We start from the raw sequence: 144179 nt of genomic DNA on the forward strand, positions 1-144179 counted from the left end.
GGCATCAAGTCTCCGGGTTTGTAGATGGAGCCTTGCTCACTATTGCTTTATATATATTAATAATACCTCAGAAAAATATTCAGTGATGTAATCTATTTTGTTTTGAATTGTTAGATTATGCTATAAAATCCTAGATGACTCACTAGTTTTTAGCATGTTCAGGGGCAGAAAGGAGTGTGGAAAATCACTATTTCAGCCTCTATAGCCTAATCCAGTGGTTCTCAACCTGTGGGTCCCAGGCCTGTAGCCAGAGGGGTTTTTTTTAGGGGTTCAACCCCCCCCCCCAATTTTTCAGGTTAAAAAAAAACCTGGTTTACTCATGAATTTTAACTGGTTAACCAAATCCCCATGCTAAGTCTATGATACGCAAAAAATTAAGAGTCCCTCCAGAACTGCAAGCACTATCTCAAGCAAATATTGATAGGCCTGTAGTCGGGCGGCGGGAGGGGGGGGGTGTTAGGAATTCAAATCCCTAAAAAAAATTCAACCCCCCACCCCCCGAATTTTTTTCTGGATAGGGCTCTGGTGTGTCCCCAGGTGTTTTGGCCTACAACTCCCAGAAATCCCAGCAAGTTTACCAGCTGTTAGGATTTCTGGGTGTTGAAAGCCAAAACATCTGCGGACCCATGAGTTGAGAACCACTGGCCTAATCTCTTAAATTCTTCACTGGGAACACCAATCTGAACAGTGGGAACTAGTATGGTTTAGGGATTTTACTTTTGTAAATGTGTGTGGTAAAAGAGAACTCTGAATTAGAACATGGAGTTTCAGCACTAGTGCATTAGTTTGCTTCCAGCAAATTTATTTCCAATGAAGCACAAAGCAACATGGAGTATAAATGATCTGCAACAGATGTGGGGAAACATGGTTTGTAGAAAACATACCCCCTCCAATTTTGGAGATACCTGTTTGTCTTTCCTCATTGATCCGACTGAATTTACCATCATGGTGATATGCATGTGAGAGAGAAACACAAGTTCTCTTTAAAACAAGGCAATTCAGATTAAAAACCAGCTGCATGCTCACCACGTGGATTAGTTTTCAAGGGGGAAAGAGGGTTTTTTTGTGGGTGTCTCTGCCATAGCATATGCAGCAGCACGGAAACTACTGATGGCTTTAGTGTAAGGCTGTGTAAAATTACTAAACTATGGAATTTCTTCAGCCTGATTTGAAATTTAATACAGAACAGTAACATCAGACAATGATAACAAACAACAGCAAATGAAGATGATGTCTGTTGTCGAAAAGCCCTTAAAAACCTAGAACTATTTTTAAGTCACCCCAGGGTTTATCCATCCTCATCTTCAGGGTCAGGCCAAGGAGAACTCCTGTTTTATTGAGATTTACCAACTGCACCCAACCTCTCCAATTATGATTTTCTTTTCAAAAAGTGTTGCGCTGGTTCCCAGGGGCATGAAAACTGGAAACTCTGCCCGATGAGCAGAAACAATACCTAGTTATGGCACTGGCCTGATGTCCTTTAAACTACCCTCCCAGGGATGTTCTCCTGGGAAAGCCTCTCCACCTCATAATGAAGACAGTATGTCTCGAAACAAATTGGTATCTTGGCTTGTTTGTGCAAGTGAAGCTGGCATGCTACCTTGTAAACTGGCATTGCGCCATCCCACCAGATGGGCAGCAGTGTAGGCAGCCAAGAGACCATGTCTAAGCATCAAACGTGTGTGTCGAGGGCAGGATCCCTAGCTAGGAGAGTGTTGAAATGACTCTCTGTCCTGAGCTGGGGTCCTTTGCAATAAAAGAGACATGCCATTGTTGCTCTAGTTCTGCAAATGAGCAGAGGAGGTATGAGCACAGCCTTGTTCACCCACTGCAAGGTGAGTTTTTTCTACTGTATGAAAGCATGATTAATATTCCAAGGAGGTGGGGAGGGCATAGGGGCATCCCAAGGTGTACTTAGACATCTGTTACCTCTTTATGTGCATTTAATGAGTGGCTTTAAATATCTTAAGCAGAAATCGTGGGCAATATGGACAGTAGGAAAGTCTTTTGACCTCTTTATTACAAGATGATGTATATACTGAGGAAATTTCAACCTTTCGATGCACCATCCTGTAACTATTATAATCTAAGTTGTTGAAAAATGTAGCAAGAAGGAATGGAATATGGATTATGCCATTGCTTGCTCATTATCACTGAAGAAACCCCTAAGACATTGGGGATAAAGGAACCTTCATCCCTAAATACTTGGGGTAGAGATTAGGCAAATCATCACTCAGATTAACATGATGTTCACAGAATCCACTGAACTTCTGTAGCTTCACTCTGTGTGATCCCAAATTGTTTTAAAACTGCAGAGAAACTTTGGCACAGTAGCACATATGCAACTGCTACATTCTGAGTCCATCTGTCCTATTTCTGTTGGACTTCTTAGCCCAAAACTTGTTGTGTGCCTTCAAGTTCTTCATGACTTACGGCAAACCTAACGCAAACCTGACATGGAGTTTTCTTTAGAAAGATCTGTTAAGAGGAGCTTTGCTTTTGCCTTGAGAGAGTGTGACTTGCTCAGTGCATTTATTTATTTTATTTTATTTATTCATTTATTTATTTTATATACTGCCCTTCTCCCCCAGGGGGACCCAGAGCGGTCTTACACAATGAATCCTGGTCTCTAGAATTGTTGTCCAGAGCTCACATCATTACACTACATTGACTTTCGAAAGTGTGTATTACTTCATATTTCAGCTCATGTTTTCCATGCCTTCCTTGGAGGTTAATGATGTTTCTGTGAGCCCATATGTACCAAATAGAGTGTAGCATCCAGAAGGCTTTGGGCTCAATGGCCACAAATCATACAACACTTATTCATTGTTATTTACATCAGCTGTTTAGTCATTTCTGGTCCCAATCCAAGGTGCTGACTTTGGCCTTTGAAACTGCAAATATTTGAGAGCTCCATTCACTGAAGGGCCCCCTAGGCTTGTATTAGCCCACCCAAGCATTAAGATCAGCATCAGAGGTCTCACCAGTAGCAGCTGTCTCACTCCTGGATGGGTATTTTTTTCTGGTGACTCCTTACTGATGACCAGAGATTGGAACATTACTCCTTGAAAATAACTCATTGCTTCATCCATTTTCCATTCAGAAGGATGGTTGTTGTCATCCTGTAGTGTTTCTTAATCAGAATTTTTAAACAACACAATTTAAATCATGAGGTAGATGCAGAGCATCTCTGAAATACAATACAACCCCTGTATCTGTGGAATTGGTAGCTATTATTTCATTTACCCATGCCTGACAAAATATGTCATCAGTTATTTTTGGGTCCTATGGTGTGCTTCTGCCATAAATGGACTAAAATGTCACATGGGATGACTTAGTGATTTCCTAAATCCTTCAGTGTAACTCTAACCAACTCCCTTTCCTCTCAGAAGGGAAGAGGATAGACACATCCCCTCGATGGATTGTCACCTTGTCGTGGTGAGGGGGCTTGCATGTCCCAATAGATGTAGGTACATTGTACCTACATCTGGCAAAATATGTCCTCTTTAGGAATTTTCTAGGTTCTCCAGGAGATGTCTTCAAAGGGAATTTATCCTCACCATACTTACTTAGGTGATCCCTCATAGTTCGAGGATGATGGTCCTCCCCCCCTCGATGGATTGTCACCTTGACGTGGTGAGGGGGCTTGTGTGTTCCAATGAACCTGCGGGCACAACCACAGGAGTCACACACTCCTAGGAGTGGCCACAGGGGAGGATCCAGACCAAGAATAATCTGAAGACCCAAAGACCTCAACGGCGGAGCAGGTGGAGGATAACATGGCACATGTTACAATGGCTGTAAAGGCGGAAGAAGGCTGCAACAGACTGAGAAGCCACTCTCGTTGTGTTAATCACACCACTGCTGGGACCTCACTCTGTGAAGACTGTGTGTTGACCAGCCATGCACCGACCTCCACACATTAAAAAAAAAAATCACGCACATCTTCCGAAGTGGAAAACCATCGTCTTCGAACTATGAGGGATCGCCGAAGAGACACATATTGTCCCTGATCAATGTTGCTTCCACTCCAACGCTCTTTGTACGTACTGTATATCTAATACATAATTACGGTATGCTGTACAGTACGGCCCCATATCTTTGGGAGATACATTCCTGAACTTACCATAGAAGCAGAAATCTGTGGATAATAGTGAACCTTATTGAAATGAATGACTTCTGTCAGAAGTTACCATAGAGTTGTGTTGATAACTTGCTAGATCCTCCAGGGTCATCATAGGTCAGCAATAATCTAAAGACAGACAACAACAACAAAACAGAACATCTAACAATTGTGTGTAAGAGTTTGATCTAGTAACCCATATGGCCCCTCGGTCTGTTGACTGGATGCAGCCCTAGTCTGGAATTCAAGGGCCTCTTCCCCCTTTACATAGTTCTTCATCCTTTAGTTAAACTGGACAGTCATTTAAACAGGGGAAAATACCATGTGTCCCTCTAGGTATTATTAGACTATAGCTCCCATCAGTCCCGGCCACCATACTAATGGGATATGGACTCTAAATGATATGTTTTGCCCACCCTGGAAGAGGACACTTTTAGATAGAGGACTCTTCCATAGCCAATGCAACGTGGAACTCAAGAACATGATTGGAACCCAACTATATCTGGAGATAAGTTTTGCCCATCTCTTAAGAAAAGGCTTTATGTATTTCTGCATGAAATGGGTTTGGGTGGGGTCGTCCTTGTGATCTCTTCCAACTCCATGAGTCTGAGCACAGAACATGTGGCCATTGTAAATCAAGATCAAGGAAAGAAGAGGAAAAGAAATGCAGGCCACATAAGAAGAAACCACCAGTCATTTTTAGAAGCCCATAAACCGGTCACCCAGACCAGACTTCTGAAGATCCATTGACTCCTGGATACTGGAATTTTACATATTTGTATTTGGGGTACAATTGGTCCAATGAACAAGAAAAATCCATTGAAGGTACAGTAGTTGTTGTTTTTTTTCATGTCAGGGGTGACTTGGGAAACTGCAAGTCGTTTCTAGTGTGAGAGAATTGGCTGTCTGCAAGGACGTTTACCATCCTATGGGAAGCTTCTCTCATGTCTCCGCATGAGAAGCTGTAACTGACAAACAGGAGCTCACCCCACTCCCGGATTTGAACCGTCGACTTTTCAGTCAGCAGTCCTGCCGGCACAAGGGTTTAACCCACTGCGCCAGATTAAGGAAAGCTCCACATGAAATATATTAAAAGTAAAAGATTCCATCAAGAGAGTGATCAGTAATGCAAAAATATTCCTTCCCTTCTCTCTTTACAGAAAAAGATGAATGGTAATGAAAAATCAACAACATAACATTTTAAAACTGCTGATGCTTTAATACATTCAAAATCATGAGCCTCCTGGACTCTTTCCTAGATAAATTGTGTTTGGTTTCTATCATAGTTAGGATTATTTATTTTAGTTGTAATTATTTTTGTAAAGTTTGATGTTTTTTAAGGGACTGAACATAAAAATGTAGCAAATAATTAGGTGAGCACAGAGTTTTATAGCTTAAGAATATAAAGTCTAATGTATTGCAGCAGCAAGAATAGAAGGGGAAAATTAAAGAGCACAAAACTATAACAACTAGTTTTGAAGGGCCTCAATGTGAAACAGACCAGAAAATGATTATTCTACAGCAATAAATACACAGTACTAAAACAAAGTATCTAGCATCGTTGGGGGGAAACCCTATAAATAAAAGAGACACCCCCAAAACCATTCTGGGGAAAGTATTTAGTGTGGCTATAAAACAGCAAATTTGTTTTCTTTATATTAAGTGTAACTTTGATTGAATCTGTAGAATTAAACTCTAATGTTATTATAAGTTAGAAGCAGAATTTCTGTCTGGCACTGAATCAAGAAAGAAATAAGTGTGAGTCACCAAGTCTGAATATGTGATTTGCCTTTATATGGCTTAGTTAGGGTTACTTGGGATGCACTGGAAAATAAAAGTATTCCTTGACGTAAAGAAACAAAAATGCTCCCTCTTCAAAATACACCCAAAAAATGAGGTCCATGCGCCAGCGCCGCCTTTGTATATATACACATCTCTTTACAAGAAGCACAAACAGATAATCATCTCTAGCATAATTTTAGATGAGATTCAACTGTCAGATCAGAAGATCCGACCTTGATTGTGAGCCTATGTAGCACTTCTTTGATCACCTGTACTATTTAGTTACTGTATTTGGTTACTCAATGGAAGAAGATGGCTCTCTCTTTCCTATTCTGTACAGCCAGTACACCATAGGAAGCCAGATCCTATGGGTGTTGAATCAGAAACAAAAGTGAAAGCAGGTATCTATACACATCTATCTCTACACATAATAAAAGTGAAAAATGTGTATGTGTGTATGTGGAGGTGTCCACTTACACAGACAGCCTCCCGCCTCCACAAACAACTATAGTTCCCACTGAGCAGGAGACACCAATGGCCCTCCCTCCACTGACATGCAGGTTATAGTGAGTGCCATGAACATGTAGCCCAAACCGTACCCTTGTCCTCCACAAACACCATTCTGCCCCCCACCCAAGTGAAGGCTTTCACAAGGGGACAATTTCATCCTAGATGTTCTGTTTTTCCTCCAGAATGGACATCCCAAGGTTCCTTAATTTGCATGACCCACACACTGCCTCTCCCTTAACTCTTTTCTACCTTTTCCTATGTCACACAGTTAACAGAGGAATTAATCAGCAACTGAACAAGCAGTTTGGGGAGAATTCACCATGATTTACAGGAGTTGTTCTTGACCTACATCCAGAGAGCACAACCCAACAACAATTGATCTGGACCACACTTGCCATGGATAATGGGACTTGCAGTATCTTCACTGATGCTGTGATTCCCACCGACAATGGACTAGGACCAAACTTGGTACAGAGAACCTCATGACCAACTGAAAATACTGCAGGGATTAGTGGGAATGGACTTTGATTTTGGGAGTTGTAGTTCACCTGTATCCAGAGAAACAGTGGTCCCCAGCAACAATGGATTGAGACCATACTTGGCACAGAGAAGCCCCATGACTAACTGAACATAATGAAGGGGTTTAGGTGAATAGACCTTGATTTTGGGAGTTGTAGTTCACCTGCATCCAGAAAGTACTGAACCCAGCTTATGTCAGATCTGGAGCACAATTGGTGCACAGACCCAACATGGCCAACTACGCATACAGGCCTGGTTTGGGGGAGATTGACCTCGGATTTGGAAGTTATCATTCACCCATATTCAGAGAACACTGAACCCAGCAAGTGACGGTTCTGGACCAAACTTGGCACACAGACCCAACAAGGCCAACTGCGAATACTGGCAGGGTTTGCAGGTGATTGCCCTCGAAATCTGGGAATTGCAGTTCACCCTTATCTGGATAGCACTGAACCCAGCCAACAACGGATCTGGACCAAACTTCAGTGATATTACCTCACATCCCAAAACAAACAATGCCTTTTTCTAATAACCCAGGCACCGCCGGGTCCGCAAGCTAGTATTGTAAATATAGTACAATCGTTGTACCATGGTTTTATTTACCCACATCTGGCAAAATATGTCTTCTTTAGGAATTTTCTAGGTTCTCCAGGAGATGTCTTCAAAGGGAATTTGTCCTTACCTTACTTACTTAGGCGATCCCTTGTAGTTTGAGGATGATGGTCCTCCCCTCCTCGATGGATTGTCACCTTGATGTGGTGAGGGGGCTTGCGTTTTCCAATGAACCTGCGGGCACAACCACGGGAGTCACACACTCGCAGGAGTGGCCACAGGGGAGGATCCAGACCAAGAACAATCAGAAGACCCAAGGACTTCAACAGCGGAGCAGGCGGGGGATAACCTGGCACATGTTACAAGGCTGTAAAGGCGGAAGAAGGCTGCAACAGACTGAGAAGCCACTCTCGTTGTGTTAATCACACCACTGCTGGGACCTCAATCTGTGAAGACTGTGTGTTGACCGGCCGTGCACCGACCTCCACACATTAAAAAAAAATCATGCACAGGCATCTTCCAAGAAATGTCCTCACCATCTTTTGGGGGATGAAAGGAACATGGTCAAGCGGGCATTGGAAACCTAACCTCTTCCAGGGTTGTAGTCCAACACCCAAACCACTAGACCACACTAGCTCTTAGATTTTCTGTTTAAATTTCACTAAATATACATCTAAATTTACATCTATTCCTACAAATCAACATGTAGCGATTTTATGCAAATCTGTATCCTCTTCTGTTCTCTTTTTGAATGATGCTGTTCTGTTTAGTTACTACCTTTCTTTTCTTACCCAGTGAACTATCTTTGCCCTACAGCTCTTTTAGCACAGCTTTGGTTACTAAGTGGAGGCGAATTAATCACAAAAAAGGGAACCTTCAACTGTAACTTTCTTATTCTGTCAGTTTTCCAAATCCCATCATGGTACATCTGGGAGAACGCCCACAGCTAGTGATTTCTATCTTGATATGTCTCAGACTGTCTGGAAACCGGGGACAGTTTTTCCCCAGACAGAAGAAAATGGGTAAATTGCCATTATTATAACTGGGGTTTTTCTCATTTTCTTTAGATTCAAGAGTCTTTCTTTTGTTTTTCTTCCTATAACACAGTGGTTCTCAACTTGTGGGTCCCTAGGTGTTTTGGCCTACAACTTCCAGAAATCCCCTCCAGTTTACCAGCTTTTAGGATTTCTGGGAGTTGAAGGACAAAACATCTGGGGACTCTCAGGTTGAGAACCACTGTATATAACAGCAATATTTTTAATACACTTGCTCCTCCAGCACCAAAGTTCAAAAGCATCTATCTTCCTTCGCTTAGCCTTCCTTATGGTCCAGCGCTTGCATCCATAGGTTACTACGGGGAATACCATTACTTTAACTATGCGGACCTTTGTTGCCAGTGTGATGTCTCTGCTCTTCACTATTTTATCTAGGTTGGCCATTGCTCTCCTCCCAAGAAGTAAACATCTTCTGATTTCCTAGCTGCAGTCTGCATCTGCATCTGACTACATTTTACCATACATTCCAGTGATATGTTTGCCTTAGGGTCACCATGAACTGAAAAGAACTTTAACGCACACAACAAGTTAACAACCCCAATCTGGATTTAAATCTGGTATGGGTTCAGCATTTGCCCCTTTGGTTTTTCATTCAGAAATCTTTCCCACTTATCAGGAATTATGAATAAAAACTATTATTTTTGTATGATAGTAATTTTTACAGATACAAACCAGATCGGGGAAGCTTAGATCTCTCCACTCACAATACAGATTGTATCTGGATATGTGACATGCCCGGCATTATAATTTGTACTGCAGCATGTGGGTTGACTCTCAGTTCCTTCTTTTCAACCTCACTACCCATTTCCAACAGAATTCTCCTTCTTTGTTATCCTCTAATGCTCCAATTCTCTCTTCATTATTTTCTAAATAATATTTTTTCATGCATCTTTCTTAGATCCAAATCCTTTTTTTCCTCTTTACTTTTATGATTCAGTTTCTAGCTTTCTTTCTGCCCCACATTTGTAGCTCAAATGAGTTTGATTTTCTCTGTCTGCTGTCTTTTTTCCCTTTATGTAATGGAATTAACCTGAAAACAGCTAAATTTGGGTCAGGGCTTCCCAAGGCACATTTGCAGAACCTCTTCAGATGCTGGGACTGAAAGACATTTAACAATAGCATGTCACCTTGAAGCATCCAGCAGCTTACTGGGACTATGTTGCTACAGAGCCCATTCAGCAATGCCCTATATCTCAATTCTGCAGCTCCCACATTAAGAGATGTTTGCAAACCAATGTTCCTCAACTTTCCTGATATGAAAGGGATAGTGGTGGTTACTCTTCTGTCATCCAGTTGCTTAAAATGTCCTGGCTTCTCTCCACCTTTTGTCCTCATTTTACTTCAGTTGCTGCAAACCAAGTTGAGAGTACAAAAGCAGTTGACATTCACTTAACAGAGCAGGAGGAGAGGAAATGCAAGCAATCATATCCACAAAAAGGCAAACCTGCAAAGATGGATGGCTAAACAGCTGGAGTGTGGATGAAAAGAGGCACCACTTTTCAAACCTGGAAACCCCAAGGAGCAGCATATATGCTATAGAACAAGCATGGACAAACTTCGGCCCTCCAGGTGTTTTGAACTTCAACTTCTACAATTCCTAACACTGTTAGGCTGTTAGGAATGGTGGGAATTGTAGTCCAAAACACATGGAGGGCTGATGTTTGCCCATGCCTGCTATAGAAAGTAGTGTAAGATTCTCAAGCTTCAAAATGGAATTCTGGAAGCTTTTCTCACCACCTTGAGTCCCCCTGGGGAGAGAGGGTGGGTTACAAATAAATTATTATCATCACCATCACCATCACCATCATCATCATCATCAGGCTTGGTGGAACATGCAGTGGATCATTGAGGGCAAAGATTAGCCTCCAGACCATTCTAAGTTCCCTAAACCAGTGGTTTCCAACCTTTGGTCCTCCAGTTGTTTTGGACTTAAACTCCCAGAAATCCCAGCCAGCTTGTCAGCTGTTAAGAATTGTGGGAGCTGAAGTCCAAAACAGCTGGAGGACCAAAGTTTGGAACCACTGCCCTTAACTAATACAGTAGACTTAAGAGTGTCCTAGCTTAAGAGCATTTTGAGTTAAGATCCATCACTGGGCCCCGGTTTCACTTTGACATATAAGCAGCATTTTGCGTGAAGAGCTAGCACCAGAGTACCACTAGAGTACAGGGCTTTAGAGCTTCAATGGAGCAGCCTCCCTGCTTCATACACTTGTCCGCTTTGGGAAATTGCTATCCGCTTTGCTCTTGTCAGCTTTGAGGAACTTTGACTTAGTTGATTTTGTGTGGTTTTTATTCCTGGTATGTTTGGCTTCATGAAGCGAGCAAGGGAGAGAGAGCAAGAGAGGGAGGGAGGCTGGAATGAGTCCAGTTTGAAGAAAATGATGCTTCTGCCTCTTCACTTTGTGCTTCCTTGCCACAACTTTGTGTTTTGACCCCTTTAAAGTTGATTTTTTTTTATTGTTCCATGCGAATGTATAGGTTTTGCCTTGCTGTTACACTGGCCAACACACATGTTGTTACCTCAAATGAGTTTCCTTGCCACAACTTTGTGCATCTACCATTTTAAAGTTCATCTTTCTTTTTTATTGTTGTATGTGAATGTGCATTTATACATTATTTGACAATTATATAATACATTTTCTTATTGAAAAACATAACAAAAAATGGGGGGACGGGTTAACAGAATTTCAATACATTTCAATGGGAAATTCGCTTTGAGAGAAGAATGTTTAGAGTTAAGAGCTTTGTTATAGAACTAATTAAACTCTTAAGTCAAGGTATCACTGTACACAAGTGAGTACTCTCCCCTCTTTGTAAACCATCACAGTTATCGCTTACTCACTGAAGAATTGGTACTAAAATGGACTTCTAAATGACTTGACTACTGTCACTTCTGAATATATGCCCTTTATATGTGTGTGTGTGTGTGTGTGTGTGTGTGTGTGTGTGTGTGTGTATGTATGTATGTATGTATGTATGTAGTAGGATGGGAAATGACAGACAAAAAAAACCTGAGTCTTCCTTTCTGTAATGTGTAGTCACCATCCTTCCTCCTTTCTCTGGTTTCTTACTTTTGCAAAATAAGAATAAAATTTCACCCTTGTGTAAAGAAAACAAAATTGAATAGTCAAGCCAGAATACAGCTGCGCTTAAAAATGTGCTCACGAGTTTGTTTACAAGAAGATAGTGACTTCTATAACCCTGACTCTGGAAAGAAATGGCTTTTAAACCAGTCATATCATGCACTATTGTGCTAATCTCAGATCTTGAAAAGGGGTAAAAGACAATCTTGTTGCTTTTGTGTGAGCTTTCCTACTGTCTGGCTGCAATCACTACCCTTGCTCTTTCCCAGCCACCAGGAGACTGCTACATTTTTTTCCAAGAGGCTATCTGATAACATTTGTACAGAAAAGATGAGTATAAAGCTAGGTCAAAGGAGAACACTCCATATATTGTTTTCTTGACAAGCCCTACAGGATGAATATCTTCTGTACCACACAATGAATCCTCTGTGCTGAATATTTAACTTTGTTTGTTGTAAAATACTGGAATCTTTTCTGTCTCAAGATTCACAGAGTTTTAGGTTCAAAGTTGATTATGGGTACATCTATACCAGTGCAGGTTAGGCATCCCTTACCTGGAATTCCAATATCCAAAATACTCCAATAAGGTCCATATGGGTGACTGTATCTTAGCTTTCTGATGGTTCTGTATACAAACTTTGTTTCAGGCACAAAATAATTAAAATATTGTATAAAATTATCTTCAGGTGATATTAATACTGTATATATTTTTGTGAATTTTGTGTTAAGACTTGGATCACATGTCGAAGATTAAGTGCAAATCTAGGTATTGCAAAATCCAGAAAAATCCAAAATACTTCTGGTCCTAAGCATTTTGAAAAAGAGCTACTTAATCTTTATTATTCTGGAGGCTATGCTCTTATCACTGTTTGGCTTACACTTGAACAAAAGTCATCTGATGCTGAAGTAATATGTAGATTTTGTATAAATTTTTTCATATATGGCAATTTCAAAACCTACAGATTAGTTCCTTTTCATAAATGACAGCAGCATGAGATGGGATCCTCCATATGTTGTTGGATTATAACCCATATCACATTTCACCAGGTATCGTTCACACTATGCAATTATAGTGTTATGATTCTACTTTAACTGTCATGGCTTCATTTTATGAAATTCTAGGATTTGTAGTTTGGTGAAATTCTAGAGCTCTCCGGCAGAATATTCCAAATACTTCTCAAGATTACTAATCCCAGAATCCAAAGGATGGGGCCATAGCAATTGAAGTGGTATAAATGTGTAATCATTGTGTAGTCTGAAAGAGACTTCATAGAATTCAGATATCTGGAAGGCCACAATTTCCTTTGTGCCCAGTCCATCTACTGTTGCCCACTCTTGGTATATTTATTTGTTTACATTATTTATATTCCGCCCTTCCCACGTGGAAGGGGACTCAGGGTGGATCACAGAACACATACACAGAAAACATTCAATGTCATTATACACAGACAGGACAGACAACAGATAGAGGTATACAGACATTTTCCATCTTCGGCGTCCTGGAAGTTGTACTCAATTCTGGCCACGTGGGGTAGGGGGTGTGCTGTTGCTCCATCCTCGATGTCGAAGAACCCTGTTCACAGACTTCTTTCTTTATTTAATCACCGGCATTTTTCTGGTATTTCCTTTATGGTGCCATTAAAATACCTCCCCATTTAAGCAGTACCTATTTATCTACTCACAACTGCTTTCAATCCAGTAGGTGGGCAGTGAGCTCGGCTGAAGGTTAGACGCTCACCCGAGTTCAAACTGCCAACCTTTTGATTGGTAAGATTTATTGCAGCTGGTGGTTAACCTGCTGTACTAAAGCCCGACCCTATATAAAAATGCTGCTGCTCAGTCGTTTAGTCATCTCCGACTATTCGTGACCTCATGGACCAGTCCACGCCAGAGCTCCCTGTCAGCCATCACCGCCCCCAGTCCCTTCAAGGTCAAGCCAGTCACTTCAAGGATACCGTCCATCCATCTTGCCCTTGGTCGGCCTCTCTTCCTTTTTCCTTCCATTTTCCCCAGCATCATGATTCCCAAGCTTTCCTATCTCCTCATGATGTGGCCAAAATACTTCAGCTTTGCCCCTAATATTCTTCCCTCCAGTGAGGAGCCGGGCATTATTTCCTGGAGGATGGACTGGTTAGATCTTCTTGCGGTCCAAGGCACTCTCAGGATTTTCCTCCAGCACCAGAGTTCAAAAGCGTCTATCTTCCTTCGCTCAGCCTTCCTTATGGTCCAGCTCTTGCATCCATAGGTTACTATGGGGAATACCATTGCTTGGACTATGCGGACCTTCGTTGCCAGTGTGATGTCTCTGCTCTTCACTATTTTGTCAAGGTTGGCCATTGCTCTCCTCCCAAGAAGTAAACGTCATAAAAATAGTCACCATTGCATAATAGTTGCACCTCCATTTTTATATAGCAATTGTAAGTAGCAATTGACAAAATTGGAAGGGTCACAAATATCTTGATGCTAGTCAAAAGATAAAATACTTCTCACAAACATTGTGTTAATTTACCTTCACTAGTGCTAATATGGGAAGTGGCACGGAAATTAGTGGTGCTGGTGATGACAGTGACAGCCTCAATAATATACTACCGTGCAAGAGTTTCTGCACAAATGACCAAACACATGATATTTCCATTCATATTTTTATTTTCATGCCTCATTTTTGGAAGAAGATAAATTATGCAAACAAGGCTTCCATATACCAGGTGTTCACCCAGAAAGGATATCTAAATTTACCTTCAGTGAATGCCAGAATCAGGGCATATCTTGTCTTTATCTCTGTGTGTCGTAATCTTTTTTTAAAAAAAAAATCCATCATGGTGATTGTCAGATAATTTTAGAATAAAGGTGTGACTGCACTACAAAATTCAGTATCATTTAAATGATCATGTACCATTGTAAGGAATTTGGTGATTTGTACTTTAGTGAAGTATTTAGATTTTCTGCTGGGGAGCTTTAGTACACTCCTGAACTAGAGTTATTACGACCTCATCACATTGACCAAAATCAGTGGCATATGCCAGTTTCTTTCCATTTGCCCCACAGAGCCCAGCAGCTGCTATCCCACAATGTAGACTATTTCCGGTGGGGCTCCATGGTGCAAAAGGAGAGGAACCGGCATAGTCCATCATGGCTTCCCATGTTGCATTAGCAACATGGGGGGAAGCTGGGTGGCAGATGTTTTTCCTTGCTGGATAGGGTTAGAGGTAAGTCGGGTGATGTGGGGCATGGGGTGACGGGTTTCCTACACCCGCTGCCAGGCACCACCATATTCACCACAATCTGTGATGATTCCGGTGGTAAATATGACAAGGTCCTTAGTAACTAATTAAATTGCAAATCCCTGGTTTATTTAATATGGAGTCATAACAGTTCAGATGGCATCAAACTGCTATTGCAGTGTGTATCTTAAGTTGCAAATTGTATCACTTCCAGTTATCACAGAGAAGATTACACCAGTAGACTTTCTTGTTTAATATGATGCCCTAGTTTCATAAATATTTCTGGTTGTTGTGAAGGTGAGAATGACAGGTTCCTCCAGTTGCTGCTGGATCGCAAATCTCCAAATCTTCACTATTGGGTATGCTGGCTGAAGCTGATGGAACCAGCACTCAACAGTTTTGAGAATGATGTATGGTTCCCAATTATTTATTACAGCAAGGTTTCATGGCACAGAAGCATGCCAACTTAAGAGTAACAAATACCATAATGCCTCATGTGGGGATTAGCTATCATCTTATGTTTTACATAGTTGTACTTATCTGAAAGCAATGGCATACTTAGGAGTAAAAGTTATCATTTTCTAGGGAGCAGTGTATTGTATCCTTTGTCCATTCTTTCCCATCACAATATGCAAATGATCTCTTTTGCTAAAAATTGAAGTCTTTGTTTTCTACAGAGAATCTTTTTAAACACTGGTTTTTAGAGCAGCCTTTTCTGTAAAGGGCTCTTCTAGCGGCTATGATGTGATTGGGGTCATTGCCAGAGCAATGTAGTCCTCTGGTCAGTCCATTTAGAAAGAACAAATGCCCAAGGCTAGAAAACATATATCAATGCATCCTTTTGGAAACTGCTAATTATGTTTTTGATTTATCCAACATAAACAGGTCGGCAGAACGTTGGATAAGCGAAAATGTTGGATAATAAGGAAGAATTAAGGAAAAGCTTGTTAAATGTCAAATTGCATTATGATTGTACAAATTAAGCAACAAAACATAATGTTTTACAACAAATCGACGGAAAAAGCAGTTCAGTACATGGTAACGTTATGTAGTAATTACTGCATTTACGGATTTAGCACCAAAACATCCCAATGTATTGAAATAATTGACTACAGAAACATTGACTACTAAAAATTGACTACAAATCAAGATAGAATTTCATAAAATGAACTTACAGTAACAATATTGTTGGAAGTTAAATCCGTAAAAAAGTTCGGTCTTATCTGCCTAGAGAAACAGCTGTGGATCCGGGTGGGAGGCAAACTGCGTTGGATAATCCAAAATGTTGGATAAGTGAAGGTTAGATATGTGAGACTCTACTGTAGTACCTAAGCAATGAAACTTGTTGAACTGAAGACCTTGTTATGTCCTTTTTGTGTGCTTAAAGGTAAAGGTTTTCCCCTGACATTAAGTCCAGTCGTGACCGACTCTGGGGGTTGGTGCTCATCTCCATTTCTAAGCCGAAGAGCCAGCATTATCTGTAGACACCTCCAAGGTCATGTGGCCGGTATGACTGCATGGAGCGCCGTTACCTTCCCACCGGAGCGGTACCTATTGATCTACTTACATTTGCATGTTTTCAAACTGCTAGGTTGGCAGGAGCTGGGGCTAATAGCAGGCGCTCATTCCGCTCCCTGGATTTGAACCTGGCACCTTTTGGTCCGCAAGTTCAGTAGCTCAGCGCTTTAACACAGTATGCCACCAGGGGTCTTTTTGTGTGCTTAAAGGTACACAAAATAATATTCTTTAGATCAGGTAACGTGTAGACCAGGGGTCCCCAAACTAAGGCCCGGGGGCCGGATGCGGCCCTCCAAGGTAATTTACCTGGCCCCCGCCCTCATTTATAATATAATATTTTATATCAGTTTTAATAATATAATATATTGTATATACATATAATATTGATAATAATATTATCATTTTATACAATACAATACTAACAATAATATCATATAATAATATTAATTATATGTTATATATTACATATAATATTACAGTATAGTGGTATAGTTCAATATAGTATAATGCTAATATTGTGCTATGCTAATAATACAATATATTGTATGCGCATACAGCTGCTCTGAGTTCCCTTCAGGGTGAAAAGGGTGGGATATAAATGTAGTAAATAAATGTAGTAAATGATTTTGATCTTAAATAAATAATTTTGGACTTAGGCTCGCCCAAAGTCTGAAATGACTTGAAGACACACAACAACAACAACAATCCTAATTAACCTGACTATCTCATTGGCCAGAAGCAGGCCCACACTTCCTATTGAAATCCTGATAGGTTTATGTTGGCTAAAATTATTTTCATTTTTAAATATTGTATTTTTTTCATTGTTATTGTTGTTGTTTTGCATACAAATAAGATATGTGCAGTGTGCATAGGAATTTGTTTGGGTTTTTTTTCCCCAAATGATAATTCGGCCCCTCAACAGTCTGAAGGATTGTGGACCGGCCCTCTGCTTTAAAAGTTTGAGGACCCCTGGTGTAGACCAACAAATGTTGCTGAATTTGTTGCTGAAGGCATCAGCTCTAGAGAGCCAGTGTTTATGGAGCATTGGGAGTTACAATCCAACAAATCTGGAGGGCTAATATTCTTCCACTAGTTGCTTGTTGCAGAAAGATACAGCTTACTATTATGTATCACTCCCTAGCATCCTTTCATATTATGGCATTATGATTCTACCAAAGAACTGTTGTGCTATGGTTCTGCTCTATGTTATGCTAGGATTTGCAGTTTAGGGAGGAGAAACTCCTTCTGAATGGATCTTCACAAGAAGACCCCATGGTAGATTCACCTTAGGGTCACCATAAGTCACAAAAAACTTGAAGGCACAAAACAAATATCAACCTACAAACACCAGGACCCCATAGAATATTGCTATGACAATTAAACTGCTATTATGGTACAGTATGGAATACCTCCTGCTGTTTACTTTGGTTTTAGTTGTCATTGTTTTGTCTTTTTTGTTGATATTTTTATTATAAATGTTAAGAGAAATCAGATTCATAATTCTGGAGGGAACTCTTTATCTAAATTGGGGAGGGAAAACATAAATGCCTATTCCCCAATCTCACACACAATAAAACAAAAGTTTTGAGAGTTTCTTTTTCCTCCCTTCTCCCCCCATTTTTTTGCTAAACAAAGATGTTCTCCTCACCCCTGGAAGACAGAGACTTGAAACATATGTTGTGCATGATGTCACATTTTTGGCTGTAGCCTGCGTTCTTACAGCCTTGAGATGACATAATTAGGTACATTCTGGGAAAGTACCTTAAATTGTTACACTTTGTTCTAATGAACTCAACACATTTGGCACTGAAGACCATCCAAGAAAACAGGAAAGCTCTTTGTCTTAAGGTACTCAGAGAATACAAGTGAGATCTCTTTTTTTATTTTGTGCATTGTTATGTTCTTTGAGATTTTCATATTTCCACAGTTTTGCCACCATGCTGAATGTTTTCTTGTTTTGTGTGTCCACTTGTTATGTTTACCTGGGATTAATAACAGATTGTGGGGATGATTAAGAGGAATGTGATGCACTAGGAGTTAAGGTTTATGTTTTGCACTGTCGAGACTGATTGGAACACCACCGCTACTCTATGTCTGGCTAAAATGGTTCAGATAAGTTTCCACTAGAATTACAGAGATAATTAAGCATGCTAGCTATGTGCGGTTGATTTTGCTGGGGAAGAGATTGAGAAATCTGTCCTCCTTGTACACCAAGGTCCCAGTAAAATGTGCTCACTGTTCAGTTAATCAGTTAAAGCAGTGTGGTCCAACCCATGGCCCACGGGCCACATGCGGCCCACCAATTCATTTTTGTTGGCCCTTGCCCTTCTTACTAAAAAAATATTTTAATTATGTAATTCAATATTAATTATGTAATTTGGGTTTTTTTTCTGGGATGTCTCTGGTTCTCATATTCCTATAATAAAATTTGATTGGCCCTCGAGTAACTAAAGGTTGGACCACACTGAGTTAAAGTATTAATTCAGGGACAGGCAACTGTGAAAGGCTAGAAGTCCATACTAGTCCAACTGATTTTGGAGAGATGCATAATTCTGAATGTTCCTAAAAACTAACTAGGGCAGGTATGGGCAAACTTGGGCCTTCCAGGTGTTTTGGACTTCAACTCGGCTGTTAGGAATTGTGGGAGTTGAAGTCCAAAACACCTGGAGGGTCCAAGTTTGCCCATGCCTGAACGAGGGAATATGGAAGGATGTTTCCACCATATTTTTCACACTCACTTTCCATTTTAGGCCTAAGAGAGTCTTATTTTAGCACTAGGGGTTGATTGGAAGTTAACTTGATACATGATATATCTAGCTAGATCTTCACTAAAGCATCACCTGTGTCCAGTCTTTCTAATGCTTGCTGTAACAGTTAGGGACTGTCTTAACACAGTGATACACCTTTTGTATAGAACCAGGTGGGCAATGGTGATCTTCCAAAGGTTTGCAGCCAGCAGGTCCCATCAGACCTGTCCAAGTGAGCCAATGATGAGGAATTATGGAAACCGCAATATAACAATGGCTAATTCCTATTACAGAATGTATCATTGTTTGATCCCTAATATCTCCAGTTAAAGGAACTTAGGCCCCTTCTACACAGCTGTATAAAATCCAGATTATCTGCTTTGAACTGGATGACATGGCAATACAGACGAAAGGTTGGTGGTTCGAATCCGGAGAGCGGGGTGAGCTCTTGCTGTTAGCCTCAGCTTCTGCCAACCTAGCAGTTCAAAAACATGCAAATGTAAGTAGATCAATTGGTACCGCTCCAGCTGGAAGGTAATAGCACTCCATGCAGTCATGCTGACCACATGACCTTGGAGGTGTCTATGGACAATGCCGGCTCTTCGGCTTAGAAATGGAGATGAGCACCAACCCCTAGAGTCGGACACAACTAGACTTAGTGTCGGGGAAAACTTTCACCTTTACCTAATAGACTGAGCTAATCCAGTTCAAGCAGATAATGTGGATTATCTGCCATGATATTCTGGATTACATGGCAGTGTAGAAGGGCCCTTAGATGCCAAATGGTGAGAAAATGTTCTTGTCAACTGAAACCTCAAAGCTTGATCAAAAAACAGCCAGATGAAATCTGAAAGAGATTTCTAGCACTGCAGATGAAATCAGTAATTTTCAAAACCCCACTCAACCCTCCCCCCCCAAAAAAACCCCTCACAATATTATTTAAAAGTGTCTCCTGTTTTCCTTTCCACTGTAAAATGGTTAGAGAAAGCTATTAATTTTATGCTATGCTCACTGCCAAGATTTCATTCAGAAAGCATGAAAATCTTTTCAAGGAAGTGAAATTGAGATGGATTTTGTTACATGAACTAGACAATCTAAATTGTGCTCAGATATGCATTAATGTATTCTTTCTAAGTGGAAATAAGTAAAAGGCTGCTAAAACAAATCTACTAGAAATTTCAATTGATTTCCTATGGTATTTTTCTATCTGAAAGCATTGTATGAATTCAACATGTTCCATTTAGAATGCCATTGCGTTTTCAATTTATCACTCTAATTAACATCTGCCCTATATACATTTATTTAGAGTATGTTCCATTTAGTTTAGTGGGCCTTATTCCTAGTCAGGTTGATATAAGATTGCAGACTAAACTCCTAACACATTTACATATTTATATACCTTCACCTTTCCCCACAATCACAATCACAATTTACCATGGGTTTTGTAGTCACGAGAGTGAAGAAACATTTAATCAATAATCAACCTCTTGTTAGCTTAGCCATTATCCTGAAAAGAAAAATAATAATAATTTTATTTCTTATCTACTGTACCTCTCCTCATGGCTCGAGGTGAGTTACAGAACAATTAAAACACATAAGCACAGCAAAAATACCACAAATACACATATTAAAATGTACCTCTATAAAAGTTACACACCAAAACTTATCCCTATAAAATATGTATTAAAATACACAAAACAGAGATTAAACAAAAGACACACATTTAAAATTCATGTTTAAAGATTGTCTAGGTAGGCCTGCCAGATGAGATAGGTCTTCATATGGTTTCAAAATTCCGTCGGCTCATTCATTTGTTAGAGTTTTTCCGGTAGGTCGTTCCACAGTCTTGAGATGGCCAATGAAAAGGTCCTCTGGGTGACGGTTGCCAGTTGAGTTCTGTCTGGTTGGAGCAGAAGACTGAAGTGTACGGGGCGGATTGTATGGAGAAGACAATCCTTTAGGTAACCTGGACCCAAGCCATATAGGGCTTTAAAGGTCAAAACAAACACCTTGTTACTTTGCCTGGAAACTAATTGGCAGCCAGTGGAGTGACTTTAGGATAGGTGTAATATGCTCACTCCTAGATGTTCCTCTAACCGATCTGACGTGTTTTGAACCAGCTGGAATTTCTGAATGGTACAAGGGTAGCCCAATGTAAAACACATTGCAGAAATCCAACCTTGAGGTTACCAATGCATGCTCTACCACCTTCAGGTCCTCTAAATCTTAAGAAGGGGCACAGCTGGCAGATTAACTGAAGCTGATAGTAAGCACTCCTGACCATCGCATCTACCTGGGCTGAAATTTGGAGGAATGGCTCCAGGAGCACTCCCAGGCTGCAAACACAGTTCTTCAGGGGGAGTGTAACCCCATCGAAAACTGGTCAACACACATATATCCCCAGATGTGGACGTTTGATGGCAAGCACCTCTATTTTGTCTGAATTCAATTTTAATTTGCCTTTCCTCATCCAGCCCATTATATTCTCCAAGCATTCACTCAGAGAAGACACAATCTTTAGCTTATGCTGTTTTGGAAGGCATGGAGAAATATATTTGGGTGTCATCAGCATACTGAGAACACCCTACCCCCATGACTATGGATGATCTCTCTCAGTGTGTTCATGTAAATATTAAAGCGCATTGGGGATAGATTGGTACTTTGTGGGATACCACATAACACCTCTTTTTTTGAGGAGCAGTTATCTCCAAGTGCCACCATCTGGAAACTGCCTAAGAGGTAAGACCAGAACCACTGCAGCATAGTTCTTTCGATTCCCAGCCGCTCCTGGAGTTCCAGAAGGATACCATGGTCAATGATGTTGAAGTCTGCTGAGAGGTCTAGAAGTAACAAAAAGTACACAAAGCCCTTGTCAGTACTAAGACCGAGATCATCCACTAAGACGACTATAGCAGTCTCAACTCCGTATCCTGCTCTGAAGCCAGTTTGAAATGGGTCAAGGAAGTGTGTGTCATCCAAAACTGCCATGAGTTGAAGGGCGATTGCCTTCTCACTAACCTTGTACAAAAAAAAGGAAGGTTGGACACTGGTCTGTAATTATTAAGGTCCAGGGGATCCATGGAGGACTTTTTCAGCAGTGGTCTAACTATTGCTTCTTTTAAACAGGATAGAAAGTTTCCCTCCCTGAGAGATGCATTAGTGACTTGTCACATTTGAGATTGAATTGCATGTCCTCCCTGGACTACCAGCCAAGATGGACAAGGATCAAAAAGGCAGATTGTCTTCCTTACTTGGCACAGCAGCTTATTCACATCAACAGTACTCACCTATTGAAACTGATCCAGTGTAATCCCACTTACAGAGTTGCTTCATACCTCATTATTGGCCTCTGCTCCAATGATAGCGTCTAAGTCAGCTCTTATGTGAGAGGTTTTATCTGCAAAATGGCTATTAAAAGCATTACAGTGAGCTACTGAAGGTTCTAGCAAAGGTTTCGGAGGAGAGAGCACCTGGGTTAAGCCTCTTGCCACTCTGAACAGCTCAGCTGGACATGAATCCACAGATACAATGCTTACAAAAAGGAAAGTTTTCTTTGCCACTAGTATTGCCACCTTATAGGAGCAAAAAGAAGTTTGGGATCTATGTCCCTAGTGTATCCTGAAAGTCAAATTAGACATCGAGGGGAATGTGTTTTTTCCCCAAGCATTAAACTGTTTTCCCTCTAACAATGGAATGCCCTTTATATATGTTGACAATTAGACTTATTAATTAAGTGTGCATTGTCCAATAACCAGTCACCAAAACAATGAAGGTAAAAAGTGTGATATGTAGGTGAAAAAAAAATTATATGACAAACATGTCTTTGCTGCTTGAAGGATTACTTCTGTATGCATGCAAAATGCATTATCTAGTTTAGCTTTCCATTCTCGAGTTTCCTGGATTGAATGGAAAACTCTGAAGAGGGCTTCTATTTATCCTAAACAAAACTTTCTATACAATTTGGAACCTTGATGACACAATTCCTAATAAAGCATTGATGCTCCTGCTTGCTTTTGGTTGAACAAAAGCAAGCAGGCTGTTTTTCTGGCTCAACCTGAGAATCTCAAGGGCAGAGCAGGAAGAGCTATGGATATCTGGGATAAGAAGGAATGCAGAATGAACCATAGCATAGTGCTCTTCTTTATTCAGTCTTTGTGCCCAGATAGTACTGCAAAGTACTTAACTTGCACTTGTTTTTGTTGTTACAAGTTTTTGTACTGAATTCAGTGGAGAATGAACCTTTCAGATTATCGCAAGCATAAATAAAAGAACAAAGGATGATGTGGTGTAAAAGTTTTAAAGTGTTGTGAGATGAAAGAGAATGCAAAGATGCAGGAAAGTTATTCTAGCTTTGTTTTCTTGTCTCAGATTATACTGTTAGTAGATCTCTGACTTCTCACTACTTCTTTACCTCTTAATATTTTCTTGCAATATATAATCTAGCCCTTTCTTTGTACCATGATCAATTTCAACATTGCCATAGAGTTCTGAACGCATATATGGTGTTTGGTGGGATCATGCTAAATTTTAGGAATACAGTAGAGTCTCACTTATCCAAGACTTGCTTATAAAGGTTCTTGATTATCCAATGCATTTTTGTAGTCAATGTTTTCAATATATCGTGATATTTTGGTGCTAAATTCGTAAATACAGTATTACAACATAACATTACTGTGTATTGAACTACTTTTTCTGTCAAATTTGTTGTGTAACATGATGTTTTGGTGCTTAATTTGTAAAATCATAACCTAATTTGATGTTTAATAGGCTTTTCCTTAATCCCTCCTTATTATCCAAGATATTCGCTTCTCCAAGGTTCTGCCGGCCCATTTAGCTTGGATAAGTAAGACTCTACAGTAGCAGGATGTTTGCGTACACTTATCTTTTTCTCAAATCTGTCTGCAGACCGTCCTCACAAAGTATTTCCTCTGTGGAGGCAAACATCTGTAACAGAACCATGGACAGCTCCTTCTCTTTCCCCCCACTCGCCATTCTTCTCTTCTTTCAAGACAGACACATACTTAGTGATAGGAACCTGCAGTTGCATAAACAGGCTGGGAAATTACTTTTAGCTTTTTCCTTTTAGCAGCAGTCATCTGAACCTGAGCAACATCAATGATAACTATGTAGTTCTCTATGCCTCCGATATTACCTACATCATTTTGAGTTGCAGATAATTTTCCTTTATCTTAGGTAGCTTTCACATTTCACAGTTACAGCATTTCAGTCTTGCTTCAACTGCCATGGATGTAGCCTATGGTATTTTGGGATTTGTAGTTTAGTGGGGCACTAGAGTTCTCTGGCAAAGAATTCAAAATACTTCATGAAACTACACATTCTAGGAATTCACAGGATGGTGCTGTAACATTCTGCTGTTTTGAACTGTTGTTTTTCAAATGTATATTTCTATTTTCTTGCTTAAGATCATGTAGTTGACAGAGTACATTATCAAAGACTAGAGCAGGCACTAAAAAGAAATATCTGTTATAGAAACAGCAATTCCAATTACTATTTCTACAATAGCCTTGGCCTCAGTAGGGTTTGTGGAGGATGAGTGGTAGGTTCCAGAAACTGGTGAAGTTCTAAGAAGTGTACCAAAACAAGGACCACTCCAGGTTAACTAATGGAACAAAGAAGACATCTAAACAAAACATAATGTTGTTTACCTCTCTGCATTTTCTCATGTGCTGTATTTTCCAGAATCTCTCTATTGCCTTCCTCAGAAATATCTTATACTTATTTTAATACTTTTTAAAAAGTGGCCAAACATGGAAAAAAACACTTCTGTCAAGGTGTAACTAATAATAAAGACCTAGTGCTTGGCACAGGATGACTGTATTAGTGAAATCTGAAAGGGCATTCTTACGTTTTTTCTTCTTCATGCTGAATCACATTAAAAAACATCACTAAGCTGTATGAAGTCCCTCCTTCATTAAAATTGCATTTATTATTGCTGCCTCTTTATCATTCATACTAACATACAAATGCTACAGTCTTATACAGGTTGAGTATCTCTTATCTGAAATGCTTGGAACTAGTATCAATCTATATTTCAGACTTTATTGGATTTTGGAATACTGTACAGGTGTCAGTACATTAAATAGTATAGGGCAGCAGCAAAGGGAATGTAGGCCCTTGCCACCAGTATGCATCCTAGATGCTCCCCAGTATCTGGGATGAGGAGAAGAGAAATAGGGAAGGAGATGGTGCAGTCATGTTCCCAGACAAATTTTACACAAGTGCCAGCAACACAGTGGTTGTTGCTATTTGTCCTCCTCCGCTACCACCCCTCAACCAAAGTGAGTTCTAGAGTGGGATGTGACAGCAATATCAAATCTTAAGGGGATCAGAAGCTACCAAACATCTCTTGGCCTGGATGAGAACCTCATGCCAAAAGGTGCATCTTCTCCTTTCTGCTCCCACTACCTCTCCCACCCAAATCTTCTGAAGCAAGTAATAATAGCCAGTTCTGTCAGCAGAAACAGCAGGGCTACCAGTCAACCACTTCCAACTAAGACAGTTGCTGCAGTTCTCCTGCTCATTCATTGCACTGGAGAAAGTTGCAAGGATCGCTGAAATGGTAGGATGCATTGATTCCCACAATTTCAAAGATCCTTGTATTCCTTCCCAGTCAAGTCACTCTCCAGCTTTCTGTCTCTCCAGTACAGGTACATACATGTGGCAATTCTAAAAGTTTCACATTGTTGTGACTCAGCTAGAGCCTCAGAGTGACTCTGATGGGGATTATGGGATTCAGGTTCAAGAGGATGAGATTCAGGTTCAAGATGACTCTGATGGGAATTATGGGATTCAGGTTCAGGGTGTTCCTGCTGTGGCAGATGAGGAGCAGGGAGGCTTTCCCATGGCAGGGAATGGCGTTGATGATTCTAAAGATGATACTGAAGCTAGCCAGGTGCAAAGGGAGGACAGCTCCCAGTCTGATAGCTTGCAGACAGACGCTAATGCCAACGAGCTGCCTGGCCTTGACGAAACAGAATCTTTTGATTGAGCTGGCCGTTTGGAATTCAGGATGCGCAGGAGTGCTAGAATAGCAAACAAGAGGGAGGTCAGAGGCCAAAGAAATGTGATCATGCTATGCAAAGGGTATTAAAAGAGTGTGCTAAGAGGGAAATCTTTGTCAAAACAACTTCTAATTTGAGTCAAGAAGCCAGCTCTTGCTTTCTCGGATTATCTTGCAGCCTTGGTGTATTCATGTTCTTGGGACTTTGTCGTGCATTTATGGAACCTTGTTTTATGCCTAACATTTTCTTGGATTATTCTTTATAGCCTTGTTTTGCAACAATCATTTGGAACTTTACTTTTGCTTTTTAAGAACTATTATTTTCCTATTTCCTAATAAACTACAAAAAACTGTGTGCAGCCTGGTGTATTTAGCAAGGTGAAGCTAACCTGAAGTGCGACACACATCAAACCAGTAATTAGATGTTATCATAGGCATGGGCAAACTTTTGCCCTCCAGATGTTTTGGACTTCAACTCCCACAATTTCTAACTGCCTACCTGGCTGTATTTGCCCATATATGTGTTATAAAGATAGGAAATTTCTTCAGGCAGACAAAACTCAGCATTCTGGAAGAAGCAAACACCATTAGCATTGAAGCAACGATCCTCCGCCATCAACTTCACTGGACTGGCCACGTTGTCTGAATGCCTGAGCGCTGTCTCCCAAAGCTCTCAGCTCAAGAATGGAAAGTAGAATGCCGTTAGACAGCAAAAGAGATTTAAAGATGGGCTTAAAGCTAAACTAAAATAAATGTGACGTAAATACCGAGAACTGGGAAGCTTGACCCTCAAGCGTTCTAACTGGAGGCCAGCTGTTACCAACAGTGCTATGGGATTTTGAAGAAGCACAATTAGAGTGCAAAAAGGAGAAACATGCTGAGAACCATGGTGCATCAAACAAACCCTTGTCAGGACCACTTTCCATCTGAAAATGTATGTCCTCACTGTGAAAGATCCCGAATAAGGGTCTACAGTCACTTACAGACCCATCGGCAAGACTCTGCCCTTGGAAGACAATCATAATCAGGCACAAATTACTGCCTATGAGGATGATGAGGAAAGTTATTCAATCATTCATACTAAGGGCCTTAGTTTTAGATACAATGCTTCAGTTTACTGTTATAATTTAACTAGAAACTATTCATCAAAGGGAGCATCCTTATTCAAATTTCTTTATTGGTATCTGCCTCAAGAGGCTAGATCATTTGGTTCCAGCCTCTATGATTTTCCTCTAAGGTAAAGGAAAAACAAAGATCAAGAGGATCAAAGCTGCCAACCACCTCGTTCTTGTAGTCATCTCGGCACTAAAAATTAGGGAAAGAACATGGGTACCAATTGTGATTCCAAGCTGAGGACTATTACCATTAACAATGAGACTATATTGTACAAATATTCAATCTTTTTCTTCTTAATTGAATTGGTGTGATTAGAACAAAACAAATGGGACAAGCAGGACAAAAATATGTGCAAAAGATGTTGCTGTCTGGTAACCTTACAAAATTCGGTGGACAAGCCAAAGGTGTGGTCTGACAAAGACTGTATGTGGAAGTAAAACATAAAAGTAGAGTTACCTCTGAAAAACATCAGTTTTCATATTTCATTCCCCAAATGATGAGAGGACTCAACTCCATAAGCATGTGGGCTGGCTGTGGGTGGCAAGTTGCAACTGAGTCACGAGGAGAAAGCAGCATGCTTAGGGACAGCAGCACTCTTTATATATATATCTTTCAAGGCCAATTTATTTAATTGAAAAGAATGTGTGTGTGGAGGGGGATAATGAATATTCTGGATTTTAATGAGCACTAGGTCAGACAAAGCCCATGGCCAACTCTTCAACATTCTGTTCTGCCACCACAATATTAAAGAGCCTCCGAAAGGACTGGAATTCAGCAAAGAGTGAATTTTAATTGGTCTCTTTCACACAGAAATTTCAACGTGGGCTTGCTTGAGCTTTGCTGAGACTTTGATGTTGTTTTCCTTATCTTCTTTAGACTGAATATTTTAAATACGCAGCTCAATTATTTATCTGCAGTGTCCAGATGAGATGCAACATTACTTATTTCTGACTGCCATATCAGAAATAAAGTCTGGATTCTTCACAGAAACTGGGAGAGCAGGGAATGACTATTGATGAATAGGTTAAGATACCATCGGCAAGCCATCAAGTTTGATACACTGTTCTTTATTGCACCCATCGCTCAAGTGCTCCACTTTTAAGGTTACACTTGATCACAGCTGCTTATAACTTCATGAGTTGTGTAGAAAGTATTCAAAGTTTCCACAACCAACTAAACACAGTCTTCGAGGGGCATGTCTCCTCAATACAATGGTTTGTGAACATATACAGTAGAGTCTCACTTATCCAAGCCTCGCTTATCCAAGTTTCTGGATAATCCAAGCCGTTTTTGTAGTCAATGTTTTCAATACATCGTGACATTTTAGTGCTAAATTCGTAAATACAGTAATTACAACATAACATTACTGCGTATTGAACTACTTTTTCTGTCAAATTTGTTGTATAACATGATGTTTTGGTGTTTAATTTCTAAAATCATAACCTAATTTGATGTTTAATAGGCTTTTCCTTAATCTCTCCTTATTATCCAAGATATTCGCTTATCCAAGCTTCTGCCGGCCCGTTTAGCTTGGATAAGTGAGACTCTACTGTACTACCTGACCCTCTGCAGTGTTCACAAAAGCTTAAAAGCTGGCTCAGAACTATGCCACAGAACTGCACAAAGTTAGCACTAAAAGCTTCCTGCTTGTAGAACATTTGTCTCTGAAACAAAACAAGGCATAGCATTTATTAGCAACATTTATCACATTTTCATACACCTTTCATTGAACTTATAGACATGCTGCAGTTCATCTATCTCATGATGTCTGTAGCAGGCTTGTAGCACGGCTGGAAAACCTGTTGCCCTCCATATTTGGTTAAACATAAGTTAAATTTGCCTCTTTCAGAATGGCCTATGGAAAGGGATGAAGGTAGAAGCAACCAATCAGTAACTGGAGAGCAACAAGTTCTCTAGTAGAAGTTTACTTTACTAACTTACTTACGTTTCTTATGAACAATAATGGCAATTCAATGTGATGCAACGGACAAAGTGTAAAACTAGGAAGAACTGGGTGCAGCTCTCCCTTGTTAGTGTTTTATTTTCCAACCCAAATTTGTCTTTATCCATTTCTAAATATACCAGTATTAAAAGCCTGAGAAGTGCTGGGAATTGTTGAGATGGTGGAAAGGAGGAAGAGATTGACAACTATCACTCATCAATGGTATACAATGTGCCAGCATTCAGTTATTCTTTCTCTGTTGCTGTTTTTGAATGACAGTTCTGTTTCCATTGGTAATTTGTCTCTCTCCTCTATGCAGATGGCACAAGATGCCAATTATAATCTGGGCCAGACTAGGAAAATGGCTCTTCTTCCATCAGCTCAAAGACTGATGGTAGCAGCATCCTCTTCTATTTGTCAATGTTGGTGCAAAAATCCAGTAGATGTTTGGTCAGAAAATGGGTTTGTGACAAAACACCTACATTTGCTTTCGCTTGTCCTGTTCACCTCTGGGGTAATTTGGAGTCTGCTATTCCCTAGTAAAGAACAATTTTTGTGTACAAGAAGAGGAGTCAATTCATCTTTCAAGAGAAAAATATTATTTTACTGTGAATGTAACAGTCCTTTTTTTACTGTATAGCAATGGCTTTATTTATTTTTGGATTCATTTTTTTAAAAAAAAATTCTTAGAAGTTTTCATTAAGATAAAAAGAAAAAATATGGGGAAAATTGGGAAGGTTGGAAGGAAAGGGAAGAGAAAAACAAAAATGAAGAGAAAAAACGATAACAAAAAAGATAAGAAAAAATATAACTAAAAAAAGTTGATTTCCAATCCTCTTCATTGTGATGTATAGTCCATAAAAATACTGTTTTTGTATTCATATTGATGCAGTGAACTAAATATAGGTTTAATGACATTCAAATAAATTCCTTATTACTATAACAGTGGATACTTGTCTTTGTAGTTCCAGGGAACCCATTTTTCTTTATTGTATATTTACAATACACTTGTGCACATTTTCTGTCTACAGCAAACAGTCTGTATCTTTCTAATCATCTAGCCTGGGAAATTCTCATCAAAATGCTGAATCCTTTTGTAATATTTTGCTGTGCGCAGAAATATCGCTTATGTCTGAAAGATACATTTAATTATATATGACAGTTTTCTGCCGATATTAAGTCTGGTAAACTGTACCTCCAGGATATTGCTTCTTCCTTCATTAGAGGTCTTGCTCATCTAGTAGATCTGGCACAAGCTGTCTATGATATGATTGCACAGTATTTTGTTTTATTATTTTGTAAATGTGTTGATCTTAATTTGTGGAGGGAGATCTAAATTCGTTCTCCCTTCTCCTCACTGTTGTTGGAAATGCAACTTCACTCAGCATTTGAGTTAAAGATGTTTAGAGAGAGCAGCAGTGATGGGGCTATATAGTTTTCAGTGGTATATTTTCCTCATCTCTTACCCATGCATCATGGCCTCTCAAAAATATAAAGTGACATTCTTAAGGATCCACATTACTTCTTTTCTTCCTATCCCTTTATTTTCCCAGTTCTACTAAAAGGGAGGTAAGCTTATTTCTAGGTTAGTGAGCATTTGTTATCCACCAGGGTTTAGTTCCAGGAGTCTGTTAAAACCAATATCCATGGATGCTTAAGTCTCATTATATACAATAACATACTATTATTTATTTATTTACAGTATTTATATTCTGCCCTTCTCACCCCAAGGGGACTCAGGGCGGATCACAGAACAAATTTATGGCAAACTTTCATTTCTGATTATAACAATGACAAGACAGACAACAGAGGTATCTTTCTAATCGAGGTATATATAGGCTTTCCCAACTTTTGGCATCTTTGGCATCGGATCCGGCCACTGGGGAATGCTGTTGCTCCATCTCCCTACTGAAGAGCTTTTTTTGTTCGTAAACTTCCTCCTTTTTTTCTGATCAAACACCAGGCCTAAATACCTCCCCATTTTAATGAGGTTCCTATTTATCTACTCACATTTGTTTTCAAACTGCTAGGTATGTAGAAGCTTTGCTAAAGGTATATACCTCATAACCTCTGAAGATGCCTGCCATAGATGTGGGCGAAACGTCAGGAGAGAATATTTCTGGAACATGGCCATACAGTCCAGAAGACACACAACAATCCCACATAGCAATTTGAGGCCACCTTCCAAGGCTACTGTAATCATCTTGGCCTCAAACCTGTTCCAGGCATGTCAGTATCCTCATAGCAAAACTGGTTTCTGCAAAACTTGATCCAAACTGACCTAAGTGGTTAGTATAGATGCACCCCAATTTCACATCGATGTTTGAACAACACCATCATGTAGGTCATTGGCTCCTTTTTTTTTTTAGTTTATCTACACCTTCTCATTTTATATTTCCCATCATCTCTGTGTTGAAAACAGACTATCATGCAAGACTGTTAAAACCAAAATCTATAAACAGTAAAATTATTTCACTCTTGCAGTTCTGCTCTGGATGTTTAGGTATATTGCTTAATGCTCCTCATTTACATAAGTAGTTTTTCTGCAAATTATCCCACCATTAAGATATATATGAACAGATCGCCTCCCTCCTTCCAAAGTTAAATCCCTTTGGTTAGATGAGAATTATAAATTTAAATCTATGTAGGGTTTTTCAAGCGTTCAAGGGGGTGGGTAATGCTGCTGGTTGAATCACCGTTCTTAGAAAACTGGAAAAGAGGGAGAAAGAACTTGCTTTGAATCTCACCACATACTGTACCCAAAGGCTTTAAGGAAGATTACAAGCACTTTAATAATATCTTAATGGAATTGTAAGCAATTAAGCAATAGCAAAAAGAGGGAAAGTTTGGAGATTAGCTATACCTTGACTTAGACTAATGCAAAAAGTTAGGTACAATTATTTAAAAAGTACTGTATATTTATAAATAAGTGAAACGTTGCTTTGATATAGTCTCAAAAGAGCTTATTGAAATTTATAAACCTGTATGTAATGGAATGTATGTATGGGATGGGCATGTGTGTTTGCATGTGCGTTCTGAACCTACGATATATCGTATTATCTTTCTGCTTCCTTTTGATGAAATAGAAATTGTGCGCATAATACAAATGCCTGTCATGGATCAACTCTGCCCTCTGAAAATTTCCTAAGCATGTTGATCTGTTTAATTGATATGTGTTTTAATTGCTCATGTTTTAGATTGTTGGTTTTCTTGAGATGCATTTTAATGTTTGTTAGCCGCTTTGAGTCCCTTTTAGGGGGAAAAGTGGGATAGAAATTAAGTAAATAAATAAATAAATAAATAAATACATTTGTTGTCTCTATTAGAAAAAACTGGGTACTTTTCATTGTGAATTGAATATGTCCCCACAAAATCAGGGCTCTAAAGGGTTACTTTTCAAATTACAACTCACAAATCCTCAACCAGCATGGATGCCCAAAATGGCACATGACCTACACCATTCCATCTTACATATGGGTCCCAAGCCCAAATAGGGTCCCCTTGAATCAATGTTGGGCTCTTGAAATATTTTGACAACAGTAAAAGATTTCTAAACATCACCGAATGACTATTTTAGACATATACACATTTTTTTTACAGTGTTTACAGTGGATTCTGCAGAAGATGCTTCAGCTGTCATTCATAAAAAGGAAAATCAGTCTGTTGTTTAGCAAGCCTCGCAAATGCTGTTTTATTACCAGTAAATATTTTATTTTTATACATATTATGGGTTTCCCAGATCACGGTTGAAAACCTACCAATGGTGAGCCTGAGATCATAAAATAATTTCAGTCTTCCTTGAGTCTTTTGGCATCTCCCACTCTAGTATCCCAGCATTTCATTAACTTGGGCAACCTGAGATTAATTTCATTGTCTTGGATTTTAAAGTTCCAAAACAGACCTTTTCTTGGAAGAAGAGCTGCTTGACATAAATCCCTATAGCCAATAATCTTTGATTAAAGTCTGCAGCTGTGAGATAACATGGATAAAAGTGAGCTTCACAATAGATCCTCACATCTTCAGCTTTTTGGACTCCACATATTGCCACAAAAGAATGTCAGTATATGAAACTGTGATTTTGTAAAGGAAAAGGAAAAAAAGAGGGGGGGGGGGGCATTTCCTATAACTAGCGTGCAAATTGAAACCACCAGGAACTGATAACTGTAAATTTCTCCACAAATTGATTTCATTTCATGCTTAGACTACATTTATACCTCTGATTACTTTTCCCCGGCTATTTCGATATCTTTACCATATGTGGTGACAACATCTTTCAGGACAATTCATGTTATTAATTCAGTTATTACAACTTAAAAAATCAAATTGTTACAGAGTTCCCTGTGAATAATAGGTGTGAAACTCACCTCAGATCTTCACTTCTAATATCCCACAATCATGTTGATGTTCTGTATGTATAACCAGTGCTCTCATCTGCTAAGAAAAAAGGGTTTTTTCCCCCTTTGCCTTGAGAAATGTATTAGTTGGTGCAGAGTATTGAATTATCCCAGGACTATAATCCTCTGTGCTGCAGACAACTCTATAAAGTCCGATGTAATTCTACCAAAGAACAGACAATAGGCTTTCAAGCTGACATTTTATACTAATTATTGAAAGGTGTGTGTTAAAATCCTGAAATAAATTACCCTGCTGTGAAAAATATAATATTCTGACTAAAGGGATTTTAGTGGAAGCTAAGAAATCATTTCCTGAATGGAAATATTTTCCAAAAGCATCATTTAAAAAACTCAGGGCTTATACAAGCTTGGGGAAAAAGACTTCCCAATTCACCTGATTCTTGCACTTGAAGTGTGGACAGATCCAGACATTACCCACCTGCAAGTGCTTCCCCTTTCTGTCGTTGTGGGCGATTCTGCTTCGCTAGACAAAAGTCACCAGCCCTCTTGAATTCTGATGGGCAAAGAAGGCCTCAATTTTACTGGTTACTAATGTAAATAAGGTTGGCACACGCATACAGGTCTTGGATTTAAGTATCATTCTGGATCCAACCTATTGAGTAATGAACCCACTATTCCAGCCCTGCAGCTGGAAACTCTTGAGATGATAGGAAAGGATCTACATGAGCAGATGTTCCAGATGTACCCCTCCTATACCCATCCCCAGGCCAAGCCATAACTGCCTCCTCTATATATCCCCAAACCTCATAAAGCAGGAGTTCTCAACCTGGGGTCCCCAAGTGTTTTTGGCCTTCAACTCTCAGAAATCCGCTAATCTGGTAAACTGGCTGGGATTTCTGGGAGTTGTAGGCCAGAACACCTAATGACCCACAGGTTGAGAACCACTGTCATAAGGGAATTCCCATACTTACTAAAGTCAAAAGTGGGCACTGGTACTCCCAATGTCATAACACTGATGTATGTGTGTGTGTGTTTGTGTGTGTATGTCATAACACTGATATGTGTGTGTGTGTGTGTGTGTGTGTGCATGTGTGTGTGTCATAACACTGATATGTGTGTGTGTGTGTGTGTGTCTATATATGTCATAACACTGATATGTGTGTGTGTGTGTGTGTGTATATCGCAGAGTGTGGACAGACCATAGCCTAATTTACTTACTTACTTACTTAAGTAATGTCATAACACACACACACATACACATCTATATATATAAAAGAGTGATGGCATCAGGGCAGCGGACAAAACAACAAAACTACAGGCCCCCCAACCTCGAAATTTGACAACACAACCCATCATTCACGGCTCTAGGTTGATACAACAAAAAGAAAAGAAAAATAAAGTCCTAATTACAGGGAGAGGAATAATAGTTTTTATCCAATTGCTGCCAGTTAGAAGGCTAAGCTCCGCCCACTTGGTCTCCTAGCAACCTACTCAGCCCAGAGGACAGGTACAGTTAGGCCTCACTTAGGCCTCTTCCACAGATTATCAGATTTTAACTGGATTATATGGCAGTGTAGACTCAAGGCCCTTCCACACAGCTATATAACCCATTTAGAATATTATATTATCTGCTTTGAACTGGATTATCTTGACTCCACACTGCCATATAATCCACTTCAGTGTGCATACTAAACATAAAGACTACCATACAACAGACATTCAATACCACCACTACCTCAACAATTTCTCACCAACACCACCAGAAAATGCCACAGCAACGCGTGGCTGGGCACAGCTAGTAAATATATATAATCGCAGAGTGTGGACAGACAGTAGCCTAAATACTCCCTCTGACTTCCACTCCCATCCCAGATTGGAGTGAAGTCTGCCATCCTGGCCACATCAGTCACATTTTCACCAGATCTGCCTTTGAATGTCGTGCAGACTTGTATGTGAGAATATGGATATTCAAGTAGCCTGGAACTAAGACAGGCAGAACTTCATATGTCACCATAACCAGTAAATTGAAATGTCCTGGAAGCAGACTGATCGCCTTGAGCTGTTTTAGCATGAGAGACATGATGTCTCAGCCAAAGACACTATTAATTTGCTGTAATTGCAATTGTAAGAAGCTTTATGGCCAGTTTCACAAATTGAATCTTATTGTGTCCTGTTGTGGGTTGATCCCACTCTCCCTATGTACCTACTGATATACCTATGGTTTGAAATCATCTCCATCAATACATATGAAGAAGTGTATTGAAATCTGTAAAAGACTTTACCAAAAAATAAAATTTAAAAAAAATCAGCGAGACTTAAAGGTGCTGTTAGATTCCTTTTCCTGTTCACTCCCTTTACCCTTTTATGCTGAAACTAAGACTAACGTGGCAAATTTCTTTGAAAACTAAGTATTCTGTTTTCTTCTGGGATAGGGGAATTTTGTTTTACTTTTATGAAATGGAAAACTAGTCATTTTTAAAACTGGAACTAACTATTAAAGTTATATAGAGTATTTTAACCTGCTTTGGACATAATTTGTTACACACCTTTATTGTGCTTGTACTCCTTCCTTCTAGGAGGTAAATAGCAACATTTCAGAGATTTAGATTAGGAAAATAGCATCCTTAAATTTAAACCCTTGGACTGCTGACCGATAGGTCGCCGGTGGGGGGTTGGACTGGATGGCCCATGAGGTCTCTTCCAACTCTACTATTCTATGATTCTATGGTTCGAATCCAGGGAGAGCAGATGCGTTCTCTCTGTTAGCTCCAGCTCCCTATGTGGGGACATGAGATAAGCCTCCCACAAGGATGGTAAAACATCAAATATCCAGGCATCCCCTGGACAACGTCCTTGCAGATGGCCAATTTTCTCATACCAGAACTGATTTGCAGTTTCTCAAGTCACTCCTGACATGAAAAAAAAATCCTTGAATGGTTTCCATGCTCTATACCACCCAGTACCAAAAATTCAATCAAATTAGTAGTTCTTCATCTAGCACAGTGATTCCCAAAGTGGGCGATACCGCCCCCTGGTGGGTGCTGCAGTGATCCAGGGAGGCGGCGATGACCACAGGTGCATTTGCCATATGCATTAATATATATATGTATCTTTCTGTTTAATTGCTATTAAATTAAAAAAAAATTTCCAGGGGGCGCTGAGTAATATTTTTTCTGGAAAGGGGGCGATAGGCCAAATAAGTTTGGGAACCACTGATCTAGCAGCTTTATAGATATTTTTTTAAAAAAATTAAAGGTCAGAATATCCAACCATTGATCTTACACATCTGTCTCTTTCAGTTGTCAGTATTTTTTCTTCTTTCCTTTATTATAGCATCTCCAGTTTCCTGCCAGCTAGCTGTCAATACACCTACCACAAGAAAATAAAATATAGTAAGTGCCTTTAGCCTTTCCATCAAATAAAAAAAAAAATGACATGAAATATGAAATTACTCCATGAGGTTGTACAGTCTCATGTAGAGCTTTTTTTTTTTTTAAAGAATCACTTATCAAGATAGAAATCAATTAAGAAATGTTGTATTGTAGAAGAGGAAATGGGACATTAAAAGAAAGTTATCCCTGCTTTTTCTAATGCCTCTAAAATAACACATGTACATTTGCAAAATAAACTGTTTTGGAGAAACATTATTTTGGAACTCTTCTGTAGAACTACTATACTGTGCTCCCCAGCGCTGATGGGGTGGGGAAACCTAATCCCCAGGGCTGATGGGGTAAGGAAACTTAATCCATCAACAAGCTTCCTGAAATACAGTTCTTCTGATATTCTGTATTACTGCACTACTTAGTCCTCTCGAAACCCCATGTTGCCATGGGTATGACTCACATGGCCCAATTGGACATGACAGTGAGGAAAATGTGGCGAAACAACCACATTTTCCAGCAGGCTTCTGCAGCATGCTATATTTACAGAAGAGAAGACCTGCAGGCAAAAATTACTAACTAGATAGGTGGACCAAAGAAAGCTAATATAAGTCAGATGGCTTTGAAAATGCGTTTCTCTAAAATAAGAAAGCCTGTCAAAGAAATAGTATAAGTCTATCCTCCTCTACTACAAGGTATAGACCTGGGCCAGAGCTTGGAGAAGTAATGTTTTGGACTGTACTACCACTACTACTACTACTACTACTACTACTACTACTACTAATAATAATAATAATAATAATAATAATAATACTTTTATTTCTTATCTGCCTCTCCGTGTAGCTCGAGCTGGGTTACATCACTGAAAACACACAATCATCTAAAAAACATTATACAAAATACACATATTAAAACCTATTTCTGCAATATACATATTAAAAACACATAACAAAGATTAAACATAAGACACAAGTTTAAAATTGGTGATTCAAACTGGCTGGGTAGGCCTGACAGAAGAGATCGGTCTTTAGATGGGTTTTAAACTCTGACAGTTCATTTAGCTGTCGGAGCTCTTTCGGCAGGTTGTTTCAGTCTTGGGGTGACCAATTAAAAGGTCCTCTAGGTGATGGTTGCCAGTTGGGTTCCAGCAGGCTGGAGTAACTGCCCCCCAGAGGACCTAAATATTTGGGGTGGATTGTACAGGTGAAGGCGATCTTGTTGATAATATGGACCCAAACCATGTAGGGCTTTAAAGGTCAACACCAACACTTTGTGCTTTGCCCAGAAACTAACTGGCAGCCAGTGGAGTGACTTTAGGATAGGTGTAATATGCTCACTTCTGGATGTTCTTGTAACTGATCTTGCTGCTGTATTGGAAACTGGAGTTAAATATCAGGAGTCAAATATCTGAGATAAATATCCGAGGTGATATGGCTTGAATCAAGGCGTACATGAAAGGTGTCAGTGGATGAATCTAACTACACATGCATTTTAACACTTTATAAGTCGTGTTTTAATAGAGTTTAATATAGTTTTTAATTGACTTGGCATTGTTTATTGTTTTATTGATTTTGTTACTGTTTTATTGAATGTGTTTTGGGGCAATGGAATTTTGCCCACTGTTGTAAGCCGCCCTGAGTCCCTACGGGTGAGAAGGGTGGGGTAAAAATGATGTAAAAATAAAATAAAATAAAAATGTGGTATAAAGGTAGAGATCTTGGGAGCAATGTTGTCAATAGCCCTGGTTAGATTCCGATTCCATTTATTGACCAGAAATCATTGCTGATGCCAGTCGTAGTACCCTCCAAGACCTCCTGGAATCTCAGAGGATTAGTCTTCAATGGTGGACCATTTTAATAGGTCTTCCACCCTTGCAGGGGAAGGCTATAGCTGTGATACTAGCCCTGACCAGAAAATCGCATCAAGGGTATGACCTGCTGAATGTGCCAGTCCAGAAACCAATTGGGATAGATCCATGTTTATATGGACGGGATACCATGAACTCTTGAGTGGCACCTGACAAACTTGTGTATTGAAGTCACCCAGAAGCAAAAGTCTGGTTGACTCCAACAACACCTCCGAGACACATTATAAGACATTAATACAACAACACTTAACACATAGTTAATGGATGTATTCCCAATCGACCAGGCCGATTAGTTAGCTAGTTCAGCACCACCACCACCACCACCACCAGGGAACTGCCTTATAGCCAACTAGATGGTTCTGGGTAGCTCTCTCAGTGTTGCCCAGTCCTTCAGCTGCCTCTTTCATAACCAGCTGGCATAACAGTCCCAGAGCAACCAGTATCCACCTAACGTGCTGTTTTTACCATAAGATAATAACAAAATAAAACAATACTTAACATACATACCAGCCAATTGATGTGGCTCCCAATCAATCGGATCAGTCAACTGGCTAGTCCATCAGAACCCTATTCATACTAGGTTGTTGCCTTGTAGCTAGGTGGCTCCATGTAATCCTCCCACTCACACTGCCAACTGCGCATCAGTCTGAAAACAGCTGGCATCCATTCAAATGAACTGATAGGAGTTTTCATACACATAACAGTACACAACACAATTTAAACAGTATGAAAATAAACTCTCCTTTCACCCAGAGAGATGAAGCCCAGTCAATAAAACATCAGCAGTAGAAAAATCTGCTATTCTCTGAGCAGAAGGCATTGACTCTCTCAGCCTCAGTGGACTCCACAACTGAGATAGATGGCACTGGTTGGCAGAATCTATTGAATGACGGCTGAGTTGTTCCAGCAGAAGTTATAAAAGAATCATTCCCAGTTTGCTATAACATACAGACTCACTACCCCAACCTTGTCCATATGCCAGTGACTACTGACAATTCTGAAAAGAAAACTCTGAACTAAAATTAACTCTCTGTCTGTTTTCTTAATGCTGAAAAGTCCAATTACAGCTTCATCTTAGTTTAAAAGAAAGTGAAAACTAGAACTGTTGTAATGGTACCCTGCCATTCATGTTGATTCTGGCACCATTGTTCAGAGAACCTGGAAGCACATCTGCTCTGCTAAGATAGCCTGCTTCTCACCTTTTCTCTATTGCTGCCATTGCTGATCCTGGCTGAACACAGAGCTCAGTCTGGACTCCTGGCCATCATGGGTTCCTTTGCTGACGTCAGAATGATGAACCAAAATCACCAGAAAACTCCAGACTATCCCCCAACTTTGCCCAAAGCAGGGTAAAGTTGCTTTAAAGTGAAAACCTTTAGAAGAAGACAGCCAGCCTTCTATTCAGGGTGAGTATAGACAGGTTTTTTTTTTTACAAGTATAGACAAGTCCCATGTAACCATGCTATCTGCCTGGTTCCATGTTGAGCTGGTAAAACATTCATTTAACCAGTTAAATGAGTTAAACATTGGTTATTTTACGGAGACTACCTTTTTTAGAAATTCCACTGCAATCCCCTCCTCAATATTCAGTCTTCCATTGGAGAAGGAAGATCCAAAGGAGGAGCCTGCTTGATCCCATTCAGTTATCCACAGAAAGAATTATAATCCACCCTTGAGGAGGGAAACACATGCAAACTGAGCTTTCCATCCCATCTTTCTCCAGATGTGAAGACTGACAGTTTAAGGACAAGATTCTCACTATGTAGACCACTTTTGTATGCAGCTGGACAGTCTGTTTTCTTTAGGATGGAGAGCCTCCACATGCATAGTCAAGGGTCTCTTCACATAGAGAGAACAAGTATCAAGAGTGGCAGGAGATACCTCCGCCATCCCATGCATTTTGAGTAACCCTTTCTGAGTGCCTGAATAGGTCTGTTTTCTTCACTTGATCATGAGTAGGACTTTCTATATTCCAGTGTACTTTCCAGCTTAATCAAGGCAAAACTAAATTGATGGGGCTGTTGAAAATTGAAAAAGCATCCATATTCCTGCTGCCAGTTTTGTTGTGGTGGAGGAGTACCGGAAAAGTTGTGATTTGTTAGGATCTTGTGTGGGAAAGAGATGGAATAATATATAACAAGCTAAATCTTTGAACATGATGAATAAGTTTATCATTTTTTTTCTAAAATACCATTTTTTCTAGAGCTTTTTGTGAATTCTATATTGCCAATTTCATCTCATACTAGGAGCAACTTGCAATTTCTCAAGACATTCCTCACACAAAAAAAAATAATCTCAAAGATATTGGTACATTTAAGTTTTTCCATCTCAGTTATGTATGTGATATATAGTCCTCTTGCATGTCAACAAACAACAAAGACTTAGGATGCATTTATGCTGTAGAATTAGTGCAGTTGGATGCTACTATATCTGCAATGATATGTAATCCTGGCAATTGTCATTTTGCAAGGTCTTTAGCTTTCTCTGCCAAAAAGTGCTGGTGCCCCACCAAATTACAGATCTCAGGATTCCATAACACTGACCCATGGCAATTAATTTAGTTTCAAACTGCATGACTTCTATAGTGTAGATGCATGCTTAGTCATTTGTATTACTGCAGCAACCTGTTTACTGGAACATGGACATACAGCCCGAAAAACTCACAGCAACCCAGTGATTCCGGCCATGAAAGGCTTCGACAGCACAACCTGTTTACTGTTTACATGAATCAGCCAAAAAACAGTGACAAATTTGCTAAAGGTTTCAGTGGAATTTTCCATAAGCTAGCTAGGCTGAAATTATGCCCAAATCTAACTCAATTAATTTTTTGTTGCTGCTGCTGTTGTTGATGTCACTGAGACTATCAATATAGTAATATGCCACTGCTGTACTATAATGTAAATACACTGCCACTGTTTCTCTTAGACTTACATAATAACAACCTGTAATTTGGCTAAATAAAATAAATGTCTTTCTGTCAAGTTGGAGTGTTTACACGTATTTCTACCTATAACTGATGACTTTATAAATGAGGATTAGCCAGGTGAACAAACATACCTTGGGGGAACTTAGACACTGATCAGAGTACCTACTGTTTCCGTTTATTAAAAAAAAATACAAACAGGAATTGGCTACCAATAAAAAACAACTTATAAAATATATTGGTGGTGTTTGAGAGAGTTAGCTAGCTTGCTTTATAACCCTAAAGCACAGTTGATAGGCCTTGAAATGACAAATTCTCAAATGAGATTTGGGAAGGGTTGGATGAAATTGTATATACAATCTTGTTGAGCATGAGTGGAACAGAAAGATAGGCAGAGCTTGGAAGTGGTCAGAATCCCAAGGCAGCCTGTTTAGCAACTTTTACAAGCACTGAGAGCAGATATAGTTGCAGAGAATATGAAGTAGATGTGAGGTAGTTGCATCCCTCCTGGGAGCCATTTGGAGATACCCTGTTTGCTTCTGTTCTAGAAAATTAAAGTGTGGCACTGGGAAGAGGAGGTGTGAAACCAGTAATAATGATGGTGTAATCGTTATTGCTTTCTGCTCATGTACTCTCTCTCTTCTGGAAATGAAAGCCTGCTTTTCTGAATATTTTAGATACAAACCGTTAAATTATTTTGTCTAAGTGTTGACAAAAAATTGACTACCTCCCTTATTTCTATTTGGAAAAAAAATTAATATAACTTCCGCAGCTATGAAGATTTGATGGTATGATCTTATGCAATGGTTCACCTCCAAAACTGCCTAAAGCCTAGAAACTCATAAAAAAATTAATCTAATCAGTTGCCAAACCCAAAGCTCCAGCGAGGTGGAAAGGAGATGTTCCCTAGACCACTGTTTCTCAAACTCTACTCTTCCAGGTGTTTTGAACTTCAGCTCCCAGAAATTCCAGACATCTTACCAGCTGTTAGGAATTGTGGGATCTGAAATCCAAAACATCTGGAGGAACAGAGTTTGAAAAACCCTGCTGTAGACAATAGGCTAATCCCATACCCCTCTCCTGAAGACTCTCACCCTAGCGAAAACACTTTGAGGCTTCCCTTATATCTGAATTCATGAATATGATTTATTGATAAGAGACGAACAAGGGGGGACTCATATATGCATGCCATGGGCATTGGGGTGCGCTGACAGAGGGCAACCATGGACATGTTCCAATGCACCCAAAAGAACTTAAAATTATATATTGTATGTGCTTGTGAAACTATTGGGGTTTATACATCTGGGAAACTGGTCTGGTTTCCTGCTGAGAGGGAATCCCCTCAGGGAGGCAAAGCAAACAGGAAATAATCCTTTTAAGATGCAGTTTGGATCAGGCTTTGGAGAATCATCCAGGTGTTTCAGAAATGTGAACTGCATCTCAATAGAATTTATTTTGTTCTATATGCTTTCCATTGAGTTGTCTATATTTGCATGAACCTTTCCATTGTCACCACGACTGACTCTTTTGTATATCAGCTTAAGCCTATCATGGACTCTGTTACCTCAGATCATATGACTAAGCCCAGGCTTGGGCGGTGCTTGAACGACTCCAGAGCTTCAAATAGACCTATAACAGTTCTCCATTTTTCCTGCTACAATGAAAACTCCATCCATCTCTGACATCAGCAGGGATCCCCATCCAACAAACACCTGAATCCTGGCTTGTGCATTCCTGAGCCAATCAGGGAAGGGAGCGGGAATTTTGAATGGCTGTCAAAGGGGATAAAATGTATTGCTTACTTATGTCAGATTCCTTTTGAGCAGAGACTCTGTATCAGACATCCTTTCAGGCCTGAAAATAAATTAAACCTCTGTCATTGCCTTCAAACTTGGTCTGCATTTCTTGCATTGTTGAAATAAAGATCTCACCTTAAGCTAGTGAAGTCTGTAAGATCCAAAGTCCTAAAAAGCTTAGCTTGCATATTTTGCAAAATGAATTTGTGTATATATGCCATGTGGACCTGACTGATGGACATTTTGTAGGGAGCTGTTTTTGGCAACATGAGGATTTTTAGCATATTGTAATTAAAACTAGAAACTATTTTGATCTCCTTGTGGAGAGAAAAAGGGAGGTACAAATCAACATAACAATACTATTTTGAGAATAACTTGAACATATTCCACATGGCATATATACACAAATTCATTTTGCAAAATATGCAAGCTAAGCTTTTTAGGACTTTGGATCTTGCAGACTTCACTAGCCTAAGGTGAGATCTTTATTTCAACAATGCAAATGGATGAAAGAAGGATACCTATTTACCATATTTCACTCCTACAGGCAGTAAGTAAACAAAAATAAGAAAAAGAGATTTGTGTAGTGCTGCTTTGTTATTGTTGTGGTTGTTGTTTGCTTTCAAGTTATTTCCAACTTATGGTGACCATAAGGAAAATCTATCACGATTTGTTCAGAGTGGGGTTGGCTTTGCCTTCCTCTAAGAGAGATTGCCCAGTGGGTTTCATGGCCAAACAGGGATTCAAGAACTGGTATCCACAAAGTTATACTCTAACACTCAAACCACTAAACCACACTGGCTGCCGAAGTGCTATTTTCCTTTAAGAGTATAAGAAGAAACCTGCTAAATCAGTGCAAAAGAATAAGGGTTCTCAAGAAACTTCACTAAGGATCTTTGCCAAAAGCCTTGTGGAAATCCTTGTAAACATTGTCTACTAGGTCATTCCAGTTCACACACCAGTGTTTATTGATACTCTCACAGGTTGGTGAGACAGGAATAACCTTTTCAGAGGGTATGTTGATTATTATTTTGTCAGGATTTAGACTTCTATATACTTGAGAGACTTAGTTTGAAAAGGATTTGCACTAGTCATTTGAAGCTTAGTGGTCTGCACTTTCCCAGATCATCCCTGGAACCCTTTTTTGAAAACTGACTTTTTTTTCTGGCCAGTCTCCATTATAACAATTTATGGACACAGCTGATCTAACTGAGTGCATCTACACTTTAAAATTAATGCATTTTGACACTATTTCAATTGCCATGGCTCAATGCTATGGAATCATGGGAGTTATAATTTTACAAGATCTTTCGTCTTCTCTGTCAAAAGGTCCCTGTGCCTTAACAAATGACAAATCCCAGGAATCCATGGCATTGAGCCATGGCTCTTAAAGTGGTGACAAACTGCATTAATTCTTGCAGTCTAATATATGTAAAAATTTCTATGACATAGAATCCCTTGTAAGGGTGATAGTTCTGGAATCTGTCCATACCTATTAAATTTCACCATCATTTTATTCAAACTTCGCATGACAACAAGTGAATCCTTGAAAGAACACACCAATTTGCCCACATATCTTATACTGAAAGAGAAAACAGTATTTGTGGGCAAGCGCTATATGTGCTGTTAGCGATCTTTTCACTGAAGTAGCCCTTTGGGTATAATTTTGAAAAATATCAACTTAGAATGCCCTTCAGCTTCCTAGTTTATCTGCTTTCTCTCTCCTCAGCAGCATAATACTCAAAGTAGGGAATTTAATATGAGTTTCTGATTTGAACAACCATTTGTTTCAAATGCACCAGTTTGACTACAAGTTAGGAAATTATTGTCTTTCCTCCATATTCACGAATTGGGCTTCCATGGATTCAACCAACTATGGCTTGAAAATATTCAACAACAATAAAATCCAAAAAGTAAAGTTTGATTTTGCCATTTTATATAAGATACACTATTTTACTATGCCATTGTATATAATGGGACTTGAGCACTCATGTATTTTTGAGATCCCCTGGGGATCCTGGAACCAAACTCCCATTGATAACAAGGGCCCACCATTTAGCTAATACTAGGATTGACCCTGCTATTGGTCAGAGATATATCTGAGATGGCAAATGTGATACATATTTCTCAGATGTTAAATGTTTACTGTCGTGGAATAAGATGGAATTACTCTTGTTATTCTTGTATACTTGTGACATTTTCTCTCTGCTAGGACAAAATACTGTAGCCAGTTATAGGTTCCACACACCTTCACTAGGTCAATGGCAGATGCCACTTGCTGGTCAGTTTCAGATAACAAACTGCCTTGGCTCTGGATAATCCAAATGCAACCATTGTGCACCTGAAAGCCATTTAGTTGTTTTTCCTTATGGCAGTCCCAGAAACTGCTTATGTTCCCACAGGCTGTTCAAACAGCCCAATGCTTGGACATACCAGGCAGAGCAAACCAAACAGTGTGCTTTGTTTGGCCTAAAGTTTTTGTTATCCTTCAAAGAGCTTTCTATAACCGCTACAAAGTCATTATTGTTTTGGCATTATTCCTGACATTTCTTCCCTGACATTATTTATTTAGTGCACCAAATGTTAGTCTCTTGGAACAAAGCTGAAAAATATTCCCATAAATGCCACTTCAGCTGGGTAAAAGAGACACTTTATCATTTGCATTGTCAGGGGCATTGTCATTGACTTCCTCAAGACCCTTGGTAGCTGAATATAAGAGGTTAATGGTTATTGTCGGGTTATTTGATTTCATGTCATGATTCTGTAGCTCTTAGGCTGTAAGCCTAAATCTTACATGATCACAAGAACAAAAGGTCAGGGAAGTTCTCAATGATATGTGTTTTGACAATTATTTCTTGAAACATTAGTGGCTTTAAAATAAAACAATCCCCTGCACCCTCCATATCTATGGGTGCTGGACTACTGATAACTTCTGACTTTCTGCTGGCTATCTGAAAAGAGATAATGCTAATTTAATTTCAAGCATATATTGTTTGATGGGCTTGTAGCATATACTAAAACTATGAAATTCATTATGACCAGATTTAGTGATGACTACCAACACAGCATTCTTTAAATGTAGGGGGACATTTAAAATAGCATGTTATTTTAAATGTAGGAAGATATTTAAAATAACATGTTACTATCCTTGCAGTCCACTGTTTTAGATTACATTTCTCTACCTCATTCTGCTGTATAGGTGTAAACAAGCTGAACCTAAAATGATCAGGACTCACTCAGGACTTTATCACATGCAAGCCCCCCCCCCCATTTCCAGACACTTCTAAAACAGTTCATAGACAAAGTACAACAAAGCCCATCATACAGTGCAGAAAGACTTGTGTTTGTCATGTGCAGTGCTTCGTCAATGAACTGTGTCAGAAGTGAGGAGAAATGGGAGAAACTGAAGCCAGAAAGAAATTGTCTTATGAGCTCCTGATGTGCCTGGAAATGGGAGAATGTGCTTTAAAACATGTGGGATGGGATCTGTCAAATTTGCACATGTTGAATAGTTTTAGTGGTATGGAGGAATAGGCATTCTGAAGAACAGTGCCCTGGAGCTCATCAAGTGAAATGGGATTGAGGGCAGGGATCAAGAATCGCAAAAGTGGTGTTTGTCTTAAGACCGATGCCTTGGCTCTCTACTAAGTGGATGGTTGAGGCAGGAGAAGGTGATCCTGTATAATGAGGGTAAGTAAATTCATCTTCTTTAAAGACAATCCCATGCAAAGGAGATTATTCTACACCAAGATTATGATTTCCCTTAGTTTCCCCCATTATCCCCAGTTCTGTCTGATGAAGTTCTCACACTATATAATAATGGTGCCATTATTCCACTGCAACTGTCATAGCAACATTTTATGAAATTGTGAGGTTTGTAGTTTGGTGAGATACTACAGCTCTCTCTAAATTGCCAATATAATAAGAAAAAGAGAAAAAAGCACTACAATTTTGCAGTGTCCAATCATCTTGTGAACTGTCTAGACATTGACAATGAAAATGTTATTGAAGAGAAGGTTGTATTTAAAAACAGGTGCAGACAAAAATGTTACATGAAAATGACATGTGTATAAGTATGAGTACCAATCGAATCTAAGTGTAAGCAAGGTCCTTCAAGGTCAAGCCAGTCACTTCAAGGATACCATCCATCTTGCCCTTGGTCAGTTCCTCTTTCTTTTTTCTTCCATTTTCCCCAGCATCATTGTCTTCTCCAAGCTTTTGACTAATTTAGCACAAATTGACAGAGTCCTTTTACCAGCCACTGTACTTTATTACTGGCCCATCTTATTAGTGATCTTGCCATATATTGCACATGTATAATTTATTGCTTTGCCTCCAATCTTTGTACACACCCATTGTGCCCGGCTATTTGTTATTGGTTATTGGCTGTTGTTGAGTTATGCTTTTATGATATTTTATATGTTTTATGTATTAAGTAATCATAATTAAAATTGTTGTATTTTATTGTTATATTACTGGGCTTGGTCCCTATGTAAGCTGCCCCAAATCTCTTCAGGGAAATGGGGCAAGATATAAGAATGAAGTTGTTGTTGTTGTTGTTGTTGTTGTTGTTGTTGTTGTTGTTGTTGTTGTTGTTGTTTGTGCAAATACAGGCTTTCCAAAATTTAAAAAAATCTGCATTCCAAAACATTTCTGGTCCAAAACATTTTTGATAAGGGATACTCAACCTGGACTAGCAACATCTTCAATGAGTTCAGGGTTTCTTTCAATAATACATTCATTTCAGCATCATGCATTGCTTTTATTTCTTTTGTGCTGGAATTCAGAAATATCGAATAAGATTAGAAGCCACTGAACAAGTTTAGTTACTGCTATAGCCATTCTTTGAACCAATAATGACAGCTTAATTTTCCCTCTCCAATTTAGTGTTTAATAAGTTCAAGGAATTAACATGAAAAAGAAAATAGATATTAAGAGAGTTACTCAGTGGAAGCAGCAGTGGCATAGAAGGCTGAAAGGTGTGGAAAGGCCCCCTCCCAGCATCTGTCTTTTCAGAGCAAGTTCTCCTGTGTGGTTGCAGTCATAGCTTTGATTGATTTGGCTCCCGAGCTGATGTTTACACTGTTACATTCAGCTTGCTCAGATGACTGTGACACGCAACCTGAATGCAGCAAAGCTGACAGAGAAGGAGAGGAGAACCAGACAGATGACAAGTTCTCCTGTTTTTGTATTGCTGATGCCGGGCGATCTGTCAGCCGATGATAGGCTGCCGCCTGTCATTTATTTACTTACAGCTGTAACATGGGTGAAATGAACAGGAAGGGGGAAACGTGACATGATGCAAAAGAGAGTGGGGAGAGAAAGAAGTGGGTTTATAAACTGCATGTTTTTGTTCCACTGAACAGTTAGCCATAGGAGATGATGGTCCCCCCGCCCCAGGTCAAAGCACCAGACTCATACAGTTGGAAGAGACTACAAGGGGCATCTAGTGCAAGCCCTTGCTATGCATGAAAGAGATTCAAGGCTATGTCCTGAGAGAAGAAGAGGAGAGCCATTTGGCCAGGTCAGTCAATCAAGTATGGTGATCAACGGGGAGACAGATGCCACAGCCTGACCACCCTCTCATCCCGAACTATGTCATCTGTGCCCACCGTTTCCAGCTTCCCAGCTCTGTTTGGCTTAGTTGTAGTTTTCACAATAGCTGGTAGGAAACTGGTCTTCCCAACAGCATGCTGTTATGAATTATCTCTATTGTAGCCAGAGCCGGCCCTAGGTATTTTTCAAGTGTAGGCGAACAGAATTTTGGCGCCCCCCCCCAAACCAATCACTGAAAAATAAAAGCGTTAGATAAGCAAAAACGTTTGATAATAATGAGAGATTAAGGAAAAGCCTATTAAACATCAAATTACATTAAGATTTTACAAATGAAGCAGTAAAACATCATGTTTTACAACAAATCAACAGAAAAAGCAGTTCAATACCTTGCGGAGGCAGGCCACAGGAGACATGAGTTGCCTCGATGGTGCCCCCAACAAGATGGTGCCACAGGCAACTGCCTAGTTGGCCTGGTGGTTGAACCACCTCTGATTGTAGCACTATTTGAGGAGTTGCTTCATCCTGAATAAAGCTTAAGCTTCCATTAACACTAGACTTGCTCTGGTTGAAAACTGGCTTACTTTGATGGATGGCCATAGCTGCCTGTGTTTTTTTGGTTTTTTTTTTTGCTATTCCCTGTGAGAAGGGGCTATAGGTTTTTTTTCTCAATGAATACCCACTTTTCAAAAGTTATCACTACATCGGCAATTAGCATGGCATAGACCTTTTATTAATACATTCATGACAGAATTTGGCTAGGGATATATGCATATGTAAGTCTGTATTACACAGATTGATGTCTTTTTTTTTTTGAGTATCAGGGGTCATTACTTTCTACCTCCACAGCATCCAATGGCGTGTGCACACACCTTACTGTAAGAGGCCTAAAGTGTCCAACTACGAGGAGGTTGCTGGTTACTTCTCTAATCCTGCCTATTTGCTACAAAGCATGAAATGGCTGTGCAAGGTAGATTCAGGAATTTTACAGTAAACCGGGAGAGGATATATGGCCCCATTTAGTGTAAGCCCATATATATGGATATTTATGCTATGTGAAGGTGATGTTTGATTGAGACTTCAGATTGCTGAACTTGTACATTTTGTTTGTTGTCACTTGCTTTCTAGTAGTCTCTGGGTCACAGTGACCTTATTATAGGGTTTTCTTGGCCATATTTATGCAGAAAAAGTTTGTATAAAGTGAAGAGCCAACTATCTTGGAATCAAAGTGGCTAATCCTTGCCTTTTTGCACAGTAGAGGACCTGTAGCCATCCAGATGCTATTATCTATCAGTTCCCGTTAGTATTTCCCAGCATAGGTTATGGCCAGAGTTAAGCATGATAGGACCTATAGTCCAAATATTTGGAAGACCATTCATTCCCTATCTCCAGATATCATTGGAGATGATCAGCCTCAATTCACAGTGTTCTACCAGTTGCCTTTGAAAGCCAACAAACAGAAGCATGCTTCTGCTCATGTACCCCTACAACTACTTCTGTAAGTGCCTCTGAATCTTGAGATAAAGTATGTTCATAATACGAGGGTTATCCAGAAAGTAGATTACGTTTTGGAATTAAAAATGAACAAATTATAGAAGAAAACGTTTACCATAAGCAGTTGAAAGCCGTTGAAAGCCACACCCAAATACCACTTCTCAACATAGTCGCAATTCAAATCTAGGCACTTATCATAACGATGAATGAGCTTGGAAACTCCTTCCCAACAAAACTCTGCCGCTTGCATCCTCAACGCAGCGTTTTGACGATGATGCACAGCTGTGGGAAGGGGTGACTGGCTGGTTCATTTTTAATTCCAAAACGTAATCTACTTTCTGGATAACCCTTGTAACTATTAACCACGGACAGCCTTATCAGTTACAGAAGTGGGCTTAGCAGAGTTTTTTGTGAGTCATATCACTACAGCAGACCTACATTGGCCCAAGGCCAACGTCTTTCTGAAGGCTTGCTATTCTGTTTTACATTTTTCTTGGAAGCCATTTGAAAAACAACTTTAAAACTATGCTTTACAAAGTAGACTTTAAAAAGGCAAAAAGCTTCCTCATTTGAGCTGCCAGATCTCAGGACATAGCCTTGAGTCTCCAGTTTCTATGGAGAAATGAAACTCAGGCAAGACAAAAGAGCAAATCGCCAGTTCATTCAAAAATTTTAATTGATTTGTTGCTACAGTTTACAAAGATTCTCCAAGGGGTCTAAGTATTTGCATTTACTTAGCTCTCTCCTTCCCTCCCAGATATCGTGATACCAGGGCTCACCCTCTGCTCTACACCCAGCTTTTGGCTAGAAGCAGTTGTGCAAGATTATCCTTATCATATCTCCCTCTACAAATGAGAAGGAATAATCCCCATATTTCACTTTGATCTGGGAACAGCACCTTTAGCTAAGATTTCTGTCTTAATTCCCAAAGATGAAAATATTATTTACACGGGCATGTGTTTGAATAACAAGCACCAAGCAATTATGTTCAATACTTAAAGCACAGTACTTTAGGGCATCGCTAGGACTGTCCCTAGACCTCAGATTTTGGCCTGGAAACCTCAGGGCATATAATGATTCTGAACTGGAAACTCTAATCCTAACAATACAGTATTATCTTTAATAGTTGAAAACAAGATTTGCTCTGTTCTCAAGGTACTTAATTTTAATACTCCATTTGTCAGTTGGACAAAGTGACATTTTATATCACTTTGTTTCTGTCCCTGATGCCTCACTATCTTTGCTACCCAGATTAATTCAAGAACATCACGTCATCCATTTGTTTTGTTATCAACCAGTATTGCCATGACTGTTTGCAGTGGGTGCCCACATTTTAGATATTTTAACATGTTAGAGTTCCCTGTCAGATGGTCTCTATTACATTCCTGTTGGTATTTTGCAGATTAAAAGTAAGGCACAAAACCAAGTGAAGGTCTCCATTGAATCCATAGCTGTGCTTTTGCCCTTGTGTTAACAGGAGAGTTTTTGTTAACATACAACCTGCAGTATGGTCCCATTGAAGTCAAGATTTAAAGATACAGTAGAGTCTGATTTATCCAAGCCTCGCTTATCCAAGCCTCTGGATAATCCAAGCCATTTTTGTAGTCAATGTTTTCAATATATCATGATATTTTGGTGCTAAGTTCATAAATACAGTAATTACTACTTAGCATTACTGCATATTGAACTACTTTTTCTGTCAAATTAGTTGTATAACATGATGTTTTGGTACTTAATTTGTAAAATCATAATCTAATTTGATGTTTAATAGGCTTTTCCTTAATCTCTCCTTATTATCCAAGATATTCGCTTATCCAAGCTTCTGCCAGCCTGTTTAGCTTGGATAAGTGAGACTCTACTGTATAAAGTAAACTGGCAGAGATTTCTGGGAGTTGCAGGCCAAAACACATGGAGACCCACAGGTTGAGAACCACTGATATACAGCGAAGAATGCCGAAATGTACAAGCATAATCATATTGGAAAGTGTAACCATTTGTATACAATAAAAACCCAATGCATTAACATTGTCTCTGTTTAATATTCCCTCCCCTGTCCCTGGCTGGCTGAGCGTGGAGGCTGGCCTGCTGGCTGCCCCCCGCCCCATGCTCTTGATTGGTCAGGAGGCGGGACTAAGCAGGCTCACTTTCTGGTTGGTGCAGGCCCCAGTGATGCGGCTGGGGATTCCCTCCTTGCCAGGCGGTGAAGCTTTGGGGCTGGCAGTCAGCTGGCTCTGGTGTCTCCTTGGGCAGAGGGAAGTTTCCAGGAAGCACAGTCCATATTAGGAAGCCTTAAGCTGAAGTTTTAACAACAATGGATGTCCAGGCATGGAGATGTCAGAGTCCAGGATGCCAGAGACAAGAAGTGATTATCTCTGTGTTCAGTCCCAGGCTGGGTAAATAATAGGAGATGTCCATAGGTGTGTTAGAATGATCAATGTCCTTTTGTTCTGGAGTTGTGTCCTCTGATAGCTGGCTCACACCCGGGGTAGTCCCAGATGGCAAGCAAGAAGCTTATCAGCTGGAGGTGTTTGTCCACAAAGGCAGGATGATCCATCTGGCCCGTGCCTACTGTTTAGGGGTACAGCATTGACATTTTGGAGGTGGCCACCTCTGGCCCAGATCAGGCATAGGTGAAGAGGCCAATGTTGCTTGTCTCAAAAAGAAATCATATTCAATTGCAAGTGTTTTTAGAAATAGAATATTTTATTCTAGTATTTTATTTTATTTTATTTTTTCGTGTCAGGAGCAACTTGAGTCGCTTCTGGAGTGAGAGAATTGGCTGTCTGCAAGGACGTAGCCCAGGGGACACCCGGAGGTTTTGATGTTTTTACCATCCTTGTGGGAGGCTTCTCTCATGTCCTCGCATGGAGCTGGAGCTGATAGAGGGAGTTCATCCGCACTCTCCCCGGGTGGGATTCGAACCTGGCAGCTTTCAGGTCAGCAACCCAACCTTCAAGTCACAAGTCTTTAGTCCACTACACCATTGTGGGCTCCAGTATTTTATATAGAAGGGATATATTTCATCAAGTAGGAATTCAAGGCTCTTGAGTGAGACATCTGCTTGCGTGGGCCTCATTCACATGTGCACTAATTTGAATCAGCACATCTCTATGAGTTGTTAATAAAAAGGAATAAAGGTATATAAAGGAAGATTGGCTTTTGAAGTCTTTCTGCAGTTGATCTGCCATGGGGGTCATGGGGGCCATTTGCATAGTGGGAGAGAGGGAATGATTTCATTTAGTTTTGCACAGTTTTCCTTTGGTATAATATAAATCTCTGGGATGGGAAGTGCCATGTTCAACAACATCATCAAGCCTTGTATCAACCTTGGCAAGATTCAGAAATCAGATTCATCTCTATATTGTCCAGGGTTGGACAGCAGTGTCCTTCCAGATGTTTATGATTTATAACTTGCATCAGTCCTAAACAGTTGTGAGGCATTATGGTATTTATAGTCCAGAAGTGTCACATTTGGAGTGTCACATTTGACCACCCTTACTGTTTTTCATGCAGATAACATCAACTGGAGCCTACAACAGCCACTAGTAGACCCTTGGAGGCATTTAAAGATAATTTGTGTCAGAATGAATAGAGAGGAAGGTGTATGGGTTCTATTGTTCTCATTGTTACAGCAGGTTTCCGATAAAGTTAGTGACTGACAACACTGCGAACACAACAAATACTGATTTCGAAATTAGCCTGGCTTCCTTGAAGGGTTCTAAAATGTTCATGAATTATAATTGTTTGGCAAAGAAGGGAATGTGGTATAACAATAATTTCCTAGAAATGTGTAATCCGGATCTGAATCACCCTTCTCTTCCTCTCCCACTGGTTTTCATTTTTCTAGTGTACATGACTTTCTCATGATTTTACTCTTGCTCATTTTAAAAATATGTGCAAAGGGGAGAAAAAAATCATATGGAGTAATATATTAAACACAGGAGGCATAGAAGAGAATCAGGGACATCACTCATACCCTCCAATTTGTTAGAGACAATCGCAGTTAACCTATTGCTTTCCCCACTTTTTCAGTTCCTGTTAAGTATCCTCATTTCTTTCTCCTCATTTCACTTTCTCCTTTGGTCCTCAGCTTATTTCAGTTGCTGGAAACTGAGTTCGAAGTGGAAAAGCAGTTTTCATTCAGTTTAGGAAAAAGGTTGAAATTTCGCTGCAGAGTCAGGGTGCATCTACACTGTAGAATAAATGCAGTTTGATACTGCTTGAACTGTCATGGTTCAATGCTACAGAATGATGGAAGATACAGTTTTACAAGGTCTTCTCTGGCAAAGAGTGGTGATGCCTCATCAAACTACAGCTCTAAGGATTCCATAGCATTGATCCATTGAAGCTAAGGTGGTGTCAAACTACATTAAATCCACAGTGTAGATGCACCCTGAGGCAAAAGCAAACTCCTGCACCCTCTCCTTGTGTGTTTTTAATTCATTAATAACTTCTTTCCTCTTCACCATTTTCTGTTGTTGCTTGGCCACACCTGTCCCAGTTTTAATCTGTCAGATTTTGGAGGGTATGCCAAATCAATGGGTGTTATGTATGCTTAACAATAGCTCAATAATGCTTGAAGTTAAAACAAACATCTTTATTGGCTAAGACCCGAATCTTCGGATTTAGGGTTTATTCTTGTTTGTAGAAAAGAGTCCACATTCCCCAGTGTAAAATTTGCTTTTGCCTGCTGTGCTTTCAATCCCAGTTCTCTCCTGTAAACACCCAACTGTAATTACAGTTTTAAAGTTCTTCCACCTGAGGTTTGGGAGAGACGGAGCAACAGATGCGCTTAAGGGCTCATAGTTGTCTTTAACTCTTGGTAATGATGCTACATTTCTCTACTGTGACAATACACCTGCACTAAACAGAAGCAACTGGAGAGAAAAAATTATCAGGCTAAAACATACACCAAGAGAAAGAGATTAATGTGTCTAGGTTTCTATCCTATTATTGGACAAACAATAAGCAGTCCTTAAAAGTTAAATAGAGCACTAGTTAGGAAATCCTATGAAAGTCAACTGGGGAATTGGCAAGACTTTTATTTGTTTGTTTTTCTTGATAAACACTTCCTAAAGTTTATAACTGCCTTCATAAATTTGATGGAAAAAAAAACATTTTAAAGCAAGGATGGGAGAACGTGAAACTGGGAGCTTTCTCTACATAGAGGGGAGGTTTTAAGTGCTCTTCAAAGTTTGAAGTTGAATTCTTATGTCCTTGACCATCTAAGGCAGGCCTGTGCAAACATGGGCCCTCCAGGTGTTTTGGACCTCAACTCCCACAAATCGTAACAGCCAGGCTGTTAGGAATTGTAGGAGTTGAGGTCCAAAACACCTGGAGGGCCCAAGTTTGCCTGGACCTGATCTAAGGGCCTGGGAGTTTAAAACTCCTGTGCATTTGTTGCCTACACAAGGGCCCAACCCTCACCTTTTTGTTGAGTGGGTGACCACATTCTGTCCCATACCAAACCAGCATTGGCACTGGGGGCGAGGCATGTATGGCTATTGACCATCTCCCCTCCCTCATCCCCTTTCCTGACTGTAAGTTTTAAAAAGTCTTCTTGGTCTTCTAAGGGCTTGTTTTGCATCTAAAGGATTGAAGGCATCACATGGAACAGCTTTGTTCAGGGGAAGGAGGAGGCAGCTTGTTATCATGCCTTTTGTGCATAGTCAGCCTCTCCCCTCCTGACATCCCTGTTGCCTTGGCACTATAAGAGGGTTTCATGAGACCAGTTGCGCTCGTTGCAATGATGTAGTAATGTTGGGACCGCAGACCATATTTTAGTTCTTTGGACCACTAGAAGTCCACAGACCACAGGTGGGAAACTACTGCTGTAGAGGCTGCTGCTGAGGTCACAGACAATGATATCAGTAGCAGCCTCCACACACCCCACACCTCCAAAGATGCAGACCTTAGTAAAAGGTCTGGATCTTTGGAGGTGTTCTTTTAACCTGGAATAAACCTGGACTTCCAGGTTAGCGTGTTCCTTACACATTTTAGGGCTGTGTATGGGTCTTTGTGGTGTTGAATGTAGGTTTTCTGCCATGATCTCTTTTAGCAACTGGGACCAAGCAGGTAGTACAGAATCCTCTTTATACTGGGAATAGCTATATCAAATTCTCTAACGTTCCTGGCAGTCATAATTAATGCTGCGTTGTTCCACTTTTTCCACTGTTGTTAAAATGTCCAATTTTTTCTTCTCTTCTCACTTGGCAGTTGTGATTATTTTTGTGTCTTCCCAGTTTTCCCACTGCTTTTTTCTTCTCCTACTTTCCTGCTTTGTTCTCTTCTTATTTTAATTGTACAAAACTTAGTTCAAAGTGTAAAAGTAGTATGCACTCAGCAAGAGGGAGAGAAAGGAGAAGGGTTGAGTGGGGCAGAATTTTGTCCTTATAATAATAATACTTTATTTTTGTATCCCACCACCATCTCGGGGCAGCTAACAGGGGGCCAAGCCCAAAAGAATACAAGGTATAAACAAGTTAAAATATAAAGCAAAAACAATAACAATAAAAGTATAACAATAAAATAAAAACAGATTCAGGCACGAATTATACAAGTAAAACCATAACAGCAAGATAAAAGAAAAGAAGTCATAAAAACAAGTTCATCACTAATAAATAGGATGGAAGGTCAGGTCAAAGTGCAAAGTAGCTAGACTGCTTATAAAGTGCCTGGACAGTGTCCCAAAGTATCTTAGAATATAGTTAGGGGAAAAATGGGATGGGATAGGAGATAAAATGTGAGGTAGCAGTATGGCTGTCAAAGGAGTCTATAGTATCTTTACTTATTCGAAAACATACTGGAAGTACCAAGTCTTCAGCTCCTTAATGAAGGCAGACAGGGTTGGGGCCAGCCTAATCTCCCTGGGGAGGGAGTTCCAGAGCCGAGGAGCCACCACAGAGAAGGCTCTCTCTTTCGTCCCCACAAGCCGAGCCTGTGATAATGAAGGGAGCGAGAGGAGAGCCTCCCCAGAAGACTGAAGAGGTCATGCAGGCTCATAGGGGGAAAGGCAGTCATGAAGGTAGGCGGGTCCCGAACCATACAGGGCTTTGTAGGTGATTAACTGCACCTTGAATTGGGACTGGAAAGTGAACGGCAGCCAATGGAGCTCCTTAAACACGGGGCTTGACCGCTCCCTGTAAGTTGCTCCGGTTAACAATCTGGCTGCCGATCGTTGGACTAATTGTAGTTTCCGGGCCGTCTTCCTTCCCAATAGGTTCAAGCAAAAGCAAACTAATACAACTTCTCATAGCTTGGTAGTTCTTTCTTGTGAATGTATGAAATGTTGGAGGAGTGGATAGCCTGGCAATACTGTTTTCATGTACCCAGGGCTTTGCTGCATCCTTCAAATTATGGGATTTTTAAAAAAGCTATTTAATCACATATTGGCCTACCAGTGTTTTTAAGGCTCAGAATAGGTCTAGACATTAACTTGGGGTCTGGGGCAGCATTTTTATCTCCAACTTTTCAGAAAAGTACAAATGTTTTTTCAAGTGCGGGGCTACAGTGTGTTTCAGCAGTATTGCTATCCAAGACCTCATGAAGGGGGAGTGCCCATCTCCAACACCGAGTTGTTCATGCTAAAAAGTAATGTATTTGCTGAATTCAATCTGTTGCTATGCTTGTGATTTGTTTTCGTATAGTTTTATAAGAATTCAGAAAAAAATCACAAATATTGTCATTAATTCAGTGAAATAAGTGTTGAGATCTAAAGTTTGAAAGCAACGGGAAGAGGAACCTGCCAGTTCATAAAGCTGAAGTATATGGTGTATATTTACTTAGATTTAGATGTTTATGTGCTCTACTTAGCAAATAAATATATTTGCTAAGGAATGTAGCTATAGCCAATCAATATACACATTTGTTAGAAGAAGTTCCTTTCAACCCACACCCCACCTCAGTCTTATCTTCTACATGATCAACGTTTTCCCTTACAACAAAGCCTTTTGGTTCATTGCAGGTTTGTGACAACATAATGCAGTTCTTGGAAGAGTTACAGTAATATTTGAATGATGTATGACACAATAAATCCCAGTCTTATTCTCCTAAAGGGTGTACAATGCTTGATGACAGGATGCCAATAATTCTAATGAGCCATTTCTTCAGACATTTTTCCACATCAGTCAGCAACTCAGATTCCATTCCCTGGGTAAATTATTACCTTGGATTTAACAACCCTTCACAGGAATTCAAACATTTCTCAGGAGCTGTTTTGTTGTAAAAAATTAGGGCAAATTAATATGTGGACTGGATGGAAACTGGAAGCAAACTCAGAGCCCTTCCAGACAGGCCCTATATCCCAGGATCTAATCCCAGGTTTTCTGCTTTAAACTAGATTATTTGAGTCCCCACTGCTAGATAATTTGGAATAAACAGAAACCTGGGATCAGATTCTAGGATATACTGTATGGCCTGTTTGGAAAGACCCTAAGTGTGCATTAAGCCATGAAAAGTCATATCTAGAGATTCTTTATTCTCAAACCCGCAAATCTTTGTATCTCAGAAATTATCAACCTGGATAGCCATACTCACTGGCATCTCTATGGTTGCTCCCATACTACTCTGAGTAATGTCTGCCTTTTCTGATTATGTCTAAAGGTTAAATGGCTTGGTTCTATAATACAGAGCCAGTCAAACAATGAGGCAAATTAAGTGGTTGCTTCGGGCACCAAACATACGTGGGTGCAGTCAAGACTGCTTTTTCTTTTGATTTGTTGTAAAACATGATGTTTTGGTGCTTAATTTGTAAAATCTTAATGTAATTTGATGTTTAATAGGCTTTTCCTTAATCCCTCCTTATTATCCAATATTTTTGCTTATCCAATGCTTTTATTTTTCAGTGATCTTTTGGGGGGGGGGCAAAAATTCTGTTTGCCTACACTTGAAAAATACCTAGGGCTGGCTCTGGTTCTATACCATATTGATGATGTTCACTGTGTATTAGTAGTACTCTACAGAACTACATAACCTAAAGGACAAGTTAATTGAATTCTATATTAGCATATTTGTATAATATTTTCTGTTAACTTCAAGGTGGCTTTAAATTAGTGGTTCCCAAACTTTGATCCTCCAGCTATTTCTGACTTCAACTCCCAGAAACTTCCGCCAGCTTGGCCAACAGTCAGGAATTTTAGAAGTTGAAGTCCAAACTATCTGGAAGACTAAAATTTTTGAAACACTGTCTTCAAGCAATTAAAATCCATCACCAACTTGTAAGAACTTTGAGCCGAGGGATAGATGTGTTTTAAGATGCTGTAGTAATACCAATAAAAAGAACCACATAACCTTTTTTGTTGACTGTACCTCGTGTTTCATTAGATTCAAGAAATTCACGCCAAATGAAACAACATTGTACCAGACCAATTAAAAAGAACTGTATTTTAAAAAGGCCTAAAATGGAGCCTCACTCTAAATAACTCCACAGAGCATCATGAGAGAGAGACATCCTTAACCATTTCTCCAATAACAAAGGTCCTGACAGGTATTGGAAGACAACTAGGGAAGACACAAAGTTTTCTTCTCTTGGAAAACCCATAATTTAGTACATCACTGAGAAGTCAATTTTCAAAGTAGCTTCCATGAGTAGCCAACTCCAATAATAGAGCACCCACAGCAAAACATCTCTAGAAGATTTAATGGGTAAGTAGGCTCATATAAAACTGAGACGTTTTATATACTTGGATCAGTAATGCCAGTTCCAGATGGTTGAGGCATGTAAAGGGCAATAACAACCATTTGATTTGGACTCAAAAACAAAGCCAATGAAGGATACATTCTATAGGCACACAGTAATATACTGTCATGTGCAGTTGAGGATCCCAGCAACAGCATTCTGAACTAGTTGTAACTTCCGGGTACTTTTCAAAATCAGCCACATGTGTCAAATTAGCTTCAACATATGGCTGTTCTATGAATGTGAAACCTCCACGACCCCCCAGTCATCAACATCCTTTCTTGGGTCTTGTGGAACTCCAGTGTCAGAAGCCTCCACCCCAAATACTATCAGAGCATTAATCAACAGTCTGAGGTCAAGCCGATGGTCCAACAGAGATGCAAACATTAGCAGAACAACACAAATAGAGATGCCAAATGTCCATTCCAGAGTCGTAAGCCGATTACCAGTGTTCAGAGTACAAGGCTGAATCAGAATTCATAAGCCCAGTTCCAAGGTAAATCCAGGGTTCAGGAAACACGAGACAGCAAGAGTCCAGGGTTGTAGCTTCTAGAACCGGTGTTGCAGCCAGCAACAAGGTGCCACCCCTGAGCTCTCTTCTCAGCTAATCTCAAGGACCCGCACAGTAGTCATCTCTTCCTCAGTCTGCTCAGAGGAACTTGATTGCACTTGTTCTGCAGGCTGAGAAGTAAAAAGCTCCTTCCATGGATGGTGCTTCAGAGTTTTGCTTAGAGAGCTTTGCTGAGGGCACTGTTGTGTTCCAACTCAACTGCTGAGCCTTCCACCAGCATTTCATCATCCTCACTTTCCAAGTTATTCACGACATCTGGGATGTGCCTTTTTGATTGAATCAGTCCATCTGCAGCGTGGTCATCCTTTTTTTCATTGCCCTATAGAGATGTTAATATTTGACTATTTTCCCTTGCAAGTTTTTTTCCCCCTGCTGTGGACAAAATATAGTTCTCAGCTGGTAGTCACGTATCCTGAAGTGTTTTAAGAAATTATGAAATTCTTCTCAACTATTAAGCTTTAACTTAAAGTAGACCATCAAAAAGAATCAAAGTAAAGACCATTTAAAGAACAAGTAAGATAACATTCTATCTGTTAGTCAGATGTAAGATATGCTTAGTACTATCCTAAATCATTCTCTGTCATATCCAGAAACAACTTTAATAAACATTGAAAATACCTTTCAACAACATGTCCCCCATTCAAGTTGACCTGGGAATATCTCATTTAGCTAAATTCAAAGTACCAGCAGCTGGGAGCACTTTTGAGAATACTGCCTGGTGCTCAAACGTTTGCAACGAAAAGAGGGATGTTTCTAAGTGGAATTAGATGAACGAAACTGTGTCATATTGAGATGAAATATAAATAAGTGCTCAGGGCCTACTTTATAAAAAATGCATGCATATTTTCTTTTAAAACATTTTCGCTTCTCTGTGATTCAGGATTTTGTTTTTCATCTCCCTATGTATTTCCCACTCAATCAACCTTTCTCTCTACTAAATATCTCTCTCAATGTCAAGCCTCCAAGGAGTTGTAAAAGCCAAAGGCAGATGGAAACAATAGGCATTCTCTCTGCTCGGCTATATGGCTACACCAACTTCATTTGTTAAAAGTTTTAGCAATATTTTTAAGGAGGGTGCTTTAGTAAACCATGTCACCCCAGAGGGCAGATCTGACATGTGTTTTTCTGCTTATCATGGAGTTAACACATTATAAAGTAATATGTTAGATACAACTTAATTTTTAAAGTAGTATTTAGAGTCACTTGTTTCAGATCCCAGTCCACAACAAATTTCTTCCTTTTTCCCCATTAGCATCTTCCCCTTTTCTTTCCTACCACCTCATGGACATTTACCGGTGCTCTTGCCATCTCTTTCCATTTAAATTTAGTATCTTGAGTTCTAGTTCTTCTGCCTATATATTGCTTGAGAAGGTTTAAGTTAGAGGTAAAATATTATTTTATTTATTATTTCCAGCATTTATACCCCACCCTTCTCACCCGGGGAGACTCAGGGTGGCTTACAACAATTGGTAACATTTAATGCCAAGACCATCATAATAAAAACAAGAACAGTACATAACATCAATTAAAACTATAAAAATACATCATTAAAATACATTATAAAATTTAAACATATGTAATTAGATCCATTTGTCCAGAAACCTCATGCTTCAACCTTAAATCGGACCATGTCGACTTTATTGTTTACTCATTAAAAGCTTGTGCACACAACCATGTTTTCACAGCTTTTCTGAAACCCAGAAGGATTGGGGCTTGTCAGATATTTGTAGTGAGGGTGTTCCACAGCTGGGGAGCCACCACCGAGAAGGGGCTGTCCCTTGTTCCCACCAGCCACGCTTGTGAGGCAGGTGGGACCGAGAGCAGGGCCTCTCCAGATGATCTTAGGGATCTAGCTGGCTCATAGGAGGAGATAGGTTCGGACAAGTAAATTGGGCCAGAACTGTTTAGGGCTTTATAGGTCAAGGCTAGCACTTTGAATTGGGCTCGGTAGCATATCGGCAGCCAGTGGAACTGGCTTAGCAGGGGGGTGGTACCCTCCCTGTATGCCGCCGAGTTATTAATCTGGCTGGCACCCGTTGTATCCAGGGATTCCCAACATTTTGGCCACACAAGGCAGATCTGAATTTTGAGAGGGTTTTGTGAATGCTCTAACAAAATAGTTGTTCTGGTGTGTGTGAGTTTTTCCTTTCACAAGCTTTTTTGGGCATGGCCAGTCAAAAATACCCATAAAACAGAAGGAAACCTGTTGAGAACAAAAAAAGTAACTTGCTCCCAAACCTGAATACAAATTACAAATGGGGTCTAATTTATTTATTTATTTATTTACATCACTTTTACCCCACCTTTCTCTCCGAGGAGACTCAAAGCGGCTTACAGTAAATAGGCAAAAATTCAATGCCTAAAAACAATGTAAAAACAACAATTCATATAAAACAATCTACAAAACAACAGTTCATATAAAACAGGTACCATTACAAAATAAAATCACATTATATAACATTTTAAGAATGTCCAAGATTAAAATCCATTCATCCAGAATCCAATTTATATTTTTATTTATCTAATAAATCCAATTTATCTAATTTCCAAAATATTGATTTTTTTAAAAAAAATCATTACTTTGTTAAAACAGACAGTTGTCCTGATGGGCATAAGTGGAGAACTTTGCAAGTATCATGCTGAGTATTCCTCTGCTTAAATTCCAATATAAACAAGTCTTTGTCTCTACTACCACTTCCTTTTTACTAATTACTAAATCAATAATAAAGGAAAAGATCAGGAAGTGCTTTGTCTTTTCAAAATAATGTTGCTTTGTGTTCAATAAGGCTCAGGTCCAGATAAGTATGTGTAGGATTTGAATCTTGTGTACCTTTCCTGCAACAAAGACATACATTTCAGAGGTAAATAAATGCCTCTTTTGTTCAGTTTATTGCAGTAAAGACACCCATGGCAGAAGCTTACAAAAATGAATGGCAGGGATGGGGATAATATTTGGAAATATTTGAAAAATAGTGGGAAAATCTGCTTCTCAAGTGTTGGAAAATCTGATGAGAAGAATCCTGGACTAACAAGAAACACACTTCACTGCTTTGTGTAAAAAAAAAACAACAACAACCTTTCTGTGCAGCAAATATTTCTGTGCAGAAAATGATGTTTTGTGTGCTGAGGATCTACCTGTGGATTTTCCATTTTGTTGAATAGATTTCTCAAATGTGAAAAGACTTCAAAAGCTGCACAATGAGAAGAAAAATTCTAAAATTATACACACACTTTAAACACTTCCTTAGTGGATAACCTGTCAATAAGTATGCCAGCTAAAAAGAGAGTCTTCCTATTAGTACCCCAAGTGCTGGATAGTTCAGAATATTTTCTTCGTGTCTTGTCATAATTCATTCTATAGAGTGAGAAGATTCAAATGAAGAGGAAGAAGCAGACTGTCAGCAATCTGCATCTCCTGATAATGACAATCTTTCTGAATCCAAAAAGCCAGGGGCTGAGACAGAGGGGGATCTTACTGCTCAGTAGGAGGTTGCAGATGCTGAAGATTCATTACCATCATTTATAAAGTGTCAAAAAAACAAAAATGGCAATGGTTGCTAAGTAGGAGACACTGACCTAATTAGGCACCTGGGATCTTAAAACAGTTGTGTATAAATCTCCTAGCCTCTTATTGGCAACTTTGTTGCTTTCAATGCTCGTGTTTTGCAAATAATAGTATTTTTCAGTGTTCATGTTTTCCTGATTGGTGACCGTATTTTTCTTCTTGCTGACTTTGTGTATCTGGACTACTGATAGACTCCTAGGCCAGCTAACAGTCGCTCTATGTTTCTGCCTTTTTCCTGCTGGATATACCTGGTGACTGAATAAATGTCTCAACAGCTCTTATACCCCAACCACCTGGTTCTTGGGTCACATGTTGTCTATAGCATAGGACACTTGTGACCACATCAGAGATATCTGGTTGCCCCATTGCTATATATATATATATATATATATAGGACTTCCATTGGTTCCATTTCCTTCAGCCATACTCAGTGATCTCTCTTCCCTTCTGCATCCTTACATTCACTCATGCTGGGAAACTCTCTACAATAGGTTCTTGATACCTCAGAGGGCTACCATGGGAGGGTAAGAGTAGTAGTCTCAGTTATTTCTTTGTAGTTCCACAGTGGTCATATACCAATGGTCATTTCATTACAAAACTAGAAGGGCATATGCAGTGAGAAATCTATTCAACAATTCATTTAAATAATACAAATTATTATAAAAGGCAGATAACCAAAGCTGCAACTGTCCTGGTCTGCTGCTAACTCACCCATGCTCCCTTCCTCTTCTTCCCATTGTACAGTGAGATGTGTTTATCACAAGGAACCTTAGACCAGGGGGAAAAAAACTTGAAGTTATCTTTGTAGACCACTCGCCTAGCATATCTTTCTTTTGAAATGTGTTTGCTATGAAATGTCTTTAAATTGTCATCGCCTGTATGTTGTATGATAGCTTTGAGACGAGAACTCTAAAATTTGCACACAGATTATACATCACACACTATGTCACTATAGCTTATCACGTGGTTTCATTTTCTATTTATAGCAGAAATGAAAGACAAGGGGGTGGGATTGACTTGAAAATTCAACCCAAAGCAGTTGTAGAGAAATTTCACACATTTTCCCTGTGTACAGCAATTAAGTATTTCCTCATCGACTGTAAAGGGTCTCTCTGCCAGATCAAAGTAGGATGCTCCAAGATCGTGAAACCCATAAAACAGCCATGTAATCTTGTTCTCATGCTTTCAAATGTGTATCCTTTCAACTGCTGAGGGAGGCGTCCAGGAAAGGGTTCTTAATCATGAGACAGTGGACATACATTTGAAATATGTAACAGTTTAGGGGGATCGAAAACAAGCATCTCCATAACATGGAAGATTACTTATTTTTTCCTTTGGAATGCTTTTCCTGATTGATTTTTTGTTAGGGCTCAAATCTTTTCTGTTCATCTGGACCCTTGCTTCCTCCATTTATACAGTAGTCTGCATGGCACTCTTTACTTCCTTTTGCATTTCCTTTAAAGAATTTTTAAGGTTGATTTTATATTCTAACATCATCTCTGATTTCTCCCACCAAATCCCTCCTAAGAGTGGAACAAAAATGACTTTTCAATTAAATTACACAAAATAAAAAATGTCAAAAGTGTTTCCTTACACAATGAGCAATAAAGACTCAAATACCTTTGGAAATCCAATATTACACACACGCACGTACACATGCAAATATAGTAAATAATTCCAAATCATTGTAAAATTATGTTTTGCTTTCTATTTTTTAAATCAGAGCTAGTAGCTATATCTTATTATATTAAGTTGTCACAGATATTTGGAAAGATCCCACAATCTTTCCAAAGAGTAATGATCCAGCTGGCAGTTACCAATAAATAATCCATAAATTTTGGTGGTGTCATTGACCGTACCAAGTAAATAAATAAATAAATAAAAATCCATAAAGGATTTGGAAGATGTCAGAGCATTTCCTACTTGAGAAAAACCCAACACAGGTGGTTATGGTGAGCTTCTAAGATTCTGGTTAGTGATATTAACCGCAATTCTGTATTCTGATATATGTTGTGTAACTAACTATACCTACATAGCTAAATAACGGAGGCCTTACAGAACCCTTCTAATGAATTGCCAAAATGCTTATCAGAGCACTGGTAAAAATGTCCAAATGAGAACTGGCACTCCCTAACCAGTATAGCAGAAGTGCCAATGCACATTGACACCAGATGCATAATAATCCTGATGTGCAGTTTGTCATTTTGCTGGCTTATTTAGATAATGGCATCATGGTAGCTCCTTGCTCCATTATAAAATTACTTATTTCTGTTTCCTAGAGATGTAAGTCCACTTATACAGACATAATTTCCATATCAAATTCTAGACATCATTCATTTCTGAAAAGATTGCACCTAGAATTAGATACTATGTTACAGAACAACTATAAATGTTGACAAGAACCTTTAATGTTACAGCCTCTCCAGTTGCACTAGAAACAAATGTCATTTATGTAATTTTTATGGTATAGGACAATGAGGCCATGCTAGCTGACCATGCCTTCTGTCTCCCTAGATATACTAGTTTCCTTCCCCTTAGTCCTTCTTCACATTTTTCTGTGTTGAATGGCAACATCTGAAGGGTATTCTATTTACATTTGCTTGCTTTATCAGAGGCCCAGTTTATTTGAAGAACTCTACTCACCTCCCAAACAACATAAGCCTGCTTCAGAATTTGCTGCTCAGTGTAGCAAGACCAAGAACTGTGGTGTTGGAGGAAAATTCTGAGAGTGCCTTGGACCAAAAGAAGATCCAACCAGACCATACTCCAGGAAATAATGCCCAACTGCTCACTGGAGGGAAGGGTATTAGAGGCAAAGATGAATATGGCAAAGATGACCACATAATGAGAAGAATAGAAAGCTTGGAGAAGATCATGATGCTGGGGAAAATGGAAGGAAAAAGGAAGAGGGGCCAACAAAGGACAAGATGGATGGATGGTATCCTTGAAGTGACTGGCTTGATCTTGAAGGACCTGGGGATGGCGATGGCCGACAGGGAGCTCTGATGTGGGCTGGTCCATGAGATCACAAAGAGTCGGAAGCGACAATGAATAAACAACAAACAACAAGTCACCTCCAAAAGAATATAAGCTTGCTCCAGAATTTGCTGCTCAGTGTAGCAAGACCAAGAAGAGAAGGAGTGAAGTCTTTTGATACATGAGGACTGAAGGGATAGGGGCAGCATCCATGGCCTGCCTCTGGCCTTTTATACAACTTAGACTTTACCTGTTCAGGTGAGCACATGAACTAAAAATACACACTGCTGCTTCCTTCATTCTCATTTGCAAGGATGAGAATACACATTTTTCTCCTCCCTTCTGTGATACCAAGAGATTTTCCATCAGAGTATTCGTAACAGAAACAATAATAGCGTAGCTGAAGGGTGATAACAGCTGCCTTGCTGCCTCTTTCTGCTCACTAAGTTATCCCTTCTTTGCACTACTAGATTTGCACAGAGCAATAATGTGTAAGTTGCAGAAACGACTGCAGATAGAAATCACTCAGCCCATTCTCAAGGTGGCTGTTTACGGGCAGAGTGGGAGAGTGAATTGTCAGTGCCCATGCTGGCTGCTATTCTGCAGCAAGAGGAAGAGAAATGAGATAGTTCACTAGACAAGAGTCACTAAACCTCGAGGACAGCAGTCTCATTTCTCTTTCCCCAGCTGCAGAATGACAGCCATGCCCTGCTTGGTTACCTCTGTCCTCTTTCCCCCACTCAGGAGTCAGCCATGGCGGTGCCCTGAGGCTTAACAGCTGTCTTGCAGGGTCGTCGAAGATCAAGGAGTGGCATGTGCACATCATTATACTCAGCACATTTCGAATTAGGATCTCAGTCACAGTGTCTTCATTGTAATGGAATGCTGAAGTATAGTTCAGAGTTATAAGAATCAATCTGAAAAGGTTTGGATTCACGTGCTTTCTCAGGAAATTATAAGCATTCATTCTGTTTTAAGCTCTGTATGAATCCCATATCCATGGGGTATACATTCCAAGACTGAAACTGTGGGTGATAGCTAACCCTATATTTTAGCTATACTTGTGTTGGAAGCATGCCATGGAATCTTACTGGAAAATCTAGAGAACCCAACAAACACTTTAAAGGGGGATATGTTTTGCAGTGTGGGTTAGTGAAACCATGGGGATTGAATCCATGGATAAGGATACTGCATTGACATCCAACGCTGAATCCTAGTTACTGCTTCTAGGTTTATTGATGGAGTTTTTGTCATTAGGTTTTAAATCTTCATTAACTGATTATATGTTTTATGCATTTATGTTCATGTGGTATTATGTCCTAATTGCTGTATATTTTTAACTTGTTGTATGTTTTCCATTATATTGGAAACCACCCTGAGTCCCTTGAGGACATAGGTATATAAATAAAGATGATGATGATGATGATGATTGTATTGAACCTGAATAAATTGCAGTTAGCCCTAAGCTTGAAGTACAGTGTACTGAAACATGGGGGGGGGGGGGATCTAATTTTGAGTTATTTCTACAATTCCAGATTCAGCCATAATGACAAACTGTCATTAATCAAAAACTGAAGCCAAACGGTCAGTCTTATTTTTGGAGCCATGTTGGAGAGCAGATGGGAAGGGACAGAAAGCAAAGTAGGTAGGAACACAACCTCCCTCATTTTAACATCAATTCTCTTTGAACAAGCCAAATTTCAATGGTTGTAAAATGTTCATGCTTTTATGATGCCATGCCCTCCAAATGTTTCAATCTGGCAGGGGCAGTCCCAATCAATTCTCTGTCTTTTTTCTTCTTGACTGTTTTTCAAATGTCCCAGTTTCTCTGCACACTTTCCCCCTTTGCCTTTGGTTTATTTCAGCTGTTGCAAACTGAGTTCAAAAGCAGGAGCAGAGATTAGGGAGCAGTGTCTTATCCTTCCTAAACTTAGTACATAAATCCTAAAGTTTCCCTACTTAAAATGGCTGTTTCACATTTATTTATTTATTGCAGTACTTGTATCCTGCCCTTCTCACCCAATAGGAGACTCAGGGCAGCTTACAATAAAACACATATATAAAAATAACACAGTTCATTCAATCGATTAAAATCGAATACATTAAACATTCATAAAAATATACATATAGATATACAATTGGCACATTTCGAGACTAAAAACTGGGTATGTCATTGGGTTCTATGTTCTTCCTCATGTATACATTCCCCCTATTTTTCTTTGGCCTTTCCCTTATTATTCTTTGGTTACAGCCTTTAGTTTAGACTATACTCTGATGTGTCTCAGATATACTCATTTTCATCTGTGAAAATTTGGTGGGTGGGTGATGGCAGATTTAACTCGACTATTATTTGCATGTACAGTAGAGTCTCACTTATCCAAGCTAAACGGGCCGGCAGAAGCTTGGATAAGCGAATATCTTGGATTATAAGGACTGATCAAGGAAAAGCCTATTAAACATCAAATTAGGTTATGATTTTACAAATTAAGCACCAAAACTTCATGTTATACAACAAATTTGACAGAAAAAGTAGTTCAATACGCAGTAATGTTATGTTGTAATTACTGCATTTACGAATTTAGCACCAAAATATCACGATATATTGGAAACATTGACTACAAAAATGGCTTGGATTCTCCAGAGGCTTGGATAAGCGAGGCTTGGATAAGTGAGACTCTACTGTAAATACAAGAAGGAGAACAGTGAGGAGTAGCTATTCCCAAACAAAGTAAGAATTCTGCCTGCTAGTTGCAGTTTTCACAAACTATACTTGGAAGGGAGAGATGTATAAGAAATAGGAAGGGGGTTGGTAAAGGAGCTGCTGAAAGCAGCAAAGATGACACGTAGCACTTTTACAGGCTGTAACAGCATTAAGGAACTAATCTTCCCAGTTTTTATGACAGCCCTATCTCAAAAAGATGCTCATTTTCAAGGTTTTAAAGAGGTAACACTGAAAGGTAATTACATTGCCACACAACGGAGCTACTCAGACTATTGCAAGTTTCAGCTTGACAACAGGATCCTGATAGAAGCCATTATCCTAAAAGGGGAGAAGAGGAGGGAGTGATTGCAAGAAAAAGAGAGAACTCCACTAAGCAATACATGTCAGGTATACTGGAAAACAGAAGGCTATGTTTTAAATAATTGCATGCCTGTGAAACAAATGCCAGAGAGCTGCCTCGGTCAGAATTGCAGTGCGTTGTTAATTCTCGTCTTCATCCTACATCCATGCTGTGAAGAAAGATGATGTGGCTAATGTCAAGGGCTCTTTCTGGACTTATTGACTCAGGATGAGTTCACACATTGCTTCCTGCACAATAACTGGAGTTGCTACTTGTTAACCTGAACATGTACATCTGACGTTAATGGGTCAGTTTTCACAGATTGTGGTCTCTTATGTCAGGTAATTATTTGACAAGGGGTTTCTGGTTGAGAGATGATGCCATTGTGCTTGCTGTTTCATCCAGCAAAATAATATGTGTTGTTCAACATTCTGATGTTTTTATTCCTCTTGGTCAAAGTGCACTCATTTGTTTGCTTAGTATGGCATGCTATAGTCAAAGGTTAGCTTTTTGGCCTTTCAGACTTAGCTAACAACATTGCATTCATTAGATCCATTCACTCTGCTGCTAGCTTGACATTTTCTGTTTGGGTGTACATCAAGTCACACATGGTAGCTAGGATGGTCTTCTAATCATTCATACCTAATAATTTTCTGTGTCTTTAAAATATAATGCAGAGGCATTTGATGCCTGTGGGTGGGCACAGCCATTGTTTCTCCTTCTCCTACTCCAATACCATATATGGGGCATATGAAGCACCTCAGTGCTCTCCATATCCAGTTGTTGCTGTCAAGTTCCTTCAAGTCAACTCTGACTTATGGCAAACCTACCCCAGGTTTTTATTGGGAAGATTTATTCAGAGGAGGTTTGTCATTTCCTTTCTCTTTGATTAAGAGAGTGCAACTTAGGTTTCCATGGCTGAGCAGGTATTTGAATTCAGAGTCTGGGTTCAACAGTCAAACTATTACACTGGCTGTAATGTCCCTGCCCAAAACAAAGTACAGTAGAGTCTCACTTATCCAAGCCTCGCTTATCCAAGCTTCTGGATTATCCAAGCCATTTTTGTAGTCAATGTTTTCAATATATCATGATATTTTGGTGCTAAATTCGTAAATACAGTAATTACTACATAACATTACTGCACATTGAACTACGTTTTCTGTCAAATTTGTTGTATAACATGATGTTTTGATACTTAATTTGTAAAATCATAACCTAATTTGATGTTTAAAAGGCTTTCCTTAATCCCTCCTTATTATCCAAGATATTCACTTATCCAAGCTTCTGCCGGCCAGTTTAGCTTGGATTAGTGAGACTCTACTGTACTTCAAAATCATCTATATGGTTGACTCAGAGACTGACATCTTTGTCTTTTGATAGTTCAGTGTACCCAAACTTTCTTTAATGCACAAAATGATTAAAATGTATAAATTTATCTTTAGGTCTGGTGTACAAGGTATATATGAAACATAAATGGATTTTGTGTGTAGATCTGGGTTCCATCTCTACATATCTCATTAGATACATACTAGCGTGTCTCCATCTTCTCTTATCCAAGCTACACATACCAACCTGGGGCAAGTCATGATGGAATCCGATGCAAGGGGCCAGGGCTCATATTTATTATGTACAGATTATCTAGAATCCTGTACAATTCTCTATAAGCAGCTACATTTTGAGGCCTCACATGTTCCTACTGCTGCTGTGTTGGCTTCAGTTCCTGGGATGATTGTGTAGATGCTCCACACAGAAATGGTTCCTTTTAATCAATTTCCTAACTCAGATTTAGTGTCTGTGTAGAACCACCCTAGTTCCTCTTCTGTTCACAGCATCAGATTTTCCCATCTCGTCTTCATCTGCAGTCCCCAGTACATCTCAATTCACTTGATTTCTCTTTTGAGTTGAGGAACTTCTAGAAATCAATTGGAAATATTGCTGGGTGGTGCTGCAGTTGGAATGGGTAGTCAGTGGAAGAAATCCTGCCATGTACTAATAATAAATAATACGACTCCCATCTTCATTTCCCATTTGAAGCATTGATACCAACCCAGGCTACCATAAGGCTAGTTCCTATAATAATTTCCTTAATGACACTTTCTCTTATTGTTGAATCCCTGATATTCTCTAAGCTGGCACAGCTGCATATTTTTTTTTAGCACCGAGTCTGTGAGAGGTGTGGCTTGTGCAAATCCACAGTGCCCCACTTGTGCCAATGCAGCCCTGCCTCCTGGCTCTGAAAAGGCTGAATTATGCCATCAGAGTGATTAAATAGCCCAAGTATAAATTACAAAAAAAAATCCAACCCCAAAAACAAAAACCCCATTTGCCATTGAAAACTGCTAAGCTGCCTTAGAGGAAATATCGCTCGATTAGTTCCTCTTTGTCTATTCTATTGCACAAAAGCCATTTACGCACACAAAGGTAACAGCTGAATGTTTTCACTTGCTGCTTATGCAGTTTCTTCCTCCAGTTGCTGGATCATCAAAAATTCTAATCAACTCTGATCTAATGTAAAGTACTTGGTGGCATTTATCATCTGTTTTAGTCTTTAATGCACCATGCGGGGTTTAATCAAAGGTATGCAACCATTAGCAAAAAAAGCCCAGAAAGACAAGAATGATGGTATCCTGTGTAGACTCAAAAGAAGCTTATCTCACAGGTAGTGCACATACCTCCCACTGCACACTCTTCAAATACAGAAGTGTAAAAGAAGGCCTTTGTTGCAAACGACAGGTCAATTGTTCCAGCATTTCTGTGCAGATGAGGTCTTGACATCTTGCAATAAATTTAGGCCTTGTGAAATCCCACAAGGGTGATTGTTCCTCTGGATGTGGTACATCATTATCGTGATCAATGATATTAGGGAGTAATTTAAAATGTATAGGTGGTCTGTGCGTCTTTTCTTTCTCTCACCTTCATTAAAAATAATTGTACAAATCAGAAGCAATACAGCTGCCGAATGTTACTTTCTGAGAAAGAGATAGATGGACTTTTTTCTTAGTTATGGCAAACCTTTTAAAAACTGAGTGCCCACTGAGGGGGGGGGGGGGAGGGAGGGTGAGCGCTTTTAGTCATGATTTGCACAAAATATGCAGAAAACAGCATTTTCTGTATAGAAAAATAATGCTTCTGTGTGGAACTAGTGTGGTTTAGTAGTCTGAGTGTTGTACTCCAGAGATGAGGGTTTGATTTCCCATTTGGCCATGGAAACCCATTGGCTGACCTTGAGGAAGTCACTTACTTTCAGCCCCAGAAAACCCTGTGATAGGTACACCTTAGGATCTCCATGAGTCAGAAATAACTTGAAGGCACACAGCAATAACGAACCTAATTTGCTTTTTGAAGTTTGAAAATGCTGAAAAGATTAAGATGTTTCCTTGGAATTATCATCTGAATCTAGAAATCTTGTCACTGCTGCATCCTCAGGCCAAGAAGTCACAAATAAGATACTAATGGTTCTGTGAAAAAGAAACCTTCTTCTCCTGCTTCTTGAAACCACAAACTTTGAGGTCAACATTATAGGAGCCATAACAGAGATGGAACAATTCCTTGTCATTCATTTGGGGATCCAAGGCAATGTTTTTATAATGAAATGCAATCTCTTTTTTAGAGGAAGGGAGTTACTAGGGCTAAAGGATTAAAGGGACAATGTGTTTTTAATAGAAAGGGTGACACAGAGGAGGGAAAGGAGAGAAGATTCATCTTACTAGTAGGACAAGGTTGGATGAAACTGGCCAATTAACAGATCCTGAAGTTTGGAAAGTAACTGTGAGCCAAGGACCAGAGTACAGATAGATTAGGGAATTTTTTTTCCAGAAATACTGTGATCAGAAAAATATTTGGCTGCAGATCTCCAGCAGATGTAGCACTGTGCAAATCTGATCACAAATTCTACCAATGATTTTTCATGCTCCAAAGCATCAGTTTCGCTGGATTACATGTTCTGGCACCCAACTGAAAGGAGATTAAAATGAAGAGATCTTCATCTCTTTCACCCAAATAATGTGCAGATTTCATTTTGTTTGTAAGCATTTGATTTATCATGGTAAACTATTAGAGGTCCCAGGGGTGATCCAATCTGGAGGACAACATGGCAGAGATTTAGATCCAGGTCATAGGTAACTAATGAAAACAGCAGTCATAGAGAATTTGATTTGCACTTTGCAATGACTATGCAATAGCTACTATTGTGAAGTAGAAAGTCTCTCTCTAGAGATCACAGTCTAACCTGTGGAAAAAACACATTCAAGCTCCCTGATGCTTCAAATGCCAATTAGACCAAAGCCTCTTATCGTAAACTATAGGCTTATTGTAATGATACTAGCTAGGATCATGGTAGTAATTTGAATAATATTTCAAATAGGAAAAGTGATCAATATGAAACTGATAACAGCCTCTTTTAGTCAGGCTTTGGGAAGGGGGGAACACATATTCATAACAATTTTACCATGTCATTCTTTATTGACTGGTTGGTTTTGAATTGTTTTGTAGGGCAAAGGTACAAAAGAAAGAGGAGAATCTCTTCAAATTATTTTTTTAAAAACATATTCCAATTTTTTAAAAAATAAACATGTTTCTATTTAATATAATAGATTGTAGCACAATGAACCATTGATTTATGTTTTATTTTGCACAGTTATAACGTCTGGGTACAGGCAATTTATCCAAGAAATTCATATTCATATATATCATCTTTCAGTGTGTAAGTGAAGCTGACAGTATAAATAATCAATTTTTGTACACTTCTCTCCATTTTTCTGTGTAGAAATATTGTAGGGGAATTTGCACAAAAAACAATGGTTTTGTGCAAAGAAATACATCATAGACATGTAGATCCATTTCAATCCGACTACAGGCTGGGACATGGGATGGAAATGGCTTTGGTCACCTTGGTGGATGATCTACGCAAAGAACTGGACAGGGGGAGTGTGACCTTGCTGGTCTGTCTACATCTCAGCAGTTTTCGATACCATTGACCATAGTATCCTTTTGGAGCAACTTATGGGGATGGGACCAGGGGCACTGTGTTGCAGTGGTTCGTTGTGGGCCATTTCCAGAAGGTGGTGTTGGGGGAGTCTTCCTCAGCCCCATGACCTGTGGATTGTGGGGTACCGCAGGGCTCATCTTTATACCTGATGTTATTCAACATCTACATGAAACCACTGGGAGAGATAATCCAGAGCTTTGGAGTTCAGTATCATCTGTAGGGGATGATGCTCAACTCTACTACTTCTTTCCAACAGATGCCAAGGAAGCTGTCCTGTATCTGAATCGTTGCCAGAGGTCAGTAATGGACTAGATGAGGGTAAACAAATTGCGCCAACTGTACCCATTCCTGAAGAAGTCTGACTTGGCCACGGTGGTGCACTCATTGGTTACATCCTGCTTGGACTACTGAAATGCGCTCTAAATAGGACTGTCCTTGAAAAGTGTTCGGAAACACCAATTTATCCAGAGAACAGCTGCCAAGTTACTATCTGGAGCTGACATCAAGGAGCACAGCTCCATTGGCTTCTGGTTTGATTCCAGGCCCAATTCAAGGTGCTGGTTTTAACCTATAAAGTAGGCTTGTCCGATCAATGGAAAAAATGTTTCAATTCTCGTTTCTAAAGTAGGGGGTGCCGGCTCTTCGATATAGAAATTATTTCTTAACGTTTCACCCAAAATTTTCGGATATTTCCGAAAATTCGTAATGTTTCTAAAATGTTTCTAAAATGGCGGACGCGCATGCGCAATCGCCAAAAAACAGGAAACCGGGGGGGACTTTTCTGGGGGTCTCCCGCCCTCATTTCTTGAGCTATTCTCATCAAATTTGGTACAGTGGGAGAACACATTCCACACTCTTTGCTCAACAAATTGCAGAATGTTTCCTGTCTCCTATGATTTTTGGCGAATTTTCATAACTTTTTATAATACACTATTTTTCAATATTTGAAGAAACCTGTTCCTGGTTTGAAAGTCTTATTTCCTGTTCAATTGGGTTCTTATTACTGTAAAAGTCCCTCTTCTACTTGTGTAGACTTTGGATTAGAAATGCAGCACATGCCAAGCAATGCCTTGACAGGATTGGCAACGTCCTTTGGAAACTATAAATTGCTGTGGACCCTCTATTGAATCAAATCAATGTCTGACTTTGTGATTGCAGAAATAAAACTCAGCCCAAGGCTTGGGAATAGAAATGGAGCGTGAGGGAAGCAATGCCTTGGCGGGTGCCCCACGTCCTTTGGAAACTATTTCTTCCAATGTACCCTTTAGGTTTGAAAACAATGTGTGTCTTTGTGATTGCTGCAATAACACTCAGCCCGGGGGCTTGGGATTACAAATGGAGCGGGAGGGAAGCAATGCACTTGCAGGAATGCAGACGTCCTTTGGAAACTATTTCTTCCAATGTACCCTTTAGGTTTGAAAACAATGTGTGTCTTTGTGATTGCTGCAATAACACTCAGCCCGGGGGCTTGGGATTACAAACGGAGTGGGAGGGAAGCAATGCACTTGCAGGAACGCAGACGTCCTTTGGAAACTATTATTTTCAAGCCCCCCCCCCCTTTTCAGGGTTGCAAAGAAGGGCTGATGTGGTGATTGCTAAATTCCAAAAAAGAAAACAGAAAGGCAAAAGGTCTCCCACAGGAGTAGATGGAAAGCACCCCAAGCTCAGCACTAGCAGGGACGCAGATGTCCTTTGGAAAAAAAAGTTCCCTAAAGCCAGCCACAGGAAGGACTCTGCCCCAAGCCCCCAGCCAATTTCCCCCCCAAAAAACACAATATCGAACCAGCAACAACAGAAACACTCTACCCCCAGTTAGCCCTCTCTCCCCCAAACAAGCAAGCAGCAGCTTCCCAGCGCGCGCCAAACACCCTCTCTCCTCGGTATCCCAACCCAGAATGGCTTGGGTCAGCTGCGGTTGGGGATTTTTATAGAGATCCTACACGTGGACACGGAGGACACTAGCCCCCACCTTTGGCAGCCATCGTGGAAGACTCTGATTGGCCAGGGAGCGACCATGTTAGGCTGCACTAGGCTCCCATTCATGTTAGGTTGCAGAAACAAAAAAATAAATAAAAAATATTTTTTTAAAAATATTTTAAAAAAAATTTGGAAGGAAAAAAAATTAACGAAAATTTTAAGAAACAATTAGAGAATGGGCCAATGATGGTTCGAATTACATTGCCAGTTGCGCCCAGGGAAAACGTTTCAATACTCGTTTCAAAAAACGAGAACAATCCGAAATAATTACGAAACGAGAAACATAACGGATATTTGGACAACCCTACTATAAAGTCCTGAACAGCTTCAGTCCAGGTTACTTGAGACACTGTGTCGACCTATACAGACTGGGTAGACCTCTAAAGTCTAGCAAGGAGACTATTATCTCTACACAGTCCCGGGCCAAGATGCACCGAAAGACCACTCAAGAGGGCACATTCTCAGGTGTGGCTCCTAAGCTGTGGAACTCGCTTGTAGAGGAAATTAGATTGGCTTCCACCCTCATGACATTTAGGAAAAGGCTGAAGACTTTCCTCTTCAAAGCAGCTTTTAACTGAAGCCAGGCACTTTATGGACATTGAAATCTGGGAATTTTTGACTGTTTTATCTTTAATTTTTAAACCATGGACAGTTTTAATCATCATTGAAGATTACACATGGGTTTTAATTAATGGTTTTAATATTTGTATGTACATTTTTAAATGTGTTGTGAGCCGCTTTGGGTCCACTCTGGAGAAAGATGGCATAGAAATCTTTGAAATAAATAAATAAAATCCAAAAAAATCTTATGTTAGCTGACTGTTTTTTTCTAGTACATTCTTCAGTGTGTTTGAAAAACCTTGTTTGTAGATGGTAATGGGCTGAACGAAGGAAAAATAACTTGAAACTAAATCCAGACAAGATAGAAGTGCTTACCATTAAGGGTCCTAACTTGGAGATGGAGGTGTGTCAGCCAGTTCTGGATGGGGTTACACTCCCCCTGAAAGACTGTTTCCACAGCTTGGGAGTGCTCCTTGATCCATCTCTCCAAACATCAGCCCAGGAAGATGCAATAGGCAGGAGTGCTTACTACCAGCTTCGGCTGATATGACAACTGCGCCCCTTCCTTGATTTGGAGGACCTAAAGATGGTAGTGCATGCACTGGTAACCTCAAGGTTGGACTTCTGCAATGTGTTTTACATTGGGCTATCTCTGAACCAAGTTACAGGAACATCTATGAGTGAGGATATCACACCCATATTAAAATAATTATACTGGTTGCCAATTAATTTCTGGGCAAAGTATAAACTGTTGGTTTTGATTTTTAAAGTCCTATATGGTTTGGGTCTAGGTTACCTACAGGATTGCCTTCTCTTATACAATCTGCCCCGAACACTGAGGTCCTCTGGGAGACATTTACTCCAGCCAGCCAGAGCCTGAATAGTGACCATCACCCAGGGGACACTTTCATCAGCTGCCCCAAGACTGTGGAATGGCCTGCCAGAAGAGATACAATAGTTGTATCAGCTTTAAAATTTAAGATGCAACTGAAGACCTATCTCTTTCTGGCAAGCCTACCCAGTCTGTTTTAAGTTGTTTAATTTTAATCTGAATTTCATCAGTGGATTTTAACTTGTATTTTAACTCTGTATATCTTGTTGTAAGTATTTTAATATGGTTTATATTTCATTTTAATGATGCTGTACTTCAGCCGCAGGGAGAAGCGTGTAAAAAATGTATCATTGTTGTTAGGGAAAAGTTCAAATACTCCATACATCCCTAATGAACATATATTTTACGCATAACTCTTTGGCTAAAGTTTCTAGTGGAAATAGCAATGACAGTAATGCCATAGCCCTCATTGGCCTGTATAAGCCTACTTCAACCCTGAGATACACAAAAGAGACTCTTTTTACAGTCCTATCATCTTCAGCTGTACAGTTGGTGAGGGCATGAAAAAGGGCTTTCTAGGTGGCTGTCCCTATACTTTGGAGCTACTTCAGTAGGGAGGCTAGCGTGACCCCCTTTTTGTTGCCCAGCTGTCATAAGGTAAAGACTTCTTTGTTCAGACTTACTTTTAGAACTTAAAGCTTTTAATAAAAGGGTTATAAGAGCAAGCTGTATTGCTTCAAATTGGGTGAAATCATTTTACTATTTCATTATACTGCAACCATTTTTATTTGTAAGCCAACTTGACCCTGACCCTCAGTCTTGAGGAAGTATTGCTTTAGTTCAAATGACTAAGGTCTTTATCATACAAACCTACTATTCTATTACAGTCACATTACTATTGATAGCGTTGCACACTCTCGATATCATATTTATCTTGATTATTACAATTCACTCATTCATGGTCATGGGATTGTACTTTTGCACATCCTCATAACCCTATCTTCCTTCACTATTGGTATTTCTTATTTTATTTATTTTTAGCACAAATGCACAATTCCAGCATTAAAAACAAAAAACAAACAAATATAAGTATAAAATCTATACACATAATAAAAGTGAAAATCTGTATGTGTGTATGTGGCACAGGTGTCTACTTACACAGACAGCCTCCAGCCTCCACAAACAGGCTATAGTTTCCAGTGCTGAGAAACCACCAAGTCGCTCTCGCCCAGAACACTGCAGGTTACAGTAAGCACATCCCAGTGTTTCTTTTTCTTCCATTTGCATGGTCCTGCCCACTGTCTCTCCCTTAACCCTTTTCTACCCTTTCCTATGGCACACAGCAAACAGAGGAATTGATCAACAACTGAACATACTGCAGAGGTTTGGGGAGAATTCACCATGATTTATAAGAGTTGTAAGGACTGGATATATAGTTCACCTGCAATCTAAGAACCTTCTGATGATGGACCTGGAGCTAACTTGGCACACAGACCCAACATGGCCAAATTTGCATACTCGTGGGGTTTGACCTTGACATCCAGGAGTTATAGTTCACCCATATTCACAGAACACTAAACCCATCTAATGATGGATTTAGAACAAACTTGACACAAAAATTCAAAATGGTCAACTGGGAACGCTGGTGGACTTTGGGGGTGATTAATGTTTTACTTTGGGAGTTATAGTTCACCTGTATTCCGTGAGCCCTCTGAACTTGGGGTGATTGACCTTGGCATTAGAGAGTTATAGTTCACCCATATTCAGAGAACACTGAATCTAGCAAGTGACAGATCTGGACTAAACTTGGCACACAGACCCAACATGGCCAACTATGAATACTGGCAGGCTTTGTGGGTGATTGACTTTGGCACCAGAGAGTTATAGTTCACCCGTATTCAGAGAACACTGAACCCAGCAAGTGACAAATCTGGACCAAATTTGGCACATAGGCCCAATATGACCAACTGTGAATACTGGGAGGGTTTTGAGGGTGTTGACCCAAGATTTTTGGGAATTGTAGTTCACCCACATTCTTAAGTATATTCTAATGGGAGCATTAAAAAAAAACAAATGCAAAGACTGAGTTTTTTCTATGAAATAGCGTAACATATGACTGAACTGATATTACCTAACATCCAAAAACAAACAAGGCCCTTTTCAAATAACCCGGGCATTGCCAGGTACCCAAGCTAGTATTAAATAAAAGGAAAACAACCGGCATAGAATTAGTAAGGAGGAGAGGAGGACAATCCCACCCCTTGATGTCACTTTATTGCCAGCATGCCAATACAGAAGTGGAAGGGACCCACCACACCAAAGGAAATGATGGGGACATTGTGGGTTTGGGAGCTATTGATAGGTTTTACCTGTAAATAGCTAGAAATGGAATAATGATGGAAGAAGGCAGATCAGCAGTGAGATGCACACAGCATCATGGCATAGGGACCATCACCAAACCTAATGGTCCAACTGCAATGCCAGTTTGCCTGCCTTGTGCAACAAAGCCCTGAATGAAGCAATACCTACTTATAGATGTAAATAAACAAAGTAGAGGTTTGCAAATATCATACAGCACATATATACGAGATGGGGAAAAAAACTCCCCAATTACACAAAAAATGGAGAAAGACAAGATAACTGAGTAAATCAAGCAGACAAAGCTTTTGGCCTCTTAAGTTCTGTTACAGTATTGTCAAGTGAGTTATTTCCTTCCCAGATACAGTGAAATCATGGCTTCCATGTTATAGTGGGTAATTTGAAATGGATTGTGTCTGAATGAAATCATGGCCTTTGCATAACAACAGAAAAACCACACGGAAAGCTCTTCATTACTGTACTTTTCAGAACAGAAAGAAGACAAACTGCTCTTGCCGTGGCACAGGTCCAATCTCTAACTAGAATCGATTGCTTTGCCAACAGCGAACACAAAAGATGTTCATTGTTTGCAAACTGTTCTCCGTGCAGAGCCACCTTTTTCTGATCGCTTGTGAAAGTGTTGATAGGTGTATGTGTGTGTGTCTATAAGGTTTCCTCCTTCCCACTCCGCAGAATCTCCCGCAGTGACAAAACTACAGCTGATTCTGTGCTTCCTGTCCCAGAGGGCAGGAAAGCTTTTCACTTCACAGTATGGTTTCTTCATAATAGCTGTGTGACAACCGCCTGCCAGTGTTTCTGAAAAGGCACTGGCCAAAATTATAATGAAATTACTTATGTTAAGATACTCACCAGGGAGGCTTTTACAAGAAAAATGACTTCCTTTATATGCTCCCATAAAATTCTTCAGTGCATGCCCAGTTACCTAACAGAGCCTGGGCTAAATGGGATTGGCTATGTGGGAGAGAGAGTGCCCGCCACCAGTGCTTAGCTACAGGACAGCCCGGCTCTGTGACTATTGGATTCTGTGCCGCAAAGATTTGGGCTTCACCAGAAGTCGGCTGGTGTTAACTTTGCAAAGCTGTGTTTTTGTTGCCAGCTGTACTCCCGTGGGGTGCACTGAATAGGATTCCAAATTACAGAGAGCTGCTTTTTGCTGGAGAGCATGCTTTGCATGGTCTTTGGAAAACAATGCAAACAGCTGACATGAGACTATGAACGATCCAGCACGGCATTAGTATGTGTATACACGGGTGCCCGAATTACAGCTGGGACGACCATTATGGCATGTTGGGCCTGCTTCCTTGCTTGCAGATTGTTTTCTCTTTTTTTTTTAGGGCTGGCTTCAGTTTTTACAGCTGTACCCATTCTCCAAAATTTATTTTGATTTGCCATTATATTCTTTCCCAGACCATATTTCTGATTATGGACTTACAGTAAAACACTTGGTTGATTGTTGAAACTAGTACATATAATTTAGCCTCTCCACCATCCAGCCTCCCATTTCCACTTTCTCTTTGGTGTCACAGTGTTATACTTGCCAAAGGTTTTTTTTATATTTGGTCCTTCCTGTGTGTATCTGTGCCATTTCTGTCCATTCAGAGTCACTGTGTTCTTCATCTATTCTTCTGTCATGCTTCTGTTTCACATCACCAACCCTTTTTTTTCAAATAATCTGCCTCTGACTATAGTTAGCTCTCCACATTCACTGAGGTTAAAAGCAGAAAAACCCTGTGAAAGTGAAAAACTGTGGATTAAATGCTTTTTTTTTTTTACTTAAGTAAACATTTCTCTAGGAATTTCTAGGTCCTCCAACATGGAAGCTGACTATAAAATCACACTAAGATATTCCTAGAAATGTATTATCTCTAGGACAGGCTCTTAGCCAGGATTTTGATTCGGGGGGGTGGGGTGGGATTTTTGTTCAGGGGGGGGGGGAGGCTGACTCTGGGTGAGAGAGGATCTACCCTAGCAAACCTTTTGAATTGTTATGCCAATACCCCCATGCATATGGGATATATTGGGCATGGTGCTCAGATCATGATATGAATAAACATAACAGTTTAAATAATAAATGTAAGGCCTTTTCGCGGACCACCCAGAGAATTTCGGGGGGGGGGGGGCTGAAGCCTGCTCTAGGAAATTCTAAGTCTTCCAGTGTGATTCTATGGTCATTTCCCAGAGGACATTGAACACAGAGTTACACTGGAGATTCTAGAGATATCCAGAGAGAACATTTTAATCAAATCCATAAATAACACTATGTAACAAAATTTGAAAAATTCTCTGCTCCTGGTTTGAAAGTGTTATTCATGTTTAATTGTATGGCACTTACTTTGAAAGTAGTTGTTATACTCCAGAAACTATGTTGAATTGGTTGAGACTCGATGAAATGTCCAGAAAAAAACAAAGTTTTTGCAGTTCCCTTTTCCATGTTTTTATGTTAGAACTAATTAGGAAATGACATTTATAACCCAGGAACAAAATTGTGTATAGTGTAATCATACCTGCAAAAGTCAAATCCACAAATCCAGAGGGCCAAATGCATACACTTCTGTTACTTGGCCTCTGTTTCCATCCACTTTGTATCAGCAGGATAGCAGAGTCCGTCAATGGTTCTCTTGCTGTGACTCCTACTGAGGTTTTACAGTCAGTCCTCTAGCAGCTGCTCTGGGTTCTACAAGAAACATCCAAGTGCTGGACCCTATTCTCAATAGAGATTTAGCACCAGGGGTCCTGTCACACAATACAATTGGTAGCACTATGATTCCACTCTAAGCACACTGGCTGCATCCAGGTCTCCATCAGGTGGAACCATGACCATTAAAGTGGATTCATCCAGTGTGAAAGGGCCCCAAGAGAGCTCCCAAGCAGCCTGGAAGAGTCAAGTGATAGGTTGTATAGTTGAGAGTGAATTCACTGCCTTCACCACCTGTCCTTCTCATCCCACTTGATTCCTTCTTGTTCTTCTTAATTCTTCCTCCTGTTGCCACCTTTGTGGCCATCAGCTTTCTCATTCTCCACATTTTCTTCCTTTGCACTCACTTTGCATAATTCCCCTCTCAAAGTGAACTTTTCACTTCCCAAACAGAAAGAGCACTTTCAGTGAATTTTTAACTTCTTTCCCAATCACGGGTTAGGATGCCCAATAATGTGGCAGCTCATCAGGGATTAGGTCTTCCAGTTGATAGACAGGCAATAACTATGTTAAGCTGCTATAGTTTTCAAGTGCATATCATTGTCTTTGTCATCTCTTTATGGTTATTAATGCATTTTTCTAACCCTTCTAGATAGTGGCTGAGAACCTAGATTGGCTATTTCATTAAGTTTAAGATCTCCTGAGCTGACCTTCCTGCATCATGCACAGAGGAGGAGTTGTTCAAAGCCACGGACAATGCGGTCACTGTTGCCCACTTTTGGTCTAAAACTATTTAGCTGCTTGTGATTTCCTTTATTTTATCACTTTTAAACTTATTTCTTATGCAATACTTTTGACACGAAATAAATAAACCTTCCCAGCCCCACTTTAAGGACCACTAGCTGCTGTGAGTCATGGAAATCTGTCCTCCTGCTGTTTGTGGTTCCACCCCCACTTCAGCCAGCAATCTCCATTACCACAACCAAAATCAGGATCCCTGTTGCAATTTCTCCTCCTATTAGAAAGTGCTGGTAGGAGAAGAATAGAAATGTTATCCTGCAGAGCCCTGCTTGTCAACAGGACAAACTTCCATCAATGGCAGCGTCTGGTGGCCACAATGGTTGAACTGGAGGACTTTTACAATCATAGCAATAGTCCAACAATCATTAATATATAATCATTATGAATGCCAATCTCTCCTCCAGACCACCTCAGAACAGAGCAGGATGCCGTTGCACAAGAAAGCATTTGAATCACATGCTATTCATCCTCCATTATTTACTCAGAGCCCACCTCCCCCTGTAAAAACAACAGATTCATTACAATTATAGCACACAATGAATGAAATTGTTTCTTGTTGAGTAGTGTAGTTGTGACTGAATTACTTGAAGAACCAACTATTACAAAAAGTTATTAATTACTAATTACACTTAATGAGTTCTTTCCAATCTCTGTGATTGTTTAGAGACAAAAAAGATTGTCCTAGGCCAGTGGTTCCCAAACTTATTTGGCCTACCGCCCCCTTTCCAGAAAAAATATTACTCAGCGCCCCCTGAAAAGGGGTGTGTGGCTTAGAGGGGTGGGCGTGGCTCCTTATCAAGGGGGCGGGGCTAAGCCTCTCCCCTAGTCCAAGATGCAGGGCTGAGAGGGGGAGGGGGAGGTGGGCGGTGCCACAAATGGACGGCCAGGACTGGGATGGGCGGAGTTGCAAGCTCTGAGGCAGGGCTGAGCTTCTATCCCTGTCCTGCAGCGCCTGCCAGGACACAGAGGGTGGGGCTAGAGCAGGGGTGTGGCTAGAGGAGGGGGCGTGGCCTCTTCCCAAGTTCCTGATGGGGCTGAACCTCTATACCCCACCCCATGTTCTAACAAGAGCCTCGGGGGAGGTATACGGAGGCTCAGCCCTGTCTTGTGCTCTTGGAAAGAGGCCCTACCCCTAGCCCCACCCTTTAGTCCTAAAAGGCCTCTCAGGAGAAGTATAGAGGCTCAGTCCTGTCTCGAGCTCTTGGAAGGAGGCCCCGCCCCCTTCCCTAGCTCCGCCCTCTGTGTCCTAACAGGCGACTCAGGAGATGTATAGATTCTCAGCCCTGTCTCCGGCACTTGGGAAGAAGCCCCGCCCCTCCCATGGCCCCGCCCCGTCTCCTAATAGGTGCCATCACCGCCCCCTTGGATCGCTGCAGCACCCACCAGGGGGCAGTAGCGCCCACTTTGGAAATCACTAGCCTAGGCAATATTCACCAGTAGGTCATGGTCGCATTCTTTCCCCTGTATTACATCTAAATTTAAACCTTCTTACCCTACTAGCCCTTCAGACATTATCACCCTTTCAAACCTTATTGCCCTTTAAGATTGACAATAGACAATAGGCAGTCAAGATATTTTTTCAAAAAAGCAAAAAAAGTCCTGCCTAGGCTCAGGTTTTTTATGGTTCTCCAAAGAAAAGGAAATTCTTCAACTGTGGGGCAATATCCAAGAATGCCTCTTTATGTGTTCTTGTGTACAAATTTGGAGCACAGATGGCATAATCAAGAAGGCATTCTCAGTTGATCTTCACAGTTGTAATGGGATACAGGGGAGGAAGCAGGCTCTTAAGTATGTTGGGCCCAAGCTGTTGAGGACTTTATATGTCAAGCTAAATGTAATCATATTTCTCAAAATATTTTCCCCTCATGAAGCTGCAATAATAATAATAATAATAATAATAATAATAATAATAATAATAATATAGTTGCTGTTTCTTTGCTGTGTGTTTTTATAATAAAACTGAAAATTTACATTCAGTATTCATATCCTTCCTCAGAGGGCTATCAGAAAGAAAATGCTTGAAAAGGAATACAAAACTCTATATTGCTAGGGATTCATGGAGGGAATGAAAGCTGTCAAAAGGCTAAAAGTAACAGCATGGTCCATCTGTTGGTGGGCAAAGAGTATGCACAAACACATAGGCTCCATCTTTAGATCAGTGTCCTTGTAATGAAACCAACAACATTTATTGCTGCCTATGGGACCTGGATTAATTTAAGTACAATCCTATCAACGTCTACTCAAATGTAAAGTCAAGTGTGTTTGATAGCTGCACATATAACTGTGCACATGATTTCAGTTTTAGATTGGCTCCTACTTTATATATACACCCATATTTACTGAATACACCTATTGCTTTTTGCATGTAAAATTATTTGTCCATATGAGTCCCCTTCGGGGTGAGAAGGGCGGGATATAAATGTCGCTAATAAATAAATAAATAAATATGATGGAAAAAGATGTATATTTTGAGTGAAACGTACTTCGGGTAATGTCTTTATTACTGAAGTCCAAAAAAATGACAAGAAATAGTTGCTTTGCAACAAATTGTTACAAGAGTCCATTTCAAATACACTTTAATCATGAATGGCAGGTCTGTCCCATCCTTGGGACTGTATCACACAAGCCTGTCGTCTTGTTACAATCACATAGATGAAGCAAACAGAAACATGCCATATTGGAGCACTCTCGTTCACACTTTGGCACAACTGTGGAACACTGGCACTTTATTGAAGAGAAGTTCCAGTGTCTTCTACTGAGCCTCGCTCCCTACCAATGTTTGATTTACCAAGTGCATGTGCTCTGTTTCTTTTTCTAGATTTTTTAAATTGTATTTTCCATATTGTGCCACAATTTTGCAGTCACATAGTTTTAGCAATCTTGCGAGACTTTCCTTCACTTTGCAAAACCAGGACTGCAGCAGAAGGAAACCATAACACAAGGAATAGTGATAAAACAATAACAATATTGCGTTCATTGATGGGCTTTTCCTGTCAATCTAAAAAGATAAATTATGGTTCAGGCACAATGTGGTGACGGGATAGCCATAGATAGATATATAATTTTTATTGCATTTTTAGAAAGAAAAAAAAATATGAATTTTTGTTTGTTGTTCATTCACTCAGTCGCTTCCGACTCTTCGTGACCTCATGGACCAGTCCACGCCAGAGCTCCCTGTTGGCCGTCGCTGCCCCCAGCTCCTTCAAGGTCAAGCCAGTCACTTCAAGGATATCGTCCATCCATCTCACCCTTGGTCGGCCCCTCTTTCTTTTTCCTTCCATTTTCCCCAGCATCATGATCTTTTCCAAGCTTTCCTGTCTCCTCATGATGTGGCCAAAATACTTCATCTTTGCCTCTAATATCCTTCCCTCCAGTGAGCAGCCAGGCATTATTTCCTAAAGAATGGGCTGATTGGATTTTCTTGCAGTCCAAGGCACTCTCAGGATTTTCCTCCAGCACCAAAGTTCAAAAGCATCTATCTTCCTTCGCTCAGACTTCCTTATGGTCCAGCTCGCGCATCCATAGGTTACTATGGGAAATACCATTGCTTTCACTATGCGGACCTTCATCACCAGTGAGATGTTTCTGCTCTTCACTATTTTATCGAGGTTGGCCATTGCTCTCCTCCCAAGAAGTAAATGTTTTCTGATTTCCTTGCTGCAGTCTACATCTGCAGTGATCTTCACGCCTAGAAATATAAGGTCTGTCACTGCCTCCACATTTTCTCCCTCTATTTGACAGTTATCAATCAGTCTGGTTGCCATGTTTAACTGCAGCCCAGCTTTGGCACTTTCTTCTTTCACCTTGGTGATAAGGCTCCTCAGCTCCTCCTCACTTACATGCTTAAAAAACCCTACTGTACCTATTGCTGCTAATAAATGAAGACAAGAAGTGACATTGAACACTAAACTGCTCTCCTGCCACCACTAAGAAAGGTGTTGTTTTTCATGTAGTCAGCCAACAAGCAACTCCCACTTAATTCTTTCTTCTATTTAACTATTAAAGGTACACAAGCTATCTCCAGTTTTCACTCAGCCCTAAGTGTGACAAAGCCTCAGGAAAGGCAATTTACCCCCTGTCTTGCCAAATAAAATGGTGGCCCAAGGACTCTGGAAGAATTAAAGGCTACATAATATTTTGGGGGTCACAGATATCCCCAGGACCACACTTTCTTCATCCTTGATATATACCTTACTGGGCCAAGGGAAAAACTGGGTCACAATGGGGACACAATGGCACTTTTTCCTTTGGCCTCAAGTGGCAAAAGAACTTGGGCATGCACAGTGAGCTGAATGGACCACAGTATCAAACCAATATCTCAATGGGAGCCAAAAAAAGCAACACCATCTTTGCTAAGTGATCTTTAAGATGAAGGAGAAGATAGAGGGCTTCATGATCACATCCAAAGGAAAGGAAGTGCTGATTTTTCAGAACGTTGCCAATTTATGTTTTGCTTCTTTCTTTAGTTTTTTTTTTCAACCGTGGCATCAACACTGATCTATTTCTGTTGCTTCCCACCAGGGTCAGTGCTGTACTGTGCGTATGCTGTGACTCCCACAAAGGCACATGCGGCATTCTGAGATGTCTGTGAGAAAAGCTGGCCTTGAAATGATTCAGTTTAATCAGGAGTGAAGTCAATGTCAGGGATTCAGTGTTCTAGATCAGCAGTTACTAGGATTGATACATCTTAATCGAGCAATTAGGTGGCTTTTTGTTGTCATCGTTTGGTGTTTTCCACATCGGAGAAGGGAACAGATTTGCTGCTTTGCTCCGATGACTGCCAGCAGCAGTGTTTGTTGTTAACAAAGACATTTACACCTAACCACCAGTTGGCAGGTGTTAACACTTTGTTACTTGCTATTCCCACATGCTGAGAATTGTGGGAAGGCTGCCAAACTCTCCGTCTTGAGCAACACTTGAGTTTTACAACAGGAACAACAACATCAACAACAGAAAAGCAATAAAAACAAATAAAGGAACACAGGCAATGGAAACAAAAGCATCAAGCTTTTGGCCTGGTGCCTTTACCTGAAGGGAATCTTGAGCTTTGCGGAATGTCTTTGCCTTTCTTTCTTTTAGGAGGAGAAGGAGGCAGTTGGGGATAGGAGGATGTTGGCCTTGTGATCGCGGCAGGTACAAAACGCACTCTCTCTAAAAGCCTGACATTTGCATTCAAGGTACAACATGTAAATATCTTTTGCAGACATGCTGTTTCTGAGTGAGTGCCAACCTTTATGAAAATATTAGTGGAAGGAAACAGAGCTTATGAATTTTATGTTAACACCATTCTGGGAAATGGCTTTGAAACATGAGAAAAGCCTACTTATTATTTACCATTTTATACCACTTCCCAGTTATAGCAAACACATCTAAAACAAGAGCAAAAAAAACCAAAATAATGAAAAGGATAGACTCTGTGAAAAACGAGAAAGTCAGAACAACTCAGTAAAAACTCAAAGATTGATGGGGAAAATGATTCTCAACTCGGCTATGAGCTTGATATGATTCTATGATTCTATCACACCCCAGCTCTATATTAAAGGCTTTTCAGTCACCATGGAGTTTGTCAAAATCTGTACATTACCTGTAAATCATAGTTAACAGGTAGGATTTGTAGCTCATTAGAGAAAAATGTATGGTGGTTTGCAGTAATGTCCAAGGGCTAAACATTCCTAGAATCCCTGGTTTATAAATTTCATATTTCAGCAACAATATCTCTAATAGTGGTGTGCATTTGTATGAAATCGCTATTCCTTTTGTTTAGTTTCATTCATTTTGTATCAGTTTTATAGTTGTCCCTGTTACAGATGTAGTGAATGCGTGGCCCATTTTCGATACTGACTTTTGCCTGGGGATTCTGTCTGAGATATTACATAATTTCTGGATGCAAAGTTGAGTATTGATGGTGTTATGTGTCTCTTGTGTTGAATTGAAGAAGCAGATGTACACCATACATAATGGAATATGTTAAAGAATGCACAAAAAAATATGCATTCCTCATGTACAACAGTGCTGTGTGTGGGTAGGTTGTACATCAGAGAAAAATGTCCAACAGCTTCCATAAGGGTAATATTCACATGCAAAAGATACTAAAAGAATTCCACCCAGTGTTCGCTTTTGAATTTTATGGATCTCTTATGGCATAATTAGGGAATCCAGCAAAGCAGAAAATACTGTACAAGTCCTCAAAAGGAATTTGATTAGTTGTATGTATATTTTCAGCATTGAATGTTTGCCACGTTGTCACTTTTATTGGAAACTGCCCTGAGTCCCTTGGGGCATGTAGTATCATTATAATAAAGTATTATAATAAATTATTATTATTATTATTATTATTATTATTATTATTAAGCATGGTCAATTTCTTATTGAATACAAAAGTAAATATTATTTGCAAACTATGTCATGAGTTCATAAAACATTTGTAGTATTCATTGTTTCTTTCAAAGCATGCATTTGTTGGTAGTTTTAGAATATATTTCTGATTATTTTTTGGTGACGTATGCATATTTATATATAATAAGTACTTCCTTGTGACATTATTTTTCATTTATTTTTCGTCATTTCAGCAGTCTTCTTGGCCGTTGTGATTGTTATATTGCCTCTCCTGGCACAATGCCAGACCAATGCATTTATTGGCTATATGAACAGTGCAATAAATCAGTGTGACATTTTGGTATAATTTTATTTAATTTTTTAATAACTGTTCTGCGCAATTAGAAATGGATACTGTACTAACCTAGATTCCGAGATGGTCATTCCTCCAGTTCAGAAAGACCCCCATATAGCCCCCATATTGGTTGAAAAAACAATTAATAAGTCCAGTAGCCCCTTTGAGACTAGCTGGGATGGTGACATTTCTAGCATAAGCTTTCATAGTTTCAGATCACTTTATAAGACTTTATAAGATTTGAAAGCCTATGCTAGAACCCCTTTTTTGGAATTAGCTTCAAGGGTGCTATTAGATTCCTTTTTTTAATTTTTATACTAAAATAGATCAACACGCCTGCTTTTTTAAATACTCCAGTATTGGTTGTTACTGCTACCCATGTACATAACAACTTTCCATTTTCTATGAAAATATGTTGTATCTCCAGGCCATGCCTGTCAATAGACTATTGTCAAAGTGACATTTTGTATTGGCTGTACTTTGTGAGCATTCTTCAATGTCAGTCCTGCTTAGCATTAAAAACACTTCAGTTTGGAAATCATCAAAGCCTGGCTGGCAATAGTTAGTGTTCTGCCATTCAGCAATGAATCCTTTGAGCTGTTGCCACCCCCTTGCTAAAAAGGATGCAATGGCCACTATTACACCCAAGATTTGATTTTACAGTATAAGAGGGTGGTCCTATAAGAGATGAGAAATACAGTAGAGTCTCACTTATCCAAGCCTCACTTATCCAAGTTTCTGGATTATCCATCCCATTTTTGTAGTCAATGTTTTCAATATATCGTGATATTTTGGTGCTAAATTCGTAAATACAGTAATTAGAACATAACATTACTGTGTATTGAACTGCTTTTTCTGTCAAACTTATTGTAAAACATGTTTTGGTGCTTAATTTGTAAAATCATAACCTGATTTGGTGTTTAATAGGCCTTTCCTTAATCCCTCCTTATTATCCAAGATATTCACTTATCCAAGCTTCTGCCAGCCCGTTTAGCATGGATAAGTGAGACTCTACTGTACATCAATGTAAGGGCACAGATATAACTCTGGCAATAAAATCCTTTGGAATTGAATTTTGTCCTTGAAAGTCCCTAAAGCACTGTTGGTTAGAGAAGCTAGAGAAGAACTGTTATGGTTGAGCCTTATGGCTCCAATACTGGGAGACGTGGTCGTAAGACTCCTCGAGAGTCAGACTCTCTTGAGGAGCGAGAGAGGAAACGGCTGCGGGACTTATTTGCAGAACCAACAGACGAAGATTCCTTTGAGGGAATGGAGGAAGAGGTGGTTAGCTCAGAAGAAGATGACATGGAATGGACTCGTGTGAGGGAGGATTTGGGTGTTCCTGGTAATGATAGCATGGGAAGCGACTGGCGGGTTGCAGGATCGGACCCGTGGACGAGTTGGAGGGATGGAACGGGATCCACAGCTGGGGATGCTGTGGGGCGTAGTCAAAGATGTTTTAGCTCTGATGAGGATGATGATGATGAGGCACCTGGAATTAGAGGAACAGCTGGTAGCGATGAGGAGTTGTAAACTGGCATAAAATGGGGTCTTGAATCCAGGGCTAATTGCGTTGGGCAAGGTAATCTGGACGAACGCTTGGGCTCTTGTTGGGAATTTCCTGAAGACGGGTGTGTTTCGTTTGCTGAATACGTAAGTTACCAAGGACACTGGGCATGGACGGCGGGAGGAACTGTGTGGGTTTTTGTTGTGCAACCTGTGTTTAATCTTATTAGCTTGGACCTCCGTCGTCTTCTTGACGGACATTAATTGCCTATTCTGGAATGACGCTGGACTGACTGACTGACTACGACCTCGGACTACTCCTTCTGTGGCTTTCGGTGGAATTGGTGAACCAAAGACATCTGTACCTGGCTTTCGACCTCGGACCGGACTGGGACCCTGCTGACCGTTGCTACCCTGATTGAAGTACCTGGATCCGGATTCCGTTTGTTGCACGGAGGGGTAACAACCTTAGTTACTCCTTTACAGCTTTCGAGTAGCAGAGAGGAATCTGCTGCCAGCTATTTATGTTTCTTTGAATCCTTGTTTATCAACTTTTGTTTGTTTAAATTGCCAGGCTGAAGTAAGCATTTTCTGTTTAACCCGGATTAAACTCCTGTTTAATCCAGTTTATCTTTTGAACCGCTTTTAGTATCAGCGGAGTCTTTTTTGTGTATCTTTTACACTGAAGGCAAGCGTTTGCCTAGTCCTTTGTTTCATACGGGCACTTTTTAGCTCTGTAACTTTAATAAACTGTGTTGAACTTTATCTGGTGGCGTTCTGTCTATGACAAGAACCCACTGACTCAAGAGTTGAATGGATGAGTCAACAAAGAAGCAAATCCCTACTCTAGTTGGAGGACTAACAAAAAGATTCAGGATTACACTTCAGTTGAGTAATATGCTCGAATCAGATAAATTTAACGGAGGACCTGGGGAAATTAAATTTTTGGGCTACAACTCACAGGACTCCCCCTCTTAGTATGGCCATGTTGGATGTAGGATTTTGGAAGTTCGGTATTTGCAAAGTGCAAGTTACCTTAGCCACATTAGTGCGCTGTGATCTTGGAAGTTAGGCAGGGTTAACTCTAGTTAACTTGGATGGGATATCTCCAATGAATACAAGATATGTAGGCTATCTTTCAGAGGATGAAACTGGTCAAACTATCTCTATATATTCCTCGTTTAAGAAAACATAAAATTCATAGGGTTGTCATAAGTCAACAGGTGACTTGAAGGCATGTACACATACAAGTTGTTGAAGGTCTGATTTAATTGCTATACCACACCCCGCTTCTCTAAAGTTCAGAATCCAGAGATCAATTGTATTATCCATTTTGAAAAGTTATATATGTTTATTTTATTTATTTACAACATTTCTACCCCGCCCTTCTCACCCAAGGGGACTCAGTGTGGCTTACAACAACCGGCAAAATTCAATGCCAAACAAATCAATAAAAACAGCAACACATCTAAAACCATTAACAATAATCCATAAAATACATTAGTCAAGCTTAAAACATATAGTTACTTATTAATACCATTCTTCCAAGGAACCATTGCACATAAACCTAAGTTCAGACCATGTCAATATAGTACTTATTCATTAAATGCTTGCGCACAAAGCCATGTCTTAACGTTCTTCCTGAAGCCCAGAAGAGTTGAGGCCTTCCGGAGGTTACTGGGGAGGGCGTTCCACAGCCGAGGAGCCACCACTGAGAAGGCCCTGTCCCTTGTTCCCACCAGCCGCACCTGCAAGGCTGGTGGGACCGATAGCAGGACCTCTCCAGATGATCTTAGTGTTCTTGATGGTTCATAGGAGGAGATACGTTCAGACAGGTACATTGGACCAAAACGGTTTAGGGCTTTGTAGGTCAAAACCAGCACTTTGAATTGGGCTCGGTAGCATATCAGCAGCTATATATATATATAGCTATCAAGTAAAACAGACACACCCTTAAGAGTGCAGCTACAGAGAGCAGGGGGAAATTAGGGTATCACGCCCCTTCCTACATTAAGGATTCTGCACCTGATGAAATTTACTTTCAGTCCTGCAATGGGAACCCCCAGTGGTGAAATGTGTTATACCCTTGTGCCAGCAGGACTGCTGACCGAAAGGTCAGCGGTTTGAATCTGGGGAGTGGGATGAGCTCCCATCTGTAAGCTCCAGCTTCTCATGTGGGAACATGAAAGAAGCCTCCCACAGGATGGTAAAACATCCAGGCATCCCCTGGGCGATGTCCTTGCAGACTGCCAATTCTCTCACACCAGAAGTGACTTGCAGTTCCTTAAATTGCTCCTGATACGGGAAAAAAAGTCCTGCAATTTCTAAGAACCTCATCACACTAGAGTTTGGATCCACATTAAATCCACTTTAAGGAGGGCATTTAAACAGCTCAGACAGACAGGTCCTGGGCCTCACCAAGCTACAAACCACAGAATTTTGTAGGAAGCAGAAACCTGATTTAAAGTGGGTCCATGCTCTGGTGTGATGAGGCAGAAACATTGCCTTTACTTTAAAACCTTGGCAGTGCATTTAGAAACAGAATTTAGGCATCTAAAGAAAATGAGCAGGCAGTTACCAAGGGAATGTGAACACAGGTAATAAGAGAGTTCAAGGGGTGAAAGATTTTCAACATCTCACTCTCTGAAATACTAGAGATCTGGGGACTGAAGGGAAATTTAATTTGAGGCAGAATTCTTATTGCAGCCTCACTTCCTATAGCTACATTTGTATACATAGCTCTAAAAAAAAACCCTAAATGAGCTAGTGCTTTATATGTTATAATCAAGCAAGTAGTTCCCTTTTTTCTCCCTTTCTTAATTAATTAATTAATTACCTGTGGGTTTTTGCTGTAGTTTTTGGTTCCTGGCTGGTAAAGCGCCACTTTTACAACTATCTAGATGATCGTGTGTTTTCATGTTATTATTTTTAAGCAGAAAATGTTCAAATTCCAGTCTCGTTGTATTAAACCAAGTCATGCAGAAATGTCCCAGCTGTTCCACTGTCATATGGGAGGCAAACTATACATTTGGCTGATACCCTCCTTTCTTTTCCAGAGGACAGGTCTAAAATGATAAGATCCATCAAATGAAGACATGTCAGAAGCACATTGTCTCAGTATGTTTTGTTTGCCTGCCCATTTTAAGGTGTTTTCTTTTAATGGGATTTTATGAGTTTTTCTTCACATTTAAAAATGATCTAGCAGCAGTATAGTCAGATAGACATAAGAGAAAGCAACTGCATGTGGTTTTTACTTATTTCTATTTCTTTTATATCTTGGGTGACTTTGAGTATTATGTACATTGACTTATATATAAGTAAAGGGGATGGAGGGGAGGATATCTTGGGCCAAGCTAAGCTTAATACTCTTTGGAGCTGATGATCAGAGATATAAGGCTTGAAACTTGTATTCAGAAACTGAATTCTGTGCTGTCATTAGCACATTCTCCATTTTCTCTTAGAGTGCAAATTATACACACAGCCTTGCTTTCCAATAACAGTGGCTTTCCTGGAGGGACTTCACAGGCCAGTTGTGATTCACTTTCCCCTGTAATGGGAGAAGCACCTTTTCCCAGTATATTTGAATTTCCAGATGCAGTAGTTGGAAATTCTAGGAATCTTCCACCACCAAGTTGCTTTGCTATGGTATTTCTAGCTGTACCAACGTCATGGCCAACGATTGGGTGACACCACTTTATACATTTGTCTTTTCCCATCTATTGTTTTGGGGAGAAACTGGAGACATTATTGTTATGCATAAGGTCCCATATTTAGATCCTGGGATCTCCAAATAAAGAATTAAAGTAGCAGTGTTATGTACATACCTGTATCTTAGAACCTGGAAAAGGGTAGGCTTGATCATTCAGGAAACTGAGAAATAAGACAAAATAAGCAAAACAAAAACAGGACCTCACTTGCTTTCCTCATTGAATCTCTGCTTGTTACGAGCAGCTTCTATTGCCAATTTGGTACACCGAACAGAATGTTCAAACCATGGAATTGCTAGCCTGAGTCCAAGCCATAAACCACATTATAAGAAACTACTTTTGTGAAGAGGCTTGCTATGAAGCTTATGAAAGAGATTCTTAAATTATTCTGATCCTAAGTTAAAAAAAAAACCAGCAACCATGTCTTGAGAATCTCTACCTTCCAAAACACATAACCTGTTTTACTGAGCAATGCCTAACCATAGCTCTATATGTTTTTAATTGTTAGCTGCAAAAATAGATAAGTAAGCAGAAGAAATGTGTATATCCACATATTCCATCTTGAAAAAAAGGAGAGTGTACTAAGATCATCTCAGTAGCAGTTTCCCAAAGCACTTCTCAGTCTTTGGGGACTTCCAAGCACACCTGCTCACTTTAGTTATCTCCTACTTTTCTAGCCAACAAGTTTCTAAACAACCATAATATTGTTAAACATGCCTCAATATTTTGGCATCAACCTTATTAAGCTCTCCATCATCTCAATTAAGTTTGCCATGTTCAGAGATGACAGCCTGAGACATCTGTAGAACAGCCATGATGAACATGTATCTCTTGGGGGAATTTTTGGAATTCTTGGTCATTATATCTCCAAATTTACCTTACGAGGGGCTGCTGATAAGTCTTTGGCTTTACCCAGAAAGAAACAGGATAGGAAGATGAAACTTTACATTTCTTTCACATACTCTCCACTAATATCAACACACTTCTTACATCAGTATTCCAAGTTCTGTAAGCCTTTCAAAAAGAAGGATTTCAGTTGTGCCTCAAACCAGTCATCCCTAGCAGCCATGGCATAAGAAATGGTGTGAAACTTGGTACCCTTGAGGTGTTTCTTCAGGTTTGGAAACAGGTGATAGTCAGAGGGAGCTAGATCCGGTGAATAAGGCTCCCCTTGTTTTGCCATGGTCGTTTGTACAGTGTGAGTGGAGGCATTGTCTTTCAGGAACAAGATTCCTTTGGATAGCTTGCCATGCTTTTTGGCCTTCAGAGCTGCCTTCAATTGGTCCAAAAGTTCAATGTAATATCTTGCATTGATGGTGGAACCATTTTGAAGGTAGTCCACTAGCAGCACACCCTCCTTTTTTTTTAAATTTTAGCGATGCATGTCTTATTTCAATATAAATAATACCAAAATTAAGTAATGCTTAAATGACATTTTAAACGATCCTTTGGAATGTAACACCCACCCCGTTCCCCCTCCCCCGTTCCCCCTCCCCCCTGGAACAGCAATTCAATATATTATCATTGTATCATTTTAACTGTGTGGAACGCCTGGTTCAAGGTGGTGTATCTTTCGTCTCCATCTATTTTGTTAATTAGGACTGACCATTTCCTGAACCAGTCAGGTTCTTTTAGACAATTTGTATATTTTCTTTTCCTTTGATTAATGAAATCATTGATTATATATTCTGATATATAAGACTACCAAATTTCTATGTCCCATTTTGTCTCATCCCTCCATCCTCGGGCTATTGTGGCTTGTATTGCGGCTGTCATATATTTTAGAATCTTGGTCCAATTATTGTTATCTACCCTTACCTTTATTGTGAGGGACATAAATCTGGCTTTGTCCCATATTCTTTCCCTATTATTTCTTCCATTTCTTTTCTTATTTTGCTATAAAAGATTTGAATTTTTCTACAGTCCCACCACATGTGGGAGAATGAACCTATTTCCCCACATTTATGCCAACATTTGTTCGAGGTACTTCCCGTTATATGAGCTAATTGTAGGGGGGTTCTATACCATTTTGTGATTATTTTCCTTTGTGTTTCTTTGATCCTTATATGATTAATTTTATGAATATTATTGATCCATGACCCGATTAGTTTCTCAGTAAAGTTTTTTTCCTGTTTCCAGATCTCTGTAAGCGTTTCTTTCGTATTATAAGTTAAGGTAATTAGTTCATCATACCATAGCCCAGTCATTCCTTTATCTATTTCTAATTTCCTTCTAATTATTCTATCCAGGGGGGTTTCACCTGCTTCTCTTCTTTTCATGGCCTGGGCTTTACTGGACAAACCTAACCATGCTATCCAGCTCCCTTGGCCACATTTATCTTTTATTTTATCCCACTTTAATATTTCTCCATTGGGGTCCATAAGGTCCCCAATCCTTTTAATACCATTTTCCTTCAGTGCCTTAATTATATTCCTAAATGTCTTGTCCTTATTTTCCAATGTTTCTAATGGGAAAGGGTCAATTTTATTTATTTGTAATTTAGTTTGCCATTTTTTCCAGATTGACAACATTGTTAAGCAAGGGCCTGCTTTTATGTTCTTTAGGTCTTTTATATCTATTCTCTCTCCCATTGACGTTCCCTTTTGCCAATTATTTGCTTCCTTTTCTATTTGCACCCTTTTTTTTACCCTTCCAATTCGAATTCTAATAATCTCACTAGTTGACTTGCCTCATAGTATAATCCCAATGAGGGAGTATAGTATAATCCACCCAATTCTTGTTTACTATAATATAAAAAGTTAGCAATTCTGTTTTTGTTTCCTCCCACTACCCATTTTTTGAAAGAGTTATCCCATTTCTTCAACAAATTGATAGGGATATTCACCGGGAGGGTTTGGAACAAGAATAGGAACTTGGGCAAGATCTTCAAGATCTTTGGATGAGGAGAACCACTGTGCCTCCATTCTTTTGACTGCTCCTTGGTTTCAGAGTCATACAAATACATCCAGGTCTCATCCATAGTGACTAGTCGATCCAGGAAGCTGACAAATGGACCGGGAAGTTTTCATTCACATGCTTCTCTGATCTCTTGTCAAACATTTGGGGACCCACTCGTAGAAGCTTGGTAGTGCCATCAGCATAGGGATTTCTGAGAGTGCCACTCCTTGCGCCTCTCCTGGAGCAAAGCACATTGTGACAACCACCTGGGACAGTATTACAGCCCCATTTTTTACAGAACCACAAAAATGCCTATGTTAGTATGGTGCTTGGCTTCTCAAGTAGTTTTTTGTGTGTTGCATCAAGTGATGTAGCCATTGGGTCATAGCATACTTCTGTGCATGTTCATAGCCCTTATTTATTGTCATCTTTGCACAATCCCTCATACCCAAATTTAGAAACAGTGGAGCCTGGGAACTGTGGTCGAAAAAAGACTCATGCCTAAAAGAAGTCTCTCCCACATATGACTTCACTTATCAACCCAGGTATGGTCTGGTGGCATAATTACACCTTGATTTTTTTTTCAGTGGTAATCTTTAAACTTTGGATTCACCTTCTAGAAAAGATAATGAAAGCACTCATATTGCTTCATTTTTATGAGGTCTGTAAAGCTTTTCAGTCTTGCTAAGCCAAGAAGGATGAAGAAGGACTCAGCTTTTACCCTACTCTTCCTCTAAGTTGCTCATTTTTACCTGTCTCCGATGAAGGTTGGGTTAGAAATGGGTGACCCAAGTGAAATCCATGTTAGATCAAGGACTGGAAGCAGAGAAATTCTCCATAAATTCAGATATTCCATCCTACAACACACTGGCTCTCATTTTGTCTCAGAACAAGCCCATTACTGGATTTGACAGCGACTACACCAAAATCTGTAGGCGTAGAAGTGTTTCTGCAATAGTTCCACAACTGGAAACAGTTCTATATTGCCAATCTGAAGTATTCTGTGTTTCTATATTGGCATGTCCTACAGATTCTAATTGTTTTTACATCAATCTGGTTCTTCCAAACCATACAACCCCTCTTGAAATCTACATGAGACTTTGTGGCACAATTTCTTATCATTTCCCACCATCTTCCTCACTATGCTAGTTCGTTCCATATTTGTTCTTGTTTCTTCGTTGCTTGCAACTTGACTAACATTTCCTTTCCATGTTCCCATGGCTACAGTAGTGAGTGTCAGTTGGCCTAAGAAGTGGAAAGGATTAATTTCCCTTGGTTTAACTATGGCTCTGCTTAGCCATTCATCTCATTTTTAATGCTTGGGAGAAGATTTGCTTATTTAGCCTTTGTCAACAAGAACTGAGTTGTCTGTATAGTGTTCGCATACCAAAATTAGGCATTTCTGTGGTGAACTTTTCCCGGCTAATTTCTCAGACTTTAGTCATTTCCACAGTAGTGTGAGAAGGTTTTCTTCAGAAGCCATAAAGGGAAGGTCTGAATAAACTGCCTTTATTGGCATGCCTTCCCTCGGAAATTTGTATAGGGCTCTTTGGGTAAACCTTGAAAAATACACAGCTTCAACAAAGGTTTGGCAAATACACTTGACTGATGTGCAGTTAGTACAGTGGATTGGTTAGCACATTATATCTGAGAGGCAAAGCAGGGGAGGAGAAATTGTTAAAGAGGCTTTGTGTTTCATTACTTTCTTTTTCCCCATCCTTCATGCCAAGAACACTTAGCAGATTCATGGTTGTGTATATTTTAAAGGGGGGGATGAAAACCAAGGGAATCCATTAGAAATTGCTTCTACTACCTCATTAATCTTTTACAGCAAATAATATATGCAAAACATAGACTAGAAGAGAGTCTCAAAAGAATAACATTTTTGTAGGGTATAAAACAAATTAAAGAAATAAATTAAGTCACAGGCAGAGTGGAGACATGCGTAAAACCTCTGGGCTCCTTTTATTTTGCAATTCTTCTAAAAATAAGTTTAAAAAAGTAGGAGCAGTCCACTAAAAATAATATTTATTCTAAACAAGATTGCTTTATTTTCCTTCAGCACTGCCTTTTATAACAGTCAGTCACTCCTTAACCGTCTCCCTCCATACTGATTAAAGTTTGTATAGAAGGTCAGAGAAAGATGTAATTTATCCTGCTGGTTTGTGGCAGTGGATGTGCATGTTGAAACAGCTAGCTATTGCGGCTCTCATTCTATAGCAGTGGTTCTCAACCTGTGGGTCCCCAGATGTTTTGGCCTTCAACTCCCAGAAATCCTAACAGCTGGTAAACTGGCTGTGATTTCTGGGAGTTAAAGGCCAAAAAAACTGAGGACCCACAGGTTGAGAACCACTGGCCTATAATGATCATTTAATGCAGTTTAAAGCTAGTTTCCGATTTGTGGCAGTCCAATAACAAACTCCCACAAAATGGCACTGATGTTCATCAGTGCTCTGTGGTTTGTGTAAGCACCATCCAGGTCTCGAACTGGTTCCAGGATTTTCTACATAATCACCTGCATAGCAAAACCACTTTCCTCAATACCAGTTTGAAACTGCATTAAATGTCAGTCTAGATGAGGCCTCGATTACAGAAATCTCACCAGCCAATTCTGTATATGTGTACTGAGAAATATGTCCAACTGAGTTCAAATCAAGCACTGTATTCAATTTGCATAGCTAGATCTTAAAACGGGCCAAGATCAGCCATCAGTAAATGTAACCAAAGAGATGTCGTTACTGATATGTTTTCTAATGATATCCTAAAAAACGTATATATGATATCATTATCCCCCACCCACCTGACACGGCTATTTCCATGTTGTTGGAGAGCAGAGAAATGAGTGGGGATGCAGCCTGTTCTCTTCCAACAATTGGACATGCTGGAGGTTTGGAAGTAACTTATGGGTCATTGTATGGTTGTAAAAGTGAATTGCAATGGTGTGGGTTAGATGTACACCATTGTAATTTGTGAACGGTCCACCAACCAGGATTTTAAATAGCTGCTAGTAAGAAAAGGAAGACATTCATAATGTTGTGAGAAGAAAGCAAAAACAGCTCTTCAAAAAAAGGGCTTTCCACCAATGGAATTGAAAATATTTGCATTGACAAAATTGAGATCAGGGTTGAACAATTGTAGTAGTCCAGCTTTTTTCTCAACTACAATTCCCATACTTCTTCACCTTTGACTGTGCTGAGAAGGGCTAATGGAAGCTGTAGTGCAATACTATACGAAGAGCCACATTTACCCATCAAAGGACATGGTGGGGGAATTACTTGTTGGACTATAATTATGGCCTCCCATAATTCTCATGTTGCTTGAGGATTCTGGGAGTGTCCTCCGGAAGGTGACATCCATGGTCTGCCCACCACTGATATAGTTGAATTAAGTGACACTAGAAAGTCTGTCTTAAATCCAAACTAATCAATTTGGTATAGAGCAAAAATGGTGACATGCTTCAACTATACCCCGTGCACTGTAGTTTCCTGAATTAATGCCCGGCTGCTCACTGGAGGGAAGGATATTAGAGGCAAAGATGAAGTACTTTGGCCACATAATGAGAAGACAGGAAAGCTTGGAGAATGATGCTGGGGAAAATGGGCTGGTCCATGAGGTCACAAAGAGTCAGAAGCAACTGAACAAATAAACAATGACAGAGCAAATAGGCACTGGAAAAATGGGTGATTTTGTCCCATTACCTCCAAATATTGATGAAGCTGTCAAGGGTTATTGATAGACAAAGCCATGGTCCCAGGACTTTGTGTGGTAAATCCATGTACTTCTGTGGTAGCATACTCCCCACACTGTAAAATATGCTAATAATAATAATAATAATAATAATAATAATAATAATAATAATAATAATAATAGGAATGGCGCAACAGTAGGATGAAATTACACCACCCACCCGAAAGTGCAGCTTTGCATAATCTCATCATCACAATCGTGCAATGCCAGTGGCTGTATGAAGTTGCTCATAACCATGACAGTAAATTACATCTATCTCACATTGTGGGAATGGCATGGGATTGCTGAAAGCTTGTTAAAGAGAAATCAAGAAAACAGTTTTCCCATTTGCCATTTCAGGCAAAATGCGACCCCATCTATACTGCAATATCATGCAGTTTGAAACTGTACAGTATGGTCAGTGTAGACTCATATAATGCAGTTCAATACAGGTGAACTGCATTATATGAGTTTACATAGTCATATCATGCAGTTTCAAACTGCATGATATGGTAGCATGGATGGGGCCTGTGTTAGTGCAATCGGTTTCCATATCCATGGATTCTGGCTTCTCAGATTCAATCATTCATGGCTTGAAAATATTTTTAATCGAAAAGCAAACCTTGATTTTGCCATTTTAGATGAGGGACAACTTTTTATTCTACAATTGTATATATGGGACCTGAGCATCCACAGATGATGGTATCCATGAGGGGAGCTGGATCCAAACCCCACCATGGGTCCACTGTATTCACAAGTACGACACTGATATGATTTACGTTGGTTGTAAATGCCGCACTGGGATATAAACTTTTCTCTGCTCCTGAAATCCCTGGATGTAGGATGGGCCAGAAATACCTAAATGTACAAATTGGCTTATTTGGCTAATGGATGAATATGTAACATGGCTGTAACGGACACTGATGCAGCTACATCTCACTCCACCTTGTGATCTCTGCAATTTTAAGAATAAAGTTGATTCCTGAATCTTGTGGATATTCCCTGTATCTTTTCCCAAGAGAACCAGTTTTCTTGACCTAAATAAAACCTCATAATTATATCATATTTATGACCCCCCAGTGCTCCCCACGGTGACAGATAATGCTGCTATCCCAGTGTCATGTTAAGAACAATGTGTTCCACAGTATATTATGGAACCACATGATAAATGGTATTAGAAGTTCCTTACTCAATAGCGCACTTGCCCTTTGCTTCTTCATGTGCCTCTTCTGAGTTGTTTTCCCCTTGACAACCCAAACCCTTAGCAGCTTGCAACAGGAGCTGTGATCCCTCAAGAATTTCCCCAAGAGCTCACCCACAAAATCTAATTACTATCCATCCCCAGTGACAGCAAATGTTGCCCCCTCCCCATGCTACATTACAAGAGCATTGGCAAGCTGAAGGCCTTGTTTTACTACCAGGCACCAGGACTATAAATGGAATTCATAGCACATTCAATCCCTTCTAGACGTTTGTTGACATCATCGGCATTTACTTATGGCTCAAGAAATAGATGAGGGATCAAACTTCCAATTCTAAAGGGTTTTCACGTATAGAAAACTATTACTTTTCATGGCTCTCAAGTGATTAAAAGAATTTCAGTTGATTACTCACAAGAGTTTAAACATTCATTAATTGATTAAATCTGCATACATTTGCATATTACAAAATGTCATTTGAAAATAAGCATATTTTGGGTTTTCTGGGGCTTCTCATAAGCATCTAGTTGACCACTGTGAGAAGGCAAATGAAGTAGACTATGGATCTGATCCAACACTATTTCTATGTTCTCCTTTCTGACAACTACAGTTAAGGCTGTGATCTCTAAGAAATAATTTACAAGATACACCTATATTTATTAGCAAGCCAGATGGATAATATAGCAGCCATGTAATGCTCTGCTTTTTTTTCATTTTCTGAAATGTCTCCATCTATATACTCTTTTCTAAATGACAGCATTGGACATTCAGACCCTCCAACATTTCATAGATGTAACCAGGGCACACAAGGTCAAAGCAGACCTGATTGCTTGCAAACTACTTCCGTACCATTTTGGGATCAGTTTGCAGAATTGAAGTAAGCTGAATACAAAAGGAAAAAGTGGGAGGAAATAAAAGAAATTGGGATTAAAAAATCAATTGAGAAAATGGGATGACAGAAGATTAATCAGATTGTTAGAACTTAGTCCCATTGAATGAGATTTTTTTCTTAAGTAGGTAAATAGCTTGAAAACACTGCTTTTTGGACAACAGTTCTGCTGCTAGTATGACTACAAGTGTTCTGGGAGTTCAAATCCATAAATGTAGCATTTCCATACTCTGTTGGATATGGAAGTAAAACTCAAATCCAATTTTAGAACAACTTTGTTCTTGTCTTTAATTACTATTAAATGTTGCTTTGATGTTCACAAATATGCTACAGTTAATATAATGCATAAAAAGTTAAGAAGCCAGTTGCAAGACCACCAAGGTTTTTATTTTAGGTATGCAGAGATGCATCAGATTTTACCGTTGATTCTTGTGTCACTTCATGAAGTGTTGACCACTCAATTTTAAAGAAGAATGTAATTTTGGCAAATGTTCTGTCAAGTGTGAAACTTGAATAATTTATTCTAGAATGTGTTATAAGTCAACTTGGTGACATGAAAAGTCATCCAGTGTGATCTCTATGCACACAAATCAAAGTCCAATTTAACATTTAAGGAATGTAAAAGTTAACCCATACCTTTTGAATGTCCTATTCTAATATAAGCCATTTTTTATAATATCATTTTATTGTATGTTTTGTGAGCAACTTTGATACATTTCTTGTTACGACAAATATTGTCTTTTCTTAATATGATAAAAGTGAGTGAACAATATATCACAAACAGTGTGAAAAGTTGACATAGCATAAATGGAGATAAAGAAGTGTAAAGGGAGAAAGAAGGACAAATAAAAAAGACAGAAAAGAAAATAGGACAAAAAATAGATAATAATATAAGTCATTTTGAGAGGCAACTTTCAAAATCGTGACCTGAAGTGATGTCACTCTATGCCACTGTTTTGAGAATAGCTATATAAGAAAACAGGTGATTTGAGGTTACTACAGGGTTATGGGGTACTTCTTGGGGAGTACCCCATGTCTGAGGTTTTCTGTGTAGTTTTAGGGCAAAAATTTCCAAAACTGCATACACATTTTTCAAAAAAGGAAATGGAGAGTGAAATATAATTCCCAGATCTCTGTCTCTGTCGTATTTTCTCGAATCTTCAAAGCAAGAAGGAAGCATCTTAGTGTGAGAGTGCTGCCTTGAAAATTCTCTCTCTCTCTTTCTCTATGTGTGTGCAAGTGTGCACTCCTCATTTGTTAGATTTGATCATTGTTGTTTAATTGCAGAAAGCCAACATGATATAGTGGTTTGAAGTGTTGAACTGCAGCTCTGGATATCATGAGTCAGATCCCTACATGGCCATGGAAACCCATTGGATAACATTGGACAAGTCACACATAGCCTCAGAACACCTCCCTCCAAAAAATCCTCTCTGAGAAGATCACCTTAGGGTTGCCATAGACTGGAAATGATTTGAAGGCACATAAAAACAATGTCCTCTGCAAATGAGGTTGCATTTTAGTGTATTGTATTTAAAGACTTCCTGTGATATCAACCTTGTAACATCCCTAATATCTGTTCCCGTGATATCTGGAGGACTTCACCCTTAGGGACCTCAAAAATGTCCTTGTAGACTGTATGTGATCTGCAGACTACACTTTTCCACTCCAAACCTAGGACCTCATCAGATGGACAGAGAGTAAGCGTGAACAGCATGGGACAGCTGAGGGAACCATCTTACTCTGTTCCCCCCATCCAGGTCCATCTGCTTCCATCCCACATTCTTTCAACCCTTCAGATTCATCTTTCCCCCGTAGATCTTTGTGTTGTTGTGTGACTTCATGTCATTTCTGACTGATGGTGATCATAGGGTGAACCTATTGCAGGATTTTATTTGCAATATTTGTTCATGGGGGACAATTTGCCTTCATTTGAGGTTGAGAAAATGAGCAAGTCATTTGTCCAAGATAACGTAGTGGATTTCCATAGTGAAGTGGGGAGTCAAACCCTGGTCTCCCAGAGCCCTACTCTGACACTCAAGTAACTGTAACACATGACTTTTAAGGAGACATTAAATGTGATTCAATGAGAACAATAAAAACAATATTTAGAAATGCAGCACTGTCAAATTATTTTACTCTCTTGTGGTTGGACTCATTTGGGTGTTTAAGACAGCATGACATGCAATTCAAATATACAATTTAAGATTATTTAAACAATGTATCTTCAAAGCTATACTGTGGTGTAAGATGCTCAGAAGAAAAAAGAGAAGGGATAGGGGGCATGTTGGTCTGTATCAGTAAAATCAATTAGGAGATTTTGGGCACTTTAGGTAAAGGTAAAGGTTTTCCCCTGACATTAAATCTAGTCATGTCTGACTCTGGGGGTTGGTTTTTATCTCCATTTCTAAGCCGAAAAGCCGGCATTGTCCAAGGTCATGTGGCCAGCATGTCTGCATGGAGCGCTGTTACCTTCCTGATGGAGCGGTACCTATTGATCTACTCACATTTGCATGTTTTCGAACTGTTAGGTTGGCAGAAGCTGGGGCTAACAGAGAGAGCTCACCCTGCTCCCTGGATTAGAACTGCCGACCTTTTGGTCAGCAAGTTCAGCAGCTCAGCAGTTTAACCCGCTGCACCACCGGGGACTCCCTGGGGCACTTTAAAGACCAATAAATTTGATAAAATTTATGGCCAACAACCCGTATTATCAGATGTATGGATTCTAGTCTTTCTTGGCTAAGTATTCACCATATTATTGAGTGGATGAATGGTTGCAGTCAGTGATGGGGGAAGACTGAAAGGCAAAAAGTATAATTATAATACTTAAAAATGACTGTTAAGAAAGCGGTCTGTCTGCAATCCTGCATGGCTCAGCATAGCACATTCATTCTACATGCAGAACTACACTTCAATGGCCCCTTGGTATTCCTTGGGGTTTGGTTTCAGAACCCCCTATAGATATTAACATCCATTGAAGCTCATGTCTCATTACATACAAGGATAGAGTAAAATGATATTTTTCTATAAAATAGCAAAATCAACGTTTGCTTTTTGGAATTTTCTTTTAAGGTGAATATTTTCAAACATGGATGCAGAATCCATGGAGAAAGAAGGCTGGCTGTACTCTGAACCATTTATCACCCCCTGAGCTTATTATAGAGTTTCTGAAATTCACCATCTATGGCCCTTCCGTGTCTGGGGGTGGAGAATGGATTGCAAAATTATCTGGCTCTGTTTTTGTTTTTGGACAGAAAATATCAATGGGCATGTAACAGACCAAATTTATCCTCAAAATTAAACGCAGAGAAGGAAAGAAAGAGAAAAAATACTGGTCAGGAAGGAAGGCTTCATAAGACCTCTGCCCAAATTAACCTGTACGATGTATGTCAATTTCTTGTGACATGATCTAAAAATAGAGTAATAAAGCTAAGTACAAGCACAGAAGGATATGCTGTGTCCTTGGTTATACTAAGGGAAGCCATTAAAGGTGAGTTAAGTTAGTCAAGGTAAACGCATATGCAAGGGAGTTCAGTACTCACCATTCCATAGTTTGTCATGAGAAGCCAGTAGTCAATAACCAAAGTGAAAAGGAAAAAAACATTGAGGTGTAAAATATAACCCAGTCCAGAGATCAAGAATCCAAAGTAAACCAACAAGCATGAAGGTTTCTGAAAGCCTGGTAGAAGAAAGAGTTGCCAAAAACAAACTATTGAAAACAACAAGACCAAGAGCTGCTGAGAAATTTATAGCTACCTGATTTTTGAGATGCCAGTGGCTAATTGCTCAGTGTTTCTCATTTAAGCCTCTGCAAGAGGCACTGCCTCTTTTGTGCAGCTCCCATTACTGCTGATGTGCTAAAAAGGGGATGTCTCCTTACTGTCCCTGAATTCTGGCCATTCAAAGGTGGGGGTTGGGGGCATCTCCCTGAAGTTTCTGATCAATTATGAAAAATGAAAAAATGAAATGCAAAGATACAGAATACGGGACGCCTGGCTTGACAGCAGTACGTGTGAAAAAGATCTTGGAGTCCTCGTGGACAACAAGTTAAACATGAGCCTACAGTGTGATGCTGTAGCAAAAAAAGCCAATGGCATTTTGACCTGCATAAATAGGAGTATAGTGTCTAGATCCAGGGAGGTCATGTTACCCTTCTATTCCGCCTTGGTCAGACCACACCTGGAATACTGTGACCAATTTTGGGCATTGCAATTGAAGAGAGATGTTGAGAAGCTGGAATGTGTCCAAAGGAGGGCGACTAAAATGATCAGTGGTATGGAGTACAAACCCTATGAGGAGCGGCTTAAAGAGCTGGGCATGTTTAGCCTGCAGAAGAGAAGGCTGAGAGGAGACATGATAGCCATGTGAGGGGAAGTCATAGGGAGCAAGCTTGTTTTCTACTGCCCTGGACACTAGGACACGGAACAATGGCTTCAAATTAAGGAAAGGAGATTTCACCTGAACATTAGGAAGAACTTCCTCACTGTGAGAGCTGTTCAGCAGTAGAACTCTCTGCCCCAGAGTGTGGTGAGGCTCCTTCTTTGAAGGCTTTTAAGCAGAGGCTGGATGACCATCTGTCGAGGGTGCTTTGAATGCAATTTCCCTGCTTCTTGCAGGGGGTTGGACTCTATGATTCTATAATTATTTCTGCTACATCCTGCTCAGATTTAGTGAGAGATCTGTCATTTGAAACAGAAGCCTTTCAAAACTAGAGTCTACTCCCTCTGTTTCATCAGATTCCATAAGGTGAATTATAAAAACATGCAGTTTTGAGTTCCACAGAAGAAGAATTTTGGCAAACTGGAATGTGTCCATTGGAAAGTGACCAAAATGGTAAAGGGCTTGGAAACCAATGATAGTTACCTTCACATTGTGGAAGGAAAACAGCAAGTTTGTATTCTGCTGTTTTGGAGACTCAGAAATGGACAAGTGAATTAAAATTTAAAGAAAAGAGATTTCACCTAAACATTAGGAAGAACTACCTGCTCTTAAAAGCTGTTCAACAGTGGAGTAGACTCTCTTGGAGGGTGGCAGAGTCTAAATTAAAGCATTGTGTTCACAGCGCATATTGAATTTAATTCTTTCAGAGTGAAAAAGACTCAATTTCGCAGCCAGATGATGTGGCCTCATTGAATACAGGATTGCAGAGTATTTCAGAGAAGTTTTCTTTTAATAGCTAGTCTATAATCACATTAAGTTAGACTTTTAAAAAATGACCTAATTCTTCCCCTGAGTCCATCCAGCGATAATAGTAAAAATCTGTGAAATAGGATAAATACAATTCAATAATTATATTGATAAATAAAATGAAAATCAACTAATTGTGTACTTCACTCCGATGCTTGCTTCTGTTGTTGCTGGCTTTCTGCTTCAGTGCTTGTTAAACTTTTTCTGTCACACTTCAATAAATTTAATTGTGCAGAATAAATGAGCTAATTTTTGAAGTCACAGGCTCTGTTTGCAAGATAAGGGTGGTGATTTATTGACCTCCTCAAGCTCTCCAAGAGTGTCACCCGCTTTTTCCACTGACAACTGTGATTTCACCTCCTCCTTCTTCCTGGTCGTCATCCTCTCTCTGCTCCATTGCCTGCAAGGCACTTCTTTGATTTGCCTCCTACTCTCTTCTTGAAAAATCGCTTCCTAGATCACAATAGACCAAAGCATCTGTTTGGGGGGGAGAATACTTTTGTGGATGACATCTCCCAGAATCCCCAGTCAGAATGGATTTTTCATCCAAAATATTTTTGATTTATCATGATATGTGAAGAATGTCAAGGGAATTGTGTTAGATGTAGTCAAAAGTTACATGTCCAAGCTCTGCTCTAAGTCCTTTCTTCCATTGTATAGGTATGATAAAACACTGATCTTTTTTTTTACATGTCAGAGGCTGGAACTGAGGTTTAAAATGCTTTCTACCTACAAGTTCAATTTCCCAGATTTCTAAGAATGAAGAGCTTTGATGGGGGGAAAAAAATCTGATGAGTAAACTATACATGACATTAAATGCATCTCTGAAATTAAGGTGAAGCTTTTCCTTTTTTTATTTTTAATGCAAATCACATCAGCTGGGGAATTCATAAATCATAAGATCACAGGAGGCACGGAGAGGGAATTTAACCTCCTTTCTCTTGCTCTGTCTTGAGGGAAAATCTTTTTCTGACTCTAGTATTTCCATTGGAAACATATTCTCCACTGGCACTTGCTCTGTTCCTGATAATTATGAGCCTCCAGCTGGTGCTATTAGGATTTCTTTTTACCTAAAATAAATGTGGAGGAATCGGGGCAGGAGGATGGTAGGACAGAGTGCACACAGTGTGAGGAACAGGTTCAGCTTTGATTGTCTGGGAATAACATTGTAGCTAGTGGTGCTTTCATGCTACATGATACAAGGGTTATCCAGAAAGTACATTACGTTTTGGAATTAAAAATGAACAAAGTATAAGAGAAAATGTTTACCATATGCAGTTGAAAGCCACACCCAAATACCACATTTCACGTAGTCGCCATTCAAATCTAGGCACTTATCATAGCGATAAATGAGCTTGGAAACTCCTTCCCCACTAAATTCTGCCACCTCCGTCGTCAACCCTTCCCCGTTTCCGCAGCTGTGCAGTGTCGCCAAAATGCTGCATTGCCAGCCACGCCCCCATTGTTGAATACAAGTGGTTGACGACTACGTGAGATGTGGTACTCGGGTGTGGCTTTCAACTGCATATGGTATGGTTTCTCCTATACTTTGTTTATTTTTAATTTCAAAACTTAATGTACTTTCTGGATAGCCCTCGTATAACAACAACAACAACAACAACAACAACAACAACAACAACAACTGCAAACTCTGAGATTCCATAGTAAGTTGCCATAGCAGGTAAGTGGAATCACAATGCTACAAGTGTGGTATGAAAGAGCCCTATGTGAAAGAGTCTGGATTCAGCACTGAGGTTAATTAACCATTATTATTATTATTATTATTATTATTATTATTATTATTATTATTTCATTTCTATCCCGCTTTTCTCCCATGGGTGGGATTCAAAGCAGCGTACAATGTATAAAATTCATACAAATACATCAAACAGCAATACATAATCAATTAAAACATCATATCCTGGTATAAAACCTCAATTAACATATCAAATAAAACAATTTTAAAAACTTACAGCAAGCACCATTTAAAGATATCCATAACCTCTGGCCACTGAAGTTATTTGTCAAGTATTATCAAAAAAAATTATCAGACTGGCAGTGCCTATTTTCATTTGTCTGGGAAGGCCTAGCTCCACAGAAAGGTTTTAATTTGCGAACGAAAGGCCAGTAAGGAGGGGGCTGATCATACCTCATTAGGGAGGGAGTTCCAGAGCCGTGGGGCCACCACCGAAAAGACCCTCTCTCTCATTCCCACCAAACACGCTTGCGATGATGGTGGGACCAAGAGAAGGGCCTCTCCTGAGGATCTCAGGGCTCGAGTGGGTTGATAGAAGGAGATACGGTCCCTCAAGTAGGCTGGGCCCAAACCGTATAGGGCTTTGTAGGCTGAATTGCTCCTGGAAACAAACCGGAAGCCAGTGTAGCTGCTTCAGGAGTGGAGTAGTTCTTGACTAGATCAAGGAAGAACAGGAATAGCCCCTCTTTGACTGCATCTCTTTATCTGGGGCAGCTTTTCAAGTTGAATGCAAGAAAAAAGCACATGGGGAGAATGGGTGACAGTAGCAAGGAAAACCCTTTGCTTGTTAACTTCCTGGAGCTGGCACCAACTTGCAGGATGAGCTAAGGAAATTGGCTAGGGAAAAAGTTATTCCATGAATGATTCTCTTCATTGAGTGTTCAGGAATAGTTATGAAAAGCACAATGGGTCCAGGCTCTATTTACAAGACTTCAAGCTAAGTACTTTTTAAGCTTGAAGTCAAATGCTGGCTCAAATGAGATATTTATCTGAAATCAATCACTTTTGAAGAAACAACAGATCCTTTGAACTCAACAGCAAAACTAGTTGGTTAGATGGATGCTGCTAATTTCAGTGCCATTGTGCAAGTATCAGTAACGTACTGTACACTGATAAAATCTAAGGAGTTTTGTTCAAGGTGGTTTAAACTGACATTTCCATCTTCAGGGAAGGACAGTGCATTCCCAGAGGGACTGCCAAGTAAGGCCACTGCTAATTTCATTGGTGTTCCGTGAATGCATCTGAGAGCTCATTAGGGCAACAAGAAGGCTGAGCTAGCAAAACAGATGCTCAAAGAAGATGCCCAGGATAATAATGGCAGAAGTTGTGAAATTAAATTTTAAAGGAACAGAAGAATTATTGTGCTCTTCCTCAGAAATCTTCATTAGACCTCAGTGAATGTATTGATGGGAACCCTAGAATTACATTGTCCTGGAGGGAAGTGATATATTGCTAGTGACGTCAAATCAAATAAGGTTTAAAACTGCAGGACAAATAAGTGGCACATAGAATTAGGGGTGGAAAAAGGGAAAGACAAAACAAATTGCGGACTTGATCTTTTTATAATGTTTAGACAATAAAGGCACAGTGTGTTAAAGCGCTGAGCTGCTGAACTTGTGGGCCAAAAGGTCCCAGGTTCAAATCTCGGGAGCAGAATGAGTGCCCGCTGTTAGCCCCAGCTCCTGCCAACCTAGCAGTTCGAAAACATGCAAATGTGAGTAGATCAATAGGTACCACTCTGGCGGGAAGGTAACGGCGCTCCATGCAGTCATGTTGACCACATGACCTTGGAGGTGTCTACGGACAACGCCAGCTCTTCAGCTTAGAAATTGAAATGAGCACCAACCCCCCAGAGTCGGTCACGACTGGACTTAATATCAGGGGGAAACTTTTACCTTTTTAAAGGCTATAGATCCCACCTATTTCGGAAATTTAGAGGGACCTACTCTAATTAATGACTTGGATGAGTACACTGATAAGTACTAAACCACTTCAGGACATCCCTTTCCTTAGAAAATCTTGTGAAATTCAATAAGTCTACAAGTGATTTGAAGGAACATATACACACACAAATTAAGCTGCATTAAACTCAAAGCCCTTCTAGACAGAGTCCAAAATGTGGGCCCTGTCAGACGTTTACCAGAGATGCCTCTGGTAAAAGAGGATTGAGCAACTTCTTGCAAAGCACACAGTCCAACACTGTGCTAAAAACACCCTTTGTGTAATCCGTGCTTTCAAAGAATTATCAATGAAGTTGTTATATTTGGGTGGTAGAAATGCTCCAATCAAAAATGGTGTGGGTTACAAATAGAATGAGAGAACTTTGTATCGAGGTAGCTGCAAATTTAATCATTGGTATTGACTGAGGCAAACCACTCTGTTGTTTGCATGATTACAGAGTCTTTTGCAGTCATGCTCTCCATCATCATCCTTTTTTTAAAAAAGCAATATTTTGATTGAACAATTCTATACAAGAGTAACAGAATATCATAGCTCAATCCAACAGGGTCCTGGAGTTTCTCATTCGGAGAGGAGCTTAGAATTCTCTGCTAGACAACTCTAGTTCATTTCTCCAAACTAGAGCTCTCTAGCAGAAACTTTTACACATTTCACCAAAAACCAGGATTCCATTGGATCAACAAGTGGTATCTATAATATCAGACTACTATAATAACAGTACAGTGCAACCCACAAATCCACAGGGGATACCACAGATATCCCAGACTTTACATGGATATATGACACCATGGATAATAATGAACCCAATTGGAATGAAGGACTCCTGACCCAATAACGACGTGTGATCCAATAAAACAGTCAGCAGAGTGTCTGCTGTGAATTCATCCTGTTGTGTTTCAATTATTATTATTATTATTATTATTATTATTATTATTATTATTATTATTATTATTGAAAAGCTGACAAGGAGAAGACCTGGCTATGGCTCACGAATGGGACGCTGAAGAAGGAGACAGAAGCCCTGATCCTTGCAGCCCAGGAGCAAGCCATCAGGACAAATGCAATTAAGGCCAAGATCGAAAAATCTGCTGATGACCCAAAATGCAGATTCTGCAAGGAAACCGACGAAACCATTGATCATATCCTCAGCTGCTGTAAGAAAATCGCACAGACAGACTACAAACAGAGGCACAACTATGTGGCCCAAATGATTCATTGGAACTTATGCCTCAAGTACCACCTCCCAGAAGTAAAGAACTGGTGGGATCACAAACCTGCAAAGGTAATGAAAAATGAACACGCAAAGATACTGTGGGACTTCCGAATCCAGACTGACAAAGTTCTGGAACACAACACACCAGACATCACAGTTGTGGAAAAGAAAAAGGTGACAGTTGCATTGACGAAAAACAACAGGAAAAACTCAGCCGCTATCAGGACCTCAAGATTTAACTTCAGAGACTCTGGCAGAAACCAGTACAGGTGGTCCCGGTGGTGATTGACACATTGGGTGCCACGCCAAAAGATCTCAGCCGGCATTTGGAAACAAAACATTGACAAAATTACAATCTGTCAACTGCAAAAGGCCACCCTACTGGGATCTGCATGCTTCATCCAAAAATACATCACACAGTCCTAAACACTTGGGAAGTGTTCAACTTGTGATTTTGTGATACGAAATCCATCATATCTATCTTGTTTGCTGTGTCATACAATGTCGTTGTGTCAATAATAATAATAATAATAATAATAATAATAATAATAATAATACTTTATTTGTAGACTGCCCTATCTCCCTGAAGGGACTCAAGATGGTTTCCAACATATATAGCAAACATTCAGTGCTGAAAAGGAGAATACATATAAACAAATTACATCGAAACACAACACCACAGATTTGCACAGGAGGACCTAAGAAATTGCTAGGAACACATATTCTGTTGAATTTGGATAAATAAACCATAGATATTGATTCCACACATGGAGGTGGGGGCTGTATATTCCTATTATAAGGATCAAATACTGCCCCCAAAGTGCTGTGCCGGGCTTCATGGATAGAACATAATACTAGAGAAATAATGAGATTTAATCAACTATCAAAGGACCAATGCCAGCTCGTGGAGTTATTACAGTAAGAAAAATAATTCTTCAATTTTGGAAGTTTCTCCGTTATATCCTTTTTGTTGAAACTGTGGAAATAATTTTAGAAAAATATAATCCAAATACCTGTAAAATAACAAAAACAAAAGAACAATTATTTGTTAAATCTTCCTGTTGTGAGCTGCCTCTGTGATTCTGGAACCAGAAAACAGTGTAATTTATTGCTGATTTTGAATATTGTATTTATCTATTATACTGTTTCTTGGGCTTCTTAGTTAGTTTTAAAGAATTAAATGTTATTGGTTTTTAAAACTCTTTATTTGTTGCAAGCCATCCTGACAGCTCTTGGGAGCTATGGTAGCAGAGCAGAAATGGAAGGAAGGAATAAATGAATATTTTGCGTAATTGGGGCAAGGACTATATTAATATTAATGACTTTTGTGGCACTTTTAGTTTGCTGCCAATATTTCACCAATCTAACCTCACCCTCAACATCATCCAAAGCACATTTATGCTGATGCAAATCCTTCTGAGACAGAATTTCATCCTTATCCATACAGAGTTCATATTTTCCTGTAAGGAGCATAAAACTTGTCCAAGTAGGATTCAGTGACTGAATGGGATTGGGCCTAAATTTCCATTGAAATCTGCTACTATTGCTAATGGTGTTCACAGATTCTTGTATCCAATCTGTTCCACTCATTTGTACCTGTTTCCCATTTAGTGCCCAAAAGGACATACCTGAGCAAAGTGACATTTACCCACCTCCCTGTCGCATTATCGCAGTGGCACAGAAAAGATTGTCCTAAACTGTGAGGCTGCTGTATTATTTCAGGGAAGAAAATGTCTTGGAATATTTTCTGTGACATTAGGCAATGTGCAGATTTGTGTATTGTATTGTAATTACCTAAACAGGGATTTTGCATGCTATAGCCAGTGATTCATGAACTGCAGGGTATCTGCAGAAACAGGCTGTCGTTGGGATTAAGGGATGTAAAATGCCTGAAGGTTTTCCCCCCTTTGATAGCAGACCCACTATTGCATCCTCCTAGGCTTTGTCTAATAAATTGTATAAGCGTTCTGCAGCAGCATCTTACATTCTTACTCCTTAAATTCTGCTTTTGAAAGGAAAATGCATTTATGGGAGAGTTGTGACAGGGAAGATATCTGTGATGTACTAGAGCCTGCTTGAAAATGGGCTGTCCTATATTTAGAGGGAGGGAGGAGGGGAATAATAGGAATGTCTTTGGGCTTATATGTGTGCCTTTTGTTTTGCCTCGCAATGGCTGCACTGAGAGATAACCACTGCATTAAACAGAAAGTAACAATAACGCTAGTGGCAACCAACAAACGGAGAGCTACCCATGGGAGAGGGTACTGCAGATTGCCACATGGGGTAGAAAGCAATTACAGTGAAGTCCTATACATTTTTGCTCAGTAGTCAGTCCCACTGTGTTCAATGGGTCTTTTATACCGTGGTAGATGTGGCTGGCAACCTGTTAGGTGGTTGTAAACTAGACTGTGTTCACATTTGCAATCATAGCACCATTGCCGTGACTGCAAATGCTCCCTCCACAGCCCACTGCAAAAATCAGTCAACCAAAATATTATAAATATGTAAAATATTATAAATAACCCATTTACATTCAAGTGAAGAGCCCTTAAAGCACAGGTTGCTAATCCAGAAGCAGTATTGGACACATGGAACTATATTATGTATAGTGACTGGTCCTTTTTTTTTTTTTTCATTTTTGTGGATAAGTTACCTAGTATTTGTGAATCTGATCTTAGCCTCTGCATTGTCCAGAGTCTGTGAATGACTTCATACCATAGCCAATTTCCTATCCAACTGCACCTTAGCATGAATAAGTTATAGCAAATTGCATGGACTCTTTTGAAAACTGATTTTGTAATGGTGATCATAGCTTGAAACTCTCCCATTGTGCAATGATTGAATAGCTCCCAACCCACCAAGTCAAGAGTGAGAAAGATGGCAGTGTACATCCTTACAGATTTATTAGTTGTGCTAAAGGCCACTCTTGAACACTTTTCAGGAAGTGCAAATGCCTACACAACTACCTTTATACTGAGAAATTGTGGTGTCAGAATTCCAGCCAATATTTTAAAATGCATATACAGAAAAAGAAACAATCTTCATAATTGCAAAATATTACCAAACTGTTAGTACTGGTCTTTAATTACTATACAAGTTATCGGTTTTGACATTCACTTCAGTATGAGGTACAGAAGAGGTGAACAACATATAAAACACATGCCTCACAACCTCTGAGGATGCCTGCCATAGATGTGGGCGAAACGTCAGGAGAGAATGCTTCTGGAACATGGCCATACAGCCCGGAAAACACACAACAACCCTGTGATTCCGGCCATGAAAGCCTTCGACAAAACATATAAAACCTTGACCACAATTGATAAATATTGATGTGCGTTCGTGTGCTGGGTGCTGTGTATTGGGAAAGTTTCTTGTAGTCTTGCTGCTGCCTGTTTCATGTTCAGCGTTGGACTTAGATCTGCAGTTTGGGCCTGAACTGGTTTGGCTAAAGACGCTGCTTCTGCGGACACTGGAGCTTTGGATTCCTCCTGCTTCGACCTTGGACTTCGGCTGACAACGCTTCTCGCTTTGTTAACCATTTGTGTACTGTGCCTTTTTGTTTTGCCTTAGAGCACATTGTTTGACTTGTTGCTTTTTGCATCCAGTTGATCTGGATTACATTTCTGTTTACCTTTTGGACCAGGTCTGGTTTGGTTTTTTGAGTTTTTGACCAGTGGAACTGCATTTAAGTATCCCTGCGTCCTTTTCCTTTTGTTTCAACTGTTTTGAAGACACTTTTAAGTCTGGCCCTTTAAGGCGTCTGTAATTCCAACAATAAATGTCAAGACATTTTAAAGTTCTGTGAATATCTGGGCAGAAGATTAAGATTAAGAATTGTGTCATTTGAGATAGGTAAGCCACATGGGTTTGGTAGGCAAAATGGAGGTAGTCATGATCATTATGTATACAATGTGCCTTCCATCTCATAGAAAGCCAACTTTTTGTTCCTTGTCCAGCAGAAATTATACACAGCAAGCTACATATATAAATGACTGTAACTTCTATTTTGCTTTTGTTAAATGTACACAACACTGCACGACAGAAGCCCCAGTTCATGCAGTAGATAACAAGTTTCTGTTTAATGGAATTTCACAGTGAACTGTTAACCTGATGTTTATCCCTTGCTCTCATTTCTTTTATATTTTGCTCTCTGGCAGCTTGTGAATCTAAATTGTCTTGAAATATTCTCCCTGCCCCCATGTAAGATTACTTCCAGATTATAAGCCTTGGAATCATTGTCATTACCCATTTCATGACTCACTGCGTGATTCTTACTGGCTTGATTCTTATGAGGATGATCTTGATTCTGTTTTTGAAGGGCTTTCCAATTTGAAAATAAGGAACCACAAAGAAGGGTTCCTGAAGTTGCTCTTCTGTAGTGAGTATCCAGACAGTAGACGGTAGCCTTGTCACAATCACGTTCTTTTAGGAAATGGAAACATATCATTAGTTGAATGATCACTTTCACACCTCACCACAATTATGCAGTGCTGACATTTTGTTGATGCTAATTTCCATGATCAAACTGCACAACCATCTCTCTCTTATCCCTCTGTCCTGATGTAACTGTGAGGGAGGTAGAATGGAGGGAAAAGCCTATCCAGAGTATCTCAAAACACAGGAATGTTCATATGGAAGGATATTTCCCTTTAAATAAACTGGACCAGAGTTGTGTAAAATTCTTTTACAATGGAATATTCACGGATAAGACCTGTTGTGATTCATTTTACTATTTTCAGTCAAACAAAAAAAAAATTCCATGCATGATGCCAGAGAAAAGCCAGGTCAGAAAAGTTATAAGTGAAACTTTTCTGACCTTTCTTCATATAGCCAGTTTTGTCTGCACCTTGACCTAGGATGGTGGTCCTCAACCTGTGGGTCTCCAGGTGTTTTGGCCTACAACTCCCAGAAATGCCAGCCAGTAATAAGAGACCAATAAGGCTTTTGCTGAGCCTTCCCCCCCCCCCCCCCCCCGCACCCCGGTGTTTGAATGTTCCAAACTGGCAAAAAAGCACACGAGTCCTTTATACAAGAAAAAAAAGCATGTACTCTTCCTAGAAAATGGGTTTCCTGCATGGAAAACATTGTTTCCAGGCCAGGACTCACATTTTATGTATACTGTTAGGATTGTGTTACTAAGTGTTTTGTATTCACCCTCCCTACATAGCCCTAGTTTAGGGAATACATAGTGATTGTGAAAGTTCCTCAGTCCCCACTTTCTAAGCAGCAGTTACTGCGGTTAACAGGTGTCTGTTTCCCTAACATTTAGAAAGCATCTGGATGACAATCCAAGGGATGATCCTGCCGGAGTCTTATTTCTGTCTTTCACATTGGAGATCACTCATAGAAGGAAGCAGTATGTCAGCTGATTCCCAATCGATGAGGAACAGATAATCACTACTTGCAACAGCTTCTACCCCAGTGGTTCTCAACCTGTGGGTTTTGGCTTTCAACTCCCAGAAATCCTAACAGCTGGTAAACTGGCTGGGATTTCTGGGAGTTGTAGCCCAAAACATCTGAGGATCCACAGGTTGAGAACCACAGCTCTACCCAGTAAATAGATGGATCAGGTAGATTCAGTATGTAGCACCATGATCACATTACTTATGCATCTATAACTCCTCAGCAGAATGATGATAATTATGATGATGATTTCACTCTATTATGAAAGTTCTTTATGCACCCAAGTCCCTTTCTTTGATGTAACAACTTACTGCTCCATAAAATAATGCAGTTAAAATTAATTAAAGGGTTTTTTTTAAAGTAGGGAAGCTTTTGTCAAAAGCTTTATAGAAGTCAAATTATTTGATATCAACTAAATCAGTCAATTAACATGCTTCATGCCAGTGTTAATATTGGCAAGGCAATCCTTTTATGAATGTCCTGCATTCATTATATTTAGTTACTCAAATCCATGTGTTTGAAATCTGTAATACCATCTTCAATCATTAGGTGGCAGAACTTCTTAATCACTGCATAGCCTTGCAGTTGGTATTATGTGAAGCTTTGCAGACATTATGCAGATGTACCCCTCTCACAGGGTACCATCATGGCATGGTATATACCTTTCAGATGCCAGTGGTCCTAGCATTACTCACATTGGGTCAGCATGTCTCCAGCCCTAAGAGCTGTATAACTTTGCTTGAAGGACAGAATATCAAACAATTCTACCCTGTGCAAGACCATGGACTTTTACTTAATAAATCTATATTTAATCATGCTTTGTACCAATTTGCCCAGAAAAGAAGTCAAGCTAGCTGTAACACTGGTGTTCTGGTGGCTGCTTTCCAATCCTCTGGGACAGATGCTGAGTTTAGGAGCAAGTTGCTTTTTTGTTTTGTTTTGTTAGAATATCAGCAATTTTGCACTTGAGTTCTTTAAGAACTCTCAGGTGGGTATTATCTAAAACTGGTGAATTGTTAATTTTTAATTCATAGATAAGCTTTCGAGCTTCTTTTGCCACTGCTCTTTGATTCAGCTCATCAGATAGTCTTGCTGGAAAAAACACATTAATAGCCTAAAAGGTGTGATCCTATTCAAATCCACATGGTAATAAGACTTGGTAGATTTAGTGGAACTAGAAAACTTGTGAAGGAGCTAGCTATAAATTGTTACTATGTGCATTTGATGTATTATCTAGTTTGGGTTTAGGGGCACAGCCTATCTTGGATAATAAGATAGAACTCTTGATGGATTTCTAGTTTCTGAAAGATAAAGCCATAGTTTATGAGAGCAGCTTGACTCAACATGCCATTAAATGGAGCAAAGAGCTATGGCAACCAATATTTCCCCAGCTTTAATTTAGATACCAGCTGCAAACTTCCCTGATTAAGGGTGCTTCTACACTATAGAATTAATGCAGTTCGGCATGACTTTAGTTGCCGTGGCTCAATGCAATTGAATCCTGAGATTTGTGGTTTAGTGAGGAATCAGCACTTTTTTTTTTTTTTTGCAGAGAAGGCTGAAGGCTTTGTAAAACTATAACTCCCATGATTCTATAGCATTCAATTGTTAAACTGATATCAAAATGCATTATTCTACACTGGAGATGCACTCCAACAAGTATGATCTTGCTGTAGTCATCCAGAGTATATTACTGTAACCAGTATGAAACACTGCCCTTGGAGAGTGATTTCATTGTGCAACTGGTACACTATTGTCAAGATGTTAGAGTGAGGGATTCAAGTCATATGTGTTTGTTCTAAACTGATTATCAGTTTGCTTTAAAGATTGATAGAAAGTAGAAGTCTTAACCTTTAATGTCTTAGAATAGGGAGCATATGGTCTCTGGGGTCTTTAAAGAGCTATCTATGAAGCTTCCAAAACCTACCATTTGGCCAAAATGGTGACAAGAGGAGATGTTATGTTACATAAAGTTACACTATGCTATACGTCTTCTGATGCACTTGAAATGTACCATCAGATCAAGGTAGTCGGGTAAACAGGACTTATTTATACCAGTCTGAAAATGGAAACTCACTGGGTGACCTTGGAGAACTATAGGTGACTGCCTCTTTTTTTCCAAGGAACAGTACTAATCTTATAGATGACTGTTGTCACACATACTTGATACATGTAATTCTAACAAAAGATGCTTAACTGATATAATTTCTAATTTATCTTATATTGCTTTTCTTGTCCATAGAATAAGCATAAAATTAAATACTAGGGATGTGTGATCTATAAAAATGGTTCAAAGGTAATTACAAAACTGTGGGGTGCTGGCGTTTCATTTCTAAAGTGTTTCTAAAGTACAGTAGAGTCTCACTTATCCAAGCTAAACGGGCCAGCAGAAGCTTGGATAAGCGAATATCTTGGATAATAAGGAGGGATTAAGGAAAAGCCTATTAAACATCAAATAAGGTTATGATTTTACAAATTAAGCACCAAAACATCATGTTTTACAACAAATTTGACAGAAAAAGCAGTTCAATACACAGTAATGTTATGTTGAAATTACTGTATTTACGAATTTAGCACCAAAATATCACAATATATTGAAAACATTGACTACAAAAATGGCTTGGATAATCCAGAAACTTGGATAAGCGAGGCTTGGATAAGTGAGACTCTACTGTATAGTGAAAATTTTGTTACTATAAAAAGAGCAACAAAATTTTGTTACAATTTTGTTACAGTAATTGTGCATAAATTACTATAATTGGGGAAAGTTCAGGGACTCCTTTCTCCCTCAGTTTTAAAGCTATTGGGGTAAAACTTGTTTCAATGGTAGAACACATTTATCACTGTTAGCCTGCCAAATTTCAGAATGTTTCACTTATCCATGGATTTCTGGAGAATTTTCAAATTTTCTATAAAATGACAGAAGACAATAGAGAAATTCCCCCCCAATTTTCAGAAATATTCACACATCTAATAATTTTAGGGATTTTAAAAAAGATTTTGACAAAAAAATTTTTTTTACCCACAACAGCTATCTCATTGAATTTCTCTGATATTAACCAACAGAAACCAATATTAACCAATTCTACATTTTCATAGAATGTTGAAAGTTGAAGGGGAACCCCAAGAGCCATCTAGTCCAACCCCCTTCTTCCAAGCAGAAGGGCACCATCAAAACTCTACTAAAAGATGGCCATCCAGCCTCTAAACTAATTAATATGCTTCCTCTCTAGCAGTGGTTCCCAACCTTTGGACCTCCAGGTGTTTTGGACTTCAACTCCCAGAAATTCCAACTAGTTTACCAGCTGTTAGGAACTGTGAGAACTGAAGTCCAAAACACCTGGAGGCCCAAAGGTTGGGAACCACTGCCCTATAGTATGGAAAGGCCATCCATTTAGGGATTTTTTTCCCAGTCCTGCATGGAGATTTACTTACTAGAAGTATTTGTCAGTCCTCCTCTTTGCAGATTCAACCATTCATTGGAACTCTCACTGGCTGCTGTTAGGGAGAGACAAATCTCTCTCTCCGCTACCCTGATTGGTGATGCTGATGCATTCTGGGAAATGTGGTTTAGGGCAGGGCCTTTTGAATTCATAAAGCATAAAGCTCCCCCCTTCCCAAACTACATTTCCCTGTGTTCTGTGCTGTTACCAGCAAATACCAACCCCTCTTTTTCCACTCCTAATGCTAAGACTCCATTAATTTAGAGAAAAAGCAAGGCAAGGCACCAAGGCAGCCTTTTGGGCTTTGCTTTGCTTTGCTTCCTTGTGCTGGAAAGGGAACTGACTTTGAGAGCCTTCCGAGATTTACAAAACTAAAACAAAAAAGTAATGGGATAAGTTTCAATTCTTAAATTTTTGGCGCTGGCCATAGCCACGTGTCGGATATTGCTTCATAAGTACAACATTTAACAAATTTGATCCAATTTACGAGGCAAACGAAAAATGCACATCTTTAATAAATACATTCCAACCCAACTACTCTCAGGGAATCAATTCCCAGTCTTTGCGTGCATACATGAAACCATGGAAAATAGCAAACGTTTTTCAGTAATGGAGGTCCAAAGATGAGAGAGTAGATTGCAACCTTAAGTGAATAAGAGAAACCATTAATAAGTGAAAATGCATATATAAGTTCCATGGATATAAAGGTTGTGGTTTAATGGCTAATAAAATCTTTATAAAATGGTTGGCAGTTCTTCAACAGGGGCTTAGGATCAAGGACATTTTCTCCACCCAGTCTATGAATTCGGTTTGTAAATATATGTATTTTACATATAGTGGCTTCTTCCTTAGTCAGCTCAGAGTAGCTTTAATAATAACAACAACAACAACAACAACAACAACAACAACAACAACATGATCTGTCAGCTGCAAAAGGCCACCTTACTGGGATCTGGATGCAACATCTGAAAATACATCACACAGTCCTAAACACTTGGAAAGTGTTCGACTTGTGATTTTGTAATACGAAATCCAGCATATATATCTCATTTGCTGTGTCATACTATGTCTTTGTGTCAATAATAGTAATAATAATAATAATAACAGCAATGAAATCCAACATATATATCTTGTTTGCTGTGTCATACTATGTCTTTGTGACAACAGAAACAACAACAACAACAACAACAACAACAACAACAACTTTATTCTTATATTTTGTCCCATCTCCCCGAAGCAACTTGAGGCAGCTCACATGGGGACCAAGCCTAGTGGAACAAAAATTAAAATACATTATAAACGTCCGCTGAGTGATTTTACATTCAATTGAGTGATCCTGTTCTCGCAATACCACAGCTACAGGTTCTACAATCCCAGTGAGGAGTTTATGGACAAAACCCATCAATCTCTACAATAGACTAGAGCTATGCAAAAAGGTGGTCTGTGGGCTAATGCTGGTCCACAAGCTGTTGGCTGCCAACTCTACATTGACTTTTCGGGACAGAAATTCAGGACAGAGAGAAAGAGCTGTAGACAAGGGATACAAATTTAATACCAGTCCTTGGCACACTGGGGAGAAAACCTACTGGTGCCACACACGCGATAACTTTAAAAACACATCTCTAAACCATACCAGAATTTTTGTCTTCCTAGCAGATCAGGGATATCATGACCTTTGGGTTTAGAGAGCATTGGCTTTCAACCTTTGATCATCCAGGTGTTTGAGACTTCAGCTCCCAGAATTCTTGAATGTTGACCATACTGGCTGGTGCTTTTGAGAGTTGAATTCCACAACAGCTGAATGACCAAAATTTTAAACCATTGGTCTAGAGCAGGTATGGGCAACCTTTGGCCCTCCAGGTGCTTTGGACTTCAATTCCCACAATTCCTAACAGCTGGTAAACTGGCTGGGATTTCTGGGAGTTGAAGTCCAGAACACACGGAGGGCCAAAGTTTGCCCATGCCTGGTGTAGAGAGAGTAGGTGTACAGCATTGCTGGTAGTGGCGATGTTTGTTGTAGAGATCAGTTAATGCTTGCAATAAATGTGACAGTGATTTCTGGCTCTGAAACAGAAAACCTGTTTGAATTTCAAATTGACTCCCCATTGCGAACCAGCTATTTCCTTTCTTTCTTTAAGGAAGTGAAACTGTTCTATTGCTCTTCTGAATAGCGAACAGCATGAGTGACTTTCAGTGTTGCCACTGAAATCTGATGCAAGATCATCTTGCCATATTAAATCAAACCCTCTATCCGGCTGGTGATCCCACCACTGCCAGACCCATGTGCAGTAAGAACGGGAGTTAAAACTCATTTCCCCACACCAGTCATGCACAAAAAATGACAGTGCAGGGATATTCCCCCCTCCCTGTCCACTTCCTTACTCTGCTTTTTCCTCTTTGATTAACTTTGGACCAGATGGCCAGTCCCCTGTCTCCCAGCATGCCTTTGACTGACAGGAGCCTTTGATAAACCTCAGAAGAATGGAGCCACCTTCAGGTCACCTCCTCTGCCTGGCCTTTAACATCCCACACATCCCGCCATTATCGGCTGAATAGGAGACAAAGGAAATTAGCTCCAATTCCCTATCATCCCCATTATTTCTACACCACTTTAAACAAGGAAGCAATGAGATGCCCTTCACTTTCCTTGGAAAGTTACAAATGTCAGCTGTTAAGAAATGCAAACAAGCAGTTTCCCATGTTAATGGATGGGCTCCTATTGTAGAGACATGAGGTGGTAAAAGTGGATTTGTTCTCTGCCTGCCTGAAAAATGCTTAACACACTTTGAAATATGATCTTCAGTAATTTTTTACTTTTCCTTCAAGTTTCCTTAACCTAGAAATGGTTAAGGAAGCTTGGTTCCTTTGTCCTCTTTCCATAGGTTGTAATTGACACTTAATACAAAATCAAGACAAGCTTAAATTAGAAAACTGGAACCAAACATCATTGGATCTGTAAGGTAAATAAATTACCATTCATCGCTCACTTGCATTTTAATCTGTGTAAGGCAGGCATACCCTTTAATGGGTTCTTATATCAAACATTATGGGCAGATATAAAACTTCTTTAAATACAGTGATAGAGACTTCCAATGCAAATTTTTATTGCTGTTCAGAACTGCCATTTATCTAAGATTTCCTCCATGTAAAAAAGCACCAAGTCTCTCCTAAACATATCTAGGCTGGAATTCTACATCCCCTAATGAAGAAGGAGCAAAGCAATGTGTGGAAAGAAATGACCATAATTATTTTGTGCTGTATGAGTGTGCCTTCCCCAATGCTTTGAATATTTGATAGCTTTAGTATACTGAGGAACTGAAGGTTTGCTTCTTTTGAAGGAAGTTTATACTTTTTTGTGCATTCACTTATATCATTTTTGAAGTAAATATCACCTCCTAACCCAATTCCCTACAAGCCTACTTTAATAGACAGCTAGATTGGGTGAGGGAGGTCCATTCAGCAAGACCCAAGAGGTAGATGTTTCCACCCTTTTCCTGCCCATGAGGCTACAGCAAGGACATGATAGGAATCTGGCTTCTGACTGCCACAATCTTGCTAGCCAGCCAACTACCACCACCTTACACTAACAGAACTCTCCCTATAGAGAAGGATATTTCATTGTTGTCGTTGCGTGCCTTCAAGCCATTTCTGACTCATAATGACCCTAACGTGAACCTATCGATGGGTTTTCTGGAACGGAGCATGTGTGACTGGCCCAGGATCATCTAGTGGGTTTTCATGGCCAAGTGGGTATTTTAACCCTAGTCTCCAGAGTCATAGTCCAATATTCAATATTCACAGTTGCTCCCAGAATGATACTGCATGCACTCAATTGTACATGATGAGAAGGACTCAATTAGACTAAGGGCTAAATTAGAAATAATGGCAGCAGATTACCGTCTTCTAAAATCAAATACGAAGTGACCAGTAATGGGTTTTGTAGAGACTGAAAGACCTGCATTTTTTTGCTTCTGACAATTTTTCCCAGGTGGGCACAACATTTGCATTAGTGTTGCTCAGTAGATTAGGGAGAACTAAGCCATGCCATGGGAGGGATAAAGCTTGGCTCCTCTAACTCATGTCCTTTTGCTCCTTGGGTTCTCACCACCTGCTTTTGGTACAACTGTGGCTTTTGATATAAACACAGATATATACTGCCAACTTGCTTTGCTTGATCCTTTCAGTGTTATAAAAAGTAGACGAGAACCTGTGAATGTATTCACCAGGTTGGCTAAGAGGTTCTGAGAGCTACAGTCCATAAAGTAACTTTTCTAACTATGTTGTGGTCAGTATCTTTTCTTTATTCTGTTTACAAATGCCACTGAAAGGTCCTTTGTAAAAACACCTATACACTCTTTATCATTTCCAAACTAAGAAGGCTCATGAGATGTAATTGTCTCTTGTATTCCAACATGTTTTTCGGTGATGGAGTCCGGTTCCATGGCGTAAGGAAACATATGTGCTTTTTATTGTTGTGTGGTAGTTTTAATTGTTCTGTTTTCCTATTCCTCATCTTGATGTATCAAGGTTTTAGGTTCAGTGCAATTTCTTAGCATGACATTAGATGAGCCACTAATTCAGACAACACATTGGGAAGTAAGGGTTAAACGATAGCCCTCCAACGTCACTTGCTGGTCCATTTTATTTCCTCCAAATTCCACATTCAGTATCTTTCACCATAAGGAATCTGTTTGCACTAGGATGCCAGCTTTGCTTCTTTTTCCTAATGCAGGCAGTTCCCAAGTTACAGACATCCAACCTATATACACAAGTGTGAGACAACAGGAAGTGAGAAGAAACCTACCCCTCAGAAGGAAAATTCACTCCTGGAAAAGTTATCATGGGAAATAGGTATCTCCACTGAAGCTTTCTCACCAATCCTTGTTTCCACAACTAGCCACATTTTTTCAAAATCCAATTATCAAAGGGACAAAACGTGAAGTAAAATCTTCTGAACAGGGGCACATAAAGCAAAACAACCACCACGGAGATGTTAACCCTTCCATATGATATTCAAAGCTAATATATACATATATATTGGCTGAAGTTTACACTTGAAAATGTACCTGTTCTGATATACATACACATTAACCTTAAGAACAAATCTACAGAACCTATATTGTCTGTAACCTAGGAATGGCTTGTATAGCTTTAGAGTAGTGGATATGACCAATTGGGAAGTAAGTCTTCACTAATTTCATTATAGAAGGAAGGAAAGAGCATTTGTACCATTTTCCTTTCCACTGTAAAGAAACCTTGGTAAGTGTGCAATTTTCAAAAACTATTTGCAGGTTGGAAGTGCTTCTGTACCCAATTTACAGCATGTCCTGAACTTTTTGTGTAGAAACTATCTACAGTAGAGCCCTGGTTAACCGAGCTCCGGTTAACCGAAGCTCTGTATTATCTGAAGCGCCGCCGGGGGTGCCCCTCCCTCTCCCTCTCCTTCTCTTGAGAGGGAGAGGGAGGAGGAAGTGCCTCACTATAGCTGCTGCCTAGCAGCGATGCCGAGGCACTTCCCAAGGGGCGAGGTCTTGTGAGGGACGTCCTTCGGCGAGACCTCGGCCCAGGCAAGCATCTTGCCATCGTTCCTGCCTAGGCAGCAGTAATGCCGAGGCACTTCCCAAGGGGCGAGGTCTCGTGAGGGAGGTCCCTGGGCGAGACCTCGGCCCAGGCAAGCGTCTCGCCATCATTACTGCCTAGGCAGCAGTGATGCCGAGGCACTTCCTAAGGGGCGAGGTCTCGCGAGGGGCATCCCTGGGCGAGACCTCGGCCCAGGCAAGCACCTTGGCATCATTCCTGCCTAGGCAGCAGCGATGCCCAAGGTGCTTCCCAAGGGGCAAGGTCTCGCAAGGGACGTCCCTGGGCAAGAACTCAGCCCTGGCAAGTGCCTCGCCATCATTCCTGCCTAGGCACTTCCCAAGGGGCGAGGTCTCACAAGGGACGTCCCTCGGTGAGACCTCAGCCCAGGCAAGCACCTCACCATCGCTCCTGCCTAGACAACAGTGATGCCAAGGCACTTCCAAAGTGGCAAGGTCTTGCCGAGGGCAGTGAGATCTCGCCCTATCTGAGCCGTTCAGTTACCCGAGATGGGGCCCACCCCTTTATCTCGGATAATCCAGGCTCTACTGTATATGGAAAACCTTGTTTCCTATACAGTAGTGGTTCTCAGTCTTTGGATCCCCAGATGTTTTGGCCTTCAATTCTCAGAAATCCTAACAGCTGGTATACTGGCAGGGATTTCTGGAAGTTGTAGGCCAAAAACATCTGAGGACCCACAGGTTGAGAACCACTGCTCTACAGAATATCCTGAATTAAATAGTCAGCAAAATTTGCATGTGGATCTTTTACTCTTGACAAGAAACAACATTTCTGTAGAGAGAGAAAATTATGCATGAAATACTATTTCCTGCACAGAAATTTTAAAAATTAGATATTTTTATAGGCTGAAACTTGAGAGGTATTTTGTGTGTCCTGAAACGACAGCGCATTGCTATTTATTTAATCCATTATTTTGTTTTACTGACAAGGAAGAGAGAGGTACTTATGGGACATTCTGCCTGATGTTATAGATTAACTAGTCTCACCTTGGGTACTATGGACCATGACTTAAGAGAGAGCGCCATTTGCCATTGTCCTTAGACAGTGTCATGTCATCTTCAACTCATGTTTCTGAAACTAGATCTCCTGCTTGAATACCTTGATTGTGAAAAACACAAACTCATCTAATGTTCTGCTATTTATCCTGATACATTTGTTTTTTCAAAAGGCTTCAGCCAGACCTGTTGGTCATTCACACAGTGGATGCTGAAAAAACAAAAACCCTGAACGAGTTGTAATATTATTAAAACACTAGACACATTGACTACCTGCAATTTTAAGGCACAGGAATTATGCCACTTTCATTTCTGCTCTTAAACTGATCAGGGCAAAGCATGTGACTGAATATTTTGAACAAAGCTGACTATGAAAAAGACAAAGAAGAAAGGATTGTCAGAGCACCATGAAAGGAACCAAAAGAAAGGAAGATCTGTATTAGATTTAAGGTATATTTGAAAGAGAGGGTTTTTTTTCCTCCATTTTTTAAAAAACCTGCTTTCAAATCCCCAGGGACTTTCCAATTTATCAAGAGAGGCACATTCTTCCTAATGAAAGGTTACTGACCTTCATGAATGTGACAGTTCAATTACAGCCCATTCATATGCAGAACAGCCACTGATAAAGGATTTAGAAAATGTGACTCGCATTGCAAAAGGCGGGGAGGAAAAAAAAGAAATATGCCTGGGAAATTATTATTTTTTATATAAAGTGAATTAGGAATTATAAATACGATTCACTCAGGTGGTCGGTGGAACCTTTTTTCTTTCCCCTGGCCCAGCAACCCATTAGATTTGCTTCAGTGAATACATTGACTTTTCTCCTCTTCTTTTCTTCCTGATAATATTCCTGTCTTTTTAATCCTCTGAACTACTAAACCTAACAAATCATAAAGCCCTTGGGGTGCTCAGATGCACAGTTTCAAACAGTCCCCCCCCTCTCCTGACTGGCAGTGAAAGCTGGATTGAGTCCTAATGTTATTTTAAGTATTTCTGTAGCATTTAAACTCTTAAATGGATGGAAAGTTTCTGAAAGAGCAGAATCACTTCCAGCCAATAAAGGCTGCCGTTCTAATCTTGTTTTAACTTTTAGAATTATCACATAGCACACATACAATACGCTATACTGACTTCAGCCTCTCTGAGCCCATTAAAAGCCAAATCAGATTTTGGCTAGACTCTCTGGAGCCAGCCGTTTAAAAAAAAAAAAAACTCCTCCAGGTATAGAGATGCTCAAACTGGCATAAAGGTGGTCCTATTAAAATACTGAGAGCCTGCACAGTATAATGGTCTGGGTATTGGACTACAACTCCTGGGATCAAGGTTTAAATCCCTGCTCAGCCATAGAAACCTATTGAGTAACCTTGGGAAGTCATATTCTGTTAGCCTCAAAAGAAGACAAGGCTGAACAAATATGGTGGATAAACCCTTTGATAGGCTCACCTTAGGCTCACCATAGGTCAAGAGATTACATGGCATCCATTTATATAACATATATGACTCACATAAATTCTAAACATGTCCAGCTGTTTAATCACATGATGTTCTGAAATTTAACATAATGAGCACTTTTTGGAAATTGTCATTGATAGTAGAGTAAGGTCTGAATCCTGTTTCATCTGTTTCTTTCATGGTTTTGTACCGTTCCATCCATTCGGATGGCACGGAACAATAAAAGAAAAAGTGAAACAAAAGAAAGAGGGGAATGGTAAACGTTTGGTCAGCTGATTTTCGGCACATGGCTGTATGCCCTGGCTGGCAGGGCCTACAGCCGAGTGCCAGGTGCTCAGCGCTTGACTGTAGGCCCTGTGAGCTGGGCCTACACGCCATTGAGCTCTCATTGCTCATAGGCCCTGTCTGCTGGGCCTATGTATCATCGAGCACTTGATGGCTCATAGCCCCAGCTCGCAGGGCCTACAGCTGAGCACGGGGCCACTTAGCTGTAGGTCCTGGCTGGCAGGCCCTAGTGCTTTGCAAATCTTTGTTTTTTCTAACCTTGGACAGAAGAGTCCATTCATATAGGCACCCGTTTCCATAATCAGCGGACGGAAATGGGGCCATACAAATGGTACAAATAGAAATGGGCAGTAATTCCATACAAATGCACAAGACCAATTAATAGTATTGTCCGATTATACTTTGAATCATAGAATGTATGTCTGTGTTGGTAGTGGAGTATAGCAAACAATTTTCTATTACATAATGTAAACTCCCTCAAGCCTGAGGAAAGTGGGATGGTTGCTGTTAACAGGCACAACTATTCACACTGACTCAAAACAGGGACACATGGATCACATGCCTTTAAAAAAATGCAGGACAAGGCTGTGTTACATTGAATGGACCCAGTTTTTTTTTTTCGTGTCAGGAGTGACTTGAGACCCAGTGTGTTGTATGGCTTTTATGGAGTTCATTTACCCCTGAACCAATTTCTTTGGCACATGTAGGTAGCCTATATGTCTCTATCATGTACGGTATCTTCTCCATGGCAGCATCAGATGAGTCCGAACAAGAGATGATAGTTTCCTGAAGCAAAGGTCAGAGCCTGGAGTATGAGAAGTTCTAGAAGTTCTCAATCCGGGATCCCCAGATGTTTTTGGCCTTCAACTCCTAGAAATCCCAACAGCTGGTAAACTGGTTGGGAGTTGTAGGCCAAAAAACATCTGGGGATCCCAGGTTGAGAACCACTGTTCTAGAATCTTTTACCAAAGGCCATGCTTGTTGGGGATATTTTGGGAGGTGTGTCCCCAGCAGTTACATTTCCATGTTCTGAGCAAATCTGATGAATTGAATGAATGAGAATGGATTTAAACCTGGATCTTGTTGGGCCAAACCCAACACTCTATCCATCGCAGTCTGCTCTATCACTGTTTCAATGAACTTGTTTTTAAAAATTGGGAAAGAGTAATAATCCTATATACAGAGCTTGATTAAACCTTTTGAAAATAGAATATTTTTCCCTTCTTACATCCTTTGTGGATGGAAGCTTTAAAGTTTACTGTTCCCCCCCAGAGAGTTAGGAGTGCAGCCAGGCATGTAATTAAGAGCAATTCTAATGGGCAAACTGGCAGAGGCGAAAGTAGCTAAAGGTTGAAGTCCATGAGGGGTTTGTTCACCAGGGGGAAAACACAAATGAAGATGAACTTTACATACTGTGGGCCTTGCTGCTTGATTAAAAATGCATTTATCCTCCGAGGCAAACCACCCCATGATTTACAGTAAGTCACAGTTACAAAGATATATTTATTGAACAGCTCTCTTCCTTGAAGGAAATTGTGTCTGCAGCATCAGGGTAACCAGGTTGGCAGCACCAAGGGTTCTTCACCAGTCAAGGGAAATTTTGTGAACTGATTCATGTGAAGGTTAAGCATCACCTGGGCAAATAATGACATGGAGAAATGGGAGCAGTACCTTTTTCCTATTTGGAGAAAGAAATATTACTCTAGTTTACCTTGATTCCTAAGATGTTAATGCAGCAATCTTGGAAGGATCTCGGACGAATGGAATTAATTATATATACGTTTTTAAGGTTTTTATAATGTGTTTTAACAATGTTATTAATAGATCTGTTTATATTGTTTTGTTTTTATGATTGTATTTTGGGCATTAAATTTTGCCAATTTTTGTAAGCCGCCCTGAGTCCCCTCGGGTGAGAAGGGTGGGGTATAAATGTTGTAAATAAATAAAAATTGAAAAGGAAATCCAACTGAATCCCTCAGAGTTTGGAAATGCTCCTTTCTTTGGGCTGGAAGATTCAAAATCCCCAGCCAAATGATCAAGGCACAATGCTTTACAGGAGATTCTGGGGGCTGTTAGTCCAACAAAACCCTCAACTGCCAGAATCCTTTATAACTTTTTACATAACATAACTCTGAGTATGCTTTGCTAAGTAACAGAAGCAATAAGAAACCTAGTTAATGAATGGTAAAGTGCATATTGATCAGTGCTTCAACGCATATCAGGCGTCAATGCGCATTAGGAATTTTGCCAACTCTCCTGCATAGTAATGCAATAGCAGCTCTCTACTGGATATGGACAATGAACAACTGTGAAATTCTAATTCCTATAAAGATAAGTCCATTCATCATCCGAATAAAATTCCAGCCAACCTTTCCAATCTCTAAAATCCAGTAGAAGTTTTCTTTGATCAGAAAGGTATAGGATTACACTGTAAATATTGGATTGGATCATGTTTAGTGGTGTAGGGACTCTAGGTGTAACCTTACTCTTAAACTTCCTCTCAGCCAACTGCTGTTCACGCTGCATCTCCTCCATCCTCCTGAACTGATATCTCTATATGTGTGTATCAAACCTGAAGACTTTATATAAATATTAAGAGCAGCAAGGGCTTGAGAGAAATAGAAAATAGAGATGGATACAGAGAGGATGAATTGCCTTTCTAGAGCAGAGATGGGGAAGCTAGTAGAAAAGGGTTGATGCGTTTAGCTAATTGTTAATAAGCTAAAAATCTCATTCAATTAAATCTGCATTGACAGGGTGAAAATTTAAGTATTATGTTTATGTTAAATTGCCATTTAAATTTAAGTTAAATGCCTACATTTATCCACTTCATTATCAGAATGAAGCTGAAAAATCCCATCCATGATTTGCTCCCTCTTTTATTTCCATTTTGAATTTGAGAGAGAAGGAAACAGCTGCATGAATTTTTAAGAAACCTGTCTGTCATACATCCTGCCATGGTTCCTTCTCTTGCCTTCCTCCTTTATGATCATATCTCATTATACTACCCACATCTTCAGCTTAATTATTTCTGCAAGGATCCCAGCAAATGTTCCGGGTTTAAGAATGGCAAAATTCAGTTTCCTGGGACAAATGAGGAGTCTACCTGCTGCTTGGTGCAAAAAAGGACCAGAACTAAGTACAGTAGAGTCTCGCTTATCCAACATAAACAGGCCGGCAGAATGTTGGATAAGCGAATATGTTGGATAATAAGGAGGGATTAAGGAAAAGCCTATTAAACATCAAATTAGGTTATGATTTTACAAATTAAGCACCAAAACATCATGTTATACAACAAATTTGACAGAAAAAGTAGTTCAATACGCAGTAATGCTATGTAGTAATTACTGTATTTACTAATTTAGCACCAAAATATCACAATGTATTGAAAACATTGACTACAAAAATGTGTTGGATAATCCAGAATGTTGGATAAGTGAGACTCTACTGTATTTGGAAGAGCATCTATGCAACAAACACCTATTTCTACTATAGTTATGCCTAGAACTTGGAAATGTGAATCCTTTTGCAGTTAAACTACCAAAAAATCCTCAGCAACAAGTTTTCTGCAAGACCAAAAACAAGCAAGCAAACAGACAAAAAAAAACCATGATCTCCCAGCAGCCCACATCCCCATCCCCAAATCAGTCCATTAATTATACAATAATTAATCAAGGCATCTCTATTGCCTGTCACAGGAAATCTAGTAAAATGGCAGCCCAAAGAGATTTCTTGAGAAGGAACATGTAGAAAGTTTCCTCTGTAGTTCATGATAGTTTGTGCCACCTGTTAAACAATTACCAAACAGAACATATATTCCAACAAGATTCTCTAAGTGAGAAACTGTAGGAGTGGAGGGAAATCAGAGAAGACAAGCCGGGTGTTGGGAAACTCCAATAATGAAGAGAAATTGTGATGTCTGAAATCTTTTTCACCCAGGCAAAGTCTGTCGCGCTAAACAATGACAGTGGGAAGTGGAATAAAAATGAAAGGTGTGAAACTGAAATAAATAACATCTTGCCCAGGACATGCATCATATTATACAGGCAGAATGACAATAAATCTTCCCCTCATCTCCCCGCCCTCCAAAACTGCTATACTACCCAACAGAACCATTAATGTGGAGAGAAGTGGATATAGAGGCATCCAGTTATGTTATTATCACTTGATGCACCTTGACAACCTGCTTTGGGACGTCCTAGCATCGTCTGGAGGTCCTGGATGATGGTGTTCTTGTTGTGCATTCAGCTATAGCTCCATCATGCCCATTCTCCACAAACTGGGAAATGGCTATATTGGGGAGCTGCAGTAGCTGAAAGCTGAGGTTTATGGGGTTGATCATACAGTGAGCCCTCTATATTTGTGGGGGTTCGGTTACAGGACTCACCACAGATATGTGGATGATCACTACATAGTCTTTAATGGTGGTAATGCAAATGCTATCCTTCAGCATGTTCACATTCATATCACCACGATGACGATAGCTGGAAATCATGACACTAAATCCTGCAGATCCAAAGGCCCGCTGTACACGGATACTTTTTGACTTACGTCTGCATGACTCACAGGAAGACAGTCAACATTTTATAAATTAGGTGGAATTCTACCTGCAGAATGGGATGAAAAGAATAGTTGTGGGTTTTTTAAAAAAAATGATCTGAAAATGTGTTTTTAATGTTTGGGAAATGCTGATTGGAATATCTGCAGTTCAAGTTTTTTGTGTTGTGAAAAAATTGTGCGTAGTTGTTTTGCACAGAAAGCAGCATTTCCAGTGCATAAAATAATATTTATGTGTAGAAATATACATTCGTAGTAAAAAGCTGCTTCCTAAGCAAAAAATAATAATAATTGGGGACTTATTCCATACAAAATGTGCATGTGGTTGATTTGTACAGAAAACCACATATTCTGCACAGGAAACAGTTTTTTCTGTGTAGGAACTATTACTTCTGTGTAGAAAATGCACGCTTTGCACAGAAAATTCTGTTTCTTGCAGAAGTTTCATAGAATATGTCCCAAATTGCAAACAGGTTTTTAAAATGGAATGATTTGTAAAGTCTTTCCAACAATTGGGAAGAAAACTACTTAAAATACTTGTTTCTTTCATTGATTAGAAAATTTACAAAGAATTACACCCCCTTTCAACTATGTATATCTGATCTGGATATAATGACTTTGGCAACAAATTGAAATGTTCGGATTTGGGGTCAGGTCCCAGATTAGACTCCAAACGTGAACATTACTGATAATGTCCAGTGCTGTGTGGGCATCATTACTTAAAAGGTGGGTTTTAGTGGGTAACAGTGGGAGATGTCGCTGCTCTGCTATTTCTTCTTATTTTTACATTGTCTTCCTAGTAGATTTTATTTGTTTTCTTTAACCTAGCAAAGACCATGGGTCTGATACCTTGTAAAAGAAGAGGCCATGTAACATCAAGTAGTCCATGGTAGCAATCAAAACAGCAGTCAATATTTTACTTCAAAGTTTCCAGTCAAGATGATCCATCAAGCCCCGAGGCCTGTTTCACTTCCAAGTTCCAGAATCATTCTAAATTATGAGAGCTTACCAGTGACCTCTTTATAGTAATCATTTGACAATAAGTGAAATATCTGAACCTTCCTGCAAAGGCTTTCCAGTAATGGGCAGTAAATCCTCTGAAGCAGGTTGACACATATTTGGGCTTATTGTGAAACCTAAGATCTTCACAGCTTCTCTTTTTTAACTCCTGAATAGCCTGCTGGCCTAATTCATGCTAAATAAGCAGCATGGCTTGATACTTATGTATAGCACAGTAAGAAGAAATATATTTTGGATTTGTCAAACTGCCTATCCCTAATACTTTTATTATAGGGGAATTAAATTACAGACTCAGCTATAATGGTAAAGGTACCTCTATCTTTCAGCATATTACTAAGGAACAGAAAGATGACTATCTACAATATGCAAGGAAATAAATTGTGGGCCTGTGGCTTTCCAGATGTTTTGGGCTACAAGCCACATATACCCTTACTGTTTTGCTTGAACACAACTGGTGGAATTTGTAGCCAATAACACAACATAGCCTTACTACCCTGTTTCTCCTAAAATAAGACATCCCCAGAAAATAAGACCTAGTGGAGGTTTTGCTGAATTGCTAAATATAAGGCCTCCCCCGAAAGTAAGACCTAGCAAAGTTTTTGTTTGGAAGCATGCCCGCCAAACAGAACACCAGAGCATGCAGGATCGGTAAATGTACGTACCATAGAGTGTTGTACATGGAAATAATGGTAGTAACAAGAAATTCTTGATAGAATTCACAGTTTGTCTGGTTATGCTGGTTTATGATGACAACTACTGTACAGTATATAATAAATGTTCAATTTTTTTTGTTCAACAATAAATGTGAATGGAAAAATAAGACATCCCCTGAAAATAAGACCTAGAGCATCTTTGGGAGCAAAAATTAATATAAGACACTGTCTTATTTTTGGGGAAACACGGTAGGACTGAAAACAAACATAAGGATTTTATCCTTAAACCCATAAAATAAAGGCAGGGCAGTTGTGGTCTTAGACGGGAAGAACTACATTAGAGAGACCTGTAAATAACTGAATGACACCCAGTATTATAAGTTTAAAATGGGAAATAGTTTATATGCTAGAGAAGAATTTGCTTGAAGACTATGGTGTACTGCCTGAGCCTGGAGGAAGAGAGCTACAGCTCTGTCTTATCTGTAAAATTCATTCTAAAAAATTCTATTTAGCTGTCTATTAGGGCAGTACGATGGATGAAAAAAAATGTTTCAAAACTCATTACAAAATTAGGGGGTGCTGGTGTTTCATTTCTAAAGTGTTTCCAAAGTGTCATTAGTGAAAAATTTGTTACTATAACTAGAGTAACGAAATTGCTTTACTTTTTCGTTCTAGTAATCGTGCAAGTGGAGAAATTTCAGGGGCTCCTCATTTTTACAGCTACTCGGATGAACCTTGCTACAATAGTAGAACACTATTATCACAGTTAGCCCACGTTTCATTTATCTACAGATTTTTGGGAAATTTCCAAAGTTTTTATGAACAACTTTTAAAAAAACTATAAGAGCTATGTCCTTGAATTTTCTATACAATGACACAAGATAACAGGGGATCATTCACCCCAAATTTCAAAAATATACATCTACTGATTTTAGAGATTTTTTAAAAGTTTTGACAAAAACATTTTTAAGCCACAACAGCTATTTCATTGAAAGTCTCTCATATTAACTAATAGAACTTCCATTTAGGAATTTCTTCCCAGCCCAGCACAGAGATTTACTTACTAGAAGCATCAGCCACTCCTCCTCTTTGCAGATTCAACAATTTATTGGGACTCTGGCGGGCTGCTGCTATGGAGGAACAAATCTCTCCCTTATCCTGTTTGGGGCTTTCTGATACTGAGCAGAATTCTGGGAAATGTAGTTAAGAACAGAGCTTTCTGAATTCTCTGACATAGGGCTAATTGTCTTCTCAAACTACATTTCCCAGAATTCTGTGCTTTCTCAGTCTTTCCCAGCGAACTCTGCTTTCTCCCTGTTGCTCCCCTCTCCTAATGATGAGAGGCCATTAATTTAAAGAGGAAAGGCAGCCTTTATGGCTTTGCTTTGCTTCCTTGCAATGAAATGAAATTGACTCCCGAAGGTTCAGAGATGTACAGAATTCAAATGAAAAAGTATTAGGTGAGATGCAATTTTTAAGTTTTTGGCGCAGGCTATGCCCGCACATCAGATATCATGTCATGAATACAAATTTAATGAATTTGATACGACTTATGATAACTAACAAAAATTGCACACCACTACTGTCTATCAGGCTAAGAATCACTCCCTATGCATGTTGACAAATTCATCACTGTTTCCTGTGCAAGCACTGGTGGGATAATATTCATTTTTCAACTTTATTAAAAATCCAGAATTGTACTTAAAATACATCTGAATAATCTCCATGGATATTGTTTGTTCCTGTACTAACATACTTCAGGATCAGACCCTGGAAATTATCAAATTAACCTTTAATTTGAGAGAATGATAATCTTCTTGTTCACTAAAAAGACCTATATCCCTTCAGGCACAAGTTAACTCACCACCACTGTCCCCTACCTCCAAATCACTTCCAGGAATTCTTATATTAGCATATAATAAGGTATTTGCAGTGTCTGAAATTTCCTAATAAAATAATTCTAAGGAAAACTTGGAACTGTTTGGAATACAAACAGTTCCACTCCCTTTCCATACTCTGTTGACCAGATAAGTAAACATAATATAGGGAATAAATTGGGATTAATATAAGAATATTGGAGTCTTAGCTTGCTCTGGCTGGTTCACAGACTGGCACCCAACCAGCACCTATTCAGAAAGTGTCCTAAATGCTGATGATCTTCATCTTCTTATACAACTCTGTCACCTTCAGTGACTAGTTTCCTCTCAGCCAGCTGTGTCATTTTATAGCCAGCTCTAAGCACAGAGCAGATAACAATTGCTGGAGCAAGAACACTATGCAGTTATCACACCATGATCCCATTTTAACCACCATGATAGCATCTGTGATCTGTAGTTTGGAGTGGCAATAAAGGTTCCTGATTGAGAATTGTAAATACCCCTCCCTTAACTGCAATCCAAAATTCTGAAGGATGGAACAGGGCAGTTAAAGTGGATCACTAGCCTTTGGTTCCAGGACCTCTAGTACCAAAATATTGATCTAGTAAAATATTCATGGTTGGGGGGGGGGGGGGGCTGGGGGGGAAATATTTTCAAGTCATCAATGATTGAATTCATGGATACAAGAATCCATGGATATGAAAGGTTAAATGTAATTGCATGTTGGAAATGAGCTGGTAGATGGGAAGGCAGGACAATCAGCTCTCCATAAATAAATGTCGGCCCCATAGGATAAATTTCTAAAAATTCTGCACTCGAAAGCCAGGGGAAGTCCAGAGTTTATCATAGTTTCCTGAGAACGAGATTGCCTAATGAGGGCTCAACAGATGACTTATCACAGTGGTTCTCAACCTAGGGTTCCCAGGTGTTTTTGACCTACAACTCCCAGAAATCCCAGCCAGTTTACAGGCTGTTAGGATTTCTGGGAGTTGAAGGCCCAAAACATCTGGGGACCCCAGGTTGAGAACCACCGATCTATCACTATGGATTTAGGCATTTTGTATCACCAGTGATGCTAAAGATTGGAATCATAAGATCTGGAATTATCTATAAACACCCTTCACTGTGATAATGGCCATTACCTTCACTCAATGCTATTCTCAATATTATTCAAAATAATGCAGTACATATTCAACCATTGCAATTTGATACTCTCCTATACTAATTTCATTAGAGATGCTAAAATGTACAGGGGAATATCTTTAAAATACTGTATTGGCAAGTTTAATTACAGCAGTATAAAGAAATGCGTATTTGGAAACTCTGGCTCTCATGTTTGCCCTCCTCATTCAAAGTATAATGCCAGATCCCTCTTGCTTTTAAATGAAACTTGCTATTCACTGGGAAGCTCATATATATGCCAGAGAGAAGATGGGGAAATCAGCTTGCAGCAATTATTGATAATCGAGACAATAACCCGAGAGAAAAATAGTTTCAATATATAAATGCACAATATTTCTAAATGGGTTTGCAAGACAACAATGAGAACACTGGCATTGTTTTTCAATAGAAAAAGTCCCTGACTGTGCATACAAGAAATCTATGAAGGCTGGAGCACCAAAGTCAGGGTAAAATGACACTAATAAATGTAACCTGTTTTCAGCTGGTGATGGATTTTTTTTTTTTTTGTAGATTTTATCTCCAGGAAGTACTGAAATGAGATGCAATATGTTCCTTTGACTGAATATCTACTTTCACTTGCTGGTCTAGTTTGGTGATGCTATCAACTTCAGCTCTGTTTGCCTTTCTCCCCCCCTCTCCCACTACCGTTTCTTCCATATCACCCCCCAGACTGAATTCTAAGTACAGTATATAGTTGGGCAGACAGATGCAAGATTTTAATAAATACACAACATGACAAAATGAAACCAGAATAATAGCATTGTAACTTTATTTTTTTTATTATTTTTTTAAAAACATAATTCATCTTATAACTGCTAGCATGGTGTAGTGGTTAACAAGGCATGGAATTTGCCACCAAGAGCAGGTTCTAGGCCTAAAATAAATTTCAAGGTGGAGTAGGTCCTCCAGCTGCTTCAAGCAACAGATCTGTGCAACCAGCAATGGCTGCGAATTTGTGCCACCAGGTCAGCTGGGTAGACACCTTTGGGTGAGGATAGTCGCTTTGGGTCCGTTCATCTTTAGCTAGAAGCAAGACCCACTATGCTCATTTCAAGTCTTATTAAGTTCAATTGGGCGCATTTTTGTGTGCCTTCATGTCAGTTCTGACATATGACAATCCTAAGTTGAACCTATCATGGGGTTTTCTTGGCAAGATTTGTTCAAAGGGGTTTGGCTTTGCCACTCTCTGAGACTGAGAGACTCAGTCTTGCCCAAGGCCATCCAGTGAATGAATTTCCATGACCAAGCACAGATTTGAACCATTGGTTTCTATAGTTGTAGTCCAATAAACAATCCTTTATACCATGCCAGCTTTAGCAGGCTTATTTATTTATTTACCCTATTTATACCCTGCCTTTCTCTATCCCAAAGGGGACTCAAGGCGGCTTACATATGGCAATTAATTCAATGCCTTAACACATACAAAATAGCTAAAAATAGATTAATTAAAATTAATACATATTAACATTTAAAAACATTACATTCAGCATTAAAATCGCGTCATCCAAAAACCGTAATTGGAGGCCATTCCGTCATCGTTTCACATGTGCTAAATCAATTATTGCACTAAGCTGTTTTACAAAACCTGGTCCCAAAACCAAGTTATTGTTTTTTTAAAAGTGATATTTATTGAAAATTTTCAGTATTACAAGGTAACTAAGGGATAGAGGGGGGGAGGGTAATGGCGGGGGAGATATGGAGAAATGAAGGGAAAGGCGAGAGGGGGTAAAACCCTAGGATGTGGGTACATGTAAGGATAGTGATAGGGACTAAACTAAGGGTGGGGAGGAGGGAAATGTGGGAAGGAGAGTTTGGGGTAGGGTAATAGTGAAAGGAAAGGAGTCTGTTAACAGGCTCCTAGGAAAGATGACCTAACAAGGGGGGGGGAGGGTTAGACTTCCATTCTTCTATCTTCCATTTACATCTCATATCCAATCTTCATTTCAATTCTTCTTGTAGATATTCTTCAAAATTTGACCATTCCGTTTCTTTTGTGGGCCTACCGGTATTTTTTTTTAAATCAAATAAGTCAATTTATCCATATTTTTAATATCTAACATTTTTTCCAGCCACATTGATTTAGTGGGACTGGTAGTACCTTTCCAATTTCTGGCTACCACTATTCTAGCTTCCGTTATATATATGAAAAAAATTTCTTTATTATTGTTATCTTTCGAGGTATTTAATTCATCTTTATTTTGCATATCCAGTAGCCCTAATAGATAATATTCTGGTTTACAATCAAAATCTAATTTTAAGATTATTTTTTTTTAACTTTCGGTATGGATTATTTTCCAGTAGTTTTTAATTTCTTTACAGTTCCACCACATGTGGAAATATGATCCTACCTGGTCTTTGCACCTCCAACATTTATTGTCTCTATCCCTATACATTAACCTGAGTTTTTTAGGGGTTAAGTACAATC

The 144179-nt window shown here is 39.6% G+C and overlaps 1 long non-coding RNA gene across 1 annotated transcript; it reads right to left on the reverse strand.

The window, feature by feature from the left end:
• Nucleotides 1–20612: 20612 nt before the first annotated feature.
• On the reverse strand, nucleotides 20613–112101 carry LOC134298970 (uncharacterized). The gene is made up of 2 exons (XR_010006113.1): nucleotides 108717–112101; nucleotides 20613–21950 (listed from the first exon to the last, which is right to left on the reverse strand). It is a non-coding gene; the product is annotated as an uncharacterized LOC134298970 (long non-coding RNA).
• Between the last annotated feature and the right edge of the window lie 32078 nt (nucleotides 112102–144179).

The sequence above is a fragment of the Anolis carolinensis genome, chromosome 4 (assembly GCF_035594765.1).
Source record: "Anolis carolinensis isolate JA03-04 chromosome 4, rAnoCar3.1.pri, whole genome shotgun sequence".
NCBI classification, from domain to species: Eukaryota; Metazoa; Chordata; class Lepidosauria; order Squamata; family Dactyloidae; genus Anolis; species Anolis carolinensis.